The 113,290-nt window shown below is 39.0% G+C and overlaps 1 protein-coding gene across 9 annotated transcripts; it reads left to right on the forward strand.

The window, feature by feature from the left end:
- The first annotated feature begins 3,190 nt into the window (after positions 1-3,190).
- On the forward strand, positions 3,191-104,651 carry CDC14B (cell division cycle 14B). Of its 9 annotated transcripts, none has more exons than XM_081236960.1 (14): positions 3,192-3,787; positions 49,818-49,908; positions 50,454-50,529; positions 52,888-52,980; positions 71,985-72,061; positions 77,954-78,020; positions 80,602-80,664; positions 82,755-82,842; positions 83,128-83,358; positions 85,376-85,514; positions 85,687-85,846; positions 86,557-86,654; positions 95,945-96,061; positions 100,988-104,651. In XM_081236960.1, the coding sequence occupies exons 1-14, from the start codon at positions 3,628-3,630 to the stop codon at positions 101,022-101,024; spliced, it is 1,497 nt and encodes a 498-aa protein (XP_081093086.1). In that variant the 5' UTR covers positions 3,192-3,627; the 3' UTR covers positions 101,025-104,651. The 9 variants fall into 9 exon arrangements, with proteins under 9 accessions (XP_081093087.1, XP_081093086.1, XP_081093082.1 ...); XM_081236956.1 differs by lacking the exons at positions 3,192-3,787; positions 95,945-96,061 and adding exons at positions 48,022-48,475; positions 91,225-91,369; XM_081236955.1 differs by lacking the exon at positions 3,192-3,787 and adding an exon at positions 48,022-48,475.
- Positions 104,652-113,290: the final 8,639 nt, after the last annotated feature.

The raw sequence follows: 113,290 nt of genomic DNA on the forward strand, positions 1-113,290 counted from the left end.
TATTCAACTTCAGAAACCTACCTACAAGGAAAGGTCCCTTCAAACTCTGTTCTCAAACTGTGATGCATGATGCTGGCCCCAAAAAAGAGCCATGGGTTTTCAAACCAAACTCACAGCAGGAGGTGGGTGGGATGACTGCCTTGACCTGTCAAATGAGGGATTTCTCACCAATAAAATAAGAACAATACCATCAAACAGGGCATTTGTGTGAAGCCCTTAGCACTGTGGCCAGCATGTGGTGGTAGCTATATATATATATATTCATTTTCTTCCTTTTTTGCAGTTCTAAGAGATTTTCAGTCTCAGGGTCGGGAACATAGGGGATTTCAGATTAACACTGAGATTAACAGAATAGCCAATGAAATAAAACCAATTTTTCTTAAATATGCTAGTGAAGATTTTAGTGTGTTTTCCCATATTCCTGCTACCTAAACCCTCTAGTTTTTATGGAAATTTGACTTTAAACAAATTATCTTCACATAATTAAAGCTGTAATTCACTGATTCTGATATTTATATTATCATTTGAAACTTTAGCATCATATATATACCCACCAGTTTTTACTAATTTTAGGGCAAGATTTAAATTCTTCAGAATATGAGTTATCTAAAATGTATAAGAAAATGTTCCATAATTGTTTTCCTTTCAGGGTCAATTTACCTAGTAGAAAGGACTATTTTAGAGAACCCCTCCCTTCCCTTTTTATTTAGCTTTTCACCGTGCTGCCCATGATGTTGAGGAAACAACCAGAAAGACAATCAGAATCCTGGAGAGTGTCTTGATTCTGGCCCCAGGGCTGCCAATGCCACTTAGGTGGATCCCCATGTCCTGACTGTAAAAGAACAGCCTTGTGCCAAATATTGTCTAAGGTGATTTCAAGCTCTAAAATTCTATGATCAATGGTCAATCTGAACAACAAACTAGCCAACCAACCAAGCAAACTAAACTACATTTCCTGTGGCCAAATTCTCTGAGCCCAGGAGCCCAGAGGTCAGCTTATTGTATAGTGGGAAGAGTCAATTTGTTCAAAAGACGTGCTACATACAAAACAAGTATCAGTAAGAAATAGCTCTTTTCTGCCACTATCTAAACATGACCTAAAAACAAAATATAAATAAGGTTTTAAACTTCAATATGTATACTTAGCATATGGACTACCTATTCCCCAAAATGGAAGATATTTCCACATAATTTCAAAGTGTAATCATGTAACTTCTCTCCTAATGATGTTATACTAACAAAACCATAAAATTTTAATGTTTTTAAAATGTGAAAATACTTAACAGTATAGTTATTTGTATTTATAACACTTTTTCTTTTATTTAAATCATATACATTTCATTAGAATTTCTAGCCCAAACATTGTATTTGAAGGTGAGAGAAAACAAACTGATATAGGTGAACTTCTTGGCACTCTAGTCTTAGTCTGGCATTTAGATGTCACTCTCAAACAAATACAATGTCAAAGCATACTTGAATTTCTTTAATCTAAGGAGCCAAGTGGACAACACCCAAGTATTATCTATTCAAAACAAGACCTACTCAGTGTTAATTAGATTTATTTTGATCATTTTGCAGTATATACAGATATCAAATCACTATGTTGTACAACTGAAACTAATATAATGTTATATGTCAATTATACCTCAACACAACAAAACAAAAACCAAGATCTACTCTTGTAAAATGCCAGATAGTCCAGGAAATGGCAGCCTTTCTACCGCTGAGCCTCTAGGCCAGTGTGAAAGGCCTCCTCTTCTCAGTCAGAACGGAGGACCTGGGATGGGTAGGTTTCTGCTTATCTAGACTCATTTGCACAGCACTTCACAGCCTCCCAAGTCTCTTGCTTCTTTGCTGCCCTTACAGACAACACACAGGCCATTTTTAATTTAAGGCCTTCACTGACTGATTTCCTTATGGGAAATGGGAAGAATGAACATGATTACTAAATTTCTGGTCTAAGTGTCAGATCTCTAGTTCCAGACTGTTCAAATGCTACTGTCATGCAGAGCCCTCTTTCCTCCAGCCCCCATTCCTCCTTAATTAGTAGTGTTTAAGGTAAAGGCCTTCAACAATATAAGTCAAACAGCCTCCCGGCCCCCCCCACCCACCCAGGTACTCCAATTTCTGAGAGGCTTGCTGGAGGACTGACTCAAATTCATCTTTTTCTTCTAGAGGTTGGCAGTAACTGCGGAACTGCAGGGTAAAACCTTAAAATACTGGTGAAAAATTAGGAAGAGCTTGCAAGATGTAGAATTTTGGGGTATGAAATCTAAATACTGCCCTCCAGTCTTAACACCCTTTTCTATGCCACCATGGAAATTCATTTAAAAGCCTTCTAAAATGACAGTTTTGGTGAAGTTCTAGAAAGATCAGGCATTATTTTAACCCAGTAGAAAAAAAAGAAAGAAAAATATGATTATACAGTTTGCAAGATAAAAGTTAAAGGATTAAATTCGCCACTTGCTTCAATATTTCAATAATTGGACCTGTCGATACCTTAGGTAAGAAATACATAGTAACTGGTGTATAAAACTACTGAGTCAATTCGGGCACAGGATTCCGAGATGAAGAACTTCGAGGTGCAAACCTTTACAGTATATCGTATTTCCACGGTAGTTTTATTGACTCCTTAAGAAGCCCTTGCTTGGTCTATTTGAATCCTGAGCATAGGTCAATAAAAAGACCGTAGCTGATTTAGATAGTTCCTAAGTTCTGACATCAACACTACCTTAAGTCTATATAACAGCAGACAATTTAAGAAGTCCATATTCTTCCAAGCCAGCAGCCATGGCAAGAGTCCCTTTCACTTGGTGCTATTACAGGGAAAACGAAGAAATACTTTAAAAAATATACAGGCCAAAGAACTGGAGTTAAGTTACTAGGGTGGGGCTGTGTAAAGCTTTGGTGACTCACTAAATGAAGTTGTGAGCTGGGGTCTTGGCACTAGGGGAACACAGAAGAAACAGAAAAGTTGGGGGGTTTGCATAGGGTGGCGAGCACACTTTTATCTTTGATTGGCGGAATCACTCAGACTTTTCTTTATGGCGTCACCGGCTACCTGCCTGTAGAAAAGCTCTGTCTCTGTGACGTCACGCCTCACTGACCAATGAAAGGCCTCAGTCTGCGGGCCCCGAGGAGGGTTGTGGGCCCTTTTTTGTGAATGAAGCTTCTTGGATCAACCCTCCTGGAGTCCCCAGGAGCCGCGGCCCGCTGTGCTCGGGCTCCTCGGTGGTAGCGTCCGTGGCTGCGGTGGGCGCGCACGGTTACTCTAGGCAGCCCCAGCCGCCGGCGGCAGCACCGTCGCCTCTGCCGCACCAGCGGGCTGCTGGCACCTGGGGGCGGGCTGGGGGTCGCCGGCAGCGGCAGGAGGCGCTGTAGCGAGGGCTGTGGCGCGGGTCCTGCGGCGGCCGCAGGAAGGAGCGGGACAGCCGCGGTGGGCCAGGCCCCTCCTCCGGCTCCTGCGCGGCCACCTCCCGCCGGGCTCCGCCGGCGCCTGCAGTCGGCGCAGCGCCGCTCCGCGCCCGCAGCCCTGAGCGCCCGCGCGCGGGGCCAGCGGGGTCTTCGGCGGGCTAGCGAGCGCGCGAGGCCATGGTCGTGGTCCCCTGACGGGCTGCGGCCGCCTCCATGAAGCGGAAGAGCGAGCGGCGGCCGAGCTGGGCCGCCGCGCCCCCCTGCTCGCGGCGGTGCTCGTCGTCCTCGCCGGGAGTGAAGAAGAGCCGCAGCTCCACGTCGCAGGAACTGCACCACCTGGACCGACAGGACGACCTATACCTGGACATCACCGGTGAGCCGGCGAGCGATCGCATGGCGGGGCACCCCGGACACGCGGCACCCGGCGCGGGGGTCCTAGCCCACCCACCCGGGGCAGTAGAGGCGCCTCCCCGGGCCAGACTGACACGCCTCCACCCCCACCCCCATAAAAGCCCGAGCCGGCCACACCCCCTTCAGGATCCGGGCCCTGGGAGCGCCCCCCCACCCCGAGTTTACCCCGAGTTTTCTTCTGCGTTTGTTGCAAGCTGTAACTTTATCCGTTTTGCACCCTCCTACCCCAGCAAGATGGCCCCAGGGGTCACCTTTCTAAATTGCGGGCGTCTGCTCGGCGCCTCGGGATTTTCCTAAATTCGAGTTGATACCGCCTCCCGGGTTGCAAGCTCGGTTGGCCCTTAAGGAGTATGAACCTCCGATTCACTCCAAAGGATTCCCCGAGCGCGCTGAACACGCCGGCGCGGGAGCTGCAGTGTTTATCTGGCGTTTGCCAAACCTCCGCTGCTCTGTGGGAAATGGAGTCCCTCCCGCCTGGGGCGGCGTTCCCCGGCCCGGCGCGGAAGCCAGATCCTTGCCCTGGTCCTCATTGCACTCACCCCCTCCCCAGCGCGCGTACGAGCACGCCCCAGACCTCCTAGGGATTATTCCCCTGCCTTGCTTCTGGAATGTCACTTAGATGGCATTTGAACCGGTCAGCTTGATGAATGCCCAGAGTTGTCACTTTTGAGAAATCACAGGTAGAAAAGCAGTCGTTTGATAACTGCTTTATTATTAGTGCCGATTCTACAATTCTTGAAGACTTTATAAATCCAATTTGGGAGCCGTTGGGTTTGCCAGGATTGACACTGAAGCGTGTGAAGGCATTAAATGAGATGATGTTTGTGGAAACGCTTTGTCTACAATTTTGAGGGACTTTTCAGTCTGTTTTCTGTGGCTCAGAGTGTGTAAACCTCGGTGTGTTGGATTTTTATAAACTGTTTCCCGCCCATTGATAAACCAGGTATGCTGGAGTGGTCAGAACATTGATTAAGAAGGTGCTCAAACACAGAAATTTAGTAGAAATTACTTTCTAGGTCGATGGACGGTTGTTTTGAAACTAAGGTCCATTTCACAGAAAGTTGAGAGTAGAGCGGAAGGCATCTCGGCGTTGAGTGGATGGACCTTGGCGACAGAGGAGGTAGGCAGGAAGGGGTTGCCTTAAGTACCTGTCTCCGGCTGGCACCTGCCCAGGTCCACCGTAGCGCCTGGCGCTTTAGGAGGTGAAGCCCACTTGCTGAGGCTGAGACCAGGTCCCACCACGTTGTGCGCTTCCCGGGGAGATGGCCCCGCAGAGGAGGGCCGCGGGTGCAGGACCCACACGGCCTTATGCCTTGTTATGTATACTTCTTCGAAGGACCTTGTTGAATAGCATTTAATTTGGGGGCAAGTAATACACTTACTTGGTACAGAACTCTTAATTACAAAGGTAAAGAGGAGTATTATATATAGTGAAAAGTTGGTCTCAGCCACCGGGTGTTTTTCCCCAGAGGCAACTTATGTTCCTAGTTTCTTGTGAATCCTTACAGAACTAGACTGCATTGTTACACGTACGCAAGCACGGCAGCATACAATACGTTGTTTTGCACATTGTTTTCACAGTATTTCTTAGCAGAAAGATTGTTCTGTATTAGTACATGCAGAACTGCCTCATTTGGCTTTAATTACTGCTTCTGCCAAAATAGATTGGTTTAAAAGTATAAAACCATAAAATGGTATATGTGGATTTAAATGTATATGTGTATATGTTTTATGACTTGTTTATATATATGTGTATGGTTTATGACTTGTTTAGACAGTTCCCTATTGGAGACATTGTCTCCAATCGAAAAGGAAGAGTCTGACAGCAAAGTCATTGGGGTAAATCTTCCTTCTTTATGGAATAAAAGATGCAATGTGGCTGGCTTTCCTGAGGTAGTGATCAATGAATTAATTTCAGAAAACATCACCAAGCAGAATATTGAGAAAATAGTTGGTGCACTATATAAAATAATACTCTTATTTAGATGACAAGCCCAGATAATGGAAGGCTCCAATCTCAGTGTAAGCTCACTCCAGGGGAGTTAAGGAAATCAACTTCCCCTACGATTTCTCCAGATGTCCCTTAGTGACAGTCTTGTATTCCTGGGAATAATGATACTTAATCAGTTTGATTGGGTATGATATACAAGACAAAGTAACTTTGGATGCAAGGTGGGGATTTCTTTTTACTGGGCTTGTAGGAAACGCTTGAGGCCTCATCCTCAGCAAATGGCAACCTGGTACCATCCTTCCCAACTTGTTTTTCCCTCAGTTATTGCTTTCTAAAAGCAGTGCATGCACATTTTTAATATCAAACATTACTAAAGGAGATATATAAATATAGTTAGTCCCCCTCGCCTGGTAATATTTTCTTTCCCTTCAGTTTTCTACTCATATTCAAGTTTCTACAAATTGTGCCATACCTGTAAGAGTGGTCCTCTTTTTAATGGCTGCATGTTGTTGCATTGTATGGCTGAATTGTGATTTATTTAATGCTAATAAATAAATGGTTATTTGGGGGTTTTCCAATCCCTACTGCAAATGGCTGCAGTAGCATCAGTGTACATGTCTACCTACATGTGTGACTGTGTAAACTTGAAATGAAGAGGCCAGGTCAAAGTATATATAGGTTTATCCATTTGTGAGTGGACTTTTCGGGCAATTATGAATAATGCTGCTATGAACGTTCACGTACAAGTTTTTGGGTATATACTAAGGAGTAGAATTCCTTTGGGTATATACCTAGGAGTAGAACTGCTGGATCACATGGTAACTGCCAAGCTTTTTTCCAAAGCAGCTGTACCACCAGCATTCTTACTAGCAATGTATGGATTATTCCACATCCTCACCAACACTTGTTATAGAATTGTGAAGATTCTTTCCCAGTGGGGTTGGTTTGTAAACATTATTACTTCTGCCCACTCTACCTTTAAATACATTACTTTTTTTTTTAAAAAAACTTTAGTCCCTTCACATTTTTATTACAGTCTATTTTATCTATAGGTTGAATTCCCATAGATCCCAGGGTATTTCATGTGTGTACGTTTAACATAGGAGGCTTAATTCCTATTTTTGTTCCTCCCTCTTTTGTTATGTGGTCATTATTTATTGTCTATCCTGCCACCCCGATATACTGGACACTACTCTTACTAGGAGCAGACTGACCCAGGTTTTATTCCTAAGCAGACCCCATCAACCTCTCATTGACCATTCATTCAGTTCTTGCCATATGCAATGACATGGAATTTTACCTGTATTCCTGGCGCAGTTCTAGTGCACCATGTGAAAGAAAGGTTATAAATACAGTATAGACTGTATATGTTAATGCTAAAGAGATAACTGAGTAAAGATAAGATCCTAATGAGTTTATCAGTCAGGAAGCAGGGGGAAGAAGGGAAACGAGGAGGGCTTTCAGTTGGATTTGGAACTAGGTATCTAGATGGGAGAAATACCAAGGGAAAAAATGTTGGACACAGTCAAGTTTTGTTGTTGTTTGGTTGGTTTTGGGGGTTTTTTTTGGCCATGCGGCTTGTGGGATCTTAGTTCCCCAACCTGGGCCCTTGGCAATGAAAGAGCCGATTCCTAACCACTGGACCACCAGGAAATTCCCCACAGTCAGGTTTTTGATTTTCCTATGAACCTCCTTGCGGCCAGAAGTCTGAATCTTTTTGATCTCTCTACATTCCTGTCCCTTAAATAGAGCCCTCTGTGAATGAGATTGCACATTTTACTTTCCTCTTTATTAATATAGAAAAAAAATTAAAGGCTATAACATTACTGCATAATCTGTGTTTGATAATTTATAGGATTTAATAGTTGGTACAGAAGTTCAATTTATTTTACTTTTTTTTGTTTTTTAAATTTCTGACTAGTAACAAAAATTGTCAATAACTGCTGGCTTAAAAAATATTCTTGGTGGTTTGTCGTAAATTGAAAAATACTTTTTTTCAGTGTCTGCCATTATATTCTACCTTTTAAAGAGTGTCTGTATTATAACAGTAAATAATTTTATTGGAGAAGCTCTAATTGAGGTCAGCATTGTTATTTAAAAGCATTGATTAATGGTGTGTATTGGATACTCATCAAATAAAATTAAACAGATACAGCACTACTCCTCCCCACTTCTTTTTAGCATTTTAAAAATCACGCTAGACATCATTAGACAGGGAAAATTTATTCATTAATTGAAGTATTTTTTGAATGCTTACTATGTAAACTAGTCATGCATGTTCATTGTTTGCAGTGATAGAAATATATTTTTCTTGATAGAAAAGGAATGCTGTTAACCTGGGGCACTGATTCAAGGAGGAAATAAATTAATTTTTCTTCAACAGTTTCATGTAGTAGATTATTGAGTTTCAGTCACTGAAACTCATCAAAGTCTGTAGTGTTCACTTTTCTTCTTACTTATGACTTATGTCTATACTTACTCTCTGCGTAATGTGAATTTACTTTCTTGATTTATGTGCTTGCTTAATTCTTCAACATCTTTACTTCTGATGGTATCATGTTAGTCATCTGCTTTGAGTCTCATTCCTTAGGCACCAATAAAAAGGCAAAAACTTAACACAGTTTCAGTGTTGCTGCCACATAAAGAGTGTTTGGGCATAAAGATGAAGGGGAGGTGGAATAACTGGGTTACAGTGATAGTTTTTTTTTTTTAAATATTTCTTTATTTATTTAGCTGCACTGGGCTTAGTTGCGGCATGTGGGATCCTCACTGAGGCATGTGGGATCTTGTTCCCTGACCAGGGATTGAACCTGGGCCCCCTGCATTGGGAGTGCGGAGTCTTAACCACTGGAGCACCAGCGAAGTCCCACAGAGATGGTAGTAATGCCAGGAGTTGACAGAACAAATTAACTGCACTGTGCCTGAGAATGGGAATGAATTTCTCCAAATTTTGTTGGGGTTGGGGAGAGCTGGAATGAAACCACTTTGTGGATTTTTAGGATGGGAGGAAGGCACTGGCACATACCAATGACATTTCTTGGAAATTTCTGAGATAGTCTCTGGGGAACTCTGAATTGATGGACCTGGTATGTTTTGAAAGAATTTTAAGAAATCCCCTAGGAATTTCACAGTTGTCCATTTTTCCCTGTGAAGAAGCCAAGACCAGAGATAAGTAATTTTGCAAGTTTGTAAAATAAGTTTGCAAATTTGCAAACTGCAAATTAATGCAGTTTCTTTTTGGGAAAGTCATGATCACCTGCCTTTTATTCTTTCTGACAGATAAAGCTGCTTCACAGTTATACATAAATGATTTCTTGAACATCTGCTAGTTAGTCCTTTGCTACTTCGGTTAGTAGATGATGTCATAGTAGATGCTCCATAAGTAGTATCTATGAAGTTGAATTTAGAGAGATGAATAATTATCTAGTGAATTTGGAAAAATGAGCAAATAAGTACACAATTCAGGTCTTTCAGAGCTCATGCTCTTTTCCAAGTTGGCCATGATTACACCCCTGATCTTCCAGATATTTCATTCCTTCAGCAAACATGCAATGAATATCTGTTCTGCCAGCCTTTTTTTTTCCCCCTTCAAGTGCATAAAATAGGTCACTGCTGGGAGATAGTCCCTGCTCTCATGGAGGTTATGTTCTCTGCTTTATTTGAGAAAATAAAACTTGGAGGGTTTTTAAGGAGCACTAGCCTGAAGAGGAACCATATCTTGGTTGACATCTTTGGGGAAGAAAAACTTCGATGGTAGAGTTTTTGAAGAGCTAATTCTGGTAGTTAGGCTCGAGGACACCAGGGAAAGCTGGTGTCTCCCCACACAGGGACTGAACACAGCCAGATTTAATAACCTTTTGGAGCCTGGAGTCTCTCATCTGTTTAAAAAATAAAAAGTCTGCAGAGTTGTTGGGAGGATGAAATGAAGGGGATGCATGTTAAGTGCCTGGCTTGGTGCCTCGCTGACAACCGGGGCTCCATAAATGGTCTCTGGTATTACAAGTGTGCCAGCAGTGGGCAAGGCCGGGGGCGTACAGAGGGCACACTGAGACAGTCATCATGGTTGGGAGGGTTTCAGGCTCAGAAGCAAACATTTCTCCCATACGTGTACTTGCACAAAAGGTTCGGTGAATCAAAACAGTGAAAATGCAGTGTGTTCCTCTCCTTGCTTCTGAATGTAATCTTCAGGGCAGAAACGCTGCAGATGAGGCTGGCTCAGTATTTGTCGGAGACGTGGAGGAGGTTTGGCGCCGTGTTGATAATCTTTTCCGCCTTGGGAAAAACGTTACAGTTTCACTTTAAAGATTTCTTGTAAGGGGAAGAATAAACCAAAACTCTTCGGAGGCTATTGTTACATGCTTTTATTATACTGAAGAGTTTGTATGTTGCCTACTATTAAATTGCAGCTAAGTTTATGGGGGGTGGTTCTTCATAAAAATGCAAAGTCCTCATGGGAGAGCCTCAGGTAGAAGGTTATTTTTAAAAAGTGTGTTAAGTTATTTACTGATAAAATATAAATTTTTCAGAGTGGCTAACTTAAAGCATGACTGTGCCCTAGTACATCCGTTTTAAAAGAGTATTTCACAGATCCAAAAGCTTTGATACTGGTGGTGCATATTATTGGCAGACAAGGTGTTTGTTTTGGGTAAAACAAATTACCTTTCAATAGGCCTTTCTAATGTTTAATGTGTGGCACAGAGACCCAATTATATTTGGAAGGGGTGGGAGTTAGAAAATAAGATAAATAAGAAATGCTATCTTTAAATCTATTTTTTTTATCATACTGGGAAAAAATAATTTTAGTAGCCACTATTTTGTTTTTCTTCCCATCGTAGCTACAGAATATTTTTATTTTAATCTTAGTAAGTCCTTTAAGGTCCTTCACATTAAAATTACTTTTATAATTGTCTTTAAAAAGAAATGAAAACATGGGTAGATTGGTTTATCTGAGTATTTAAAAGCCAGTCCTCACTTAGGTCAGGTACCATTATGAGTGAGGTAAGTAGGTCCAGGGGTTACTCTGGGCCAAAAGTGGAGAGATTGTATGGAGACAAAGAAAGTGGTGCAGCAGGAGCTAACCAATTTTCAAATACTGTTTCTTTACATTTTGTGATTTTTAGCTTCCAAGGTTGGTTAGTCACTTAATTTGTAGAAGTGCTGACTACCATATTAGCCAGGGATTACCTTAGAAAACAATTTCCAAAATAAAATTGATTTTAACTTCTGAAACACAAGGTTATTTAACCGGAATTTGTACATCTCATCTGAATTCTCTAGTTTATTTGAAAGTTTTACGCCCTTCTCTCTCTCTCTTTTTTTCTATAGCTTTTCATGGATACTGCTCCAACAAAGGTATTCAGATCATTGACTCTACTTTGCAGTTCTTTGATGATTTTAAAACTGTAGATTTAATCTGTTAGTTGTGATTCTTGGTTCCGTCTCTTCCTGTTTGCTTGTCTTAATTTTAGTCTTAGGTAGCAGTTTTAGTTTTCTATAACTGTAGAGTATCTTTCATATGTTTACGACTTAAGTTGAAATCTGTCTTTATATGAAAAGTTCTGTTGGGTCTGTGTACAGGTAATGCTGGAAGTAGTTTCTGTGATATTTTATGGGGTTAATTATGAATGCTATGTTTTGGATGGTGGATATTTTTGGTAATACTAAATTGTTATTTTAATTAAATCTCACTTTTGTAAGCGCTTGCCGAAAGGATACTTAGAATGTGTTGTTATGACAGCTGTTCTTGATTTTTTCCCCCCCAGGTTACTTTAGTTATTTCTAGGCATTTCTTTGCCTAGTGGACAGGCATATATCTCACTTACTGTGTTTGGTAAGAGGGAAATCTCATGAAATGCCAACCTGAACTTTGGGAACAGGGGAGTTCTTTTGTATCCTATTTAAAAAAATATATATATATATATATATTTTAATATTCTGATTCCCTTTGATTTTCAGGTTCCTCAACCAAGGCCATTTACCAAAAGAACAAATCTGAATGGCCCCATATACTTGTTATTTTCAATTGAAAATTTTCTGACTTTATCCTCTTCATCTTTTATTCAGCTCCTTTAATTCTTAGTATCATTTATATTCTAGAGGAGCAATTCTCTTAAGAGTCCTTTATTCACCAGTCAGTTCAAAGGTTTGGTCTCATTGTCTTTGAGTCTGAAAAGCTGAGGAAGCTAGGCAGGGTAAATTCATTCTAATTGCATAATATCGCATATTGATTTCATTTCTCAGGTAGTTTACTTTTATACCATTAAAATTTGGTCGACAGTGCACTTTTCACAAAAGAGAAAAACATCTTGTTCCTGATGTCAGTGATATTTGTTGTTCCTTCAAGTTCTAATTTGACAATAAAATTACTTTCTTGGCACTGCTATGCAATTTATGACATTGATCTTTTTATACCCAATCCGTAATGCTATAATATCATTACAGATTATGAATTCTGCAAAGTCCTCTATTTTAGGACCATCTCAGCTGAATCATTCTCTGCATTTTGCTCATTTATCCTCATTTGTATTCGTATGAATTGTGCTATGGAATTTATTCAACAAATATTTACTGAGCAACTACTTTGAACAAGGCAGTGGGCCAAGTATTACTGAGGAAGGGAGGAGGGGATATGAAGATTTAATAACAACAGCTCATTATCACTGAAAGATTGAGAAGGCATACACTCTTTTTTTTTTTTTTTTTTTTTGTGGTACGTGGGCCTCTCACTGTCGTGGCCTCTCCCGTCGCGGAGCACAGGCTCCGGACTCGCAGGCTCAGCGGCCATGGCTCACGGGCCCAGCCGCTCCGCGGCATGTGGGATCTTCCCGGACCGGGGCACGAACCCGTGTCCCCTGCATTGGCAGGCAGACTCTCAACCACCGTGCCACCAGGGAAGCCCTGAGAAGGCATACACTCTTAAGTCATCATCTCAATGAAGACAGGCAGTGAAGGAATCAGTCATTATGTAATTTTGCTCTCTTAATTTAAACAGTGTCAGTTTGAGAGAAATTTGTGATGGAAATGTTACTTGATAATTCCTACACAAAGTGAATTATTTTTTTCAATATGTGGTCAAAATGATCTGTCTTATGGTGTCTTTCTCGTGTGTGTATGTGTGTGTGTGTGTGTGTGTGTGTGTATGTTTTAACCTTTAAAAGATGAGAAAACTTCATTTTGGTATATAACTAATCATATATATGTATGATATGAATATATGCATACAGTTAATAATATCCTGAAAACTATATCTCTACTAACACAGAGCCAAATGAAAGGTCTGAATTCCAATTAATTCTGTATCACTAATTTGAATGTCGAAGTACCCCACAGGACATAACTTAAAATGAGATACTTTGTTTTATTTTTAAGAATACCTTATTTATTGGTAAGAAGTAATTATAGAGCACCTTTTAAGTTGAGTATTGCTTCTTAAATTGGAGGCACTAAAGATGGCTAAATATTTTAAGAACTATATTTGGTATGTGTGACTTTTAAACTGAAAAGCATTCTGATTTTCACATTCTTTTATAGGTGCTGAGGAAGAATTGCTTTGACACGAATGTGTAGCAGAATTAACATTATGGTTTTACATTTTGGGGAGCTGTTCTCAATCTACTCTTAGAATTTTTTATTGTTCTGCTGTCATTAGATAGCTTTTTGGAAGCACCTAATACATGAAACAAGCATCTTAACATTCATTTATTTCCTTTTTGACAGTGTACTGTCAAAAAAGCTTAGAATTTAGCTAGCAAACACAACTGAGGTTGGGATTTTAACTCCACTATTATATTCTAATTTTAAACTATTGTGACTAAAAGGGCTTGAAGTAAAAATCCACTCAGGATATGTTTGAGTGCGTATTATAGTCTCATCCTTGCAATGGGTGCTGCAAGAGCTGCAACAGAGATTTCATAGTTGACCCCGGATCTCTGGGAAGTGACACTAGTACATGGAACTGGGTGATATCTATATATCTTCTGTATCACATAGAGGAACTTATCTGTGAATGTCATGGACACTCAAAGATAGATGCCTCTGAATGAATGTGATCCTTGGAAAGGAGGCTTGAGCTATGTTTTAAAAGATTCTCTTATATTCCCCTGCAGAACCAGCAGGAACTGTTCTTGATCATAGTAACACACAGTAGTCTCTGCTTTCTCCTTCCTCCTGATAATACCATTGCTACTACTGTGGCGACATTTGTATGTGTGTAGGGTGATTGCTGGGATTGGGGATAGACTCTATCCCAGCATGGGGTACCCCCCCTCCCTGACCTGTCCTGCTCTTGTATTCAGCAGTTAACCTGAATTAAATAATAACTTTGCTCCAAAATGGAAAAATACTTTATTTATGAAATCTCTCTTACTCAAGAGGGCAGGAAAAGGAAGATAAACCTTAAAACATTCTTTATTTAATAGGACTTATTCAGATTATTTTGAACAAATACATTTTTAGAGGCTAAATTTGTGGATTCAGAAGACAATAATTTCTAGGCACAGTGCTAAAGGAATTTTTTTTTCTTGTGGAACACTTTTGCGAATTTCCAAAATAAAAAGGTTGGCTATTCCAAAGGCTAAGCAATAAACTTGGATTTTTAAAAAAAATCCATGCTTTGGATTAAGGACTGTATTTTAAAATGATTTCAGAAAACAAGTATTATTCTAATATAGAGATTTATGAAAAGGATTAATAAATTTTGTTTTATGCCACAGAAGCAATTTTTAAATAATGCCAATTTCTTTTGTGTAGCTTTTACACACCCCATTTAACATAACCATATGCAGTGCTGCTTTGTTGTAATTATATTGTCTTCAAAACACTTTACTAAGAATAAATAGGCATATATAAAACTGCAGTCAATATCTTGTTTCGAATTCCCCCAGAACAGACTGAGTCAAGGATTCCAAGGCAAGTACTTTCTTTAGGAGATGGTCCCAGGCAACTCTCAAAGTGAAGTAGGTAAGTGAGAGGATCAGGAGGTGCAGGCCATAGACCGCTCATTAGCGAGCAAGTTACTTACTGTGGCAGCTGTAGTTTGATCCCACAGGGGAAATCTGGGAGCCAGTGTAGAACAAGTGAGGATGGAAGGGGGCTGGGATATTTGTACGCTAGTAACTCAGAGGGTGAGTGATAATTTTGAAGTGCTGTGAGGGCAGCCCAAATGGGCTCTGCAGGTGGGAGAAAGTCCTGAAAGAAATATTGGTATACGTGGTCTGTGTGCTGAGACGGGGAGGGTGGGGAGCGGACTCCTGCAGTCAGTCATAGTATGGTTAAATTTTTTCTGTGGGCTCTTAGTGCTATTAGTGTTTTTTTTAGCTATTTAGCCCTCAACCATTATCCCAAGTTGAGTGTGTTATTGTCACTGTGCTGTGTCCTGGTGAGGCAGTTTTGATAGTAAATGTTAGGAAAAGGCACACATGTGACAGGGCGGGTTTGTTAGAAAGAACCAGTGGGAGAGTACTAAGCTGGATGTTTATGATGTGAGCTTAATGAACCATTTGCAAGGAATTGTTTAAGGAAACTAGGTAAAGATCTGTGTGCAGTTAAGGATAGTTGGAAGTTCTTTGATTTTTATGAAAGGCTTTATAAATATCACTGTAGCTTGGAGATTTAACTAACAGTTGTGATTAGCATCTAGAAGAATTATGGCCAGAGACAATCCTGACTTCAGTGAATGTGAAGTGACTGGAAGGAGCTGAGCCATTGCCAATGTAGAATGCCAGGACTGATCTCCTTGGACACTCTGGATTCCGTGCAAGTACCATTTCCAAGAACTCCTCACCCCCAGCTAAATGGAGTTTATGCATACATGTGAAGTCAGCCACCTTATGTCATTTATTTCCAATAAGGCCAGATAACAAGCATTAGGTACTCTTGTGAGTGGTTCAAGATAAATAAATCTACTGATATAATTGCTCAAGAGTTTATAATCAATGTATCATATGCGTGTACAAAGTGTTACACAAAGTAGGGAAATCACAGTTTACCTTGTGTAAATAAGAGTTATTTTCCTGCCTTTTGGATGCTTTTCCCGTATTATTAAAACTTTGCATAGTCCCTTTTCATTTTTCTTTAGAAACAATAATTCAGTCTATTTTAACAGAGGGGGAAAATAGTCATACTGCTTATCTTGTGAGAGGTAGACTTTAACAATGCTGAAGCTTTCACAGGGCATCAAGATTCAGTAATAAAAGCCTTGACTTTGGAGACATTAGAAATAGTTTTTCATCATTTTCCTAAATATGAGTGGGCAGCTTTTAGAACTTATTAGAAAAACTAGTGCTGGTGATGTTTCCTGCCCTATAATCCTGTTCCATGTTCTTGAGGTGCATTCCTGATCCTGGGTTCCTGACACGTTTATCATTGGTCCATGCAAGCCCCTTTATTAGACTTTCTGTTTTTGAAATATGGCCCACTAAACAACACTCAGTATACTCTTCAACTAGAGTTGCTTGTTTTTCTTTTATGTTTTTTCTTTTCTTTAGTTTTTGAATAGATAATACATGCACATGGTTCACAATTTAAAAGATACAAAAGAGTAAACAGCACAGAGTAAGATTCCCACTTTCACCTGTCACCTAGCTGCCTATTTCCCCTCTTCAGGATCAATTGACAAAGCTGACCTCTTGTGTCTTACCAGAGGTTTTCTATGTATTTATAAATATATGTATATATGTGTATACAGATGTCTGTGTGTTTGTATCCTTTCATGCAAATTATGGTCCATTATTCCCACTGATCTCTACCTTGCTTTTTTTTCACTGCTCTTAGTTTGCTCATTGAGCCCAGAACTGGAATAAAGTGAGCTGGAGGATCCTAGTGGGCCATGCTTTCAAGATGCTCTAGATTAAGATGTGATGATAATAGCCTCTGGGTTAGTGTATGCTCCATGCTAAGGCCCGTGCTAAAACCTGTGTCTGTCCTTCACCTCCAAATAAAGTTTCTAAGATATAGGTGCTCATTATTTTTTAAAAAGACAACACATAAAGAAAAGAAAAAGATCAGTGATGCTACCTACTAGCAAGGGTGTTTTCTCTATCAGTTAGTTTAGGCTTGGTTATACTGTAATAGCAAGCCCCCTCCCAATCTCAGCAGTTTAAAATAAAGATTTAATTCTTGTTTCTGTTTCATAGCCACTGTGGGTTGGCAGGGGTTTCTGCTTCCTGTAATTGTTTGGGAACCTAGGCTTATAAGCAGCAATGGTCTCTAATATTGCTGGTCCTTGTGCCAGAGGGGAAAAGAATGCTGTGGAGGGTCTTGATCAACAATTAAATGCTCATTTTCATCATAATTCATTGGCCAGAATTAACCGTGTGGTCCCACCCAACCACAGAGGGGCAGGAATGTGCCTGTTAGGTGAACAGCATTAATGAGTACCACAGTTAGCCTTTTAGATTGTTCAGTATATATTTGTATACATAGATATCTCTATAGAGAGATGTATTTTTATATTAATAAGATAAACACTGAGTAATTTTATCATTACTTTTTTCCACTTCATATGTTATAGCAGAATCTTTCATTGTCCTAAGTATGTATCTAAATATGTGTCTCTTTTGGATGCATATTATTCTATTATATGCCTATATAATAATGTATTTCCTTGTGGCTCGTCTCCTGAGGAAAATGTACATTAATTTCCATAAAATCGGTAGAAATATTTAGAGGTTGTAGACCCTCCCCAGCCAAGCATTGGATTCCTATCATGGTCTCTAGGTTGTAAATATAAGTGCTATTTAGAATAACCTCTCTTCCTCCCCTTTGTCCCCTCATAAAGTACCATTTTATAATTTTTTAAACTTGATATTTTGTTTTTTTGTTTTGTATTGTTTTTTGTTTTTGGCCACGCTGCGAGGCTTGTGGGATCTTAGTTCCCTGACCGGGGATTGAACCCGGACCCTTGGCAGTGAAAGTGTGGAGTCCTAACCACTGGACCACCAGGGAATTCCCATAAACTTGATATTTTGTATAGGTAAATACAGTTGCCCCTCAGTATCTGTGGGGGATTGGTTCCAGGAGCCCTGTGTATATTATTAGGGAAATTATTATGTGATGATTTACAAATGTGTTTTCTATTTGTCATTTGCCTTTTGATTATCTTATAGTTGTGGTTGTGACGTGTGTTTGCCATGCAAAGTTTGTAGGTGAACCTGCTAATCATTCCTCTTATGGATTCTGGATTTTAAGTCATAGTTGAACGCAACAAAGCTATTAAGGAATTCTCATGTGTTTAATTTCTCCTGCCCTGGCTTGTATGCTGTTGTTTTAAGCATTTTACTCACACATATCATATATTATAAACCCCACAATATTGGGTTGGCCAAAAAGTTCGTTTGGGTTTTTCCATAACATGCTACCAAAACCCGAACGAACTTTTTGGCCAACCCAATATATTGTTATTACTTTTGTTAAAGCAATCATCTTTTAAAGAGATATAATTGAGAAAAACCTTATATATTTACCCATGTAGTTACCATTGCTAGTGTCCTTCATTCCTTTGTGTAGATCCAGAGTTCCAAAAGGTACCATTTTCCTTCTGCCTCAAGGATGGTGTTTTTTTGGTTTTGTTTCTGTTTTTTAACATTTCTTATAGTCGGGTCTCTTTTACCTTTTTTGTAAAAAAGGTAAAAAACATTTTGAATGTTTAAAAATGCCTTCATTTTTGAAACGTTCTTGCTTATTATGGAATTCGAGTTTGGCATGTTTCTTTTTTCTTTCTGTACTTGTAAAGACATTGTTCTATTGTCTTATCACTTACATTGGATCCTACAAGAAATCTTATGTCCTTATCTTTGTTTCTCTGTATGTAATATGTACTTTTTCCTCTGGCTGCTTTTAAGATTTTCTCTTTCTCACTGGCTTTGAGAATTTGATTATGGCATATTTTTCTTCACATTGTGCTCAGGACTTGAATTTCTTGGAGCTGTGGGTTTAAAGAGTTTATCAATTCAGGAAATTTTCAACCATTATTTCTTTAAATTTTTTTTCTGCCCATTCCCCCTCCTTAATATACAATTACCTGTATATTAGGCCATTTTAAGCTGTCCAAGAGCTCACAGATGGTCTTTTCAGTTTTTTTGGACTTTTTTTCTTCTCTCACTCACTTTCGTTTGGATAGGTTTATTGCTATGCCTTCAAATTCACTAATATTTTCTTATCAGCCATTAATCAAATCCAATGTATTCTTCATCTCAGATTGTGGTTTTCATTTTTAGAAAAGCTCGATTTGGGTGTTTTTTATATCTTTGATGTCTACATTTTTTTACTCTATTTAAAAAATAATAGCCCTTTGAGATGTAATTCACATACCATATAATCCACCCATTTAAAGTGTACATTTCAGTGGCTTATTTTTTTGTAATAGTACATTTTATATAGTATTGAAATACTAAATATTTAAAAAATAGTATTTTGGGGGGGATATATCGTATATTTACAGAGTTTTGCAACTATCCTTATAATCTAATTTTAGAACGTTTTCATTATCCAAGAAAGAAACCTTGTACCTAATAGCAGTTACTCCCCATTCCCTTCACCTTCTCTTCTATTCCAGCCCTGGGCAACCACTAATCTACTTTCTGTCACTATAGATTTCCTATTTTGGACATTTCATATAAATGGGATTATACTATTACTGATATTTTGTGAGTAGTTTCTTTCACTTAGCATAATGTTTGAGGTTCATCCATGTTGTAACATGTATCATACTACATTCCTTTTTATGGCTGAATAATATTCCACTGTATGACTAGATCACATTAAACTTATATGTGTGTATATATAACTTTATGTGGACATATATTTTCATCTACTAACTGAACATATGAATGCAGTTATGATAACTTTTAATGTTTTTCTCTGCTAATTCTAACTTGTGCATCAGTTCTGAGTCTATTTTGATTCACTGAGTAGTCTCTTCATAATGGGTCATGCTTTTCTGCTTCCTTGCATGCCTGGCAATCTTTGAATGCTGAATTTTACCTTAGTGGATGCTGGATTTTTTTTTTTTTTTTGCTGTACGCGGGCCTCTCACTGTTGTGGCCTCTCCCGTTCCAGAGCACAGGCTCCGGACGCGCAGGCTCAGTGGCCATGGCTCACAGGCCCAGCCGCTCTGTGGCATGTGGGATCTTCCCAGACCGGGGCGCGAACCCATGTCCCCTGCACTGGCAGGTGGACTCTCAACCACTGCGCCACCAGGGAAGCCCTTTTTTTGTATTTTTATAAATCTTCTTGAGTTTTGTTCAGGGATGCAGTTAAGTTACTAGTTTCATACTTTCAATTCTTGCTTTTATGATTTATTAGGTGGGCCTGGATCAGTATTCATTTGAGGGCTAATTATTCATTATTGAAGCAAGACCTTCCCAAGTCTTATCCAATGCCCTGTAACTTAGGAGTTTTCACAAAATGGCCTGGAAAACAAGTGCTCTCCCAGCCTGTGTGAATGCCAGACACTGTTTGCTGTAATCCTTTCAGATGGGCTCCAGTGGTTTCCTAACATGCGTGTTCTGTACGCTCAAATACTTGAGAGTTTTTACAAATCTCCAGGATTCCCTCTCTGTGCAGCTTCCTTCTCTTTGGTACTCTGTACTATGAACTTTTGCTGCTTGGTTTCCCTGGATTCAGCTTCATCTCAACATGGAGTCTGCTGGGGTCTGCCTTGGTTTACCCTCTCTGTGCAGTGGCTGTAAGCTGGGGTAATTGCAGGACTCGCCTTTTTTTTTGTTTACTGTGTCTTGGGGATCACTGTCCTCCATTGCCTGATATCCAGAGTCCTGAAAAACATTATTTAATGTATTTTGTCTGTTTAAAAAAAATTGTTTTTAGGAGGAATGGTAAATCTGGTCCCTGTTATGCTGTCTTGGCTAGCAGTGGAAATCATGTGTTTTCTTATATATTTTATTTTTCATTTTCTTACATTTAAATATTTTCTCCATTTGAAATTTATTCTGCTGTGAGGTCATGGGACCACTTTTATTTACTTTTTCAGATGGCTACCTAATATCATTTATTTACTCGACATCTGGTTTGATTTATCATCTTTATCAAGCATTAAGTTCCTGTATATGGCTGGGTCTGTTTCAGAACTTCTGTTGTAAATATGTCTATCAGACACTAGGAACACTCTGTATTAGTAATGGAGTAATAATCTGGTAGTGCTAGCTCCTTCTTAGAACTCATTTAAAAAGTTTTTTTCCTCCAGCTGTTCCTGTTTGTTTATTCTTGCATATTTTTCCATATGAATTTTAGGATCAACTTGTCTATTCCATAAACAAACAACAAATCCTGCTAGTTACTTACATGAATTAACCTGGAGAAAAATAATCTTTAAGATGATGGCTCTTCTGTCCACAAACATGGTATATCTTTTTGTTTGCTCAACTCTTCTTTTCGGTAGCTCATTAATGTGTTAAGATTTCATACCATACAATGTCTTACACTTTACTTGTTAAACTTTTTCTTAGGTACTTTAATCTTTGTTGTTACTATTATGAATGTGATCTTTTTTCTCTTCTGTTTATTTCACATATTAACAATTCTCTGAACAATTAGCTGAACTCTTTATGGAAAATATTTTAATTTTATTTAACTTTGATTCCACAGTGCCTACCAAAGGGTTAGGAAAGTAGGAGTGGCAGTTCAATGTTTAGATGTTAGAATAAAGACTGAGGAGTTACTGTAACTACATTAATACTACATTTACAGTGTAGATGATTTACCTCATGGCTTTATTTTTAATTATTAAAGTTTAGGGATTGATCATTTTGATCTTGTTGCTATTTTCTTATTTACCCCTTGTAAATAAGACTCTATTAATATCCTTGTTTAGCTACCTGTTTGGGGGCTATGTAGAGTAAGTTAGTATGGCTGATAGTGATTGTATTCAGTGAATAGATTTTTTTATTTGATAAGTGAGTAGGAATTTGCTTGAGAAGCAAAATGGTCTTTTAAAAACTTAGGGGTGGACTTCCCTGGTGGCACAGTGGTTAAGAATCTGCTTGCCAGTGCAGGGGACACGGGTTCAAGCCCTGGTCTGGGAAGATCCCACATGCCACAGAGCTACTGAGCCCACGCACCACAACTACTGAAGCCCGCGCGCCTAGAGCCCGTGCTCCGCAACAAGAGAAGCCACTGCGTGAGAAGCCTGCGCACCACAACAAAGAGTAGCCCCTGCTCGCTGCAACTAGAGAAAGCTGGCGTGCATCAACCAAGACCCAATGCAGCCAAAAATAAATGAATAAATAAATTAATAAAAACAAACACTGTGGAGCTAAAACAAACAAACAAAAAAACTTAGGGTTTTACGATGCTGTAAGAAATTAAAGCAAAGACACAAATAAATGGAAGGACATTCCATGTTTGTGGATTGGAAGACTTAATATTGTTAAAATGTCCATAGTGCCCAAAGCGATCTGCAGATTCAGTCAATCCCTATCAAAGTCCCAATGGCATATTTGTAGAAATTGAAAAAACATCCTAAAATTCATATAGGAAGACAAAGCTAAGACCTCACACTTCTGATTTCAAACCATACTACAAAGCTACAGTAATCAAAACAGGGTGGTACTCACCAATAAAAAGGGCAAAAATTTAAAAAACTCCCCATACCAAGTGTTGGGGAGGATGTGGAACATTTAGAACTCTCATACCCTGCCATAAGGAGTGTGAAATGATACAACCACCATGGAAACCAGTTTGTCAGTTGTTTAGAAAGCTAAATATACATGTCCCAGTGATCCCACTCTTACGTATTTACCAAAGGGAAAAGATAACATATTCACACAGACTTATACATGAATGTTTAAAGCAGCTTTCTTTGTAATAGGCAAAAATTGGAAACCACATAAATGTCCACGACCAGGTGAATGGATTATCAAATTTTCATGTATCCATACAATGGAATAATACTATTCAGCAATATAAAGGAAAGAACTATTGATAAATGCAACAAACCATATGGACCTTGAAATCATTAGGTGGAGTGAAAGAACACTGGTAAAAAGACAAACATACTCTTTTTTTTTTTAATTGGAGTATACTTGCTTTACAATGTTGTGTTAGTTTCTGCTGTACAATGAAGTGGATCAGCTATATGTGTACCTATATCCCTTCCCTCTTGGATCTCCCTCCCACCCCCCTCCATCCAAACCATGTAGATTGTCACAGAGCACCAAGCTGAGACTCCTGTGCTTTATAGCATGTTCCCACTAGCTATCTATTTTATGCACGGTAGTGTATATATATCAATCCTGATCTCCCAATTCGTCACACCCTCCCCTTCCCCCACTGTGTCCACATATCCATTCTCTCCGTCTGTGTCTCTATTCCTGTCCTGCAAAGAGGTTCATCTGTACCATTTTTCTAGATTCCACATATATGCATTAATATATAATATTTGTTTTTCTCTTTCTGGCTTACTTTTCTCTGTATGACAGACTCTAGGTCCATCCACATCTCTACAGATGACCCAGTTTCATTCCTTTTTATGGTTGAGTAATATTCCATTGTATATATGTACCATATCTTTTTTATCCATTCATCTGTCGATGGACACTTAGGTTGCTTCCATGTCCTGGCTATCATAAATAGTGCTGCAATGAACATTGTGGCACATGACTCTTTGAATTATGGTTTTCTCAGGGTATATGCCCAGTAGTGCAATTGCTCGGTCATATGGTAGTTCTGTTTGTCGTTTTTTAAGGAACCTCCATACTATTCTCCAGAGTGGCTGTATCAATTTATGTTCCCACCAACAGTACAGAAAGGTTCCCAGTACAAAAGCATTCTCCAGCATTTATTGTTTGTAGACTTTTTGATGGTGGCCATTCTGACCAGTGTGAGGTGACACCTCATTGTAGTTTTGATTTGCATTTCTCTAATAATTTAGTGATGTTGAGCATCTTTTCATGTGTCTCTTGGCCATTCGTACGTCTTCTTTGGAAAAATGTCTATTCAGGTCTTCTGGCTATTTTTTAATTGGGTTTTTTTTGTGGTACGTGGGCCTCTCACTGTTGTGGCCTCTCCCGTTGTGGAGCACAGGCTCTGGATACGCAGGCCCAGCGGCCATGGCCCACGGGCCCAGCCGCTCCGCGGCACGTGGGATCCTCCCGGACCAGGGCATGAACCCATGTCCCCTGCATCGACAGGTGGACTCTCGACCACTGCGCCACCAGGGAAGCCCGGGTTGTTTGTTTTTTTTGCTATTGAGCTACGTGAGCTGTTTGCATATTTTGGAGGTTAATCTGTTGTCCATTGCTTCGTTTGCAAATATTTTCTCCTATTCTGAGAGTTGTCTTTTTGTCTTGTTTATGGTTTCCTTTGTTGTGCAAAAGCGTTTAAGTTTAATTAGGTCCCATTTATTTATTTTTGTTTTTATTTTCATTACTCTAGGAGGTGGGTCAAAAGAGATCTTGCTGTGGTTTATGTCAAGAGTGTTTTTCCTATGTTTTCCTCTAAGAGTTTTATAGTGTCTGGTCTTACATTTACGTCTTTAATCCATTTTGAGTTTATTATTGTGTATCGTGTTAGATAGTGTTCCAATTTCATCCTTTTATATGTAGCTGTCCAGTTTTCCCAGCACCACTTATTGAAGAGGCTGCCTTCTCTCCATTGTATGTCCTTGCCTCCTTTGTCATAAATTAGGTGACCATATGTGTGTGGGTTTATCTCTGGGTTTCTATCCTGTACTATTGAGCTTTATTTCTGTTTTTGTGCCAGTACCATACTGTCTTGATTACTGTAGCTTTGTCGTATAGTTTAATGTGGGGGAGCCTGATTCCTCCAGCTCCGTTTTTATTTCTCAAAATTGCTTTGGTTTTCATGGTCTTTTGTGTTTCCATACAAATTCTAAAATTTTCTGTTCTATTTCTGTGAAGACTGCCATTGGTAATTTGATAGGGATTGCATTGAATCTGTAGATTGCTTTGGGTAGTATAGTCATTTTCACAATATTGATTCTTCCAATCCAAGAACATGGTATATCTCTCCATGTGTGTCATCTTTGAGTTCTTTTATCACTGTCTTGTATTTTTCTAAGTACAGGTCTTTTACCTCCTTAGGTAGGTTTATTCCTAGGTATTTTATTATTTTTGCTGCAGTGGTGAATGGGATTGTTTCCCTAATTTATCTTTCTGATCTTTTGCTGTTAGTGAATAGGAATGCAAGAGATTTCTATGCATTAATTTTGTAACCTGCAACTTTACCACATTCATTGATTAGCTCTAGTAGTTTTCTGGTGGCATCTTTAGGATTCTCTATGTATAGTATCATGTCATCTGTGAACAGTGACAATTTTACTTCTTCTTTTCCAGTTTGTATTCCTTTTATTTCTTTTTCTTCTCTGATTGCTGTGGCTAAAACTTCCAAAACTATGTTGAATAATAGTGGTGAGAGTGGGTAACCTTGTCTTTTTCCTGATCTTAGTGGAAATGCTTTCAGTTTTTCACCATTGAGAATGGTATTTATTGTGGGCTTGTCATATATGGCCTTTATTATGTTGAGGTAGGTTCCCTCTATGCCTACTTTCTGGCGAGTTGTTTGTTTTTTTTTTATGGTAAATGGGTGTTGAATTTTGTCAAAATTTTTTCAGCATCTCTTGAGATGACCATATGGTTTTTATTCCTTAATTTGTTAATATGGTCTATCACATTGATTGATTTGTGTTTGTTGAAGAATCCTTGTATTCCTGGGATAAATCCCACTTGATCGTGGTGTATGATCGTTTTAATGTATCGTTGGATTCTGTTTGCTAATATTTTGTTGAGGATTTTTGCATCTATGTTCATCAGTGATATTGGTCTGCAATTTTCTTTTTTTGTAATACCTTTGTCTGGTTTTGGTATCAGGGTGATGGTGGCCTCATAGAACGAATTTGGGAGTGTTCTTCCCTCTGCAATTTTTGGGAAGATTTTGAGAAGGATGAGTGTTAGCTCTTCTCTAAATATTTGATAGAATTCTGTGAAGCCATCTGGTCCTGGACTTTTGTTTGCTGGAAGATTTTTAATTACAGTTTCAATTTCATTACTTGTGATAGGTCTGTTTATATTTTCTAATTCTTCCTGGTTCAGTCTTGGAAAATCTTACCTTTCCAAGAATTTGTCCATTTCTTCAAGGTTGTCCATTTTATTGGCATATAGTTGTTTGTAGTAGTCTCTTATGATGCTTTGTATTTCTGCAGTGTCAGTTGTGATTTCTCCTTTGTCAATTCTAATTTTATTGATTTGCATCCTCCCTTTTTTTCTTGATTAGTCTGGCTAAAGGTTTGTCAATTTTGTTTATATTCTCAAGAACCAACTTTTAGTTTTATTAATCTTTCTATTGTTTTCTTTGTTTCTGTTTCATTTATTTCTTCTCTGATCTTTATGAATTCTTTCCTTCTACTGACTTTGGGTTTTCTTTGTTCTTCTTTCTCTAGTTGCTTTAGGCATAAGGTTAGATTGTTTATTTGAGATTTTTGTTGTTTCTTGAGGTGAAATTGAATTACTATAAACTTCCCTCTTAGAACTGCTTTTGCTGCGTCCCGTAGGTTTTGGGTCGTCGTGTTTTTATTTTCATTTGTTTCTATGTATTTTTTTCCCTCTTTGATTTCTTCAGTGATCTCTTGGTTATTTAGTAGTGCACTGTTTAGCCTGCATGTATTTGTGTTTTTTACAGTTTTTTTTCCCCGCAATTGAAAAAGTCTAATCTAATCTCACAGCGTTGTGGTCAGAAAAGTTGCTTGATATGATTTCAATTTTCTTAAATTTTCCGAGGCTTGATTTGTGACCCAAGATGTGATCTCCCCTGGAGAATGTTCTGTGTGCACTTGAGAAGAAAGTGTATTCTGCCACTTTCGAGTGGAATGTCCTATCAAAATCAATTAAGTCCATCTGGTCTAATGTGTCATTTGAAGCTTTTGTTTCCTTATTTATTTTCATTTTGGATGATCTCTCCATTGGTGAAAGTGGGGTGTAAAGTCCCCTACTATTACTGTGTTACTGTCGATTTCCCCTTTTATGGCTGTTAGTATTTGCCTTATGTATTGAAGTGCTCCTGTGTTGCGTGCATAAATATTTATAATTCTTATATCTTGTTCTTGGATTGATCCCTTGATCATTATGTAGTGTCCTTCCTTATCTCTTGTAACAGTCTTTATTTTAAAGTCTATTTTTTCTGATATGAGTATTGCTACTCCAGCTTTCGATTTCCATTTGCATGGAATATCTTTTTCCATCCTTTCACTTTCAGTCTGTATGTGTCCCTAGGTCTGAAGTGGGTCTCTTGTAGACAGTATATACATGGGTCTTGTTTTTGTATCCATTCAGCCAGTCTGTGTCTTTTGGTTGGAACATTATTCCATTTACATTCAAGGTTATTATCGATATGTATGTTGCTATTACCATTTTCTTAATTGTTTTGGGTTTGTTTTTGTAGGTCTTTTTCTTCTTTTGTGTTTCCTGCCTAGAGAAGTTCCTTTAGCATTTGTTGTAAAGCTGGCTTGGTGGTGCTGAATTGTCTTAGCTTTTGCTTGTCTGTAAAACTTTTGATTTCTCTGTCGAATCTGAATGAGATCCTTGCTAAGGAGAGTAACCTTGGTTGTAGGTTTTTCTCTTTCATCACTTTAAGTATATCCTGCCACTCCCTTCTGGCCTGCAGAGTTTCTGCTGAAAAATCAGCTGATAACTTTATGGGGATTCCTTTGTATATTATTTGTTGTTTTTCCCTTGCTGCTTTTAATATTTTTTCTTTGAATTTAATTTTTGTTAGTTTGATTAATATGTGTCTTGGTGTGTTTCTCCTAGGGTTTATCCTGTATGGGATGCTCTACGCTTCCTGGACTTGGGTGGCTGTTTCCTTTCCCATGTTAGCGAAATTTTCCACTATAATCTCTTCAAATATTTTCTCAGACCCTTTCTTTTTCTCTCCTTCTTCTGGGACCCCTGTAATTTGAATGTTGGTGCATTTAGTGTTTTCCCAGAGGTCTCTGAGATTGTCTTCATTTCTTTTCATTCTTTTTCTTTTATTCTGCTCTTTGGCAGTTATTTCCACCATTCTGTCTAACAGCCCATTTATTCGTTCTTCTGCCTTAGTTATTCTGTTATTGATTCCTTCTCGTGTATTTTTCTTTTCAGTTATTGTGTTGTTCATCTGTTTGTTTGTTCTTCTGTTTTCTAGATCTTTGTTAAACATTTCTTGTATTTTCTCGATCTGTGCCTGCATTCTATTTCCGAGATTCTGGCTCATCTTTAGTATCCCTACTCTGAATTCTTTTTCAGGTAGGTTGCCTACTTCCTCTTCATTTATTTGGTTATGTAGGTTTTTACCTTGCTCCTTTATCTGTGACATATTTATTTTGTTGTCTCTTTTTTTTCTTTTTTTTGATGGTTTGGATTGTTTTCTTGTCTTACTGTACAGGAACAGTTTGGCCTGAGGCTTCCAGCACTGGAGTTTGTACACTGTTGGATAGAGGTGGGTCTTGGTGCCGAGATGAGGACCTTCGGGAGACCTTACTCTGATGAATATTCCCTGGGGTCTGAGGTTCTCTGTTTTTCCAGTGGTTTGGACTTGCAACTCCCACCGCAGGAGCTCAGGCCTGACCCCCGGCTAGTAAACCAAGATGCTGCAAGCTGTGCAGGGCTGCAAAAAGAAAAAAAGAAAAAAGAAAAAAAGGAGCAGAACAATAACAAGAGAGTAAAAAATAAAATAAGATTAGAAAACTAACAGATATGTTAGAAAAAAATAAAAATATAGGTGAAACAACAACCAGAAGGTAAAACAGAACCACAATAGCAAAAAAGAGGAAAAAGAAAAAAAGGGCGGAAAAGGGCTTGGCTGTGGGGGGGTGGGGCTTAGGCAGGGGTGGGGTTTAGGTGGGGGCGGGGCCTATGCTTAGGACCCACAGGGCTGGAAAAAGCCCTGGGGCGGTGGTGGTGGTGGGGCTTAGGCCCAGCGGGGCAGGAGGGGCCCATGAGTGCCTCTGGCCTTGGAAGGTGGAGGACCACACCTGGGACCCCAGCAGGCTCCCCCGGCCTGAGTTGGTAGGGGAAATGCTAGGCACACTCTCCCCTGATCCTCTGATCCTAGAGGGCCCTTCCCTGTCTGCCTCTCCTCTTATCCCCCACCTCCCTCCTACACCCCTGGGACCAATGAGGCTGGAGGGGGCTCTGAGGTCGGAGGACCCGGCCCAGGGGCTCATCAGGTTTCTCAGGGCTTGATTGGGCAGGGGAAATGCTAGCTGCACTCCCCCTTGATCCTCTGAGCCCTCTAGGGTCCCTCCAGGCATGGGAACCCCTCCCCTCTCCCAGCCACCCCTCAGGGGTGCTGGTCCTGTCCGGCCCCCACTTCTCCTTCCCTCTCCCTCTCCACCACATCCTATCCAGTCACTTGGGGGTTCCTCCTGTCTCCTTGGGCATCGAGGTTCCCCACCAGCATCTGGCAGGTGCCCTAGTTGTGGGGAGACACGAACTCCACCAAGAAGCACATACTCTTAAGATTCCATTTATATAAAATTCTAAAAATCCTCAAACTGTTCTGAAGTGGCAAAATATAAATAAGTGGTTGCCTGGGGATGGAAATGGAAGGAGGAATGGATTACAAAGGAGCAAGAAGAAACTTGGTGGTAATGAAAATATCTATCTTGATTCATTGTGTATATGTATGTCAAAGTTGATTTTAAGTATGTGCACTTTGTTGTACATAAATTATACCTCAATAAAGCTATTTTAAAAAGTAAAAACAAACAAACAAACAAACCAAACTAGTATTATACTAGCTTAAAGACAGACATAGACCAATGGAACAGAATAGAGCCCAGAAGTAAACCATCATGGGTATGGTCAAATGCTTTTTAACAAAGGTGCCAAGGTTACACAATAGGGAAAGGATAGTCTCTTCAACAATAGTGATGGGAAAACTGGATATTCACATGCAGAAGAATGAAGTTGGACTCTTACCTTACATCATATACAAAAATTAACTCAGAATTAATTAAAGACCTAAAGTTAAGACCAAAAACTATAAAACTTCTAGAAGAAAACATGGGGGAAAAGCTTCATGACATTGGACTTGGCAGTGATTTCTTGGATATGGTACCAAAGCACAGGCAACAAAAGCAAAAACAGACAAATGAGACTATATCAAACTTAAAAATTTCTGCTCATCAAAGGACAGAATCAATAGAGTGAAAGGGAACCTATGGAAGCGGAAAAATATTTGCAAACCACGTATTCGATAAATGAGTTAATATAAGGGGTTAAATATCCAGAATATATAAAAATAAACTCCTACAAGTCAACCACAGAAAAATAAACAGTCCAATGGGAGGGAGATGCAAAAGGGAGGGGATATGGGGATATATGGATATGTATAGCTGATTCACTTTGTTATACAGCAGAAACTAACACCATTGTAAAGCAATTATACTCCAATAAAGATGTTTAAAAAAATGGGCAAAACTTGAATAGACATTTCTCCAAAGAAGATATACAAATGGCCAACAGATTGTATTGGGAAGATATTTCCCAGTGTTCCCTCCTGTGTTGTCTCCTTTACTCTCACACAGAACACTTCACTTCTGACCTTTCTGGTTTTCCCCACACCAAGCAATTCTGTGGCACTGGCTGGGTGTTCTACAATTTAATTCTGACGTTATCTATCTGGAGATAGTGTCAGATCTCACAGGTTAGTGCTCAGTCCCACAAGACTACCTACCCCACCTTCAGATGCCAGTCGAAAATCCATGTTGTTACCTGTGCTTTGACCAATCAGCTATAAATCAGAGGTTCCCACAATCATGCCTCATGTTTGATTAATTTGCTAGAGTGGCTCGCAGAACTTAGGAAATAGTTTACTTACTCTTTGCCAATTTATTATAAAATGATGTAACATAGGATATAGACAAATATCCACATGGAAGAGATGCAGAAGGCAGGTATGTGGGAAGGGGCACAGAGCTTTTTCACCCTCTCTGGGCCCACCACTCTCCCAGCACCTCTGTGTTCACCAATCTGGAAGCTCCCTGATCCCCATACTATTAGGATTTTTATGTAGGCTTCCTGACTTAGGCATGATCAATTATCAATTTCATTTCCAGCCCTTCTCTCTTCTAGAGAATTTGGGGCAGGGCTGAAACTTCAAGCTTCTAATATGGCTTGGTCTTTCTGGGGACCATACACATCCTGGAGCCCACCAGAGTCACCTCATTAGAACAAGAGACTCTCCTGCTACCCAGGAAATTCTAAGGGATTTGGTATCTTGGTGTCAGGAACCAGGGTCAGAGACCAAACATTAGAATCAAAGACACTCCTAGTGTTCTCATCACTTAGGAAATCGCAAGGGTTTTAGGAACTCTGTGCCAAAAACTGGAGGCGGATATATATAAATATATATATCTGTGTATATCTAAATATACACACACATATATTGATATAATTTTTTTAAGATCTCACACAAGCATATGAAAAAAATGCTCCACATCACTATTACTAGGGAAATGCAAATCAAAACCACCATAAGGTATCTCATACCTGTTGGGATGGCCACTATCAAAAACAAAAAAACCTCCAACACATGCACAAAGTAACAAGTGTTGGCAAGGATGTGGAAAAATTGGAACCCTTCTGTACTGTTGATGGAAATGGAAAATGGTGCAGCTGCTATGGAAAAGGGTATAGAGGTTTCTTAAAAAATTAAAAATAGAACTTCCATATGATTCAGCAGTCCCACTTCTGGGTATTTATCCAAAAGAAGTGAAAACAGACTCTTGAAGATATAGTTGCACACTCATGTTCATTGCAGCATTTTTCACAATAGCCAAGAGGTGGAATGTCTATCGACAGATGAATGGATAAAGAAAATGTGGTATATATGTAGAGTAGAATATTATTCAGTCTTAAAGAAAAAAAGAGCAACCCTGTCCTGTGCTACAACATGGATGAAACTTGAGGACATTATGCTAAGTGAAATAAGCCAGGCACAAAAAGACAAATAATGTATGATTCCAATTATGACATATCTAAAATAGCCAATTGCCTGGAAACAGAAAATAAATGGTGGTGGTAATGAAAATATCTACCTTGATTAGGGGGAGTTTCAGTTTTTCAAGATGAAAAATTCTAGAGATCTGTTGCACAACAAGGTATATATATACATATATATATAGTTAACACTACACTCAAAAATGGTTAAGATGATAAATTTTATGCTGTTTTATGCTGTGATCAAAAGATCACAAAAGGAATTTATGGTTGTAAAAAACTCAGTTTCACATCTACTTGTATTTCATACTAATCTTAGTATTGTTATTTGTGTAGGTATTTCTTCCTGGAATTTATTATTAAGCTCTTGGAGATCAAGAATCCAGATTTCAGAGAATGTTTTACCTGTATTTTAAGCAAATAAATGCATCTGACAATTATAAGGGTTACTCTTAGGAATGGAACAGAATATTTGAAATTAGAATTGTTTAGGAAAATTTAGGATGTGTGATTAAGCATAAGGAGAATGCTTGCACATATCCATTCGATTTAAACAAAAACGATAAAATATACTTACCAGTTGTAAATTTTATCGGAATATTTAGTACTTTGTGATTTTTAAAAAATATTAATTAATGTATTTATTTGGCTGTGCCAGGTCTTAGCTGCGGCATGTGGGATCTTTTAGTTGTGACATGCAGGCTCTTAGTTGTGGTGTGTGGTATCTAGTTACCCGACCAGGGATCAAACCCAGGCCCCCTGCATTGGGAGCGTGGAGTCTTATCCACTTCGCTGCCAAGGAAGTCCCAGTGCTTTATGATTTTTTTTCAACAGGAAGATTTCACTCGTTTTAAAAGAAAAGGGCCAAACAGCTGTTCCCACTCCTCAGTTACTCCCCTTAAAGTGTACTGAGAGTCAAACAACTTTGAATCTCCTGTCCAGGGATGAAGGATAGACCAAGATAAGGAAGGATCGTGAAAGGTAACTGGCTGGGATTATTAACTCATCTTTCCATTTAAGAATACTAGCTGCTGGGTCCCTGGTGGCGCAGTGGTTGAGAGTCCGCTTGCCGATGCAGGGGACACGGGTTCGTGCCCCGGTCCGGGAAGAACCCACATGCCGCGGAGAGGCTGGGCCCATAGAGCCATGGCCGCTGAGCTTGCACGTCCGGAGCCTGTGCTCCGCAACGGGAGAGGCCACAACAGTGGGAGGCCCGCGTACCGCAAAAAAAAAAAAAAAGAATACTAGCTGCTAATGCTTTATTTAAACTGTCTGCACTGTGGTGGTAGATCTTGTCCTGGTTGGAAATAGCTGTTGTTTTACCACACGTATTATCAGGGAAGTAGGGTACCCAGGTTGAGGGGAAGACAGTCTTGAAAGACTTCATTCCACATCCCTCCCTTACTCTCCAGAAGAGTATATTTTCAATTATAAACGAACACGAAGATGTTCCAAAAACCCAAGTAAATACTGACAAAGTAAAAATTTCCTTCACCATCCCCCAATCCCAGTGCCATCTCCATAAGCAGTTTGGTAGGGGTATTGTTTTGGTTGCTTTTCTGTTTATTTTCATACAAATAAATTTGCCTGTGGCTTAGATGTGTTTTATCATTTTTACATGTATCTGTTGAACAACTTTTTTTTTTTTTTTTTTTTGCGGTACGCGGGCCTCTCACTGTTGTGGCCTCTCCCGCTGCGGAGCACAGGCTCCGGACGCGCAGGCTCAGCGGCCATGGCTCACGGGCCCAGCCGCTCCGTGGATGTGGGACCCTCCCGGACCGGGGCATGAACCCACGTCCTCTGCATCGGCAGGCGGACTCCCAACCACTGCGCCACCAGGGAAGCCCTGAACAGCTAGTTTTTTAAAAAAATAATTTGTCTTTGTATTACTGTGGAAATATTTCATATTGATCTACCTCATTAATTTTAAGTCATGGTATAACTGCCACAGTTTTATGTAATTATTCCTCTATTGCTAACAGTTAGTTCAGTTTACTTTTACTGCAGACAGTGCTACAGTAAACATCCTTACAGCTTCTTACTTGTCATATGCTACTTCTTCTCTGAGGTAGACGTGAAGAAGGGGGACTGGCTGGGTCAAGGGATACATGCATAGCAGATTCTGCCAGCTTGCTGTCCAGAACACCTCTACCAATTTTCAGTCCCATCTTCCTTGTATAAAGGAAACAATTTCCCCACAACCTTTCCCTAACTGATAGCACTGTTAATTTTTTTTCCAATTTGATGGTGTGAAATACAATATCATTGTTTTATACTTTTTATTTTTCTGTTTACTAGTTAGTTTAAACATGTAACCTTTTTTTTTGTCATTTCTATTTTTCTGACTTACCTTTTCTATACCTGACTCAATATTCTATGGGACTGTTTGCAATTTTAAGATATTTCATAGGAATTAAAAAATATTTGTATAATATGTATATTTTTGTTATATAAGTTACAAATATTTTCTCCCAGTAAGTTGCTTTTTAAAAATAACTTTTATTTATTTTTTTTAATTTAATTTTTTATTTTTATACTGGAGTATAGTTGATTTACAGTGTTGTGTTTCAGGTGTACAGCAAAGTGATTCCATTATACAGGTACATATATCCATTCTTTTTCAGATTCTTTTCCCATATAAGTTATTAAAGAATATTGCATAGAGTTCCCTGTGCTATACAGCAGGTCCTTGTTGATTATTTATTATATATATAGTAGTGTATATATGTTAATCCCAAATGCCTAATTTATCCCTTCCCCCCCCCCCTTCCCCTTTGATAACCATAAGTTTGTATTTGAAGTCTGAGGTTCTGTTTCTGTTTTGTAAATAAGTTCATTTGTATCATATTTTTAGATTCCACCTATAAGTGATATCATATGATATTTGTCTTTCTTTGTCTGACTTACTTCATTTAGTATGATAATCTCTAGATCCATCCATGTTGCTGCAAATGGCATTAATTCATTCTTTTTATGGCTGAGTAATCCATTGTATATATGTGCCATATCTTCTTTATCAATTCTGTTGATGCACATTTAGGTTGCTCCCATGTCTTGGCTATTGTAAATAGTGCTGCAATGAACATTGGGGTGCATGTATCTTTTTGAATTACGGTTTTCTCCAGGTATATGCCCAGGAGTGGAATTGCTGGATCATATAGCAGTTCTATATTTAATTTTTAAAGGAATCTCCATACTATTCTCCAGAGTGGCTCTATCTGTTTACACTCCCACCAAGAATGCATGAGGGCTCCCTTTTCTCCACATCCTCTCCAGCATTTATTGTTTGTAGATTTTTGGATGATGGCCATTCTGACCGGTGTGAGGTGATACCTCATTGTAGTTTTGATTTGCATTTCTCTAATAGTTGGCAATGTTGAGCACCTTTTCATTTGCCTCTGGCCATCTGTATGTCTTCTTTGGAGAAATTTCTGTGTCTTCTGCCCATTTTTTTATTGTGTTTTTTTTTGGGGGGGATATTGAGCTGCATGAGCTGTTTGTATATTTTGGAGATTAATCCCATGTCAGTTCCTTCATTTGCAAATATTTTCTCCCATTCTGAGGGTTGTCTTTTCATCTTGTTTATGGTTTCCTTTGCTGTGCAAACACTTTTAAGTTTAACTAGGTCCCATTTGTTTATTTTTGTTCTCATTTTCATTACTGTAGGAGGTGGATCCAAAAAGATATTTCTGTGATTTATGTTAGAGAGTGTTCTGCCTATGTTTTCCTCTAAGAGTTTTCGGTCTTGCATTAGGTTTTTAATCCATTTTGAGTTTATTTTTAATATGGTGTTAGAAAATGTTCTAATTTCATTCTTTTACATGTAGCTGTCCCATTTTCCTGGCACCACTTATTGAAGAGACTGTCTTTTCTCCATTGTATATTCTTTGCTCCTTTGTTGTAGATTAATTGACCATAGGTGCGTGGGTTTATTTCTGGGCTTTCTATCCTGTTCCATTGATCTACTTTTCTGTTTTTTTGCCAGTACCATACTATCTTGATTACTGTAGCTTTGTAGTATAATCTGAAGTCAGGGAGCCTGATTCCTCCAGCTCCGTTTTTCTTTCTCAAGATTACTTTGGTTATTCAGGGGTCTTCTTTATTTCCATACACATTTAAAAACTTTTTGTTCTAGTTCTGTGAAAAATGCCATTGGTAATTTGATAGGGATTGCATTTAATCTGTAGATTGCCTTGCTTAGTATAGTCATTTTGACAACATTGATATTTCCAATCCAAGAAAATGGTATATCTTTCCATCTGTGTCATCTTCGATTTCTTTCATTGGCATCTTATAGTTTTCAGAGTACAGGTTTTTTGCCTCCTTAGGTAGGTTTATTCCTAAATATTTTAGTCTTTTTTTTTTTTTTTTTTGTGATGCGCGGGCCTCTCACTGCTGCGGCCCCTCCTGTTGTGGAGCACAGGCTCCGGACGTGCAGGCCCAGCAGCCATGGCTCACGGGCCCAGCCACTCCATGGCATATGGGATCCTCATGGACTGGGGCATGAACCCATGCCCCCTGAATCGGCAGGCAGACCCTCAACCACTGCACCACCAGGGAAGCCCAATATTTTAGTCTTTTTGATGCGATGGTAAATGGGATTGTTTCCCTAATATCTGTTTCTGAGCTTTCGTTGTTAGTGTATAGAAATGTGAGGGATATCTGTGTATTAATTTTGTATTCTGCAACTTTACCAAATTGATTGATGAGTTCTAGTGGTTTTCTGCTACCATCTTCAGGATTTTCTATGTATGGTATCACATTATCTGCAAATAGAGACAGTTTTACTTTTTCTTTTCCAATTTTGATTCCTTTTATTTCTTTTTTTTCTCTGATTGCCATGGCTGGGACTTCCAGAACTGTGTTGAATAAAAGTGGCAAGAGTGGGCTTCCTGATCTTAGAGGAAATGCTTTCAGCTATTCACCACTGAGTATGATGTTAGCTGAGGGTTTGTCGTATATGGCCTTTATTATGTTGAGGTAGGTTCCCTTTATGCCTACTTTCTGGAGAGTTTTTTTTTTTTTTTTTTTTGCGGTACGCAGGCCTCTCACTGTTATGACCTCTCCCGTTGCGGAGCACAGGCTCCGGATGCGCAGGCTCAGCAGCCATGGCTCACGAGCCCAGCCGCTCCATAGCATGTGGGATCTTCCCGGACCAGTGCATGAACCCATGTCCCCTGCATCGGCAGGCAGACTGTCAACCACTGCGCCACCAGGGAAGCCCTCTGGAGAGTTTTTATCATAAATGGGTGTTGAATTTATCAGAAGCTTTTTCTGCATCTCTTGAGATGATCATATAGTTTTTATTCTTCAGTTTGTTAATGTGGTGTATCTCACTGATTGATTTGTGGATATTGAAAAATTCTTTTTTTAAAATTATTATTTATTTATTTTTGGCTGCATTGGGTCTTCGTTGCTGCACGTGGGCTTTCTCTAGGCGAGTGGGGCTACTCTTTGTTGCAGTGCATGGGCTTTTCATTGTAGTGGCTTCTTTTATTGCGGAGCACAGGCTCTAGGTGTGCGGGCTTCAGTAGTTGTGGCACATGGGCTCAGTAGTTGTGGCTTGTGGGCTCTAGAGCGCAGGCTCAGTAGCTGTGGGGCACAGGCCTAGTTGCTCTGCGGCATGTGGGATCTCTCCAGACCTAGGGCTCGAACCTGTGTCCGCTGCATTGGCAGGTGGATTCTTAACCACTGTGCCACCAGGGAAGTCCCTGAAAATTCTTACATTTTGGGGATAAATCCCACTTGATGATGGTGTATGATCCTTTTAATGTATTGTTGGATTTGGTTTGCTAGTATTTTGTTAAGGATTTTTGCATCTATGTTCATCAGTGATACTGGCATGTAATTTTCTTTTTTTTTTTGTATCTTTGTCTGGTTTTGGTATCAGGGTGATGGTGGCCTCATAGAGTGAGCTTGGGAGTTTTCATTCCTCTTCAATTTTTTGGAACAGTTTCAGAAGAATAGGTGTTAACTCTTCTCTAAATGTTTGATAGAGTCACTTGTGAAGCCCTCTGGTCCTGGAATTTTGTTTGTTGGAAGTTGCTTAATCACAGTTTCAATTTCAGTACTTGTGACTGGTCTCTTCGTATTTTCTATTTCTTCCTGGTTCAGTCTTGGAAGATTGTACCTTTCTAAGAATTTGTCCATTTCCTTCTAGATTAAATAACTTAGATTTGCAGAAACATTACAAAGATACTACAGAGAGTTTCTGTATATTCTTCACCCAGTTTTAGTTTCCTTGAATGTTATCATTTGTATTAGTTTGCTCAGGTTGCCATAAGATATCCATGCTCATTGGCTTAAACAACAGAAATTTATTTTCTAACATTTCTTGAGGTTAGAATTCCAAGATCAAGGTGCCAGTAGGATTGGTTTCTGGTGAGACAGCTGCCTTCTTGCTGTGACCTCATGTGGCCTTTACTCTGTGCTATGCATTCCTGGCGTCTTTTCCTCTTCTTATAAGGACACCAGTCCTATTGGATTAGGGCCCCACCCTTATGATCTCATTTAACCTTAATTACCTCTTTAAAGGCCCTGTCTCTAAATACAGGCACACTGAGGACTAGGGCTTCAACATATGAATTTGTGGGGAGGGCGGGCACAATTTGGTTCATAACATCATCCTGCATTACCATGTGGCATTAAGAAACCAACACTGGTTGGTATGTTACTGTTACATATATTCCAGACTTTATTCATGTTTCCCCAGTTTTCCCATTAATGTCCTTTTTCTATTCCAGCATTCAATCTAGGATACCACTTTGCATTTAGTTGTCATCTCCTTAGCCACCTCTAAGGTTCATGACAATTTCTCAGTTGTGTTTTTCATGATATTGACAGTTTTGATGAGTATTGGTCAGGTATTTTGTAGAATATCCGTCAAATTTTGTTTGATATTTTCTAATGACTAGACTGGATTTTTGGAATAAAATACCACAGAGGAGAAGTGCCCTTCTTGTTGCATCACATCCGGGGGTACTTGACATCCGCATAAGATCACTGGTGAATTATGAACACTTGGTTAAAGTAGTGTTGGCCAGGTTTCTCCTCTGTAAAGTTACTATCTTTCCCTTTCCATACTGTTGGGCTGGCCAAAAAGTTCACTCGGGTTTTTCATGTTATGGGGGAAACGAACAAACTTTTTGGCCAATTCAATATATTCTTTGGAAGCAAGTCACTAAGTCCAACCCATACTCAAAGTTGAGGAGAGTTAAGCTCTACCTCTTAGAGGGAAGTGTCTATATATATTACTTGGAATTCTTGTATAAGGAAGATTTGTCTCTTCATTTATTTATTCAATCACTTTTTTATATCAGCATATATTCATGCATATTTATTTATTAAAAAATTTTTTTTTAAGATTTTTTTTTGATGTGGACCATTTTTTAAGTCTTCACTGGATTTGTTAAAATATTGCTTCTGTTTTATGTTTTGGTCTTTTGGGCCACAAGGCAGGTGGGATCTTAGCTCTCTGACCAGGGATCAAACCCACACCCCCTGCATTGGAAGGCAAAGTCTTAACCACTGGACCACCAGGGAAGTCCCCATATTTATTTTATACTTTCAGTTGTAATCCATTATTATGTACTCACTTCATTGCTCAAATTGTTCCAGCTTTGGCTGTTGGGAGTTTTTTCAGGTTGGATCCTGTATTCTACTTTCTTCCCACCCCCTTTCTAAAAATATTTTAATGGTGTCTTTTGTAAATTTATCAAATCCTTTCTTTTTATAGCTTTTGCATTTTGTGTCTTAGTTTAAGACTTAAATATCTAAAGATATGTATCATTCAGGATAGGCTAGGTTATGCTGTGATGACAACCCCAACATCTTAGTGGCATGTAACAAGTAAAGGTTTATTTTTTATTCATGACACATGTCTACCACTGGTTAGTAAGAACTGTTATAAATCTTCTTACTTTTGTGACCCAGCTAGTGGAGCATAACTACTACACATATAACTTTTAATTCAGTATAACATAACTGAAGTCTAATTTATTTTATAATATACACATATCTCTGTAATATGTCATAATGATTCATACATACACAGAAATGTGCACAAAGTGAACAACTTGATTAACAGCTTTGTGCATCATGGGTAAGTAACTAGCAGATAGATTGAGAAAGAGAATATCACTATACCCTAGAAACTACTCCTTCGTGCTCTTTCCCAGTCACTCCCCTTCCAAGAATAAACACTATCATAATGTTTAATTGCCATAGATTTGTCTGCCTTGAAATCTATTTGAATGGAATCATACTGTGTGATGAAGCCATACTCTTGTTTGGCTTCTTTCACTACAGTGTGTTATTGAGAGTCATCCATGATGTTGTGCATGGTCAAAGTTCATTCATTCATTCTTACTGGTATATAATATTCAACTTGAGAAAGTACCACAGTGTTTCAGTCCACCATTTCTAGACATTTGGTTTGTTTTCAATTTTTGGCTATTACAAATAATGATTCTATGAACCACTGTTTGTACCTTTCTTGATGAACATGTGTATGCATTTCTGTTGTATATATGCCTAGAAGTGGAATTACTAAGTCAAAAGATGTGTGATGTTCATTTTTTATAAATATGGCCAGTTTTCTAAAATGGCTGTATTTCAGCTATTATCTCGATTGCTACTGGTCAGAGGGAAAGAGAGTTCTATAGGGTTTTGTACCATCAATTAAATGGGCTGGCCTGGAAGTTGTATATTTCACCTCTGCTCATTTAATCTCAGAGGAGTCAGGACAATCCTACCATGGCCTGGAATGTAGGGAACCAGAACTATTATGTTCAGCTTTTTAATCCAGATAGAATTTATTTTTGTTTGTGAATGGTGTGACAGAGGGAGCCTTTTTTTTAGGCAGATGATTTTCTTCAGATTTTTGTTTAAGCATATTCCACAGATTTTAACATGAATTCTTATTGAGATTAATTTTAAAGTAATTTGTGATGAATTGTCGCTTTATTAATTTTGGGGGGGGGCGCTGTGTTGGGTCTTTGTTGCTGTGTGGACTTTCTCTAGTTAAGGCGAGCAGGGGCTGCTCTTTGTTGCAGTGTGCGGGCTTCTCATTGTGGTGGCTTCTCTTGTTGCAGAGCATGGGCTCTAGGCGCGTGAGCTCAGTAGTTGTGGCTTGTAGGCTCTAGAGCACAGGCTCAGTAGTTGTGGCGCGTAGGCTTAGTTGCTCCGCAGCATGTGGGATCTTCCTGGACCAGGGCTCAAACCCGTGTCCCCTGCATTGGCAGGCAGATTCTTAACCACTGTGCCACCAGGTAAGCCCTGTTGAATTCTCTTTTAATTTCCCTTTGTTGCAAGTTATTTAGAAATGGGTTTTAAACATTTGCAGGTTGATAGATTTTTGCTTGTTGTATTTTCATCAATGAATTTCAAATTTTGTATTGTGTTAACTGTATGATCTCTATGTATGGTCTTTGCTTTCCTGAATTTGTTGTGATTTCCTTGTGACGTAATACGTGATGACTTCAGTGAATATCCTATTTTTTGAAAAGTCTGTGCTCTCTGTTAAAAATGGTTCTCTGTATTTACTAGATCAAGTTTCTAATTACTTATTTTATTTTTTGGAGGTGTGTTAACCTTCTATTATTATGGGTTTACTAATTTTTCCTATTTTCACTAGTTTTTGTGTTATAGATTTAAAATCTTTTGTCATAAGGTGTGTGATTGTTGTAATCTCTTGTTAGATTACATAATCGTGAAACATCTTTGTCTTTATTGCTATTTGCTGTGAATTCTATTTCTTCTGCTATTGATATTAATATACCTGCTCTTTTTCCTAGCAACTGTATAGCATACCATTTTCTATCCTTTGATTTAAATATTTTCTATATGGTTTTGTTTTAATTATCTCTATTAAACAATATATAGGTTGAATTTTTTAAAACTCAATTTGAAAAAATTTTAATACATGAATTTAAATATTTTGCATGTTTTATTTTTACTGATATGTTTTGACTTATTTTGTTTTCTGTTTGCCATGCTTCTTCTTGCTGTTTGGTGCCTTGATCATATTTTCTTAGTTTTACTTTTTCACTGGCTCCAGTGATTTGAAAGGTATGAAAACTATTAAAATTCTTCTAGTGGCTCCCTTTTAAAAAATTCATTTATAAAATATTTTAGAAATATAGGTGAATATGGAGACTAACATAATTTTGGGGGAGGATGTCTGGAGCATCTTTAGACAAGATTACTCTTTTCTCCACCTTAATTCTGTACTAATTGTTTGAGGAACATAAGAGTTAAACAGATAAAGATTAAAATGTAAGCTTTATTACTGATAACATTATGGGGCTTGGTTTATACCTGTGTACATTTAGATCTGTAGGCAAGTGGAATTACTTACACAAGCAGTCACTGGCAACCCCAGGGATAAATTCCAGATGGTGCATCTGCAAACTGGTGGAGCCTCCATCATCTTGGATCCTTGGGCTGAACATAGCCCCCCAGCAAGAAATAGCCTCTGTTTTAAATTAAATCACTAAGATTTCAGGGTTATTTTTGCCATACCTTACTCTGACTAATAAACTCAATTCATCACAGGACATAGAGTAGACCAAAACCATACTCACTGTAGGTACATTGGAAAAAAGGAGCATGGTAGGAAAATTAGGTTTCTTCTTTTGTGAATTTCTTACTCCCATCCTCTGCCCATTTATTTGTTGGGGTGTTAGCTTTTTTCTCTTTGATTTATAGTTCTTTGTAAATTCTGAATACTAATCCTTGTTGCTTTTATGCATTGTACCTATCTTCCTAGTCTGTGAGTTATCTTTTTAAATTTTGTTTTTGGGGTCTTATGTTGAGCAGAAACATTACATATTCATATAATCAAATTTCTCAATCTTGCTTTATAGTTTGGGCTTTTTAAGTCTTGTTTAAAAAAAATCCATCCCTACTCTACTGTTATGAGTTATTTTTCTATATTCTAAGACTTGGCGAAGCTTTTCTTCTCATAGCTAGGCTTTTAATCCACCTGAGATTTTTTTCTTCTTTGGGGGTTGGTGGCCTGTGGTATGAGATGAGGATAGTGAATTTCCCCCCTCCTTCCACCCCAGACAATATGGACAACCAGTTGTCACCACACCATGTGTGTTGAGCATTCTTACTTTTCCCATTGATGTGTAATGTGTGTCATAAGGGAAGCTTCTGTGTATCTGTAGTCTCTTACTGGGCTGTTGTATATAATAGATAAAGATCTAGTATATTTGTTCCAATTCTACAAGCCTAAATTATTGTAAGTTTTAATATTTGGTAGGGCAAGGGCTCCCTTCTTGTTTGTTTTCAAAATGGTCTCGGTTCTTCTTGGCCCTGTGATCTTCTAGATTAATTCTGGGATCAACTTGTTAGGTTCTGTGGAAAGCTCTGTTGAGATTTTGATAAGAGTTGCATTTAGTTTGAGGGAAATTACCATCTTTGTGACATTGAATCTTCCCATTAAAAACCTGCTTTATGGGGGGTGGGTGTGATGAATTGGGAGACTGGGATTGATATACATAAACTAATATGTATAAAATGGATAACTAATAAGAACCTGCTGTATAAAAGAATAAATAAAATAAAAATTTTTTAAAACCCTGCTTTATCTTTCCATATGTCCATAAATAATTAAGCACTTATATTTCATAAATTAGTTATTACAAGTAGTATATAGAAAAACTCCTGGTTTTTGTGTTAATCATCTATATCCAGAAAGTTTACAAACATTTATTTATTTATTCTAATAGTTTGTCTACAGATGCTTTTGTAATTTCTAAGCAGACAATCGTCTGTAAATAAGGACAATTTTGTTTCTTCCTTTCTAAGTCTTCTCTCTTATCTCTTTTTCTTATCTTGGCATCAGTGAATATTTCCAGTTATTACACTATTAAATAGGAGTAATGGTAGTAGGAATTTTTTTCTTGTTTTTCATTTCAGGGAGATACTTACAGAGCTAAGGCATGAGGTATATATTTTGCTAGAGGTATTTGGAAGATAATCTATCAGTTTAAGGAAGTTCTCTTTTAGTCCCATTGTATAAAGGCTTAATTGGGAATGAGTTGATTTTAATGACTTCTGTAGTTAATGACATAATTATGTGGCTTTCTTCTGTAATCTATTCATGATGTTGGACTTTTTAATGTTGAGCCACTGGTAAGATTAATTTTCTTTTAATCTGCTATTGGCTATTTGTATTTCTTTGCTGAATTGAGTGTTCGTAGCCTTTATAGATTTTTATTTTCTGTTGGGTTGTTATATTGCTTTACAGATACTTTTTATTAGTTGTGATGGTTAGCCCTTTATTATATATTTTCTGTAAGTTTCTGTTGCTTTTTTTCCTTTATAACTTTTGAGTTTTGTGTCATGCTTAAAAACCCCATTTAAATTGTAAAATTATTTGCTATAATTTTATAGTTATCTGACAGCTTTTAAAAACTTATTTTAACTGGTATTTGTTTTATATAGTATGTGAGATTGGAACCTCATTTTCTTTTCATACTTACAGACATTTGTCCCTTATTGAATATGGCTTTCTTTGTGACTGATTTGAAAAACCAGTTTTCTCATATACTAGGTTTTCATATATGCCTGGGTTCATATTTCTATGTTGCTGTGCTAAAATAGTATTGTTTTAATTACTCTTGCTTTATATTAAGGCAAGTCTCTGAGGCAGGAATTTAAAAATCTCAAGCTTCACCCAAATAGCCTGTGTTCAGATCCTAATTCTGCTACTGTATAGGTTTTGTGACTCTGCTCAGGTTAGTCATTTTGCCTCTTTAAGGTTAGGTTTCCTTTCTGGGAAAATATTGATAGCTGTAGTAGTATTTGCTTTGTAGGTTGTAATGAGCTTATTAATATAATACCTGGCACTAAACTCTCAATAATTGTTAGCTGCCATTGTTTTAGGGGGTACTGCTTCTTCTTATTAATCAGTAGTTTTATGAACATTTCTTCTGCTCCCCTTGGTCACTACTTATCTTAAAGAATGAGGGACTAACAATAGATGAGAGCGATAGCTATTGACCCTCTCTGAGGGACAGTCACTGTTCAGGTGGAGCCTGTTCTTTGGCCTGTTCTCTCTTGTTCCCGAGGGGTGTGAATTCTCCCTTCTGCTTGTCTTACAGGTAGCTCACCAAGCTACCTGTAAGACAGGTAGCTACCTGTCTTACAGGTAGACTTCCCTATCCGATAGAGAAGCCTTGCACTTCTCCACTTCCTCTGCCAGGACTTGTGAAGTCAGTCTAGTTCCAGGGGGGAACAGAAATAGTGAGAAGTTCATTGTGTCCATAGTAGAGTTATTTTAATCATTTATACTAAAACGTAGATACTGTATTATCATTGCCACCTGACTGCTACATATATTTCTCAATTGGTTTAGAACAGTGGTCCCCAACCTTTTTGGCACCAGGCACCAGTTTCGTGGAAGACAGTTTTTCCAAGGACAGGGCGGGGGAGGGGGGGAATGGTTTCAGGATGATTCAAGCACATTGATTTATTATGGTCTCTGTGCAGTCAAACCACTCTGCTAATGATAATCTGTATTTGCAGCCGCTCCCCAGCTCACTGCGTCAGCTCCACCTCAGATGATCAGGCATTAGATTCTCATAAGGAGCGCGCAGGCTAGATCCCTCCCACGCGCAGTTCACAGTAGGGTTCACGCTCCTATGAGAATCTAATGCCACCGCTCATCTGACAGGGGGTAGAGCTCAGGCGGTAATGCCAGCAATGGGGAGCGGCTGTAAATACAGATGAAGCTTTGCTTTCTTGCCCGCTGTTCACCTCCTGCTGTGCGGCCCGGTTCCTAACAGGCCACGGACCAGTACTGGTCCATGGCCTGGGGTGTGGGGACCCCTGGTTTAGAACATACCTCTCTCTGTTTTATGATTAACTGTCCCCCAGATAGCTAGTTGTTATGCAGGAAAATGTTATTCATTTATTTAACAAATATTTATTAAAGAAAGAAGTAGTAAACTGGAGGCCCAAAAGCCAAATCAGAACTGTAGACAAATTTGGCACAAGGATGGATTTTGAATGTTTTTGTCAGTATTTTAAAACCATGAGATTTCATTTCTTTCTACTCTATTATATCAGTCAAAGAAGCAGGAATGGTGACATTATGTGATGGGGTATAGAGGGAAGAGAGTTTACCACTTCAGTTTTTGACAACAAACACATTAAAGGGAGGACAACAAACACATTAAAGGGAGGATACGTGTGTTTACAATATTAATCATGAACTTTTTTTTTTTTGCGGTACGTGGGCCTCTCACTGTTGTGGCCTCTCCCGTTGCGGAGCACAGGCTCCGGACGCGCAGGCTCAGCGTCCATGGCTCACGGGCCCAGCCGCTCCGTGGCATGTGGGATCTTCCCGGACCGGGGCACGAACCCGTGTCCCCTGCATCGGCAGGCGGACTCTGAACCACTGCGCCACCAGGGAAGCCCTAATCATAAACTTTTAAGCAAAACGTAAAGAGACCTGTTTTCTAGCTCCAGGTTTCTAATAAACAGCTCTCATCCCAGCACTCTAGCCTCTGTTGTAGTTTATCACAATATGACTCTAACAATAGAATTTTGAGAATATATTGTGCAGAGATAATTGGACATAAAAAATCAGTGATTCCTCCCCGACCTGTAATATATAAAATATTTCCTAGGGAACTGAATTTCAGGTTTGGACTTGGAGGGAAAACCTCTCCCCATTTTCCTTCCAGTTTTATTTGGGTTTGTTAAAAGAAACTGGATTTCAAGAGATGGTAGCAAGCAAGAGGTTAGCAGTTCTGTTATTTAAATGTGTGCAAAGGACATTTTCCATATTGTCTTATACTACGTTTACTGAATGCTTCCTATCTTGATGAAGAGTCAGCCTTGGAAAAACACTTTTAGCCCACAGGTTCACTTTTCAAAAGCTTCATAATTTTGAATAGGTAATATATGTTACAAAATTCAAAAGTTACAAAAACGAATAAATCTTTCTTACCCTTCCCTATATACAGATACTCAGTTTCCCCTTATAAAGGGAAACACCAGTTTCTTGTGTTTCCTTCCAGAGATATGCAAGATTTCATATACAATCATATACATTTGTGTTTTAAATACACACCTATAAATCATCCAGCCTGTAAACACCTATAAAGCTGTCCATCTTGGCAATCTTGCCCGTATTCAATTTTCAGTCTTGGAAATTTCTGCCAAATTGCCCTTTGTTGACCTTCATGGAGGTTGTCCCAGTTTATGTTCTAACCCACAGGCAGTGAGAGTACCTGTTTCCCCACCTCACCAACACAGTGCCTTATCAAACTCCTTTCATTTTTGCCAGTCTGAAGGGAAAGTAGTTACTTGTAGTTTAAATTTGCATTTTCGCAATAACATAAAATTGAAGTTGGGCATCTTCTTGAGATGTACTTAAAATATTTTTCCAGTTTATCCTTTGAATTTGTGTTTATTGCCATGAAGACCATTTAAAAATGTTTATTAGTTTAACAGATTCTCATGGCTTTTAGATTTTGTTTCATTTAGAAAGGCATTCTTTATTAAAAAATAATTCATGGTTTTGTTTTTTTACATTTAAAGTCTTTGATCTGTCTGGAAGTTTAAATAAGGGTAGTAGGTATGCAGCTTTACTTTTGAGGCAAAAATGTATATATTGTGATATATAATGTGTATATTGTATTGAGATGATAAATAAAGTGTAATTCTTGGGAAAGTTGTTACTGTATTGCTTGTTCGTTTTAAGAGAGAGTCACTGAAAATTTTTTTCACGGATTATTAAAGTAACACTTTTCTGTAGGAAATTTAGAAGAATACAGGAGGGAATAAAAATCAACCATAATCCCACTACCATATTATATATAACAAAATTGGGACCGTACTCATACTGCAACTTATTTTTTTCTCACTTGAGACTAACATAGGAACTTAGGTTTAGAAAATAAATTGTCGCTTAGCATGGTGTCAGAATTTTTTTCAACCATCCTAATATTTTTCTGAGGCGAAATCTGAGGCCTTTAGAGGAATGAATGACCTCGGCTTTAGGCATACCTTTAAATTTTGAACAGTTTTAAAGTGCTCCATTTTAAATGAGACACCAGCATTCAGGCGAGTCCGACATTCAGCGGGTTTCGACTCGAGAGAGGACGGAGCTCCAGGCCGGCCGGGGTCCTCGAGCCTGGCCGCTGGCCTCTCAGCCCAGCCTGGCTGCAGTGCCCCCTGGTGGCGGAGGCAAGGGCGGCCAAGCACGAGGCTGAGGGTCAGATCCACCGCTGAACCCGTCTCTTCCGAGAAATCCTTTTAGTCGCTTTGGGAGCCGCTTTCTTTCACAAGGCCCGCATTTGCCTGTCTGACCCTTTGCCGCACATGCCGACTTTGAGCGCAGAATTGCGGCGCTAGAGCGCCCTGGCGCTGCAGTCGACCGCCAGGTGTCCCCGAGGCGGGGCGAAGCTCAGCCCCGGCGCCTGGGGCTGGTTTCCGCGCCCCGCTCCCTCGCTACCCTGTCTGGGGAGTTAGAGAAGTTTTGAACTTCCGGGTTGGCTCTCCCGGGCTTGTGGTGTGGTGGCCAGCCGAAGGGCGTCGCTGTGCCCAGTGTTTGGGCGTGTCCCTTTAAACTTTTTTGTTTTTTAAACTTCGGGAGCGTGGTCACGGCCCTCCTCTCTCTGCGGGCTGCTCTCTGGCCACCCAGTCCTTCCCTCCGCCCCGCCTTCCAGATGCCTTGGAGTCATGAGCCTGGAGGGCGCAGGGACCCCTCTGGTGGCCGAGGTGATCAAAGGTTAGTGTGGAGGGCGCGCCCTCGGGACACCCCCTATTTAGAGGGCATCGGGCAGTGCACGGGGGTCGAGGAGGCCCCCATTGCTGGCCAAGATGTGCCTTTAAACTTCGGGGCCAGGGCCGATGCTGTCTCTTTGGCGTGGGTGGCCTCCTGGGACTCCTAGTCCCCAGGCGTGGTCCTGCTTTGGGGCGAATCCGCACAGATGTGTGCAGTTCGGACCCTTGTGTCCTTACACCATGGCTGGTGGGCTCTCCACCTCAGGGAGCAAAATCCGTGGTCACTGCATGGGGATCAAGGGTCATTTTTGGTTGAAAAGGAGTCAGCTCCGTCATCCGTTTGGGTGTCAGTGGTTGCAGGACATTTCAGTTGAGGCGTTTATAGGGAAATAAATACAGCAATTGTGTGTACTGAATTGTTTAAATTACTATTACAAAAAACTGTTTAAATTACTATTTGGGGAAAGGATGCCAGCTGGTGTCCTTTGTTCCTTACTATTTAAAGGGCTGTACTTAATTTTGCCACAACTTGAATCTAAGTATTCTACTAGCACTATTACTAGTATTACTACTGCTAGGTATTGCGGATGACTTTGCTTCACCAAGGATTTTTAGGCAACTCTTTTTGGGGTGGGGCAGGAGAGGAAGGGTGGCGCCTCTGAACCTTACCCTGTTACCATTCTTGCTAAACCTCACAGCAGCCTAACTGCTTTTATGCAACGCAGGCTCATCTCATACTCATCCTGCAGAATACTCTCATTTGCCTCTGCTATAATGGTCCGATTGTAAAAATCATTACAAAAGTAGTGATTCAGAATCAAAAAATAAGTAGCGACCCCTAAGAACATTGGATAAACATGTGGTTTGTTTTGTGTGTTATAGCCGTAAACATTAATTTTGAAGCAATTTTGAAAGCGTTTTCTCTATACTTAAAACATAGTTTCTTATTGCAATGACTTTTCAGGATATCTTGAAAACATAGAGAAACATAGGGAAAGTCATCTAGGCTGGTGGTCAACCTATCAAATGCATGCTGCCATTTACCGAAATTTCTTAGTCCAAGGTAAAGTTTTCCAGAAATCAAGCCGTATTGCTGTATGAAAAGTCATGTACCGCTATTGAAACTTATATTAAAGGCAATTTCTCCTTTTAAAAAATTGCTTACTTATTATTACCCACCAAAATAGCCAGAACATTTTGAAGTTACTCACTGATAACCTTACCATCTGAAACATGCATGGGAAAAAAATAAAAATTTGACTTCATCTGAAAAGAGTTGCAACATGATATATGAAACGTTTTTTTAATAATGTGAAGGAAGGAACATTACAATTTTTCCATTTCAGATCGCCTTTGTTTTGCCATTCTCTACAGCAGACCAAAGAGTTCATCAAATGTACATTATTTCAGCATAGATAATGAACTTGAATATGAAAAGTAAGTATTGCTTTTTAAAAGATTGTTAGTAACTTTTTTTTTATTTTGAAGAATCTAAAGGTATGTTTATAAAATTGGAACATTACAAATCTGTTGACTGTTAGTTGCAGGATACTTTTTTCTTTAACCCTTGGTAATAAAATAGATCCTTAGGGAAAAAAATCAGAATGAAAGAACCTTCCTAAATTTAACAATTTACATTTGAAATTCTAATAGTTTACAGTATAATGAGATATAAACTAGTGTACTAAGATGTTATGTTTTTGCCAGTGGAAAAATATTTGTGGAAAAACAGCTTTTTTTTTCAGAAAGTATTTTTATTTGTTATTTGAGGTTAGATTTAGGCATTGTAACACTTGTCATGTATTTTAAGTCATCTTTTACCAGAGTATTTCTTCCATTAGTAAGGCAGTACCTTTAAGTTGTGTGACCTATAATAATTTGGTGTGTGCTTTCTTGCTTTATTTTGATCTTGTAGCTACAAAAAGGCATTTATATTCAACATCTGGAATATACATACACATTTTTATTTTTCATTTTTGCAGCTTCTACGCAGATTTTGGACCACTCAATCTAGCAATGGTTTACAGATATTGCTGCAAGATTAATAAGAAATTAAAGGTAAAGTATTCCTTACGGAAGATTTCACTTATGTAATCATTGTTAGCCTGATCTTGCAGGGAGGAAGGGAAATCTGTTTTTAAAAAGGAACTGTCATGTTTTTCACCAGAGTGATGTTTGAGACATACATGTGGTTTATTGTTTTATAAAGTCATAGTATATCTATTTGTTTTCCAGAGTTTTGATGAATGGCTTAAGTTTGGGTCATTTGGTTCTGGTTTGGATTGGTGATGCTCATATACTTGAAAAGCCAAAGTGCAGATGGTCAATAAAGTGAACCTCTTATTGTCTGAGCGAGTGGAACTGTCACCTAACAAGAGGAGCTTTCCTTCCTTTGGTCATTGTTCTTTCTGCCTTCACTTTGATAGGGAGTGTTAGGAAAACTAAGAGAAATTGGATTCATCTTACTTTATTTCATTATACCTTGAATCTCCCATGATATTGTACTACTTGTGACTCTTCACTATGACCCTTTACACATATGATTAAGGAGCAGAGAAGCAAGGGCAGACAGCATACAGTCTTTAAGACTCTATCACTGAATTGTAAGAGTGTATTACTATTAGTTTGAACTTAGACCTTATTCATTTATTTAAAAAAACTTTGAATTGCTGGTCATGTACAATAAAAGGTGTTCATATACTGCTAGCAATTCTAAGAGTCACTGTATATTCTCAAGTAGAAATACTGGATTTGGGGGCAGATGCTTTTTAAAAACAAGTTTATTCAGCTGATTACTTATTAGACTGCTACACAGAAATAAAATTCATTTTCAATTAAAAATTAAATTATACTAAAAATTTATGGGTGAGTAAGGCAGATCTATTTCCCCTTGAACATCAAACTTAAAATTCCACACCATAAATGCTAGAAGCATCTGTCAGAAGTTACTAATATGTAAAAAGGAAGTTGCAGCGTTGCTTTTTCTTTTTTTTATTAAATTTATATTCACTAGAGATGTATACAGAGATGGAGACTCTTCTTTCTGGACTTTATTTCTCCCCAGAACAGGAATATAAGCATTTGTGGCCTTGGGTATTTATGTTCCCCCCATTCCATTTTTCCAGTTGCCAGTGGCAAGTTTTTTGTTTCATACAGGGCTGAGAAGCTAAAAGTAATTTCCTTTTCCCCTGCTTGTGTTCCTTTGCTTTAATTTTGAAAGTTTTTTGTTTGTTTGTTTTAAATATACTTGGCCATCCTTTTATCCTTTGGGTCAACCAAGAATATATTTGTCCTTTTTTCAAACTTAAAAAAAAAATTATTTACCAGAACAGCTTGCAGTGTTGACCATCCCACCTGACTGAAACTTAATTCCTATTCAATTAATAGTGGTAAAAGTGTGTTGAGAATTTGTATTAAGTGTCTTGTGCGTATGCTGCTTGAGGGCCGGTTGGCTTGTTGTTGTTGTTTTTCTTTAAATCAACTTGGATTTCTTACTCTGTGTAAACAACTAAAAGAAAATATGTAACATTCATCATTGAAATACCCAAACATTGGCTCACAGAAGCAAAAAGAATACTGTGCTTATTCAACTGAATATATCCTGTTTCTTACCCTTACTTGAAACATGTCTACTCACATTAGTGAAGTACAGGTGAGGAAGAGCTAATAAATCATGTGTTCCTTTGGTTTTTAAATTCCATATCCTTTTTATTTTTAACTTTTTATTAAAGCACAGTGTATGTACAGAAATATGTACAGATCATGAATATAGAGCTCAATGAATTTTACAAACTAAATATACATGGATAATCATCTGGATCATCAGATCAAGAACAGAACATTAGCAACACCCCAGAAGAGCCCACTTATGCTCTCTTGGTTATCTCTGTACCACCCTCCTCACTCCACCCCTCCCTACCCCATTCACTATCCTGATTTCTAACAGAATGAATTATTTTTGCCCGTTTTTATATCCTTTGATGTTAATTTAAAGGTTTTGGGAAGAGATTAACAAAAATAGTCAGACAGTAGGAAAAGGAAAGAAAAGGTCTCCCCTGCTACCTTTTCCAGCTTTTTATGTATTCTTTCAGAGGTAGTCTATACTTAAATTGTATCTGTTCGTAGCTCCTCTCCTACCTTTTTAAAAAATTGAAGTGTAGTTGATTTATGATATCATATTAGTTTCAGGTTTCTCCTCTCCCACCCTTTAATTGTACATTTGTTCTACTCCAAGGATATGTCTTTTATGGGAAGGTACATGGTATTTTTTGGGTATCAAAGTTTATCTTTTTAAAAGTCTTGCTAATATGAATGCTTCAACATTGTGAGGTTTGGAATTTATTTTAATCACAAAATAAAGTTTTAGAAAACTTGAAATTAGAAAGGAAATACTAACAGCTGTTTATCTTTATGCAGTCCATTACAATGATGAGGAAGAAAATTATTCATTTTACTGGCCCTGACCAGAGAAAACAGGCAAATGCTGCTTTCCTTGTTGGATGCTATATGGTAAGTATTTAACTACTTTTCTAACGTATTAGTGAAAATACGTACAACAGTGGTACTTTAAATTTGTGGTTGAAATTTTGAAATTACTTTTTCTCAGACATCTTGATTTCTTTCCAGAAAGAACATGTTTTGCTTTATAAAAATTGACCAACTGGGAAAGGCTATGGAGGGGGGAAGGGGTATATGGGAGATCTCTGTACCTTCTACTCGGTTTTGCTGTTCTGAACCTAAAACTGCTCTAAAAAAGTCTATTTTTAAGAAAATTGACCAACTAGTGTGAAAACCTTTTTATCTGTTACGGCACTTAACATTAGAAAATAATGCCCCAAATCTGTGATTTTATTAACTCATGATCCATTTAGTAAAGTTGTGAAGGTGGAATCAGGACCAATAATTGATTTAAAAACAAAAACAAAAACAAAAAACATCAAAAGTGTATCACATGAGGTAAGAATGCTGTATAATTTGAATACAGGCAATGTTTTCCTAAATAAGGTGTGATTCTAAACACATTCAAACATGCCATAAGGACATGGCATGTTGGTACTGTAGGAAAATGGGTAATATACTGTGTAGATTACATACAACATTGAGTGGTTGGTCTTTTTGGGTCATTGGAAGTATGCTTTGGAATAGCCAGTATTTCATGAGTTATGAATTTCATTTATTTGTAAATATCATGGAAAGTGGTTATTTAGAGGCAGATTTTATCTAGTGCCTGCATTCATCTTCAGGAGTACCTAAGTAACAGGTTTTCCTGAATAAGCTAAGAGGTCCTCCAGAGTGGTGTTCCTCATGTTTTTGATGGTGTGGAAGCTAGCTGTTCTACTCAGTGGAGAGGAATATCGAGTAGTTATTCCAGATAAAAAAGGATTGGTGTTGGAGTTCTTGAGGTAAGTTCTTTCTTCTCCCAGGTTGCTACTTGGTTCTGTCATGCTTTCTTTTAAAATTTTCTGACATGTAGTTTGAACGTCTGGAATTTACAATGATAAGACCAAAATTTGGTGGTACTAGTTGAAATTGCACCTCAAAATTGGGTAGCTTCCTTTTCTACGTTTAAGGTATATCATTAACAATGACTAAGGCCGTTTTGGGTTTTGTTTTTATATTTGTGCTCACAAAAGTAACTGAGAGAAATGTTTCTGAAATAACTAAGTTTTATTATCATCTCTGTATGAAACACAGATTGTAGATTATATCTCTTAAAAATTGATTTTTTTAAGCTTACCCAGATAAGGACTTTTGTTTGTTTTTTGGCTTTTGTCACCTCTCCTGATGTTTATTGTACTTAGCAGCAAAAATCCTGAGCAGGGAGGGTGGGTGGAAAGAGCCTCTGCAGGGTCCCAAGAAAAAGAATGGAGAAGGTAGCTGTTATAACTGGGGTAATTGGTCCCATTACTTGGCCAGTCACTGGGGAGAGGAATGCCATGGATTAGAGTAAATTGTGACAGCTTTACAGGAAAAGGGACACAGCCAGAATTCTTGGTGTTCATAAAGTATTAAAGGGAACCATGGAGAAATGGCCCTTGGTGTAACAGTAAAAGTCATTACACTGCCCAGGAGAAAATCTGGATGGCTGAAGTAGTTCCACCTAAGAGAACATTCTCCTGAGCAGAGCACACAGAGCTTGCCTGAGCTGCATTGGAGTCAGTCATTTGTCTTTCTTTGTTAGATGAAGATGTCCCTAAAATGGTGGGGTCTTGAGTAGCCAGATATGGTAAGTTCGTTGTGAAAGAACCCCTTAGAGGGTAGCTGTGGGCATCATGCAAACCAAGCATTGTCTTAGAAACAAAACACTTGATAATTTTATAGATAAGAAATCTCTCTTTTTAGATCTTGTTGCTGTTGTTTTTTTAATAGCTAGTGAAAAAGCAGAAACCCCTTGGCATACTGATTGAAAATGTGTTAGCGTGCTTGTTCCTAGTTTGATGTTGGCCTTTTGACTTTGTTTATCGTTGTATTTTGGCATGCAGAAGTTTATTTTTCTACAGTTAATATATTTTAGATTTAGAAATCCTTCCAGGATTTTACACTCCCAGGTTAGCACTGATTTGATTGGTTAGGAAAGTGCCAGGTAAGCAATTTGGACTCAAGTAATGAACTTGAGTTCATTCATCTGTTCAGTTAGAAGCCAGCTTGGCAGGAGGTTTACAGCTCTTGGCTGTAGTAAATGTCTTTGCACCATGACTGGCTGGCTAAAGTAGGAGCTTGGAGCTGTAATGATGCTAGGTGGGGAAACAGGAGAAAAACTTCTAAGAAGAGGATGTTTATTAATAGTAGGAAAGGAGTGTCAAGACATGATATGGATACCCCAGAAGATTAAACATCAAAGTAAGTAAGTAGTGTAGGTTAAATCTGGTTGAAGTCTATTGGATCCTCTGATTAAAGATTTGTAGAGAAGAGTGAGAATTCCCTAAAAATTGATCTTCAGGCCTGATGACCTTTTCTGGAGTTGTTTGAGGAATTTTGGAGATAATAAGTCTTTTTAATGACTGACTTAGAGGATGGTGTAGTAATATTAAAACAAAAACAAAAAGTCTGGAGGAAGTACAGACAGGATGGAAGTATTCCAAATGGACTGGTTCTATTTAAAAGGACTGACTCTGTCCTTTTAAACTCTGGGCCTCTGAAAGGAATCATTCTCCCTTCATTCTTGTGTACTCAAAAGGACCTAATAGGGGATGTGGAGAGAGTGAGAGAATAAAGTGTTAGTAATTATGTTTATTTTTTTACCTTAAAAACAGAAGAGGTTAGGCTGTATAAATACTTCAAATACTCAAATACTTAAAATAGGATTGACATGCCCATACTTTTCAAATACATTGTATTTCTAAATATTACAGTTTATGTGGCCTGGCAAATGGATTTGCCAACTATCTGAAATGGTAGATTCTTGGGTAACAAATTAGGGTGCAACTAAAAATCTTTTTGTACCACTCACCATAAAAGAGTTGAGGAACATAAAAGATAACTGGATTTTTTGTTTTTTTTTTTAACAAAAAGGTAAGTGAACCATATCATTTTACAAAATAATAAGTTTGCTACCCTGTTGTGATAGTTGTGATCGTGGCTGTTTCCTAGCCAGACTTTGGGGTGGTGGTACTTAACCTGTCATTTCAAGTAAAGGTGAAATTCTAAGTGGCAAAGTAAGTGCTTTTCAAAACAAATTCACGATTGAGAGTGTATTTCTAAAATAAAAGTTTGAAACGTTGTCATTTTGCTATAAAAAATGTCATGTGCAAAACCCATATTTGGACCCTTGAGAAATTTAGAAAAACTTCCTTTAAAAATACTTTTATATTTATTTATAGAAGCAGGATATGTTCACCAGTATAGTTTTATCACCTGATTTTTTTAGTTAGTGATCTGTTCTTTCATTTTAGTACATGTTTTATCATCTTTATACCCAGATTGTATTTGTTTTTCTCAATTGATCCAAAGTGTCCAAACCAATATCTAATCCAGGACCACACATTGCATGTGGTGGTTGTGTCCTTAATCTCTCTCACACATGGTCCTTTTTTGCTAACACTGATTTTTATAAAGAGGCCAGACCTATTTTCTTGTAGAAAGTTCCACCTTTTGAATTTCTCTGATTTCTTCTTTATGGTATTTTTTAACTTGTTTCTCCATTCTTTGTATTTCTTGTGAACTGGAAGTTTTACCTATAGGCTTGTGCATTCGTAGTATATGTTGTATCCCATAAGAAGACATGTAATACCTAAATTACCATTAGTGGTGCTAAAAATGGCACCACTGGATTAAGTGCCAACCATCAAATCCCTTCAATATATTGTTTTCTCCTTATGATTTAAGCATTCTGTGTGGTGTTATTTTGGAACTGTTTGTATGTTCAGTTCCCCATCAACCATGCATGTTGGTGTTTTAAACAACAATTGATCATACTTGCCTGAATCAATAATTTTATTAGGGTTTCAGTATAACATTTTTCTAATTATTTCATTCCTCCGTCACTTATTAGCTGGCTTACTTTTATGGAAATTGAGCTTTCCCTCATTCAGCTGGGGCTCTTTGGTTACCCTGAAACCAATTTTCCTACCGAGAAGGCAGAAAGAGTGGCCGTTTCCCTTTAATCACCAGTTTTTGAAGTATTACATGAATAGCCACAAAACAAAATTTTAAAACCCTATTTAAAGTCATTTAAATAATGTTTCATTGGGTTTTGAACTCATTTGCTAAACATTTTAAAAATGTGCAGCACTTTCCCAACACCTGATTAGCATTTGGGAAGTTGGAAGTTTACTAACCAAATGCACATCATTGCTGAATGGGATTAAAAAAGTAAGTGTAATCATTCCTGCATTTGCATTTACATATCATGGTAATGTATCTTTTTTAGTTACAGCAGCCATTAAAATCAAGAATTGAAGTAGCTGAACTTACAACTAGACTTTTATTTATTTTTATAAATTTATTTATTTTATTTTTGGCTGCTTTGGGTCTTCGTTGCTGTGCGCGGGCTTTCTCTAGTTGCGGCGAGTGGGGGCTACTCTTCGTTGCTGTGCACGGGCTTCTCATTGCGGTGGCTTCTCTTGCAGAGCACGGGCTCTAGGCACGCAGGCTTCAGTAGTTGTGGCTCACAGGCTCCAGGGCACAGGCTCAGTAGTTGTGGTGCACAGGCTTAGTTGCTCTGTGGCATGTGGCATCTTCCCGGACCAGGGATTGAACCCGTGTCCCCTGCATTGGCAGGTGGATTCTTAACCACTGTGCCAGTAGGTTCAAACATTAATACCTAGTTGCGAACAGTTATTTGGAAGAGGCCATTGTATGGGGGATGAAGTTTAGGGATTTACAGATTGAGCTAGCTTTTAATTTCAGTTTGGTAGGCTATCTGGCACAAATTAAGCATTTACTAAACGTCATTCTCTTTCTCTTTTTTTGGTTCTGTCTACCATTATTACACCTTAAATCTGCTTCTTATATTAAAAAACAAGAAAGTTACCATTGTATCTTACTGATTATCAACTTTGGTTACATCTTACTGCCCCAGCATTTATATTTTCCTATAGATACCTAGTACTTAGTTCTTCTATAGGTTAAATGTACTTTTGAGGGCTTGCCTGGGAAATTAACCATTGTTTCTAACAGTTTTCTGTGGTTAAAGCATCCTGAGTGTAAAATAAATGACACAAGCAAACTGTTGGTACATAATTTGCAAATTTGCCCTCCTATAATGTTCAATAGATTACTTTGGTAGAGCTAATTGTGGTAACATATAGATTCCCTGTTTAAAATGTATCACTGTATTATATTTTTATTTTAAGCAATTTTTATAGCCTTCAGAATGGTTTACCTTGTAAACACTTATACTAAAAACTGTGATACTAATTAAATTCTAGGAATATATTAATTCAGCAATCTGAGTAGAATCCTAAATTGCATTGAATTTGAGATTGCTTCAACAGTTGTAATAAGAGCTCAGGGGCTTAATTTGTTACTTAATGATGATCTTTTGAACCTGTTGTCCATTTTTCTTAATGATTTAATTATTTTGGACTCAGAGTACTCAATGCTGGGTTAAGGTAGCTGCAGGGTGAAGGCATTAGACAAGAACTTAAGACAAGGAATGCTGAGGGGAGAGGATCTGGAAGCAGTGGGTGGGAATCCAGTTCAGCAAATAGCAGTCCAGACAGGGCAACAGAGACTGGAAGACAGAACCCGGTGGGATGGCCAAAGTCTTTGTAAACACCCATCCCTGGGCAAACACCCTTCCTGGGTATCTGTGAAAGGCAGAGCAAACAGCAACCAGGCAGAGGTAAATAGCAACCAGACACCAGGCAGTGTGAGGTGCACCAGAGCCACAGAAAGGGGCCAGCATGGCCCCCTGCCATAGGAAAAGGCCATGTGGTGGAGGCAGCTGGCTGTCGTCACCATCATTCATCAGAACTTTACTTCCCTTTTCACCTTACTGAGCCCATCTGATATTTCAGCTGCCTGTGAGACTTGCTAGGGGCTAACAAGTCTAGGGAAAGAGTAAAGAGAAATGGCCCCTCTGACCATTTATGATCTTTGATTGCAGATCTGTTAAGTTCTGTGTAATTTTGGATCCCATTCTTGTTTCAGTACTTCTTTTAACATAGTATGGTTTCTTATCTGTAAATAAGGCTTGAGCAGTAGGCCCTCTTCCATCAATAACAAGCAGTGTGATCTTGGGTGAGCAGTTAACACCAGAGGTTAGAAAGTAGTAGCCTGCCAGCTTTATATAACTCAGAGTATTTATATTTAGTAGTTTGTTTTTGCCAATGTTTACAAATTAGGTGCCTTTATTTTAAAAATCAAGATTTTTGCTTTGTCTTAAAAAAGTCCCTGCCACTCACGTAGAATATATCCATGTGTGCTTATACCCAAGGCCAATTCCCTCACATTTATTAGTCTGACCTTGGTAAAGATGTGTTTGCTACTCTAGAGTTCCAGTTTCCTTTTATCTAAATTGAGAATCATTATACCAGCATACTATACATACAAATAAAAGTAATTTGAGAAGTTAAAACTATTGAAATATAAGGCCATCTGAATTTTTTAGAGAGATTTATGCTTTTTTCTTTTCTTACTGGTATTTGTGCAGAAGCTGTGAGAGTGATTTTATCTTATTTACTTACTTTATCACATAAAATTGCTTATTATATATAATCTTTTCCCTGTTCACCTTTTTTATTCAGCAGTTGAATCTTTAAGCCTGTTTCCAACTTGCATAGATTCATGAAAATTCTATGTTAATCTGGATAGAGTGATTTTTTTTTAAAAAAGATCAATCAAGTTCTTGGCATTGGAATGACTATGTCATATGGCTGATGTGAAAATAATTAAATATGGGAAACGTTGTGACATTTCTCAATGAAGAATAATTGAAAATAGTTTACTGAAGTGAGAAAGTGACATGGACATATATACACTACCAAACGTAAAATAGGTAGCTAGTGGGAAGCAGCCGCATAGCACAGGGAGATCAGCTCGGTGCTTTGTGACCACCTAGAGGGGTGGGGTAGGGAGGGTGGGAGAGAGGGAGATGCAAGAGGGAAGAGATATAGGAACATATGTGTATGTATAACTGATTCACTTTGTTATAAAGCAGAAACTAACACACCATTGTAAAGCAATTATACTCCAATAAAGATGTTAAAAAAATAAAATAAAAATAAAAATACTGCAAATTCTGTCAAAAAAATAGTTTACTAGTTTATTGGGTTGGAATTTAAATATCTTTTGTTATACTTAACTCTGAGATATGATGACTTGTGTAGTTTTTTTTTACATTTTTATTGGAGTATAATTGCTTTACAATGTTGTGTTACTTTCTGCTGTATAACAAAGTGAATCAGCTATATGTATACATATATCCCCATATCTACTCCCTCCCACCCCTCTAGGTGGTAACAAAGCACTGAGCTGATCTCCATGTGCCATGCAACTGCTTCCCACTAGCTATCTATTTTACGTTTGGTAGTGTATATATGTCCATGCCACTCTCTCACTTCGTCCCAGCTTACCCTTCTCCCTCCTCATGTCCTCAAGTCCATTCTCTACATCTGCGTCTTTATTCCTGTCCTGTCCCTAGGTTGATCAGAACTTTTTTTTTTTTTTAAGATTCCATATATGTGTGTTAGCATACGGTATTTATTTTTCTCTTTCTGACTTACTTCACTCTGTATGACAGTCTCTAGGTCCATCCACTACAAATAATTCAATTTCGTTTCTTTTTATGTCTCAGTAATATTTCATTGTATATATGTGCCACATCTTCTTCAACCATTCATCTTTCGATGACACTTAGGTTGCTTCCATGTCCTGGCTATTGTAAATAGTGCTGCAATGAGCATTGTGGTACATGACTCTATCTGAATTATAGTTTTCTCAGGGATTATGCCCAGTAGTGGGATTGCTGGGTTGTATGGTAGTTCTATTTTTAGTATTTTAAGGAACCTCCATACTGTTCTCCATAGTGGCTATATCAATTTACATTCCAACCAACAGTGCAAGAAGGTTCCCTTTTCTTCACACCGTCTCCAGCATTTATTGTTTGTAGATTTTTTGATGATGGCCATTCTGACCCGTGTGAGGTGATACCGTATTGTAGTTTTATTTTGCATTTCTCTAATGATTAGTGATGTTGAGCATCTTAATAGATGTGCCTCTTGTCCATCTGTATGTCTTTGGAGAAATGTCTATTTAGGTCTTCTGGCCACTTTTTAATTGGGTTGTTCGTTTTTTTGATATTGAGCTGCGTGAGCTGTTTATATATTTTGGAGATTAATCCTTTGTCAGTTGCTTTGTTTGCAAATACTTTCTCCCATTCTGAGGGCCATCTTTTTGTCTTATGGTTTTCTTGGCTATGCAAAGGTTTTAAGTTTCATTAGGTCCCATTTGTTTATTTTTGTTTTTATTTCCATTTCTGTAGGAGGTGCGTCAAAAAGTACCTTGCTATGATTTATGTGATAGAATGTTCTGCCTGTGTTTTCCTCTAAGAGTTTTATAGTGTTTGGCCTTATTACATTTAGGTCTTTAATCCATTTTGAGTTTATTTTTGTCTATTGTGTTAGGAAGTGTTCTAATTTCAGTCTTTTACATGTAGCTGTCCAGTTTTCCCAGCACCACTTATTGAAGAGGCTCTCTTTTCTCCATTGTATAGTCTTGCCTCCTTTATCAAAGAGAAGATGACCATATATGCGTGGGTTTATCTCTGGGCTTTCTATCCTGTTCCATTGATCTATATTTCTGTTTTTATGCCAGTACCATACTGTCTTGATTACTGTAGCTTTGTAGTATAGTCAGAAGTCAGGGAGCCTGATTCCTCCAGCTCCGTTTTTCTTTCTCAAGATTGCTTTGGCTGTTTGGGGTCTTTTGTGTTTCCATGCAAATTGTGAAATTTTTTGTTCTAGTTCTGTGCAAAATGCCAGTGGTAGTTTGACAGGGATTGCACTGAATCTGTAGATTGCTTTGGGTAGTACAGTCATTTTCACAATATTGATTCTTCCAATCCAAGAACATGGTATATCTCTCCATCTGTTTCAATCATATTAAATTTCTTTCATCAGTGTCTTATAGTTTTCTGCATACAGGTCTTTTGTCTCCTTAGGTAGGTTTATTCCTAGATATATTATTCTTTTTGTTGCAGTGGTAAATGGGAGTGTTTCCTTAATTTCTTTTTCAGATTTTTCATCATTAATGTATAGGAATGCAAGAGATTTCTGTGCATTGATTTTGTATCCTACTACTTTACCAAATTCATTGAATAGCTCTAGTAGTTTTCTGGTAGCATCTTTAGGATTCTTTATGTATCGTATCATGTCATCTGCAAACAGTGACAGTTTTACTTCTTCTTTTCTGATTTGGATTCCTTTTATTTCCTTTTCTTCTCTGATTGCTGTGGCTAAAACTTCCAAAACTATGTTGAATAATAGTGGTGAGAGTGGGCATCCGTGTCTCGTTCCTTATATTAGGGATAATGGTTTCAGTTTTTCACCATTGAGAAAAATGTTGGCAGTGGGTTTGTCATATATGGCTTTTATTATGTTGAAGTAAGTTCCCTCTATGTCTACTTTCTGGAGGGTTTTTATCATAAGTGGGCGTTGAATTTTGTCGACAGCTTTTTCTGAATCTATTGAGGTTATTGTATGGTTTTTATCCTTCAGTATGTTAATATGGTGTATCACATTGATTGATTTGCATATATTGAAGAATCCTTGCATTCCTGGGATAAACCCCACTTGATCATGGTGTATGATCCTTCTAATGTGCTGTTGGATTCTGTTTGCTAGTGTTTTGTTGAGGATTTTTTTTTTTTTTTCTGGTACGTGGGCCTCTCACTGTTGTTGCCTCTCCCGTTGCGGAGCACAGGCTCCGGATGCACAGGCCCAGAGGCCATGGCTCACGGGTCCAGCCACTACGCAGCACGTGGGATCCTCCCAGACTGGAGCACGAACCCGTGTCCCCTGCATCGGCAGGCAGACTCTCAACCACTGTGCCACCAGGGAAGCCCTTGTTGAGGATTTTTGTATCTGTGTTCATCAGTGATATTGGCCTGTAGTTTTCTTTTTTTGTGACATCTTTGTCTGGTTTTTGTATCAGGGTGATGGTGGCCTTGTAGAATGAGTTTGGGAGTATCCTCCCTCTGCTATATTTTGGAAGCATTTGAGAAGGATAGGTGTTAGCCCTTCTCTAAATGTTTGATAGAATTCACCTGTGAAGCCATCTGGTCCTGGGCTTTGTTTGTTGGAAAATTCTTAAGCACAGTTTCAATTTTAGTGCTTGTGATTTGTCTGTTTATATTTTCTATTTCTTCCTGATTCAGTCTTACAAGGTTGTGCTTTTCTAAAGGTTGTGCTTTTCTAAGAATTTGTCCATTTTATTAGCATATGGTTGCTTGTAGGAATCTCTCATGATCCTTTGTATTTCTGCAGTGTCAGTTGTTACTTCTCCTTTTTCATTTCTAATTCTATTGATTTGAGTCTTCTCCCTTTTTTCTTGATGAGTCTGGCTACTGGTTTATCAATTTTGTTTACCTTCTCAAAGAACCAGCTTTTAGTTTTATTGATCTTTGCTATTGTTTCCTTCATTTCTTTTTCATTTATTTCTGACCTGATTTTTATGATTTCTTTCCTTCTGCTAAATTTGGGGAGTTTTTTTGTTCTTCTTTCTCTAGTTGCTTTATGTGTAAGATTAAGTTGTTTATTTGAGATTTTTCTTGTTTTTTTGAGGTAGGATTGTATTGCTATAAACTTCCCTCTTAGAACTGCTTTTGCTGCATCCCATAGGTTTTGGGTCATCGTGTTTTCATTGTCATTTGTTTCTAGGTATTTTTTGATTTCCTCTTTGATTTCTTCAGTGATCTCTAGGTTATTTAGTAGCATATTGTCTAGCCTCCATATGTTTGTATTTTTTACAGTTTTTCTCCTGTACTTGATATCTAGTCTCATAGTGTTGTGGTCAGAAAAGATACTTAGTACGATTTCAATTTTCTTAAATTTACCAACGCTTGATTTGTGACCCAAGATATGATCTGTCCTGGAGAATGTTCCATGAACACTTGAGAAGAAAGTGTTTTCTGTTGTTTTTGGATGGAATGTCCTATAAATATCGCTTAAGTCCATCTTGTCTAATGTGTCATTTAAAGCTTGTGTTTCCTTATTTATTTTCATTTTGGATGATCTGTCCATTGTGAAAGTGGGGTGTTAAAGTCCCCTACTATTATTGTGCTACTGTGCATTTCCCTTTTTATGGCTGTTAGCCTTTGCCTTATGTATTGAGGTGCTCCTATGTTGGGTGCATATATATTTATAATTGTTATATCTTCTTCTTGGATTAATCCCTTGATCATTATGTAGTGTCCTCCTTTGTCTCTTGTAATAGTCTTTATTTTAATGTCTATTTTGTGTGCTATGAGAATTGCTACTCCAGCTTTCTTTTGATTTCCATTTGCATGGAGTATCTTTTTCCACCCCCTCACTTTCAGTCTGTATGTATCCCTAGGTCTGAAGTGGTCTCTTGTAGACAGCATATATACGGGTCTTGTCTTTGTATCCATTCAGCCAGTCTCTGTCTTTTGGCTGAAGCATTTAATCCATTTACATTTAAGGTAATTATTGATATGTATGTTCCTATTCCCATTTTCTTAATTGTTTTGGGTTTGTTATTATAGGTCTTTTCCTTCTCTTGCGTTTCCTGCCTAGAGAAGTTCCTTTAGCATTTGTTGTAAAGCTGGTTTGGTGGTGCTGAATTCTCTTAGCTTTTGCTTGTCTGTAAAGGTTTTAATTTCTCCTTCGAATCTGAATGAGATCCTTGCTGGGTAGAGTAATCTTGGTTATAGGTTTTTCCCTTTCATCACTTTAAATATGTCCTGCCAGTCCCTTCTGGCTTGCAGAATTTCTGCTGAAAGATCAACTGTTAACCTTATGGGGATTCCCTTGTATGTTATTTGTTGCTTTCCCCTTGCTGCTTTTAATATTTTTTCTTTGTATTTAATTTTTGATAGTTTGTTTAATATGTGTCTTGGCGTGTTTCTCCTTAGATTTATCCTGTACGGTACTCTCTGCACCTCCTGGACTTGATTGACTATTTCATTTGCCACGTTGGGGACGTTTTCAACTATAATCTCTTCAAATATTTTCTCAGACCCTTTCTTTTTCTCTTCTTCTTCTGGGACCCCTATAATTCGAATATTGATGCATTTAATGTTGTCCCAGAGGTCTCTGAGACTGTCCTCAATTCTTTTCATTCTTTTTTCTTTTTTCTGCTCTGTGGTAGTTTTTTTCACTATTTTATCTTCCAGGTCACTTATCCATTCTTCTGCCTCAGTTATTCTGCTATTGATTCCTTCTAGAGAATTTTTATTTCATTTATTGTGTTGTTCATCATTGTTTGTTTTCTCTTTAGTTCTTCTAGGTCCTTGTTAAACGTTTCTTGTATTTTCTCCACTGTATTTCCAAGATTTTGGATCATCTTTACTATTATTACTCTGAATTCTTCTTCAGGTAGACTGCCTATTTCCTCTTCATTTTTTTGGTCTGGTGGGTTTTTACATTGCTCCTTCATCTGCTGCATATTTCTCTGTGTTCTTATTTTGCTTAACATACTGTGTTTGGGGTCTCCTTTTTGCAGGCTGCAGATTTGTAGTTCCTGTTGTTTTTGGTGTCTGCCCCCAGTGGGTGAGGTTGGTTCAATGGGTTGTGTAGACTTCCTGGTGGAGGGGACTGGTGTCCGTGTTCTGGTGGGTGGGGCTGGATCTTGTCTTTCTGGTGGGCAGGGCTGTGTCCTGTGGTGTGTTTTGGGGTATCTGTAAACTTACTATGATTTTAGGCATTTTAGTATGATTCCCTGTTAATGGATGGCGTTGTGTTTCTGTTTTGCTAGTTAGTTGGCATGGGGCGTCCAGCACTGGAGCTTGCTGGCCATTGGGTGGAGCTGGGTCTTAGCGTTGAGACAGAATTCTCTGGGAGAGCTCTCACTGATTGATATTATGTGGGTCTGGGAAGTCTCTGGTGGTCCAGTATCCTGAATTTGGCTCTCTCACCTCAGAGGCTCAGGCCTGACAAATAGGCCAGAGCATCAAGACCCTGTCAGCCATACGTCTCAGAAGAAAAGGGAGAAAAAAGGAAAGAAGAAAATAATTTAAAAAATAAAGAAATAAATTTATGAAAATAAAAAAATTAAAAATATAAAAGTAATTTTAAAAAAAGAGAGCATCCACACCAGTATGCAAATCCACCAATGATAAGCGCTAAAATCTGTACTAGATATACGTAAAAATCAGAAACAAGTCAGTCGTAGACAGCAAACCCCAAGTCTACAGTTGCACCCAAAGTCCACCACCTCAATTTTGGGATGATTCGTTGTCTGTTCAGGTATTCCACTGATGCAGGGTACCTCAAGTTGATTGTGGGGATTTAATCCACTGCTCCTGAGGCTGCATGGAGAAATTTCCCTTTCTCTTCTTTGTTCACACAGCTCCTGGAGTTCAGCTTTGGTTTGGGCCCCACCTCTGCGTGTACGTTGCCCTAAGGCTTCTGTTCCCGCACAGACAGGGTGGGATTAAAGCAGCGGCTAATTAGGGAGCTCTGGCTCACTCATGCCGGGGGAGGGAGGGGTATGGTAGTTATAATTGGAATGCAGGGCGAGCCAGTGGTGGCAGAGGCCAGCGTGATGTTGCAACAGCCTGAGGTGCGCCGTGTGTTCTCCTGGGGAAGTTGTCCCTGGATCACAGGACCCTGGCAGTGGCAGGCTGCACAGGCTCTGGATCGGGGTGGGGGTGGGGGGCATGTGGATAGTGACCCGTGCTTGCACACAGGTTTTTTGGTGACTGCAGCCGCAGCGTTAGCATTTCATGCCCATCTCTGGGGTCCGAGCTGATATTTGCGGCTCATGCCCATCTCTGGAGCTCGTTTAGGTGGTACTTTGCCTACTGTGGGCAGACAGGGAAGGAATCCCCTCTCCTTGCGCACCCCGAAGCAATGGTCTCTTGCCTCTTAGTCAGTTCCAGACATTTTCCTGGACTCCCTCTCAGATAGCTGTGGCGCACTAGCCCCCTTCAGGCTGTGTTCATGCAGCCAACCCCAGTCCTCTCCCTGGGGTCTGACCTCCGAAGCCCGCACCTCAGCTCCCAGCCCCCACCCGCCCCGGCGGGTGAGCAGACATGCTTTAGGCTGGTGAGTGCTGGTCGGCACCAGTCCTCTGTGTGGGAATCTCTCCACTTTGCCCTCTGCACCCCTGTTGCTGTGCTGTCCTTCTTGGCTCTGAAGCTTCCCCCCAGCCCACCCCCATCTCCACTAGTGAAGGGGCTTCCTAGTGTGTGGAAACTTTTCCTCCTTCACAGCTCCCTCCCAGAGATGCAGGTCCTGTCCCTATTCTTTTGTCTCTGTTTTTTCTTTTTTCTTTTGCCCTACCCAGGTACGTGGGGAGTTTCTTGCCTTTTGGGAAGTCTGAGGTCTTCTGCCAGTGTTCAGTAGGTGTTCTGTAGGAGTTGTTTCATATGTAGATGTATTTTTGATGTATTTGTGGAGAGGAAGGTGATCTCCATGTCTTACTCGTCCAACATCTTGAAGGCCCCCCTCAATGTTTTGGTTTTTTAAACTCTACCAGAGGCTTCTCTAAGTACATAGGTTAAACTTCAAAATGTTCTGTGGAAGAATAGAAATGAGAAGTACATGTCTAAATAACTGGGCTTTATTATTTGAGGCCTGAATTGTCGGGATTAAAACTATACATGATCAAGTTGTGATCTTTTTGTTTCAGTCCACTAATTTATCCATTGCTACTTGAGGCTCTCCTAGGTTTTGAAACATCGATCAGCAATCCAAGATCAGAAGTTTTTCACAGGGGCTGGGTTAGGCAGATGGTAATTTTTTTAATGGGGGCAGTGGAATCCTAATTGCTACAATATTGTTCAGCAAAAAACCAAAACAAACAAAAAAACCCACAAAAAACAAAACCAAGAAAGTTTATGTCATGACTTTGAAAAGCACTACCAACTTCCTAAGTATTTTCTATCCCAGTATTTTATTTTTCCTGTGAGATTGCCTTTTGCTCCTTCAGAGAGATTCCTTACCCTGGAGAGAGACAGCAGGTTCTCCTTACTCATGTTTCCTAAGCCACGGGGCTTCCTTACTTTTACATCTCTGCACTTGTCACATTTTTAAAAACTTTACCTACTTTCAACAAACTGAAATGATCAATTGCTCACTCTTTACTGTGTTACCTGCTGTATTATCTATTGCTGCCTTACAGATTACACCAACACTTAGTGACTTAAAACAACAATTAATGTTCTCTGAAACAGTTTCCATGGGGAAGGTATTTGAGATTGGCTAACTTGGGTGGGTCTGCTTCTGGATCTGGCTAGGCTGCAGTCATCTGAAGGCTTGACTGGGGCTGGAGGGTCCACTGCTCAAATGGCCCATTCACATGCCCAGCAAGTTAGCACTGGTTGTTGGCAAGGAGCCTCAGTTCCTCACCACATGGGCTTCCCTCACAAGACAAGAACGTGATTTACTTGGAGTGAGGAGTCCTAAAGAAAGCAAGGCAAAAGCCACAACGTCCTTGTGATCTAGCTTCAGGTGTCACACTCTACCATTAATGCAGTATCCTATTGTTTACACAGTGGTGACCTATTCATTGAGGGTGGAAATACCAGAAGATGAGCATCTCTGGGGCTGTCTTGGAAGCTGGCTACCACAGCTATTTAGTATCTCTCTTGTTCATCTCTTGTTTCCTATTTTTGGACAGCAATGTGCAGTTAGAGTGGCCATTCTATATATACAGCTTTTCATGAAAATACACTAAAAGAATTTGAGAAGCACATAGCTTCTAAATTGCTGGGATCACACTGATGCATCATAAAATCTCATTGATTTAGAGTTTACTAATTTGAGAACTAATATAGGAGCCATTTTAAGGATTCTTCTCAAGTAACAAATTTATAATAATTTTAATGGGGAAGGGCTTTTGACTAGAGAAGATGAGTGGGTGTAAAATTAAGAATTATAGATTGTTAGCAAACATTTCTTTGATTGTTATATGTCTTAGTCCTTTTGGGCTGCTATAACAAAATACCAGAGGCTTTTAAACAACAGAAGTTTATTTCTCACAGTTTTGGAGCCTGGGAGTCCAAGATCAGGGTGACAGCATGGTCCAATGAGGGCTGTCACATGGTGGAAGGGCCTAGGGATCTCTCTGGAGTCCCTTTTATAAGACACTAATCCCATTCACGAGGGTTTCACTCTAATGGCTGTCTCCCAAAGGCCCCATCTCCTACTACCATCACTTTTGGGAGGTTAGGATTTCAACATATGAATTTTGGATGGGACAGAAACATTTGGACCATAGCATTATGTAAAAAACTTATTCTGGATCTGTAAATTTCCTTCAACTTATTGCATTGTACCTAAAATCTCTATGTATAAGCATTCCCCAGTTGGGTTTAAAGGTTATGTTTTTAAAAAGTTCATCACTAGGAATATAGGTTTTGTTTCTCCATAGGAAAAAATGTTACATTTTTCTTGGGTTTTTTGAACTGAATTTGTATTCCAAGGCTAACCCACAATTATTTAATGTATTAGAGACTATTTCTGTTTTGAAAGTTAGGAGGAAATAATACCATTGCAATTTTAGTAATTAAAGAAACCAAGGAACTGCAATCTTGAGTTGGAGGAATTATCTTTAACCTGGTGCTTAAGAAAAAGTTTATATAATTTGAGAGAAGTTTGTATTAGAAATTTAGGGAAAATCTGAATGAGGTTTCTGGATTTCATTTAATTAATTTATTTATATTATGTATGTACATACGTACATCAGTGAATCAAATCCTATTCTTACCCTCATTGGCCTCAAGGTATTTTTTTATTTGATTTTGTTTTGTCTTGTTTTTTGTTGTTGTTTTTTTTGGAGGAAATTTTTTGGAGGAGTCCTGCTTAGAAGTCCTAAAATAGAATGGAGAAATGAAAAGGCTTTCCTAAAGTTATTCATTAAGTCTTAGAAGAGAAAGGAAGCAGGTTGGAGACTAGAAGAGAATGAGTAAATGTAGAGGGGGGGGGCACTAGATTTAAAAGACTTTTTAGTTTTTCTTAAAGGAACTGTTATGCTCTATTTCCAAATAAATAGTAAGACAATAGAAAGTCAATTGATAGATTGATCCTTAAAGATCTAAATAAGTAATATATAGATAAATATAATGTTGAGTGCAATTATAGATGATTTTGATTAGTTAATTCATGATAAATTACAACCTTCTCTGAGTCAGTAATATTGTACTTGAAAATTTGTTTGATACTAGGTAAGAAGGCATTCCTTTGTTCTTGGGATTGATTGTTCTTTGTGGGTTTGTATGCTGCTATAGATAAATGTTAGAAGGTTCTGTATAGTTAATTATAGTTCTGTATTATTAGGGTAAATGGGATAAAATCATTTTCAGAAACCAGGGTAAACATTTCCATTTATGAGTCTTAAAACAAAATTGATAAAATGCCCTCTGGAAGCTGACTTGTTTTAAGATATATCCTTCTCTAAGTTTCAAAGATTCTTGCTGGATCTTTGATTTTTATAATTTTTCTTAATCCAATGATATATTTATATTAACTTTTTATCAATTATTTTAAAATTTCCTAACTATTATAAGTAGATTTAAGTTCAATGAATTAAGGATCGAATCTGAGTCCATATAAAAGGTATTGGGTTGGCCAAAAAAGTTCATTTGGTTTTTCTGTAAGATGGGATGGAAAAACTGAATGAACTTTTTGGCCAACCCAGTATGAATCTGGAGTTACAATGAAACATAAGACATGGGTTCCTACTTCAGAATGTTCACAATTTGGTTGAAGAAACAGCTCATTTATATAAATTTAAATAATGGAGATAAAAAGTTTGTAATTAAATTTTTTAGTTATTTATTTTTACTGGTCAAAATTTAAAGTGTATTTTATCCCAAAGTAAGCTTAAGAATTGAATTGAATTTGGGTAATAATATGTGTGCCAGATCTAATGCTTGTGGCCTCTCTCACCCCTTGCCTCCATGTATGGGTGGAAAATGTCCTGCCAGAAGATTCTGAGTTGAAAAAAGATGTGCCTTCGGATAGAGTGAGGGTCAGAAAGTCCGAGGCAAACTTAATTGGGGCTGGGGGATGACTTATTTAGGGGGATGACTTATTTAGAGGGATGCCAGTGGACATTCTCAAGCTCCAAGTTTCTAGAACAGGTTGCTTGTGAGGAGGAGGAGGGGGAGAAGAGAATGAGACTAGTAAAATACTTCTGCAATACTGGAAATGAGAAGACAGTGGAACAACATCTATGAACTGTTGAGAGAAAAGGACTGCAGACCTGAAATCATATACATAGTCCAATGTCAGGGCAGAAAACAAGATACTTTGGAAATACAAAAAGGTCCACCAACTGTGGACCTCAAATGCTGAAGAATTCACTTCAAGTATTCTACCAGATAAAAATTGAAGCATAACGTAGTTCTGAAGATAAAAGAAGCAAATGATAATAGTAAACAAATGAAGTTTTATAGGAAACCCGTACAATATTGTAAGTTGCTAAATCTAAATGGGTGGAGTTAATAAAAATGTTTGTTCTGCTTTTATGTTGCCCTCATCCTCCTCCCAGTCCCAGTCCCAATCCATCCCCTATCCCCATCTCCCACACACTTCTTTACTATCATTTCGGCGTATTTTTAGAAAGGACGAGGTTAAAGCATGTGCTCAGTCTAACATCTTGATTTAGAAAATCTGTTCTTGAAATGCTATACTTCTTACCACAAAAGGCTGTTGTAAAAAGTTGTTGGTCAGGGCTCTGCAAGCAGCAGAAACCAGCTATGACAGCAGATTTAAACAAAAGGGGAATTCACTGACTGCGTAGTGGGCGACTCATAGGATCCTTGGGAAGGCTAGAGAATCAGGCTCAGTTGATTGGCTAAAGATTGTACAAAGCTTACTTCTCAGTGACAGTACTATATCTTTATTTAGAAGTAAATTGCCTTTTTCTTCTCTCTTCAAATGTAGGTTATATATTTGGGGAAAACTCCAGAAGAAGCATATAGAATATTAATGTTTGGAGATACATCCTATATTCCTTTCAGGTAAATATAAGAATGTTATGGTAGATTCATTTAATCAGGCCCTTGCCAGAAATATCTTGGTGTAGTTGTTTCTGAAAAAAGAAGACCTCATAAATAGTTATTTTGAGGTGGGTGCAAATAACACCATAGATCTAGATTACTCAACAGTGATGCTATTGACATTTTGTTAGGGGGTGGTTGTCTTGTGTACTGCAGGATGTTTAACAGCATCACTGGCCTCTGCCCACTAGATGTCAGTAACACCTTCACCCCAGAAAATTAATTGTGAAAGCCAAAAATGTCTCCAGACATTGCCGGATGTCTATGGTGGTGCTAGTGGTAGTGGTGGTGAATCGCTCAGACATGAGAAGTCAGAACCACTCTCACTGATGGAAATTGTGCTTTGTAATCAGATGAGAATCCTGGAGTTATAGTATGCAAAATCACTGTTTTCCAGTACTGCGGAGTTTTGGTCCTGAGGAGTTAAGAGATAAGTTTTCCCCAATAATCAGGAGTTACTTCTGGGGCAGAAACGAACCCCCTTTTCCTAGGGACACAGCCAGCAGAAATAGTGGGTGAGGTTGCTAATACAGCACCACTACTTGAAAAACCAAAATGGCTGTGTCATAGAGGTGGTAGATAAGTAATGTCTTTATATAAGTTAATGACATCCTCATCCTTATGTCAAAGTTACCAGGTGATTGTGTTGAAGATATTTTGAAAAAAAACCCAAAAAACTTGTGTTTTTTTTCTTTTTTTTAAAATCAAATGAAGTTCTAAAAGTTGCTCTTCCTGTTTATCAAAACACTTGACTTAGCTGTATAATTAAATACTTGTATGGTGCTTAAGTATAATAAGTGTGTGAAATGATTTTACTCATTGCATATTATATTGAGAATTTCAAATATTGCATTATTCTTCCACCTGCAAATTAGTTAATAGTTTTAGGATTGTTGCATATACCTCAAATGCCTGATTTTGAAGACATGGGCTTGCCTTTAAAGGGGAGGTTATGAACCTGACTTAATTGTGGACAAGTTTTGGGATGAGTGTCCCTAACCTTATGCAGAATCTGTCTCCTTAAATAACTCTGTAGGACTGTCCATGGATTTACTCCATGAATTAGAGATTTTTGTTAGGATAGTCTGCAGAGTTCAGTTATATATTGCACTAAAGGCTGCATGTATATTAGTGATTTAGCCAATTAGAAGAATTGCTTTGGACCCAGTATCACTCTGCCTTTCTTCCTAGCTCAGAGATCATCTTAAGTATTCTTTGTGGTGGGTAGGAAGGGATGAAGGTTATTTTCTAAACTGGAGAGTGCTCCATTTTTCTTCTCAACTTATAACAGCAGCCATATACTTCCTTCAGAAGAAGTGATTGTGTTTGTGGTCCCTGAGTCATAGGCACATTGCTGTAGTGATAATTTTGTTCTACAGAACTCTTCTTTTATAATAGTAATCCTTTATAATAGTGCCATTCTTAAAGTTTATGATGCAAGGTCCTGAAACAGGGATAAGCTTACACATTTCACATAATCTAAGTAAGGATCCATGAAACATTGTTAATGTAAGAGAAGTTTTGTGTTAATTTAAATACAGGGATGAAAAATAGAATGAGTGTTGTTTACTGCCATACCCATGTTTAAATTCTTAAAGTTTGGCACTGAAAAATGTAGTTAGTTGCTTCTGGTTCCAGGAACAAAAATCATTAATTCTCTAAAAAACAGGACTTAGCTAGAAGCAGTTCAGTTTTGTGAAATTTGAATCTCTGTAGTCATAGATGCCAGACATTTAATGATTCTCGAAGTGTGGCCTGTGAACTAGTGCTAGTCTGTGAACTTTTTGTTACCAGCTTGTGATAAGTACAGGAATTGCGAGTAAGATTTTACAGACTTTTTAGCAATTTAATAGAGTATTTTTATGTCTGTGGAATCAAATAATAGAAGAATTTAAGCTTGTATTTATGTGTTTTTTCCTTCCATTTTTCTAATAATTCATTTTTACTTACAAAATAAGATTATTGCATTATTGTGGGTATGTAATAGTACAAATATTATTGTATTTTACAAAAGTATCACCCTTTGACAGATTTAAAAATCTGTGCTTCACCACATTTTACTGTTCTGAAGAACTTACTAATTGAGAGTAGGCGGGTGGTCCAGTGGTTCCCTGGTGGCCCAGTGGTGAAGACTCCACACTCTCAATGTAGGGGGCCTAGGTTCAATCCCTGGTCAGGGAACTAGATCCTGCATGCCGCAACTAGAAGATCCTGTATGCCACAACTAAAGATCCTGCACGCCGCAACAAGGATCCCACTTGCTACAACTAAGACCAGGCACAGCCAAATAAATAAATAAATATTTAAAAAAAAGAAAGTAGGCAAATCAGGATTAATAAAACCTGATAATATTTTGACAGAAATTATACTATAGTCTTTTATCTTTGCCAATTCAAGAGCATAGAATAAATATAACTGCTAACAAGGGATTGTGCAAGAATAGTGTTCATTTGTCGTTAATAACTCCTTTTAGGCTCATAGCAATATTTAATTAGATGTAATTTAAGTTACATATAATTCTTCAACCACTGAGTTTTAAAAAATATATATATATATGATTTCTTAATGAATTATATTAGATATTTCTCTACCTGTCTACCTGAAAAAAGTATAAAATATAGTTCAACATTTTCTTAATACTTTTGGATCATTGTTATATGAAGAGCATATACTTCTGTTCTTTGGTATTACCTATAATACTCCTTGCTTCTTAGTTGTTTTTTTTGTGTGTGTTTTTTTGGGTTTTGGTGGGGGGGCTCTGTTCTTTATTTTCTTGAGAGGTAGTATTGCAGAGCTGCTAATAGCTTGGCTATTGACATCAGACAGATGGGAGTTTGACTGTCCGTTCTGCCACTAATACCTCCGTGGTTCTTTACAAATGTGAGCCTTGGTCTCTTAGTCTATAAGTGGGAATGATAGTAGGATCACTCTAATGAGGTGTGAGGATTAAGTAACATCCTGCTTATGAAACCCTTGGTGCCTGATCCTTAGATAACATTTGTTAAACATTCATGTTTTTTTCCTTTTAAAAACCATGTATAACTTAGACACAATTAAAAACTCTAACTCCTATGTGTACAGAACAGTAAACTCCTACATATTTACATGTAACTACCATCCAGTTCAAGATACAGAAAATTGTCAGCCCCCATGAAGATTCTCTTTTACCCCCTTTCTAAAAGTTTTTCTTATCTTTTAATGTCATATAAATGGATTCATACAGTATACATTTTTGGAGAGATGGGATCTAGTGTTTTAAATATATAATGTCTGTGAGATTTATCCATGTGGTGACAGGTGTTAGTATCAATAGTTTGTCTTATTTTTATTGCTTTTGTAGCATTCCATTCTATGAATATACCACGATTTATTTGTCCATTATCCTTTTGATGGATACTTGGGTTATTTGTAGTTTTAGGCTATTATGAATGCAAGCTGCTATGAAAACTGTTATTTTTTTTAAACTAGTATTTGACATTGTTTTGCAGTTTCTAAGCAGTATTCCTTTATTGATTCTCATCTGCTTTTCCAAGTTTGTTAAATGATCTGTGACCAGGTTTTCCCCCTCACAAAGGCTTATATCCAGATTCATAGCTGCTATTTTACCATTTTGAAGAAGTCTGATTGCTTGGGCGGGAGGAAGGAGGTGTAGATGTGTTTAAAGTTGGAGGTGTTAATGAAATAAACATGAGTGAATAAAGAAAGATTCTTGTCTATTCAGATAATGTGGCAGAACTTTATCCAAGCTCAGATCAAAGCTTGACTAGAGCAGGGCTTGGCCCACAGTAGGTTTATTCAAAGTTATGCATTGAATAAATGCATCAAGTTGTCACAAAAGCTGAATCAACATGCCTTTAACTTGATTGGAAAAGAATTATCATAGGTTAAGAAGATAATAATCATAGCTAACTGAGGAGACATGGTGATAAACATTGGGATGCAATTTGAGAGTTCATCGTCTTTCCACTGATAATTTTGATTTAGACTAAGCTACTTCATTTTCCTACCTTAGCTTCCTTATCTTAGAAACATTCCTTATTCCATGAAACAATTACTTGTACAAAACATTATTTGTGTTGATCCTGTAAGTCAGTGGTTCTTAAACTTGAACATATATCACAATAACCTGGAGGACCCAGCCCCACCCCTAGAACTGGTCTGGGTTGGAGCTTGAGAATTAGCATTTCTAACAAGTGGGGTGGATGTTGGTGCTCCTTGCCCAGGGAGTATATTCTGAGAACTAATGCTGCAGGTCATTTTATTTTTCTCCTTCCTGAATATTGCCAGTAAGCTATTGGTAAAAATCATTTTCTCGGTTGCATTGAGACCTTTCCTAGCTTTTGGAAGAGCAGCATTTAAATTCAAAAGCTTACAGAACAAAAATGGCACATTGTAAGGCCTTGCGTCCAGTCCTCATGAAGCCTAACATATACTGAAGTAAATCTAACCAATTCAGACAGTAATGTCTAAAACTGTCTTAGCTAAAAAGGATGCCCTTTTCTTTGATGTTAATGTTGCTATAATAGTGTATATTCTTAAAGTTTGTACAAGAACTAAACATTTTAAATGTGCCTTAATTTTTCAGGTAAGTGAATTACAATGTGAAAACCCAACCATGGCAGACAATTAATTATGGCTCCAGTAGCAGCCTGGTTCCACATAGGAACCAAATAAGTACCATTCTGATAGGCACAGTTGCTTGGCATGCCTAGAATGATCATAATAAAATACAGTTTTTTTTTTTTTTTTTTTTTTTCTTTTTTTGCGGTATGCGGGCCTCTCACTGTTGTGGCCTCTCCCGCTGCGGAGCACAGGCTCCGGACGCGCAGGCCCAGCGGCCATGGCTCACGGGCCCAGCCGCTCCGCGGCACATGGGATCCTCCCAGACCGGGGCACGAACCCGTATCCCCTGCATCGGCAGGCGGACTCTCAACCACTGCGCCACCAGGGAGGCCCAATAAAATACATTTTTGTCTTACCTAATTCTTAAAATTTTCACTTTGTAATGAAATGACTCAAGTTAGCCAAAAAGGAGAAGCAGGTGGGAATGGAGGAGTACCTTATTTTTCTGGACAAAATCTTAACTGACATAAGACATTTGTAGTAAGATTACTAACAGGTGTTGATGCAGTGTTGGGTGGGGCTGTCTAACTTAATTTAAGCACTTCTCCAATGTAGAGTGATTCTCCTAACAGTAGTTGACTCCTTAGTTTCTGTGGTTTTATTGGTACTGTTGTCCTTTAAGAACCGGAAAGAAGTTATCCAGTTAAATTGTTAAAAAGTATAAGAGCATAATGAGAGGAGCAAAATGCTTTTCAGCTTGCACCTATTATTTCAAATATTACCTTGCTTTCCAAATTTTTTTTGCTACGTGGATGGAGATAAACACACACACACATGCACACACAACATGCATATACAGAATCAAAAAGCAGTCTTTCCTGCTAACAGTTTGACACAGTATTCTCCAGTTGGAAGAAAAAATTCAAATGCCTTTCCCTTTTGAGGGGAGGAGTACATACTATTGAGAAGTTGAACTCAAGAAGGAACTTTTGAAGCTCAACTATTAAAGCCAAAAACAGTCTAGAGAGATCATTTGAAATTTAAGATGTGGTCAGTATTGATCCACATCTATAAAACAGTATCTACCGGAATAGGTAGAAATTACAATGAACTGTATAACAGTGACTTATCCTTTATTTAAAAACCAAAAGGCAAGAATTCCTTTTTTTTTTGAGACTGATCCTGAGTATGTGTTTGATTTTAAATTCTAATCAACTTTGTCTTGAGATAAGTGTACAGCAGAAAATTAAATTAACTGAGCTATGTATTTCAATACTTTTGGAATTTCAGAGATGCTGCCTATGGGAGTTGCAATTTCTACATTACACTTCTTGACTGTTTTTATGCAGTAAAGAAGGTAAGTGACTCATAGGATACACCCAGTGTTGTGCTAGAGAACTTAAGTACAGTGCAAGGAAGACAGGCCTTCTTCCCCAAAGATCTTCCAAGATGTATATGATGTGAGAGGTATCCCATTTCCCTGCCAACATTAGAATGACACTAAACTAGAAAACAGATTATTCTGAATCTGAGTGCTTCTGTGCATGAGTTGGGGGAAAAGCCACTTGAACACAGGGAACAATAAGAAACAGTTTTGTAATTAGGTTCTAAATTCAGAATTGGTTTTGAATGTGTTATGATTTCAAAGAAAAACAAGAAGTAAATAGGTTACTGGTTTCTAAGTTCTCTTTGATTTATGTATTTTATGGGTCTGATTCCCATCAATTCTGTTTACAACAGACATTTCTATAACACAGTAACTGTCAAATACTTTTTGTATCTTCAAGCATTCAATTTCTAGTTCAACAGAAGTATTTGAGTAGCCCATTAGTTTGTTACTAGGTTTTATATAATACTAAGTATAGGTCACTACTGCTTTGTGAAAACTATTTAAAAATAACTCCTGTGTTTTATAACCAGGGCTACTTGCTGTCTTTGACTCCGGGGGACAACCGTCATACCACATTCTAAATAAACAGGGTCCCCTGGAGTCATGTGATGCAGCAGACCCTGGTTATAACACTCACTCCCTCGGGTATATTTCTTGAACATCAGGGCCATGCAAGAAACTAGAATTGTCACTCAGTAGCCCTTGGATCAAATAAGCCTTCAAAAACATCTCAAGTTTGTGTGACTTGTATTTTCAGAGGCAAAAGGAACCCAGGTTTACTTTCTTGTATAATGAAACATGGTGGCTTTCTGAGAATTTTGACAGAAGTTTTATGGGTTAAACTGAGAGACCTAATTAGTATACAAATTCAGAGATTAATTATTATATCTTTTTTCCTATATAAGGCAATGAGGATGGACCTTAATTCTGGGGCCGAGTCCAGCAACTCTGGGGTGTATGGAGCTGATGGAGGTAGTTGCTGCAGGCTCTGAGACAGCTCCATGAGGCCGCAGTTTAGGCAGGTCATGGGCAGAGGAGGTGATCAGGAGATGGAGGGACAGTAGGTATAGATGACCCCTTCTAGTTACAGTTACAGTCCTTGCCAGATGGACCCCAGGGAACTGCTGATGTAGCCAGCCATCCTTGTCCTTGATTCTAGGGCTCCCTTCTCTCCGCTCCCAGCACCTTTTAAAAAAAAAAAGAAAGAAAAGAAGAAGAAACACTTATGAGGGCCTTGGAAATGGTCTACTATAACATTGGCTTTGTTTTTATCAGATGTTATATCCAAAGTTTAATTAGCTATAAGTATAGATCAAAGATTGCTTTTTTCATGCTACATTTAATTTTATTCAAGAGACAACAGCTTCTGATTTTCCATTTAAACATTTTCTGTTTGTGACTGATCTTGAATATTATTGTGTATTTGAAATTTTTATAAATGTATCAATAATTATGTCTTGATTTTAGTAGTGCTTTTTTTAAGTGCTACTTCTACTTCCTTATGAAATTCAAATAATAGAAATTCCCTGCAAAGTGATACATTTTATGGTATCATTCTGTTATTTTATTGTATCACTCTGTTGTTGTATTATTATGTTATTGTATCGCTCTAGTCCAAATATGACATATACTGGGTACTCCAAATTCAAAGAAATAAAATTCATCATGGATTTGGTCTTGGAATTAGGACTTAAGCAACTATATTTTATGAGTTTTTTTTTGTTTGGTATTATAGCCTTCTTATTTCTCATTCATATTTCAGTAGTTTACATTTTGCACACTGGGTTTGCAGAATCACCCCTTTTGAACCAAGAATACCTTCTTGATCAAGAATTGTTGCTTACATACTGTCTGGCTCAGTAAGCTGGGAGAACGGTTGTCAGAGGCCACCAGCTTGTCCTTGTCTCAGAAAATAGATACTGTGCTCATTTTGCTTAGCATGCTCTGCCCATTGCAACTCAGAGTGAGGCTACAGAGTAGAAGAGAAAATTCATGTATTTTTCCTTATTGAAAGAAGGGTTTTTTCCCTCAAAATTTTGCATTTTAGTGTTGATCTCTGGGCTGTTTTTAGTATAGGGAACATTAATCTTTTAATTCAAGACTGTTCAGAATTTGAAAGTGAAGATGTTTATGAAGTGTGTGGGATTTGTTTGATATAAACTAACCCATGGTTTCTTTCCTTTATATTATTTATTTAGCAACCATTGGGTTATTCATTATATTTGAAGCCTGAATGATGTTGATCTAATAAACTAGTAGGATTACTTTGAAGGCCTGATTATTTAGATCTTGCATGGATAGGATGACTGATGAAGGAAAATAAAAAATAATATTTCATTAAAATAAATATTGTTATAACTAATTTTCCTGATAATGGAAGCATTTAAAAGACATAGCTGACCTCCTTTGAAAACTACTCAATGGAACATAATCTAAATATAATAATGTTTTTCTGGGGTGCCTCCTGATACTTATTATTAAGAAATTGGATTGGAAACTGTTTCCTTATTTGCATCTTTGTTATTAAAAGCTTTCCTTTGGATTTTAGGCAATGCAGTATGGCTTCCTTAATTTCAACTCGTTTAACCTTGATGAATATGAATACTATGAAGTAAGTTTTCAAGGATATTGTTTTTAACTCTTTTATGCATGTTTTACTTCCAGAAGTAATATTCTTATTTTTTGAAAAATCAAACAATTTAGATGTGTGTAGAGTGAAAAAAACTCAAGTCTTTTTTTTCTCTTATTCCTGTTTCTGCTGTCCTAGTTCATATTGATTATTGCATTTGATACGTCTTTCCAGAGTGAATGAGTGTGCTCTGGCATTTTTCTTTAATTTTTGGTGTAAATTTTTTTATTATTGATGACTTTCATACAGTGATTAAATGAGATAATGTTTGTTAAACCCTTAGCATAGGATCTGATGAAATGAATAGCCATTATACATCTAATTAACTCGAAAATATTTGTTTTTGTCAGAACCTATTGTTTCTGTGAAGTCAAGACACTTTTGGATGCAAATTACAAAAAGTAAACACAAATGGCTTAAATAAAATGGGGAAAATTTATTGATTTACGTAAATAAAAAGTCCAGGAGCTAGTGTAACTTCACTCGTGACCAGATTCAGGTACTCAAGCACTTACCAGAAATTGGGCTGAAGCTAGTTTTGTTCCAAGGTCAGTTCTCCCCAGCTGGGATAAAGATGGCTACCAACAGCTTTGACCTACCAGTTTGATTTACCCAACTCATTGGAAAAGAAAATTCATAGCTCCAGCAGAAGACTCTCGAATTCCTTTCCTTAGCCCGGCTTAGATCATGTCTCTAGCCCTGAACTAGGTTGTGTTTTTGGTGAGTGTGGGGGATGAGTAGGTGTAGAATACTTTGGCCATCACAGCAGTGGAATCAGGTCAGCCCTATCAAATCATACAGATCAAGAAAGGTGGGGTGGGGGGGCACAGAGAGGAGAGAGTCCAGGCAGGCAAAACCACAGGTGTCCTCTGTGTTTTTTAATGTAGTGTATTTTTTTTTAATGAGTAATTTGATTCTCCATTCTACCTTTCAGTAGATAATGAGTAAGATGTTATGCTAAAGGTCTTTTCCAGCCAAGAATACTTGTGGAATCTTGTTTTTTTTTTTTTTTTTATCCTGCTATAGTTATCTTGAGCAGACAGTCTCACTAATATTGGAGTGATTCCACAGACAGCACTTTATTCAGCAGTATCTTGAATCCTCAGATAACTGTTCTTTCACAATCAATTTTTAAAGTAGCTATTATTTTAAACTCCTAAGTATAACTGAACTATTTTATTGATAAATTGGGTTAATAGTTACTACTAGTCATTACTGTGATGTACCAAACATATAAAAGCATATTGTGTGATTCATTAGGCCAACCCTGCCTTTACTTCTCTGTAATAGCAGTACATTTATAAAGTACAATACACATCAATATTTATTTACCATCTTAACTATTGAATATAATTGAATTGTTAACACCATTTTTTGTGCTTCTCCTTATAAAATTAAACATTTAAAATAAAATATACTTTCTCTTTTTAGATAAGCAAAACTAATAAAAACACCAGTTGGTATTCCCTCAGTGTAGCACAGTGATGCCTTTATGTGTTTTTTACTAAGGAGTAATATAGGTGCTAATTAGCTTCCCTCTCGCTAATGCAGAAATTGCAGCATTGCGGGAGAGTAGCAGGGTCACCCACAAATGTCGTTTACTTTCAGTGAAACTGCATTGAGACACAGGGTAGCTACAGACCACCATGGTAGCTTTGTTTAGTCTCTATAAGTATATTTAGAAATTTTGGATTAGTGTTTTTCATTGATTCCACGATGCCCATTTTATCCTGTTTTGAATAGGAATTCTCTGAATTCAGGATATATCTTACAATCTATGATGCCTGTGATTCAATGAAATCTATCACACATTTCTCATTAAAAACTCCAGACTTCTGGTTTTACTTCAAAATCAGAACATGTGGCAATACTTGTCCTCATTCCTGCTTACATCTTTTAGCATGGAATGAACTCATCAATTCCCTTGGCTGATAATTAAGTCAAATAACTCAGTTTTGGGTTACTTGCCTGGCCTATAGATCTTAAGGGAACTCTTGATTTATTTCTTACCTGTTCTTAGGTACACGTATACATACACATACATTGATCTTGTTTTGGTCTTCCCTTTGCAGAAAGCAGAAAATGGAGATTTAAATTGGATAATACCAAACCGATTTCTTGCCTTCTGTGGACCTCATTCAAGAACCAGACTTGAAAGTGGTATGCAAATACATGGGACCAGTATAGTTCTGTTATTAAAAGTATCCATCCAGTATTTTCTTTTAAAAGAGGCCAAAGCTCGACTGTCTTAATTAAGTGTACTTGGACATTTTAGCACATCATTCTGCCTGGATTTTAACTTTTTAGATTTATTTTTTTCACAGTTATAATCAAACTGGTATTCAATCCCCAGTCCAGATACTGTTTCCACCCAGTTACAAGTGAAATTGTTATCCATTGTTTTCTTTCTGCATTTTACAGCATCTGGTGAATTTCTTTATGTAGGTTACCACCAACATTCTCCTGAGGTTTATATTCCATATTTTAAGAATCACAATGTTACTACCATTATTCGTCTGAATAAAAGGATGTATGATGCCAAACGCTTTACGAACGCTGGTTTCGACCACTATGATCTTTTCTTTGCGGATGGCAGCACCCCTACTGATGCCATTGTTAAAGAGTTTCTGGATATTTGTGAAAATGCAGAGGGTGCCATTGCAGTACACTGTAAAGGTATGTTTCTAGTGTTGGTTAAAAAATGGTGGACGTGAATGTATATGTGTGTAGAAACACACCATACTCGTTTAGATTATATGCAAGGACACATGAAGATGCCTTTGTTTTTTATAGAGTGCTTTTTTTTCCTTTTGTGATTTACTTTTTTTTCTTAAAACCATTTTACTGAGGTATGACTGGCATAAAAAGGCTGTACATATAAAGAATGCTTTTAAAACCCTAATTTCATATGGAAAGAATAGTAAATTAAGTTGTATTCATAGGTAATACTACAAAGGCTTATCACATTCATTTATTCATCAAATATCTATTCAGTGCCTACTTTGGTAGGTTCTGGCATATGTCAGTGAGCAGAGCAGACTCCAAGAGCTTATCTTTTGGACTTTATATTCTAACAAGTTGCTAGGCTTCCAGCAGCTAGAACAGTGCTTGGCACTTAATAAATATTTATTGAATGAATGTGACACTTTGCTTATGAATTTAAATCTCCTTTGCTAATTATCCAAGGTTGTCACTCAGAAGTTCTACCTTCCACAAAGCACTAGAACACAATTCAGCCAGGTTTTTTTTGCCACTTTCTAACAAGGATTGCCTTTCTTCCGGTTTCCATGTGAGTCCTCTGGAATCACCATTAACGTCTGTATTCCTCCTACTAACAGCCCCTTCAAGGCAATCTAGGTTTTTTCTTTCTTTTTTTTTTTAATTTAACATCTTTATTGGAGTATAATTTCTTTACAATGGTGTGTTTGTCTAGGTTTTTTCTAACATGTGCCTTAAAACTCTCCCAGCCTTTAGAATTCCAATGCCAGAGTCACTTCCACATTTTTACATAATGTTACAGTAGCATGCCACTTCACAAAATCTGTATTAGTGAGAGTTTTCCAGAGAAACAACTAGTAGGATGTATGTATAGAGAGAAGGAGATTTATTATAAGGAATTGGCTTATGTGACTATATAGGCTGGTGAGCATAAAACCTGCAGTGTGGACTGGCAGGCTGGAGACCCAGGAGAGCCAATGGTACAGTTGCAGTCCAAAGGCTGTCTGGTAGAGAATTCCCTCTATCTTTGGGAAGCAAGTATTTTTGTTCTGTCCAGACTTTCAACTGATTGGATGAGGCCCACACACATTACGGAGGGCAGTTGGCTTACTCAATGTCTACCAATTTCATCCAAATACACCTGCCAGGTTGACACATAAAATTAACCATCACAGGAGGTAATGATACTAGTCTAGACGAGAGTAAAGGAGGACAGCAGGAGTAGAGTGGGAAAAAAAGTCCACGTGCAAATAGGTATAAAAGTAGAGTAGAAAAAACAGTTGGATGAGGGAGAAAGTACAAGATTTTAAGCCTGTATTTTTGGAAAGATGGTTGTTCCATTAACTGAAAACCCAGAGTATAAAACACTGCACTTACTGAGAATCATCACTTAGAAAGTGATTTTCAATCTTGGCTAAACGTAGAATCATGTGAGGGATTTTAGGAATCTCTGTGTCCAGGCTGCATCACATACCAATTAAAACTCTCCAGTTGGGCTTCCCTGGTGGCACAGTGATTAAGAATCCGCCTGCCAATGCAGGGGACACGGGTTCAAAGCCCTCGGCCGGGAAGATCCCACATGCTGCGGAGCAACTAAGCCCATGTGCCACAACTACTGAGCTTGTGCTCTAGAGCCCACGAGCCACAACTCCTGAAGCCCTGGCGCCTAGAGCCCGTGCTCTGCAACAAGAGAAGCCACCGCAGTGAGAAGCCCTTGCACTGCAACGAAGAGTAGCCCCCGCTCACCACAACTAGAGAAAGCCTGCACACAGCAACAAAGACCCAATGCAGCCTAAAATAAATAAATAATAATAAAAACAAAAAAACTCTCCAGTTGATTGTACTGTGCATCAAAACATGAGAACCACTGTTGAGGGGAGCAGAATCATGGGAAGCTTTTTAAAAAAATTCTACCTGCCCAACAAAATTCTGGAACACATGACACCAGGTCTCATTGGTTTGTTTCTTTTCCTAGCTGGCCTTGGACGAACAGGCACTTTGATAGCCTGCTACATCATGAAGCATTACAGGATGACAGCAACCGAGGCCATTGCTTGGGTCAGAATCTGCAGACCTGGCTCAGTGATTGGACCTCAGCAACAATTTTTGATGACGTAAGTGGATGGAGAGCTTTTGTAATTCCTCAGGAACGCATGGGTCTGGAAAGTGATGGGAAGTAGAATTTTCCTTAGGCTCCAGTAACAGCAGATAGTCTAGTAGGAGAAAGTTGTTTGTATGTATCTTTCTGGAAGGCTGTATTTTAATATTGTTACTTAAATACTGTAGGAAACAGGCAAGCCTCTGGATGGAAGGTGACTATTTTCGTCAAAAGTTAAAGGGTCAGGAGAACGGAAAACACAGAGCAGCTGTCTCAAAACTCCTCTTGGCTGTTGATGACATTTCAATCAATGGGGTCGAGAATCAAGACAAGCAAGAACGTGAACTGGTAATCGAACCACCCCCATCACACTGTTGTCATTGCTTTAAGTGCTGTTGAGAACTTTTTAGGGCATGGAGAAAATTGTAGATAAAAATAATAAAGCACATTTTGAGGGATTATCATCACACATTTTTTATACTTATTGCCCTCTCTAGGAACTTTTTAGTCAAAATAGTTAAAACGAGGTTATGTGTCCATAAAACTAAAGTTTATTTTTTGTTTACTCACAAGGCACTGGTGATAAAAAGAGGTATGTGAAGTACACTCTTTAGATGGACCTCATGACACCCCTTTCCCCCATTTTTTTCCTATTTCATGGTAGCTGATTTAGGGAACCAGTTGTTCTCAGATGGGGAACTTTAAAGAACCAAGAGTTTAGGGGGTAGCAGTATTATATCAAGTGGTGGTAAGTAGATTGTGGAATTTAAAAGAGTGTTTTCAATACTGAAAACCCATTATGCTTCTTCAATGTCAAAATGTTTTATAACAAGAGTGCTATTGGGTTCTTTGTCTATGAAAGTCAACTTTTGGTTGTCTTGAATTGTGTCCTGTACCTTTATTTTGAAAGCAGCAAAATATTTTAGAGTTCATCAGAATGTTGAAGTATATTTATATGTGTCTATGTATGAGCTATATGGGTAAATGTAGCTGCTATGCTTCGCTGCATTAATAAGTACAGCTTAAATTATTAGCTCAGTGTTTTTCTACTTACACAGTACAGTGATGACGACGAAATCAATGTAGTGACACAAGGTGATAGACTTCGGGCCCTGAAAAGCAGAAGACAATCAAAAACAAACGCTATTCCCCTCACGTGAGTCTGATTTCCTTCGTGTGGTTGTAGTTATTAAATATGTGTATAAGGTCCTTCATGAGCATTTTTTCCTGTACATTTTCTCCATGGTTGCATGCCCATTATGCCACTTTGAAATGAACATCTACTTTATTTAAAATCTAAGGGTGTTGCCTAAGAAGCTCTTAGCTATTCTTTGTTTATCTCTGTCTTCTGTTGCAACCTCGCTAGCTCGTATAGATAGGAAAGTACTATTCGGAGTGATTGTTCTCCATGGATAATAACTGTCAACTAAAAAAATATTCACAGCCTAAAAGTTGAGAGTTATGTTTCATTTGGCGGAAATTTTTGGGACTTGAAGAAGCCCGCGAGGCAGCATCTCAAGTTACCCTGAGAAAACTGCTCCAAGGAGGCGAGGGGGGAGCCAGGATATATAGGAGTTTTGCAGCAAAGGTAGTCTGAATGTCAAAAGATTACTGTTAATAAGAGAAAACAGATATCCCAAGTTAAGGAATTTAGCGCTTTTCTATGTATGGGAAGATGCAAGAGTCTGGGCTCACTGAAATCCTTCCTTTGATATGCACCTCAGCTCTCTGGGGCCAGTATCCATGCTGAGTTCCCTCAGGGCTCACCAGCTCATTGTTGGCTTGTGGCTGTAATCGCTGATGACCGTGACATCCTTTGTTTACTGATATGACACACAGTATTCTGTTTCTCATAAACGTGTTACATCCTCAAGAGAGTGACAGCAGACATAAACTATAGAATAACTGTAGATTTGTCCAGAGTTATTAAAATTGTGAATTTCTTTAAATTTACTACCGTATTACACATAATTTGTTTCGATATGGTAAACTTTAATTAGTGGTGACATGGTGGCTTAATGTCATTATATTATTTTAAGTCAACAATGAGTTGATTAAACTATACTTTTGTATTAATTTTTTGTTGGAGGAATTTTTCAAGTTACAGAAGAAGGTTTAGTGTGGAGATAGGAAATTTTATAGTTATTGGGTTGTGTGTGTGTCCACTTATACTTGCTTCTGTTAAGTGTTAGTTGGGATTCAATCTCATGGAACCTCCAGGATTGTTAGAAAGATATGTAGAATCAAAAACTTGACCATTTTACTTTTTTTCTTGGGTATTCTTTTTTTTTTTTTTTTTTGCGGTATGCGGGCCTCTCACTGTTGTGGTCTCTCCCGTTGTGGAGCACAGGCTCCGGACGCACAGGCTTAGCGGCCATGGCTCACGGGCCTAGCCGCTCTGCGGCATGTGGGATCTTCCCGGACTGGGGCATGAACCCATGTCCCCTGCATCGGCAGGCGGACTCTCAACCACTGCGCCACCAGGGAAGCCCTCTAGGGTATTCTTTAGTAGATGCTCCCACCTATACCAATGGATTCCTTCCTTCTAGTACCTTTCATTGTGGGGTGGGTGTCAAATTTCGCATCGCCCCCCTTTTTTGGTGATGGAGATAGATCATCTTAGTATTCAGTAAGCATCTTTAATATGGCAAGGAACTATGACATAGTAAATGGTTATGGCAGAGAAGAACAGGCCTTTTTAATTACAAGTAGTTCTTCACTGGTATCTCTCATAATCTTAAAATCCAAAGTAGAATTACACTTAAGGGATGTGTCATCATGGGCCACTGCCTTGGGAGATTCTTAAAAGACCCAAAGAAAAGGAATGAGTTTTCCAAAATAAAGTGCCATGTGAATGAAAGACATCAGTATTGATATAGGCATTAATTAAGCATTCTCTTTGCTGTTTAGTTGTGCATTCAATCAACTAGAATGCTTTAAATAATTTATTTAATTCCAAATGCCATTTTGTTTTTAATTTCATTATAAGTCTTCATTTAAGGTCTTAATGGTTCTTTTTTTTTTTCGTTACTATTTTTTAAATTAGTTTATTTTTAATTTATTTTATCTTTGGCCATATTGGGTCTTCATTGCTGTGCGCGGGCTTTCTCTAGTTGCGGCAAGCGGGGGCTACTCTTCATTGCGGTGCACGGGCTCTAGGAGCACGGGCTTCAGTAGTTGTGGCACACGGGCTCAGTAGTTGTGGCACATGGGCATAGTTGCTCCACGGCATGTGGGATCTTCCTGGAGCAGGGCTCAAACCCGTGTCCCCTGCATTGGCAAGCAGATTCTTAACCACTGCGCCACCAGGGAAGTCCTTAATGGTTCTTTTTATTTAGAAATAGTATAGTCCCTCCAAATAATCATTCTGAAGCCAATTTTAGACAGGGGGAAATAGCTAGTGCCCTAGAGCAGTGCTTCTCAAACTTCAGTGTACATTTGAGTCTCCTGGGAAGCTTGTTGAAATGCAGATAATGATCAGTGGGTCTGGGGTGCCATCTGATTCTGCATTTCTGGCAAGCTTCCAGGTGTTAAAAGATGCTGCTGGTCCAGGGACCACACTTGGAATCACAAGCCCTAGAAAATGGATGATTTTGTGGGTTGCTTTTAGTCATGTCCAGGTTTTTTGTTCTGTTTTTAAGAATCTGCAGCATCAGTTTATTTCTCAACAGCTTGTTGCTTTCTGTTCAGAAGTCAAGTTGGGAGTCAGGGATGGGAATTCTGCTTAGTCAAAGGTTCTGGAGTTTGATAGGGCTTATAGGAAATTTTCTTTAGTTACTCTGAGTCTGCTATCTTGTGAATATGTTTTATAAGAGTTCAAATCATTTGATGCTCCTTTCTAGAAAAATGAGACTATAAAAGTCTCTTCCATAACTCATGGATTTGTGGAAACATAAAAGAAAACAATAAATATAGACTAAAATTAGAAATATTGTTGGAAACCAGAAGATGACACTAGATGCTATGACATTTATCTTGGTATGTGAGGTTCCCTGGGATGGTAGTTGATGGATGGCTGAATGATAGTAACTAGCAAAGACCAGTGGAGGAAAGACCAGCCTCTGTGCTATCCATTTGCTTAGTTATCTATTTACACCCCACCTTACCCTAAAAGGAGTAAAGAACACTGGCCCTTTGCTCTGAAGCACTCTTGGCATTCTTGGCATGTGTTAAAGCAATCTTTCTTTTTTTTTTTTTTGGCCACACCTTGCAGCTTGTGGGATCTTAGTTCCCCTATCAGGGATCGAACCTGGGTCCTCAGCAGTGAAAGTGTATTCCTAACCACTGGGACTGCCAGGGAATTCCCTAAAACAACCTTTTACTTGGTAAAAGTTAAAAAAAAAAAAAAAAAAAAAAGCTAGCTCCAGATTCCCTTTAATTGTAATTGTAATCCCCCAAACAATAGAATAGTCCCCAAACCACCCTCTTCCCATACACACAATTATGCATAAACACCCTGGGAGATTTAAGATGGGTCACAGCAGATTTTCCTTCCTTCTCCTTCCTTATCCCTTCCTGCTTTTTCAGACCCTCTTTGCTGTTACAGTCTTCTCATTTTTGCTCTTATTTGTAGCTCTTTTGACCCTAGAAGAGGAGGTCAACTGGAGATTTCCTTTCCTTCCCAAGTGTTTGTTGTTATTTTAGAAATATTTCAAAGTCCCCTGAGAGAGAGTTTGCAGCAGCAGCTTGGGTTGAAAAATCTAAATTCAATTCCTGCCTCCTGATTTTGACCCATCTGTCAGTGTGGACATGTTATTTTGCTTCACTGTTGGTACTTAGCCAAATGAAAATGTTAAGAGGGAAAGTTAATGAAAACTATATGAGTAGTGGTGATTCTTAAAAGAAAGTTATAGTACATAAAGTAATCCAGTCATTGGTGTCTGTTTTACAGTCAATATTTGGGGAGAATTAAGTGTTAGAAATTGTAAAATTAGTAATTTTTTCAGAGAGCTTGTCTGATCCTGACTACCATGAAGACAGGAAATTATGTAGCACCATGATCTTGAAGTGATCTTCAGGACATAATGGCAAGTATATTATTGTCTGTGCTAAAACAGATTGGGTAGATTTTGTAACTTCATCCATGCTGCCTATTTTTCTGCATTGTGCTGATGATTTCTGCTAGACTTATTAGGGACAAAGGAAATGATGCATGAAGAGTGGAAGTGCATCCTAGGGGAACAGGTAAAAATCCAGATATAGTTAGCCTTGAAAATCCCTTAAAATCACCTTCACCAGTACAGTGTAGGTGGGTATGTTTCATCAATGAAAAATAATTCTCATGCCATGAGCTTTACTAGAGGAACAAATGAAAATCTATAAAGCAGACACATGCCTGTGTCAGTTCAGGGCTTTTTCTGTTTGTTTGTCTGGTTGGTTTTGCCTCCTTTTTCTCTGTGATTTGGTTTTCTGTGTGCATATTATGCTTTTTGAAGAATTTCAATCGCATAGCTATGACTCTAATTTCAATATCATACAATTAAATTAACATGGGGTAATTATCCAACTAGAGATTGGGTCTAATCTTTCTTTACCAAATATCAAATCGGTTCAAAACTGAAGACAGCATTTTTTTCCAACATAAAATGGCAAAATTTGATCCCTGTTTCCTGCTCCTTTGCATCGCAGGGTATCTAAAATTCACACGTGGCTTTATTTATTTATTATTTTATTTATTTTGGCTTCCCAATTTGAACATCTGTTCTTTCCCCTTCGCCCCTTTCCAGATGTTCCTTAGCTGTGCTGACCTCTGCACTGTGTAGTGTTGTCATCTGGTGGATTGTTTGTGACTACATTCTCCCCATCCTGCTATTCTGTCTCGATGGTTTAAGAACACAGTAGCCATCAGGACCCTTGACAGATAGCTGCTGTGTAAGTGTCCCATTCCACTTCTCTACTAGTGCTCACCTCTGGTGTCCAGTGTGTTTCTCATGATGCATGTTTTTCTCACTATCAGCTCTTCTAAGCTTTGTTGATTTGCCTTTTTTCCAAGGTTCTTATTCTGAATCTTTGCACTTCATGGGTTGGTGACAGGGAAGGAAGTCTTCTCTGTTACTTTCATACCAGGGATATTAAAAGTAACACGCTTCGTTTAAGATGTGCTTACTCTTAACAGATTTTTTGAAGTAGCGATTTATGATGACAATGACATAGTTTCTTTTTCTTATCAAAAATGTATAGTTAGTTTGGGGTAATTGGGGTGGTTTTCTTTCAGTCAGTTGTCTGTACAACTTTCCTCTGGTTTTCTAGAGTAAATATTGTTAATATATCCTTTCCAATCTAGCAAAAAGCATTTTCCCACTGGTTTTCTGCTGTTAGTAAAGACTTTATTTTGTAGCCATGAGGTCTAGTGAGCATTGCATCCTTTTTCACCTCTGATTCTGCCATTGTACACGGTGCTCTCTCAGCAGGCACCTGCTTCCCTAATAAATATTCTGTCTTGAGTATGCAGAATTTTCTCCTGTACCTCGTTTCACTTCCTCCCCTTTAGGGAATACAGTTAAGTATAGTCTTCAACACTTGGTGTTGAATGAAAATAGGAAAGCAGAGAAAACTGGAGTCCTTTGTTTATGTTTGTGTTTCCACATGACAGTCACTGTGCTCCTTTTTCCTTCCCACTTTCCTCCTTTCCCATAAGTAACCAGAATGCTTTTATTAGGTTAATAGAGGCAGAATTTGTATTCTCTTGATATCTTTCGTCATTAAATGAATACCTTCACAGTGAAGAGACTCCTTTTCTGCAGAAGAATGTGGCAAGAAGCTTTCCTGGGAACATCATGTTAAGACCAAGAGCACAGAAAGGAGGGTGTATCCTGTGAGACTGTGGTTCACCATTACCCTCTTATGTCTAGGCTGCATTCTTTTTTTCTCTGAAACTTTTTCTTTAGCTCAAATTTTAAGAATTTCTTGTCTTGTTCCAACTTGGACTTGGGGGTTATAACGGAATACAAAAGTGCCTTCTAGGATCTCCTCCAAAGTAAAATTCCATTGCAACCAACTCTAGTACTTTGTGGTTCATTGAATGTTTTCAAATGGCTAGAAAAGATTTAAAAAACTAGCAGATGCCATTCTTTTCAAAATTAAGGAAAAGCTGCTTAACATGAACCTATATATGACATTTAAAAAAATCTTATTAATACAAGCTTATTACATAGGCGCATATACTATGTTTCTGATACGGATTATCCCTTCAGGTGTTTTGTTCCTTTACTTCTCTTACTGAGCCTAGATTTCACACATTTGGACTCAGGGCCATCACACACTGCATAGACTTATTCTTCTCAAACTATTCCAAGTGGCAATTTCAAACAGGTGGAGTCATTGCTAATAATGTTTAGGCGCTTCATGATTGTATTATTTTTTGCAGGGTAAGTTTAAAAAATGGTCTCTATCAGGCTCTTTTCTTTTTAATATTCTATGAAAGACATAACATTTTTTGTTATTACTGACATTTGCCATTGTATTTCTAGCCCAAAGCAGAGTATTCACTTTAGCCTGCCCTGATTAATTTGGAATTTACAGAAACAAAAGCTTTCAACAATAACAGTAATGTAAACAGATATAATCCTTATAATTATCCTTTGAGGTGACTACTCATGGGCACTGTTGTTGACATTCACCTCTATTGGCTGATGATGTAGCATCGCCTGATAGGTTGTTTCCTGGCATGCCTGGAGAGCTTCCCTATAACAGCACTTCACATGCTGCTTCAGACCTTTTAGACAGTGAGTGGGAAAGGCATCTCTGCAGGTTGCAGGGCCTCAGGCCCATCATTTTGCAGGCTCTTTTTGTATCAGTGGTGGACAATCAGTGTAAATAGTGCATGGCCTCGCTGAACGATTCTCTTCTTGGAATGAACATTTATTTTCAAAGTACTTTGTGACTTGATAGGTGAGAGACCTGGCTTTTCAATTTTTTGCTTTGCCTCAAGTTGCAGATATCTTTGTATCCAAAATAGGAAAATATTGGGCCTCAAAAGATACTGCAGAGAAGAAAACGAACTCTAGTATGGGCAAGAGATAGAAGGTAGGACTGAGGGTTCTATCAGGAAAAGATGGAAAAAGGAGAAATGACATTTGCTGAATGCTGTCCTGCAGAGCCGTGTGATTGGCCTCGTGTGCAAGGTGGGGGGTAGTGAGTTCCCACATCCCTGTGGCAGAGTGAATACTTCACACGTTTACTAGCTTAACCCACCTTAGGGTGTTAACTTGTAGGATATCTCAGGTAATATCTAAGTGTAGTTGCTGTGTTTCCTTCCCACTTTATTGATGTATAACCTACAGATGTAATAACTGCTCTGTTCTTAATGTAAATAACTGGTGACCTGAATCTTTACTGATGAGATTAATGCATTCCAAATTTCTATCATGCTCTCATTTTCAAAATCGCACATAAATTATTAGCTATTAATATTATATTACTTCACATGAATTGTTTACACTAATTTTATAGGGAAATAAGTACTTTTAAAAAGATGTTTCCTATCAGCCTAAAATATGATTTAGCAGTAATTTCTTGTTTTGAATAGTATTTAAACATAATAGCTAACTTAAGAAATCAGGAGGTAAATTTCCTAAGCAGGCAATGTATTGGCTCTTGTTTTTTTCCTCATATTAATGATTTTACAGTGTGATAGTTGATACTTTTGACCATAAGTGGCCTCAAATTATTTGAAAAGTAGATGTTGTATTTCAAAAAAAGCCAACAGGAGTCTCATTTTCTCCATTTGTAAAAAATGGAGATAAAACTCATGAACCTCACTGAGTGAGTGAGAGGTCTCGGGACAGTAGTAGCAGCACCAAGCCCTGGGCCTGGGCCTTAGAAATAGCAATGGAAGCGCTACAGTTTGTTTCCATTTTGTTTGTTTTTTTTTTAATGAAAAATTCTAGATTCACATTCTTAACAAAGACAATTAAATATTTCCTCTTCACTTTATCAAATCAGAAAGAATTTAAAAATAAATCCTTGTTTTCGAGGATAGAATTTATATGCCAGGGCAGTTGGTACCCTCTTCGATAATATAATTATGTCTGCATATACATTTTCTATTTTGTTAAAACAGTCAACATTTAGGATGATAAAACTTTATCAGAAATCCTGAATCAAGCATTGGCTCATTTACCCAGGATCAGTTTCCCTCAGTGATATTGAAGGCCTGATTCATAAGGCTTTCAGAAATGGTTCTTGGATAAGGAGAAACAGCTAGGCTAGGAGTTCCCCTCCCTCAGCCTTCTACTTCTCTCCCCCAAATGGCTCGAAAACTACTGACCTCCAGACTTCTGCTCTGGTGCAGTACAACCCATTGTTTTTTTAATGATGAGAAGTTAGTATTTTACTAAATGTTGAATATCCCATGGTTTGAGTAATATTAAGATTATAAGAATTTACTACATTTTAAGGACCTGGCATTGGTTATTTACTAATGTGGTGTTAACACAGGCATAGGAGGTAGGACTGACTGCTAGTTCGTTGTAATGGTTTCTCTTTACGCATGAGCTGGGCTCTCATAAGTTGTTGTTGGCTATCTCACCTTTATGTTTGGATATGAGAGGAGAAAGCTTTTTCAAGTATTTTCTCTCACAGATAAATAAAAGTTGAGTATATGTAAATGTGTATGTATGCAGTTCAGTGTTTTAGTCATTATCTCTTGAAGAAAAGAATTGCTTGTAAAATTTTTTGGTGTTTTCTGCTGTTGTCCCTCTGACAATTCAGTGAGGAATTTTAAAACACCCTCTACTTATGAACAGGTATTCTGTGTGGGCTTTATCTGAGGGTGTTCTTTCTGATTCATGAATTTGCCTCCTGGGCAGTCTACTTCCATAGGTCTCAGTTCCTTGAGATGTCTAGAGTTTAATTAAATCAAGTTTCACAAAATTTAAACAGCTTCACTTTAATGGTACTGGGTGACTTTGTAAGTGGTTGTAAGCCAGCCCAAAAAATTCTGTTTGAACATACTTTTAAAATTTGAAATGTTATAAAAAATTACTGTTGATTTGATGTCTATTGCTTGTACTTCCAGCTCTGAAGAGTGAATACTGTATATATATTTATATTCGTAGTCTTTAGAGTTTGGGGTTTTTAAATGATTTCTTGTTTCATGACTAGAATTCTGAGAATTTATTTTTACTTTGGGGCACAAAAATTTGTCTTACTGATTGATTTCTTTGGTGTGGGAATTGCTTGACATGCCAGGTCATTTCATTTTCCAAAAGCAAAGTTCTTTGGTTATCTTTGTGTAAACCTTCATAGGGAAATGAGATGCTTTATTTCAAAAGACCTTGATGTAAAAGTGTGTTTCAGATTTTCTTTTTGGCAAATGTGTTTATGGAAAATCCTGTCCGTTCTCAAGAAAATAACTTGCACTAAAGTGCAAAAATGCCTTCCTCTGTCAAGTATTTGCAAATTGCTTCAGTGAATATAATGTTATCTTTTTCCAACTGTTTTCAGAATAATTCTTCAGTCCAGTGTTCAGAGCTGTAAAACATCTGAACCTAACATTTCTGGCAGTGCAGGCATTACTAAAAGAACCACCAGATCTGCTTCAAGAAAAAGCAGTTTTAAAAGGTGAGAAAAGAATTCTACTCTTCTGAAATGTTCTAAGCATTGGTGTTTCAGTTTAATCTTCTGGAGATAGAAATGAAGACAGGAGAAAGCAGAGTCCCTGTGGTAGGAAATTAATCAAAAATGTTTCACTTGTTCATCATCTAAGAAAATCTGGACCATTTTAATTTGGGGTTTTGTTTTGTTTTGTTTACAGAGGTGATTCTCAACACTGGAAATGTGGTCTCTGGGTCATAATATGGGAAAGTTGAGAATGCTGTACTTCTAAGTTCTTAAATTAAAAACTTCCAAAGCTCTCTGTCAGGACTTGGAGGAAATCCTTCTGTCTGTATATCAGATCCAGCATAATTGTTGGAGAATTAATTGCAAATAAGTGTGATGGTGGAAAAATGAGAGCTCTCGTGAGTTTGGGATCCTTCTTTACCTAGCGACTATCCTCTTGGCCACAGTCTATATATACCCAAGGGCGCTAGCTTTTTCACTTTCTGGCCCAGCATCTTTCACTTCCTTCATTAATAGAGGCTTTCACAAAAAAATGGACATGTTCTGTGACCAAATCCATTACTCACCATTGTTTTTGGATGTTTATCATGAACTGAGACATTTCATTTTTAACATACTCCAAAAACAGATCCCCTTTTAGGGGAGAGCCGATTGCCCACTTCCTATCATCTCAGGAGGGATAGGCAGGCAGGCACCTTTTTTGTGTTTGTGTATCTTTGCCTTGAGCTGGCAACCCATGAGGTCCTGAGCATGACAGTACTGTGCTCAGGGCACAGTGTTGTCTTATAGAGACCACAAGCAACCTGAAGATAATCTGAACCAGACTTTAAAACGTCCTTCACAGTTTTCCTTGCTTCTTTTTGACTTCCCTGCCCTCAGATCTTTGAGGCTTTGGGCCTGCGTTGACCTTCAGTGCTAAGGTAGTCTCTGGTGCAGTCCGACGGCAGCTTGTGTCCTGAGGGACTCACTGACAATCTAGAGAGCTCTGTGTATTTTGCTTTTGTAAGGAATTGTTCCATTCCGCCACTCTCCTTCTTTGCTGATTCTTTTGTACAGTTTTACTATAATCTTTTACTTGCCAGAGAACGTGATAGTGCCTCAATACAAGTATTTGAGAATTGGGCACTGACTCATGATTTTAGGGTTTAAAACTTTTCATTAGAAAGGTATCAAATATTCTTACTCTTTTTACTCTAATTCACTGAGAAGAATATTAGAGAAATACTGACAAAAAGTCAGATTTAGGTACATTATAACATAATATCAGAATGTTATTTATAATAGTAAGAAATAGGAAATGATTGATGAATTCTGCCAAATGAATCGAGAGCCATGTTTTCAAAGGAAAGTTAATGACCTGGGTTAATTGCTCATGGAGCAATAAGTGAAAAGGGCTACACATAAAAATTATGAAGTATTGCTCTAAGTTTGTAAATGTAAAATATACTTTATATATATATGTGTGTAAAAGTGTATAGATGTGTAAATATTTATAAGCTTAAATATTTATAGATGTGGACATTTCTGTTGGGCTGGCCAAAAAGTTCGTTCGGATTTTTCCGTACCATCTTACCAAAAAACCCAAAAGAATTTTGTGGCCAACCCAATATATATGTAGAGAAGTGAGATAAAGGAAAAGTATGCCATAATGCTAACAGTTCTTCTGGTTGGTAGGACATTTGGGGATTTTTTTTCTTTTTTTTATCATTTTCTTTTTTTCTAACTTTTCTACAATAAATGAGGGGAAATGCGAGTTTTTTTAACTTGGACACTTTTATGTAAATTAAATAATTAAAAATTCAAATAAAGGGCCTGCTGTCAATGATAGTTAGACATGTTTTGAATGGACATATTCTTTTCAGACTTCTATCACAGCCGAGTGTATTTTGCACATTTAATTCTGCTTTCTGCTTTTCTGGATGGCACTCTCCAGGTTTCAGAGGAGTTGGCTAGAGTCCTGGAGCCGGGACTGCACTTACCCGGTCATACCACGCTCCTTGTAGGGTGTGGACGTATGGCAGTTTTTCCATCTAGGTCTTGTCTAGTGATCTAAGCTTGTGTTTCTCAGCAGAGGTGGTTCCTGATTGCAGTGAGCATCTGCCTGAGGTCCCTGGACTTGTTGCTTTGAGGGCTGTAAAGTAGAGTTCAAACTGAATAGCTTGACCAAATATTGAAATGGCCCAAAGAAAGCAGTTTTCAGGCATTCGGGATAGTGCTGAAAACAAAAAAAAAAACTTCTTTTAAATTCTGAAATGGACTTTCAGAGATTTGGAGGGGCAAAAAAGTAAAACCACGAGAGTTAATTGGGTTTCACAGTGCTTTTAACCATGCCCTCCATGCCGGGTCTCCTTTACCTCCTTCTGGGCTTTGGCCTGTATTTACATCACCTTAACTGTGACCACGTACAGCTCACAAGAGAAAGGCAAATATGTTATGCACAGGTCCCATTCCCTGCTTCTAGGAAATAATGGGAGTCAGCACCCAAGCTGTAGCCTGAAGTTTTTGTCCTATGGGATAGTATTCGTTTTTGGTTGGAGGGTAGTGAGAGAATTAACACAATTGTACATAATCTGATTCAGGACAAAATAATATGAGCTGAGATTGTTGAGTAATTTTAAAGTATTGAATAGAAATCTTTTCTTTGAACAGCAGTACACACACACACATGCACACACAAAATAGTACACCATTTTTGCACCATTTCCGTGTACATTCATAAACACTTGCAAGGCGCCAGGGTTGCCGGTCTGCTGTTATTCCCATTTGTGAGGCCTTCTCTCTTGCAGGTTGATGTTGTTTGTACGTCATCATCATCATCTCTATTGTGCCATAGAACTTGACCTTTCATTTCCATGTTCTATTCTACTCTTTGAGGCTTTCCAGGATGAAGACCTCACCAAAATTCACTTTCCATTGATTTGGTTCTTTTGATTTTTGACAGTTTACTGAGAGGCTTTACATCTTTGAAGAACTTTTCCACGAACATGTTAAAAGAGCATTTATTTGGAGACTGAAAAAATATGAGTGTTGTCATAAGTATTTGTTGTTGGGAAGAATTGCCACCATGTTTCTCTCATGGCAGGTGACTGATTATTCTCCCATGTATCCATTGAACATTAGCCACATCTAAGCTTAAATTGTGGGTGACAAGCTCTGCTTGGCACAGCTGTGGCAGTTCAGGCACAGAAACACTGGAGTGTCTGGTGGCGGATGGGGTGCTGAGAGGAGTCTGTGTAGCACCTTCCTCATCCCCTTTCTTAAGTCCAGAGAAGTAAATTAATGGGCTTCTACACGTCCCACTTCCTGTTAGAGCTAGAAACCCATTTTAATGTTTCTGTTTTAATAATTAATCCACTGAAGAACCAGCTAAATAGAATTGGCCTATTTCTCAGTGTTGTTGTATCAACTCTGAAGAGCTCCCTGAGAATGAGTCTCGAACATTTCATCATCGAGCCTTCGATTGAGAACCTGTAGCCACCTTATTTGATGTCATTCAATTCGGTTCATGTCTTTACACTGCTCACCCATTGAGTGCATGTTTCTGTAAGCTTATACTGTTTCTTTGGGGCAGTCTTTTGTTTCTTTTTTTAAAAATTATAACTTCATTTGTTTTCTAAGAAAACTGTCATGTATAAGTGCCTTTTTTATTCCAACTTGCATCATTGGGAAACATCACTTTCTGCTCCACCTGCCAAACCAAACCAATGTTCATTGCTTTGGGGTATTTTGTACCTAATTATTCATAGTTTGGAGGAAAATAAATGCTCGGGCTCTTTCTTCAGCCGCTGAAACCATGAGTCTCTTCACAAGCCCTTCAGTTGGCGTAACTACATTTAGGACTTCAGCTTTTTAAGTCTTCTCATTTGTTACGTTTGCCATCATCATACCTGTCACTGCTTCTTGTTCCTTAGAGTCTCAGATCTCAGTGTCTGTTCCATCACCTCTGGGCTTTAATTCTTTGTCATTGCCATTATGTTTAAAAACTATATCACTGTAGAAGCCCCAGAACGTTGTATCTAAATACTCTTTTATGCTGGTTACCTCTGTTCCTTTAAAATATTAATCTCCCTTTGAAATTTCAGATATTTTCCCTCTTGGCTCCACCAACTAACCTGGACCTTTATACTCAGTACTCTGTTGGGGTCTCGGAAAACTAAATGTTTGATTCAGATGAGCTGCTCTGATAGAGCACCATTATCATCATCCAAGTGAGGGTCACCTCCAGATTGGAATTGGTTTCTCTCTTTTCCTTTGCCTTAGTTGTTCTCTGAAAGTTGCTATTTAGTTGAAAGTTAAAGTGATCAGTTGGGGAAGGAAAGAAAGGAGGTAGGGTGAAGATCAATGTAGGTCAATTATTCACGAACAGCAAAGGGTCGGCGGCTGTCCCCTTGCAGCTGTGCAGCAGTGCGGAGCAAGGTGGGAGCAGGTGCGGGGTGCCTGCTGCGCTCTGCTAAACTGGAAACTGCTTGCTGTGCCCCAGCTTTTTCTGTGACCGACTTCTGGCTTTGGAAATAATCAAGTAACACTTCTTTATCTTTTCATTCTTTCCACTTCTCCCACAGCCTGATTCCTCAGAGGGAAAGAAGGAAAAGGAATGCTTTGCAACAAATGCCCTTAATGGCATTATGGTACTCTCATTGCTCGGCTGCTTTTGCTCTCCCTTCTTTTTTTATTGTTGTTTTATTGTTTTTTAATTTTTTGCAGAACTAAACCTTTTTCTGCTCTGCCTCTTCTCTCCTGTTTGGCTTTACTTTATGGTTGATATTGTACTGTCTTTTCCAAAGTATCTGTCATTAAAGAATTATACAAAGTGTATACTTTTTAGCATGTCAATATTTTTATTATGTTGCCTTCCTTGTCTTTGATAACTACATATGGGACACTTAAAAGCCTTCATGGTAAAATCCTTTTTTTTTTCCCCTGTAGTCCCTCCATTTCAAGGACTAAAACAGTCTTGCGTTAAGTAAAAACCTGTGACCAGAACTGAAGGAAGACTCTAGGAACAGAAAACTACAACGGGACTTTAGCACAATTTATTTGGGAACAAAACAGAATTGCAAAAGCCTTAGCTGCTTTCCACCTAAGAAGTTTATTCAATGAAGAAAATGTCCACTGGAATTTAAATAACTACATGAGTTTGGGTACAAGTGAATGACTTGAAGAGGGCCCAACTCTCCTTCTATAGAAATGTCTTTAACAAAAAAGCTGTTGTAAATTAGTCTCAGGTGTAAATATCAAAGCCCTCTGTTATCAGGAGAGCTGACTAGTCTGTGTGGTGCACGTGTGTCCCTGTGATGGCAATCATTTTACCTGCTGGCCTTCAGAAGAATTGAGGGTCTGATGGAGGTTTTTTACTTATTTATTTGCTGTTCACCCTGTGTCAAAATTTATAAAGATAAAACAAGCATTACTGAAATGGTACTTTCTGTAATTTGATACTATTTGGTTTAATCATCTTCACTTTAGTATTTGTAATACTGTTATAACGTTAACTCTGTCAAGTACCCAAGCTGCTTGTCTTCCACCAAAGAGTGCTTTATTAACAAGAATCTGTGAAAACCACATTTGAAGACTGTTGCATGTTGCGGTACTTTGGTAACCTAAAACTTTCAAGAGAACGTTAATAGTAGCTTTAGAAGACTCAGGAGGAGAAACTGGCTTCAGAGTTGGAAGACTGTTGTAAGTCATTCCTTTGTCATTTCGAGACTGAAGAATGCCAAGGCTGCCCACTATTTGGTTGCCCAGTCATACAAAATTAAAATCATATTTCCTTCCATGCAGGAAAAAAACCCCACACTGTTGGTGTTTCCCCTGGAAACAGTGATCCCAAATAATGGTGACTTTTTTAAAAAGTTACTTTGTTAGGGTCTTTCTCTGTAGCATTGTGGATTTTTTTTGTTATGTGAATGACCTAAGGCCATTCACACACCCTTTGGTTTCAGTGACAGTTATTCCTATCTGGATTTCAGTTGTTTGTAAATAAGAAACTCACTGTTGCCTTTGGTTAGGGAATACAACTAATAACTCTTTGCAGAGTGCCTTCTCCCCTCAACCCCACAGACACACAGCAGAGTCTGTAATGTAAAACAATCACAAAACAGTATTTATTTGCTGCTAAAAAAAAAAATGGGACCCAAAAGAAAAAAATACTTGTAGTCATCTTGGTTACTTCCATAAGAAGTGAATGGTGTAGTTATTGTTAACCAGTGTTTGCCTGTCCTAGTTTGGAGAATGGGGAGATGATACAATATTAAAAGGCAAAATGCCTTCACGTTATAAGATGAATGAATCAGGTCAGTAGGCAATTCCATTTTTAAAAAGCTGCCTTTTTTAATACAAATATGAAGAATAAGGAATGGTTGGAATAAACAGATTAAAAAGTCTGTTAATGCAGAAACTAATTAGAAGACGGTGGATCTATTTTGGTATTTACTCTCTTGGAGTAAATTGTAAGGTTGCCTAGTTTTGAGGGGAGATGGAAGATGCCATTGTTTTGGCCAAACAAGCATCTCCTCCTCATTGGGCACCATGAGGGCCATGCCAGCTCTTTTCTGAGGACTAGACCTCAGAAAAACAGTGTTTTTCTATCCCTGGAAGTTCATAAATACAAAGACCTACTTACCTGAGGGAAGACAGCTCTTCATTAAGCTTTGAGTGGGAGGGAAAACCTTCTGTTTGCTGTGTTGGTCTGGGAGATGATACTAAATATTCAAGCTGTGCCCAGGCATTAAACACTGAATTCTCAGGGCAACTCTTCTTCCCTTTATACTTTTAAAGGCCATCTCCTACATAAATAATCCCGGTAGTTGTGAAAATCAAACTTCCATCTGAACCGTTCTTGCTGGTCAGAACAAGTAAATGTGCCGTCAGCCTCACAGTGAATAAGCCATTTGGTGTCTCTTGGGCTTCAATGTACTTTTTGTTTTACAAATTGCCTTTTTGTGTGGCTGCTCAAGTTTCCAGCTAGAATTGCTGTCACTGTGGTTCTTTCTAAAAATCCTTGTATTTGACAGGCTCACTGAAATTAGTCATAGCAAACTAGTCATTTGTTAAAGAAGCATTCCTTGGAACACACAATTTGGGATAGTGCTTCAGATGGATTGTATAGCCCAGTGTTAAACGTACTGGGGACATCTAGAATCTAGGAAGTCTCTGGATCTGATTGATGGAAAGTTCTTCCTGCTGTGAATAAAAGTAGACTCTTCCCCTGGCCCCCAACTGAAACTTTAACATACCCAAGAATCTTCTCAGATTCTCATTTTTAATTTGTTATAGAAGATCTTGTTGCTATGGAATATGAAACAAGGCATGTCAGATGGAGAGATTTCTTTAACTTCAGAGCCTTAAATAACTTTGAAAGTACACCAAGACAGTTTCCATTGGAATTAAAATTAGAAATGAATATTTTTAGGTGCCCTTGAAGCTTTCTGGGGACTCAAACCATCAGGAGTTAGGGACAGTCCAAAAGAAGGGTGGTCTGCCAAACTGGGTACCTAGACATATAGACAGACTTCCATTATATAATGCTACAGAAAAACTAGAGATCCCTCTCACCTGTCGGTGAAGAGGGATGGATCCTGAGCAGTGCCTCACTAAAACAAGCAGCCTTACTTGTCAAGATGTAGCTGCATCTAAGCGGCCCGCCACTCTTCTAGTCTCCAGAATTTTTCTGTTGTGAACTCGATCCTCTTAGCCTGTCCCCCACCCACTTCCTTCCCTGCCCTCCTCCGCCTCTCACAGGGGTGATTTCTACCTCTTGGGCCCCGACAAGATTGAAGGAGTCCCCAAGTGTTCTCATGAGGCGATGTGTCTCCCCTTGGGTGAGCCGTTTGGACCATCAGGTGTTCTGGGCTGCGTCATGCCAAGAGCTCTGGGAGCCCTTCCCTTGCTTGACCAGTGGGCCTTGCGTTCCTTTGATGTTTGTCAGAAAGTGGCTGAGCTGCTTCTCTTCATACAGTTTTTAAAGTGATGATTGCATTTTGGAAAGCAGTGCTCATCACAAACAACTTTAAAAACATACTTTAATTTTTTCATAGTTCTTTCCCACCGAAACTGTCCTTGTGGGGCTAGCTGCTGCTCTTCCTTTTCCCCTAAATCTGGGTATCCTCCATGTCACTAAGTGGAAATACTACAGATGTGTTTAATTGACTGGACAGTTCACCTAATCTGTGTAGGAAATTACCTCCTTAATTGCCCAGTAGAATTAACTGTCAGCAGATATATTCATCTGATTATATTACTGCAGTTTTATATTAATGATTTGCAGACTTTTATCTAACCTTCACTCATGTATAGATTATTAAAACTTTTAAAATGTAACTGATTAATCAGTATTGGATCAATCATTGTCTTGATTTTTTTAAATTAAAATGTATATTTCTAATCATATTTTATAAAGCTGAGAGAACTGGTTGAATGAATGTTTATTTTCCTGAAGGTATTTTTAAGATAAAGCTTCATAATGGCATGTAAACTTTGCATATCTGTATAGTTTGATACATATTGTCACATTTGTGTATTGTAACTGGTTTTATACGAAATGTTGAATAGTGGAAATTGTATAATTATAATCATGTAATTAAAAGTATTAACCAAAGAGCCTTTTGAGTTTTTTATTCACTTATCATTCTGAATCCTGGTAGGCAGTGGTTAAAGTATAAAGTGGATGTAACCCTCTGTAGTATTAGTTTGCTAGGACTGTTATATACCAAAATACTGTGATCTGAGAGGCTTCAAAAACAGAAATTAATTTTCTTACAGTTCTGGAGGCTGGAAATCCAAGATCAGGCTGTCAGCAGGGTTAGTTTCTTCTAATGCCTCTCTCCTTGGCCTTTTCTCTGTGCCCTCCAGTCCCTGGTGTCCCTCTATCTGTCCTCCATTTCTTAAAATACGAGTCAGGTTGGATTAGGATCTATCCTAATGGTCTCATTTTAACTTAATTACCTCTTTAAAGGCAGTGTCCCCAGATACAGTTAGTTACATTCTGAGGTAGTGGTGGAAGGGTTCCAACTTAAGAATTTGGGGGTATACAGTTTAGTCCATAACATCTTCCCCAGGATAAGACAGTAAGCAAGTGAGGGGACTCCTGCTAAGAACTCATTTACACACACCCACTAACCTGCTCAGGCATGCAAAGGTTTGGCTTCTCTGGAAACCGCTAAGGATAAGACACAAGTAAGTCAGGCCCTTAGAGTCTTGTAGGTTATATGCACCATAGCCCCTTCATTTTGCCTGCCAAGGTCAGGATTAAAGTGCTGAGTAGAGGGCAGGACCAGTGCTAGAGCACTTCACATCCCAATGTATAACCCAGGACGCCATCCACAGTGTTAATTACCTGCCTTCCCTGTTGGTCTCTTGCAGGGCGGAATCCTAAAAGACCTAACTGCCCATACCATCATGCAGAGGTTGTGTCTAGGTTGTAGGAGTCTGTCCTGTTAAGGAGCTGTCCAGTTCCCCCAAGGAACTTAGCTTTGATTTGTGCTAGGATATGAGTTTTCAAAGTAAAAAGGGATCTTTCTTCTCACCCCTATCCAAACTCCTCCTGCACACCACTACTCGCAAAGAGCGATTTCCAGGCTCTGCAGTGTCTGCCTGCCCCTCTGTGGTTTACCCTGAGACCCGTGCTGAATTGTGTGCCCTCCTGCTGACCCACTGGAGCTCAGTTGGCATGGGCCAAGCAACTCAAGGTACATGGGACTGTGAAAGGGGCAGGCTTGGCAGCAAAGCTCTGAGGCTTGCAAGGCTCTGGATGAAACCATAGGGCGTGTCTGTTTCTCGTGGGAGCAGCTGTGGCTTCCAGGACTGTGCAGTGTGGGCAACCAGCCTCTGAGACCCCGGCCCTGTAGATTCTTGGTCTCCTTCTCTGTTGTTGACCACTGTCCAGTCCTCATTTACCACGTGGACAATTTGCTAAATCCCTCTGCTTCTGTTCCTCAAGTAAAATGGGAATAAAGAGAATTCCCACCTAACAGTTATAAGGAGAATTAAATGAGATAATACAGCATTTGGAAAGTGCTTAAAACAGCATTTGGCACACAGCTTTCAATAACTTAATTTTTTCATACATTTAAGGTAATTTTCTCTAGATAATTAGGTAAAGACCAATTTTTTGATAGCAGATTATGGTCCCTCAGTATCCACTGGTTTTGGTACCTGTAGCATAATTCCATGTAAGTATAATGGTGTACGTTTTTAAAGAGGTCAGACTATTTTGACTTCTGAGTCTCTTGAGAGTGGTTTGTTCAAGGCAGAGCAGGGGCAGAGTTAAGTAGAAAAGGCCCCTTCATGAGGCCCCATGAGTTTATTTAAATAGCAATTTGATAATGGAAAGAGCAATCAGCAATGTGCGTTCTAAAATGAGCTCTGCCACTTATTCTGTGACATTGGGGATCCTTTATCTGCCTCTTGGCCCTCCCTTTGTTCATCCGTAAAATTGGACTAATAAATGCATAGTGTTTGGATTGAAAGAGACAAAAGTACGCGATTGTGGCATAGTATGGGGCCCGGTGCCAGCGTGGAGCATAATATCCACCACTGCTTTCTTTTCCTCTGCCCGTGGGTCTTAAGTGCAGCTGTGGGTGCATTGGAAAGCCGTGTAGTGGGAGGAATTCTCCACAAATGTGATTTTTACCTTCTCTGCAATATGCCATGACTTCAATAATCATTCTCTCCCCATTGTTGCCCATGTAGGTAGTTTCCAACCTTTTACCTTTATACCACTGCTTGAATATTCCCATATGTAAATTCTTCTTGGGTGGTGCTGCTTATTTTCTTGGGATAAACTCTTTAAAAAGGCATTTCTAGGTCAGGGATATGCAAAGGTTTAAAGCTTTTGTTGTACAGTGCATCAAAAAAGAGTTTGGTATAATTGTTTGGAACACGGATTCTGGACCCAGACTGGGTGTAAACCTTTGCTCTGCTGCTTGTTAGCTGTGTGATTTGGGCCAGAGTGACAATATCTAATATGGTTGTATGAGGATTAAATGATTTGATATTTGCTAATTACTTAGAACAAGCACCTGGTACATACTAAGAGCCATATATATTATGTTCAATTTAAAAATTAAAATATTACCTTAATGCTCTTCAAAAGGACTATGATACATACAGTCCTCTGTACTCCCTCCGTCCCCCATCAGCAGCTGTTGTGACACTGCTGAGCTGGTTAATTAACAGGAGGACACTGACCCTAGTGCCATGGGTCATGGTCACCATCACTCCCTGCTATATATAGTCCTATCTTTTAGCTGCCCCATTATTCAGATTCGGGGCATTTTGCCTTCTAAGTGGTTGGCATAATATGCCCCTATGTTATATATAGTCTCACCATTTTCTCAGCTTATTGGAGGAGCATGTGGACTCTGGGAAACCCTTTCAGGTTCCTCTGCAGATAACCCCAGCTCCCTCAATGGGGAAGCTGGCCCAGTCCACGTGGAATGGAGATCCTTCTGTGCTGCCCCTGAAGCATGTCTGGTCTCCTTGCCTTGTCTCTAACTCTGTCTCATTTCTTTGCTAGCAAGTCTGCATGGCTTTGACATGCTTCTGGATGACGGGTGCCTTATCCCCACTGAGGTGCCCAGCTAAGGAGGCCTCCTGCGGGTCGGGAGCCTGGCCTTGGCCCCTCTGATTCTTATAATGGCCAAATATCATAGGTTAAGTGAGGAGAGCCTTTGGGTGGGAATAGAAAGAGTGGGGGAGGTAGTGAGGTTTGTGCGTCGTTTTACTTGTAGAAAGACAATGGTTTCTCTTCATCGTGGGTTTGCTTCCCTATGTAAAGCAAGATGATTTTTCAGGCAGACAGTTCTTCCTTGTGTAGGACTCCAGAGAATGCAGCCAGTCTGGCATTCCTTGCAAACCTACCCCCCACCAACCTACTAAATGCCAGTCATGTCCCAGCTGTTGAGTAATCCAAACCCCGCCCCTACCACCACCACCATAGTTTCAGCCACCTTCAGGAGGCAGTGCTGCCCCCAGTTGGGAACTGCTGATTAGGTTCACAGTTTTACTTGTGATGTCACAGAAACAGCAGCAGATGCTCTTGGGACCCTGTAAAGTGAATATTGTTCTCCTGCCTTGTTCTGCTCTGGCCCAAGTCCCAGCTGGCAGAGGAAGGGGCTGGAGAAAAGGTTTCATTTATATAGGAGGCAGCAGAGGCTAACCCTGGGTATAGGGCTCATGAGTATTCATGAGACTGGGGGACCCTGAGATTTTAGGCGGGGCCTTCCTCCCTGGCCCTGGCTTATCAGTGTAGCAGCTGTGGGGAGGTTGCCCATCCTGTTATCTCCATCCCTGTGAGGGGTCTGTTGTGACAGCTGGACGACACACGGAGTACCATAGGCAGACCAGTGATTGGCGTGTCCTTAAGTGGCAGTTGAGTGTTCACTCAACATTGGCAGGACAGGAGTGAGGGCAGGGAGCATGATGGCTGGTGGCCACCCTAGCTCACTCCTGCTGTTGAGCCATTCTCTCTGGCCAGCCCCAGATTTGCCTTGCGGTTAACCAGGGAGTTTAGAGGATGAACCTTGGGGTCTTTTCTCTGGCCAGCATATTAAACTAGTCCGTGCCATATCCAGTAACCTCCAAAGACAGGTTCTGGTGTTGTAAGTACTGTCTGTCTCCCACCTCTTCCAGCGACGGTTGGATGTCCCGGGCTGTAACATTTCTAGACCGACTTTTAATCTGGTTCGGGATCCACAGGGACTAGATCTTCAGAGGTTTCTCCTGGACACCAGAGCGCTCACCGTCAGAGATTTCCTCAAGGTGCAGTTTAAACCTGTTTCCTCAGGCCCATGCCTCAGCTTCACAGTAAAGGAGTTTTTGCCTCGTTCTTCCACTGGGTATGGAGATTTCAGCCCAAAGCCAGAGCTGGGACTTCCTGTAGGTGACCTGGGAGGATGACTGGGTTGGGGACATGACCAGGCTGGCACCCTCTCTGGTAGTGGTGCAATCCCAAGTCCAAGTCGACAGCATTCCTTGAACTTTCTTATGTTAGAGGTCCTTGTGACTATCTGATGGGAGTTGGTCCCTCTTGCCCCCGCAAAAGCAAAGTTTTGAAGACTTCATAGACAGGCCCTCCATGGCATCACAGCATCCAGAGGTGCTGTTCACACAGGTGCAGTGTGAAGGGTGCCCCCTAGAGGTGTGCCATGAAGGAGCCTATTCACCAGTCATCCCAAGGCCCCCCTTCTGGGCCTTCAGGATCCTCAGTGTAAACCCCTGAAGGATGTCTTTCCACCCTGGTCACAGGACCCTGAGTTGCCACTTCCTTTGCTGGGCCACCTGGGCTCTGCCTTTCTCCTGCTTCCTTTCTACCCACCGTCCTTTCCCTCTTATCGAACACTTCTCTGGCGTCCCCGCTCACTTCCACTCTCACTTTCCTTCACCATCAGAACATGTAGGTTCTGAACATTTTGCATTGCCAAGAATGTAAGACTCGCCTCACGTACTTTAAGTTTTCCTCCCTGTTGCTCTAACGCTGCTCCTATCTGAGCGGGTGCGTGAAGTGCAGACCAGAGCCACCAGCAGAGTTATGCAGGTGGTTCATCAAGGTGAGTGAGGTCCCCCGGGGCTGGGCAGTGCACACCTCTCTGGAGGTATCCTCGATGCCTCTGGCAGGGTGGCTGTTCTCAAGAAAATAGTTTTCCTATTTTCTAAGAACATTTGAGAACTCTCAGAGCCCCCTGAGGGACTCATGTGTAAGTTGATGCCACTCCATTCTCATGACAGGCGTTTCCCAACTTATAAATGACTGTGCTCCCAAGTCAGTCTTCTGAAATGGGGCCACATTTTGTAAAGAAACAAGGCAGCTGGTGCTCTCCCCACACTATGGGGCCAGTGTTGCCCGTGGTAAAGCTGTGATAGGTTAGAGAACCTTTGTGGTTTTGTTGGGGAAAGTCTTATTGCCTTGGCGTCATGGGAAACCTATGGCCAAGGAAAAGGCTTTCCCAGAGCCGCAGGAGATGGGCAGAGGCCACCTGGGCCAGCAGAGGCCCCTGGAGTGCTTCGGACCTCAGGCTCCATGAGGCCCCTGGGAGAGACAAACTTCTGCTCCTGTCTCCACCAGTGCCTTGCCGGCAGCCTTGAACCTAGTCTCGTGGCCTCTCAAGTCTTGGCATCTCCACCTGTGCAGGAGACCTAATAAAGCTTTCTAAGAGCACTTCAAATGTTTTCAGGAGAACGTGTCACAGTGGCATTGCCCTGAGCACCACCTCACCACAGGGAGTGGCTAAGCACGGCAGCACACAGCCCCATGTGGTCCTTCGGGCCCCCACAGAAGTCCATGTGTCCTCTGGCCTTTCCCTGTCTCTCTCTTAGCAACTTTGCCAGAGGGACTCATCAATTAACTGGAAATTTCAGGAGTGTGTAGAAAGAACACAGCTTGGGCACCAAATCTTCTTTCTGCTTCATCTTCTCATCCCATCCCTGCCCAAATACTAGCTAGGGAGCAAGGAAGACGGATGTCCCTTCCTGTTCCCTGACTGAAAAGTGATGAGACAATTACAAGACAGCACACAGCAGTTACTCAAGAAATGCTTGTTTCCTCAGGTTACCCAGGTTCTGCAAAGAGGGCAGAGGGGGAATCCTTCAGACTTAAAGGCCATTCAGGCAAAGGGCAGAGCCATATTGTTAGGGGTGCGTCCTTGGGCAGTGCTTCCTCTAAGTCAGTGGCTCCTTTCAGAAGGGCAGGCTGTGATGGGCATGGTCACATGGACAGGCTTCTGGAGGAGTTGGCTCCTTGACTTAGGTGGTGGTTACAAAAAAGTTTTTGCACTTTTATCCGTGTTGTATTTTACGATAAAGATTTCTTTATTTTCTGCTTTTTTCCTTCCTCATTCTCCTTACTGCACAAATACAGAGAGCCAGGCAGAGCCTCACACTTGGGACACGTTGTGGGCAGTGGTGCCGGCAACCCAAGTACCTGACTTCAAGCCGATGTCGGGAGGATGTGAGGTGAGGAGGGCAGGACCCTGGAAGGTGTCCACAGAGTGTGATCCCCATGGAGGCTGAGGGTGGCGGCAGCAGCCGCAGTGAAAGGCAAGCGGGCAGATTTCGTCTCAAAGTGAAACTCTGCTTGTCCTGCTGGGTCATGCTCTGCTGAGAGGGAGGGCAGTGTGGCTGTCTCCCGAATAGCTTAGAAGATGGCAGTTGTTTTTACTTTGAGGGCTGCCCTTTCCCAGCTTCTGAGACCCGGGTCCTGCTGCTCCGTAGGCCTTGCCAACGCCACACATGGTGTGGTTCCAAAGGAGAAACAATGCCTTCACCTATGAAACACCTATGCCCTAGGCTGGCATGGAGGAGCGAGGGAACAGAGAAGGAAAGCACCTCAACTAGAAACCAGCACTAGAAAATGGGGTGCTTGCTGCGGCTTCTCTGGTTCTGAGGAGCCTGCCTTGCATGGGATGAAAATGTCAAATGCTTATCAGTAACATTAGGCTAAGGATGTACTTTTCAAAGTAGCCTGGCCAGACATTCAAACCATCCAGTGCAAGGTTCCCAGCCAGGAGCAGCTTCTGCAGTGAGTCCGCCTCTTCCCAGACCCTGTCAGCTGTGTGACTTAGGTTTTCATCCAGTCGAAGCAGGGTACCAAAACCTGTCAGGGGTCATACCTCCTCCTATTGATGAGGCTGCCCCCTCTGCAGGTCCTGGGACCAGCTCATCTTCAGGAGCCCTGGCAGTGAGCACCTGTATCAGAAGGGATCCAAGTCAGGCTTGGGGCTGGCACACCTGCCCTTGGAATTCAAACATGCTTGACCTCCCACTTTCCAAGAGAGTGTGTTAGGCTCACAAGTTTTCTTTAGTGGGGTTAATTTGCTTAGTATTAAGGTTACCAGCCAGAAACGTGTCCTGCCTCACGACAACACGTCTACACCCAAGCACCTCAAAGGAGTCTCGCAAGGCACTGTCGTCATGTGGAAGGCTCTGCCTTGTATATAGGTCCGAATACACAATCCTGCCTCCTGAGTTTCCCTACAGCACATCATGGATTTCCCCTGCCCTTTGCTTCTGCTCTGTCTTCTCTGGGGCCGGACTGTGGACAACCACATGACAAACGCCTGACAGTCATCTGCCCCACCAAATTGGCAAGAGGTAGTCCTGGTGAGCAAAGCAAGACCTCTAGCAGGGTCAGAAACGGTCCCCTATTCCCCCAAACTTTTTCTGACCACAAGACCAGAGACTGCTCCGTGGTACAGGAATCCTCAATGTGTTTGGGAAGGATGCAGTGTTTGCAAATACATTAAATCCAGCGCAATGGGTTTTTCAATTGTTATTCACAACACTAAAGGGAATTTTCTTGAGAAGGATCTCTGTTTCACCAATCTTCAAAGCCAGGGCAAGGCAAAATGACTTAATGTGACAGCTCAAGCCTGATGAGTCGTGACACATCTTCACGCTGCACCAGCTGATTATCATGGCTGAACACGACATTCACTCTCACAAGACTTCTCAGGTCAGGTACTCACGTTCACTGTGTCTTTTCCGGGGAGAGGGAATAAAAGGACTACCTTAGTACTCAGATTAATAACAAGAATCCAAAAGTAGACTGTCAACCACAGGGTAGGTCCTTAACTGGCTTAACGTGGCCAAGGGTTCAGTGCTGATTATTCAACAAAGTATGAAATGACTCTTTCCACTGTGGCCTTTTCCCACATTCTTCTCTCTTGACCTGGGTGTCACCAAAAGGATTCAGCTCTCTATACACAAAGGAGGGAATACCAACCTTTATTTACACGTGGGTTCAAGTTCAGAACTGCCATCTTAGCATAGCAAGGCAAAAAAAAGCACAGATCCTGAGACCAAGGTTCAGATACCCACATAAGCATATTAACTGTGTGACAACCAGCAAATGTTACCCAGTTTCTTCAGTAAAGTGGGAACAGTGTCACCCCAGCTTCCAGCGGCTGTTACAGCTGCCTCTGCGCCAGCTGCCACCCTGGGCACCACCCTGCAGGCAGCTGGGCTGAGAGAACACGGGCCTCCAGGTCTCAGCCCTGCTGGTTAGGGTGGGACTCAGGGAGTTACTGAACCTCTGAGGAAGCCCCTAACCCCAAAATTCTCCAAAGGCAAGAAATAGGTACTCGAACTGGTGCAAGGGCTAAGTGAGAAAAACTAAACATAGGTGTTCAATAAATATTAGTTATTTATAAGTCTTGCCCAGGACAGGGACGGAGGGCCTTTGTCACAGGTGTTGAATTCTGACACTAGCTCTGAGGGAGAAAAGCATGTGGTGTT

The sequence above is a fragment of the Mesoplodon bidens genome, assembly GCF_964165515.1.
Source record: "Mesoplodon bidens genome assembly, chromosome: 6".
Lineage (NCBI taxonomy): Eukaryota > Metazoa > Chordata > Mammalia > Artiodactyla > Ziphiidae > Mesoplodon > Mesoplodon bidens.

Coding starts and splice junctions, on each gene's coding strand:
- CDC14B (XM_081236960.1), top strand. CDS start 3,628: ATGAAGCGGAAGAGCGAGCGGCGGCCGAGCTGGGCCGCCGCGCCCCCC. Junction 49,909..50,453: donor AATGAACTTGAATATGAAAA/GTAAGTATTGCT, acceptor TCATTTTTGCAG/CTTCTACGCAGATTTTGGAC. Junction 50,530..52,887: donor AGATTAATAAGAAATTAAAG/GTAAAGTATTCC, acceptor ATCTTTATGCAG/TCCATTACAATGATGAGGAA.